This window comes from Macaca fascicularis, chromosome 1 (genome assembly GCF_037993035.2).
Source record: "Macaca fascicularis isolate 582-1 chromosome 1, T2T-MFA8v1.1".
NCBI classification, from domain to species: Eukaryota; Metazoa; Chordata; class Mammalia; order Primates; family Cercopithecidae; genus Macaca; species Macaca fascicularis.
This window is the reverse complement of record NC_088375.1, coordinates 119,672,160-119,788,112: the sequence shown is the minus strand read 5'-3', so window position 1 is coordinate 119,788,112 and position 115,953 is coordinate 119,672,160. Positions and strand designations below refer to the sequence as shown.

General features: G+C 40.0%; 2 protein-coding genes across 16 annotated transcripts; both read right to left on the bottom strand.

Annotated features, from left to right (window-relative positions):
• Window positions 1-273: 273 nt before the first annotated feature.
• DENND2C (DENN domain containing 2C) lies at window positions 274-87,343 on the bottom strand. 14 transcript variants are annotated; one of them, XR_012416223.1, is made up of 20 exons: window positions 86,570-87,343; window positions 42,231-43,238; window positions 40,572-40,708; window positions 40,049-40,161; window positions 38,940-39,110; window positions 34,811-34,907; window positions 28,957-29,001; window positions 26,583-26,770; window positions 22,255-22,364; window positions 18,889-18,958; window positions 18,269-18,346; window positions 17,581-17,721; window positions 16,963-17,111; window positions 16,045-16,222; window positions 12,519-12,560; window positions 11,475-11,580; window positions 5,072-5,308; window positions 4,739-4,825; window positions 2,903-2,998; window positions 274-1,196 (listed from the first exon to the last, which is right to left on the bottom strand). XR_012416223.1 is itself a non-coding variant. In XM_073998426.1 (19 exons), exons 7-19 carry the CDS (start codon window positions 28,975-28,977, stop codon window positions 2,967-2,969), a joined length of 1,446 nt encoding a protein of 481 aa, XP_073854527.1. In that variant the 5' UTR covers window positions 28,978-29,001; window positions 34,811-34,907; window positions 38,940-39,110; window positions 40,049-40,161; window positions 40,572-40,708; window positions 42,231-43,238; window positions 86,570-87,343; the 3' UTR covers window positions 2,106-2,966. The 14 variants fall into 14 exon arrangements, 11 of the variants coding, with proteins under 11 accessions (XP_073854527.1, XP_073854529.1, XP_015286216.3 ...); XR_012416222.1 differs by having other exon boundaries at window positions 1,074-1,196; window positions 5,072-5,311; XM_073998426.1 differs by lacking the exon at window positions 274-1,196 and having other exon boundaries at window positions 2,106-2,998; window positions 5,072-5,311; window positions 28,953-29,001.
• A 3,049-nt stretch (window positions 87,344-90,392) lies between these two features.
• On the bottom strand, window positions 90,393-112,867 carry AMPD1 (adenosine monophosphate deaminase 1). 2 transcript variants are annotated; one of them, XR_012416217.1, is made up of 16 exons: window positions 112,772-112,867; window positions 110,827-110,838; window positions 106,393-106,573; window positions 104,570-104,735; window positions 101,716-101,881; window positions 97,449-97,668; window positions 96,788-96,917; window positions 95,544-95,738; window positions 94,946-95,252; window positions 94,631-94,849; window positions 93,182-93,308; window positions 92,835-92,998; window positions 92,050-92,170; window positions 91,205-91,378; window positions 90,931-91,041; window positions 90,393-90,567 (listed from the first exon to the last, which is right to left on the bottom strand). XR_012416217.1 is itself a non-coding variant. In XM_005542247.5 (16 exons), exons 1-16 carry the CDS (start codon window positions 112,791-112,793, stop codon window positions 90,409-90,411), a joined length of 2,244 nt encoding a protein of 747 aa, XP_005542304.2. In that variant the 5' UTR covers window positions 112,794-112,867; the 3' UTR covers window positions 90,393-90,408. The 2 variants fall into 2 exon arrangements, 1 of the variants encoding a protein (XP_005542304.2); XM_005542247.5 differs by having other exon boundaries at window positions 94,631-94,794; window positions 95,121-95,252.
• Window positions 112,868-115,953: the final 3,086 nt, after the last annotated feature.

Here is a 115,953-nt window from a genome sequence, read left to right as displayed (position 1 = left end):
ATGCACTTTGTCTTCTTCATGGCTCCTGGACTAAGCAGCCTCCCTTTGATTAAGCAGTTAAAGACCAAATAAAGTTGTCAGACTATATACCCTGCCCAGTGTGCGGTCTAGACCCAGGCTTTGTCTGCCAAGAGCCTCGAAATGTTGACCTCCATTATTAAGCCTGATCAATCTAAGACTAATTCTTATTACTTAAGTACCATTAGGTAAATGTGCTAGCTGTAGATTTAAGTGACATAAAAGATCTTTACATCTTAAGAATTCTCCAAGGGATCTGTGGGGTTTTTATGTATTTATTCATTAAAAGATCTGTAAACAACATTTTATACAAATCTTGATTCTTTTACAAAAATATCCAGAATTCATAACACTTTACAGAAACAAAACACAACAGACCTAAGGAAATGAAGCAGCTTCAGGCTGCAAAGATGAAGACAGCATTCCTGAAGCGCAAAGGTCTCCTCCTAAAGGGATAGCCAGGATCCATCATAGTAAACCCTTTTACCCCCATTTTATAAACATCCAATTATTAACTGTTCCCGCTGGGTTGCAGTGTAAGAAGAGACCAAATGGAGAGATGTCTAGTAGAAGCCCCATTAGGGTAACCTGCTTAACATTTAAAAAAAGGCTCAGTTCTATTCCCTGGACCCACATCTGTAGGAATTATATTATACAGCACCAGTCTTAAATGGTGTTCTGCTTCAGGTTCATGCATACCTGAATGGGTTGTAATGAAATACTGTGCAAGTCAATAAACTGTATCACAATACAACTTAACAGTTTTGTAAGGCTGAATAAATACTTTCTGTGCCAGTTGAAACCATCAGCAGAAACTGAAGAAAACAAACTGACATTTGCTATAGCATTAATAAATGAAAAGTGCACCATCTGAACTTGAATTTGCCCATTAATTTGAAAAAACAAAACAAACAAAAAAAAACAGGCCCGGTGCACTGACTCATGCCTGTAATCCCAGCACTTTGGGAGGCCAAGGTGGGTGGATCACCTGAGGTCAGGAGTTCGAGACTAGCTTGGCCAACATGGTGAAACCCCGTCTCTACAAAAAATACAAAATTAGCCAGGTGTGGTGGTGGGCACCTATAATTCCAGCTACACGGGAGGCTGAGGCAGGAGAATTGCTTGAACCCAGGAGGCGGAGGTCTCAGTGAGCCGAGATCGTGCCATTGCGCTCCAGCCTGGGCAAAAAGAGCGAAACTCCGTCTTAAAACACACACACACACACAACATTGCACCATCACTGAAAAATTTCTCTTTCCAATCACTACTACTACTACTTTAGATATTAAAGGTCTGGATGACTAAGTGGTATATGTTCAAGGAATGTTCATATTTTGAGTCTAATTTAATTAGAGCAAAAATTTCAGCATTTCTAGGGCAATAAAAAGAGTCTCATCTAGGCATATATATATAAAGTCCCTTATCCTCAGAGCTGAAAAGTGGCTCTGGTACACTTAATAGAAAATTTTTATTAATAAAATAAATAGCTATATAATCCTACTGAGATGAAATTTCCATCTGGAGGACTAACCAACTTTGTGTCCATAAAAGTCCTGGCTTCAGTTCTGTGTTGTATAACTTTGGGCAACTTATTTAACAACTTTGAATTTGTGTTTTTTTCTTTTTTTTTTTGAGATGGAGTCTTACTCTGTCACCCTGACTGGAGTGCAGTGGTGCGATCTCCGCTCACTGCAACCTCCACCTCCTGGGCTCAAGCAATTCTCGTGACTCAGCCTCCCAAGTAGCCGGGATTACAGGCACCTGCCACCACGCCCAGCTAATTTTTATTTTTATTTTATTTTTAGTAGAGGGTTTCACCATGTTGGCCAGGCTGGTCTCGAACCCCTGACCTCAAATGATCCACCTGCCTTGGCCTCCCATAGTGCTGGGATTACAGACGTGAGTAACAGCACCCAGCTTTAGTTTCTTTATTAGTAAAATGCAGATGTAAATATCTATCTCATAAGGTTGATTTAAGGATTGGTTGAGATGATATGCATACATATACCACAGTGCATGGCACATGGTGGACACTAAAAAATAAAGGTGGCTCCCATGCCCTTGAGAGGACATTTTCATAATAGTTATAATTCCACAAAGTTTAAATTTATTTACTTATTTTTAAAATGTTTTTGTAGAGATAGGATCTTGCTACATTGCCCAGGCTGGTCTCAAACTCCTACCCTCAAACTCCTGCCTTAGTCTCCCAAAGTGGTGGAGATTACAAGTGTGAGCCACTGGATCCAGCCTCCACAAAGTTTAATGTTGACATGTGAGGGACAAGCAAGCTACTCAAATGCTACACAATTTGGAGGAGGAGTTGCAAGATGTCTAATTTTATAAGGTACTTAATAACAGTACTTTATAATATTACAAGTAGGGCTTCCTCCTGAGATTCCCCTAGATACAATATAAGACAAAATAATGGAGATATGTAATGAGTCTATTCCTTTGCCCAGGTCAAACAGCCCACGGATTTAAAGCTGCCATGATAGTTCAGTGATGAGAATTACGCGTATAAGGCCAGTGTTCTCCATTTCCATCGTGTCTCTCTACTATGTTAAACTCAGCATTTCTCTCCTTATTCTCATCTTTGAGCTGTTTTTAAAAATGTAACAACAAGGCTTTTCCTTGTGAAAGACAACTACTTTCATAGATGAAGCACAAAACAGAGAATGAGCCCAAGAATTACATAGAAAAGGCTGCTATAAAAAAAAAAAAAAAATGGAGACAGAGTAAAGATGGCATTGGTTCCAGACCATTCCCAACAATTCTCCAGTAATTACTACAGCAGCAACAGGAGAATCCTCCTCCGACAGCCTGACTCGCTCTTTAACCTTTTAAAATTTCAAGAATTTTGTAGAATACTTCATGGGATCCTGACCCTTGGAAAAATATTTTCTTTGGCACTTTCTATTGTATATTCAGGATGGAGACAATCAGAGGTTTCATTTCTTCTGCAGAAATTTCATTTTACTTCCTAAAGGGAAAGAAAAGGACAGTGAACTCTCAATTCATTTTTATTTATTGTACATTATTTGAGGCAAGGGGTTAACTGGTCAGTCATTCAGAACAGCCCAAGAGTTAAGCTGACATCTCAAACTCAGTTGATGTGTTTAACCACCAAAACCAAAACAAAAACGAACCCCAAACCCCATGTGTCTAATTAATTGCAGAGGTCAAAAAGAACTCAGACATCATGTAATCTGGTGGTTTTCAACCTTGACTATGGGTTAAAATCACCTGGCTTCTCCCCAGAGATTTCCTGGAGCCCAGGGGAAAATTTTTTAAAGTTCTCTGGAGATTATAAAATGTAGTCAGAGCTGAGAACCACTGATCTAATCTAACCCCATAGTATAAAGATGAAATAACAGCCTAAGGCCTAATATGTCCATGGTCTGTCAACTAGTGAAGGACAGGGCCTAATTAGGGGGCATATATTTCAAAGGCAAAATATAAATATCATAGAATATAGGTTATTCATAATTTTAGGCTAGCCACGCCCCTGTTCTCTTATATCATACTAGATAATGAACTATTATTGAAAAATCATAAATGTGTTTATGAAGTAGAAAATTAGAGACTTGTAAGAAATCCTCTTTTGCCTCAGAAGTCCCTCTAAACCAGGTGTTTTTAATCTGGAGTACCAAGGATAGACTTCATGGGTTACATGAGCAGCCTAAAATTATACGCAAAATTTATTTATATGCTGTAAATACATTTTTCTGGGAAAAAGGACCACAGTTTTTATAAGATTTCTCCAAGGAATGTGTCCTAGAAAAGATTAATAATCATGATATACAAACATATCATGAAATAAATAAACTTCTATCAGAGAGGTTCATCTCTGGAAAATGGCCCCACAGACTACTCTGATGAGGGATCCCAAATTTTGAGAAAAATGCTTCTTTTTCTCCAGAACACTTTGAAACTAGCATCATGGTTTATGGTCAGCCTATTTAAGGCTATATTACTGATCTGATTATAAAGCTTTTGTGATGAGGCCCACTTACTGCAAAGCTTTTTCAGCCACGTTTATTTTTTATTTTTATTTATTTTTTATTTATTTTTTAAATTTTTATTTATTTTTTTCAGAGACAAGAATCTCACTCTGTTGTCTGTGGCAAGATCATCTTACTGAGGCCTCAAACTCCCAGGTTCCAGCAATCCCCCTCAGGCCTCAACCTCCTATGTAGCTAGAACTACAGGCATGTGCCAGCATGCCTACTTTTTTTTTTTTTTTTTTTTGAGAGAGAGTTTTGCTCTTGTCGCCCAGGCTGCAGTGCAACGGTGTGATCTCTGCTCACTATAACCTCTGTCTCCTGGGTTCAAGCAATTCTCCTGCCTCAGCCTCCCAAGTAGCTGGCATTACAGGTGCCTGCCACTAAGCCATGCTAATTTTTGTATTTTTAGTTGAGACAGGGTTTCACCATGTTGGACAGGCTAGCTAGTCTCGAACTCCTAACCTCAGGTGATCAACCTGCCTCAGCCTCCCAAAGTGCTGGGATTACAGGCGTGAGCCACCATGCCAAGCCATGTCCAGCTAATTTTAAAATTTTGTGTACAGATGGGGTCTCACTATGTTGCCCATGCTGGTCTCAAACTCCTGGCCTGAAGCAAACCTCCTTACTTGACCTCGTAAAGTGCTAGAATTACAGGTATGAGCCACTGCGCCTGGTCTTCAGCAACATTTATCTAACAAGAAAACACAGCAACTTACCAAGACTCCGCAAAATTCTATTCATCCCACTGGGCTCTGACTCAGGAATTGTTTCCAAATACTGGATGGCCCGGACCTCAAACAAACCTACAAGGAAAAACTCATGTTGGTGAAACTGTCTAACACTCCAGACTGGGAATTACATAAAACTCTGTGCTCATTACCAGTGTATTATTTCCAGGGCTAAAACAATATTACAAAATAAACAATTCTTATAATAAACAACTCGGATTTTGAGTCCTTGTTGCTTTACAATACTTTTTATTCATAATATAGTAAAATCTTTCAAGGTATTCACTAAATAGAGAGGGAGAACTTAATAATGAAACCGACCTTTAACTCCACTTTTCCGGAGCTCTCGGTCCTGGATGAATCCTGCAAACATCTGAGTCTCCATGAAGAGATCCAGGAAGTGGCGTACACTTCGGGAGGTGTGAGACTTACGGAATGGTTCTCTTTGGAAAACACGCTCCCCACGCTCCGTGACAGTCATGTTCAAAGAATAATGTCCTACCAACTCCACAAAAAACCTGACAAATGCTTCAGACACCAGAGAGTTGAGTGTCACATCTGCTGCAACATGAAAAAAAAAAGAAAAAATCTCCTCAGTTATCTGTATCTGTAAACACTGGCTCTGGTTATGGAAGTCATGCCTAAGAAGTTATAGATCAAAGGACTGAGAATAAATCTAGGAGTGTTCATTCTTCACTTTCTTTCTCCATGACCTAGAAAAGGCTAATTGATTCTACCCTTACCTTCATTTTCTTTCCATACATACTCCTTCTACATCTTGCAAACTGGCCTGCACATCTGTTGATTTCATGGTAACTGCTCTTTCAAAGGCCACTGGTGAGAGCCAGCCAAATTTAATCTGCTCTTCTATTTTTATCTCCTTTAAGCTCCATGTTGCATTTGTGCTGACTACCTCCTCAGTTCTTTTGTCCCCCACAACTCTATGCTCTTCTGATTTCCTGGTTCCCTTCCTGACTTGATGACAAAGCAGTTATTTTTCTCTTGTCCTTTCTTTCTCTTCCTGAGCATGGTGCTCAGACACTCTTCTTCAACACTCCCTTCCTTAAAGGGCTAATTGGCACAGAGATAGAGCTGGCTATGATAATACTGTAATTCCAAACCTTAGTTTTCCAGCCCTGTGATCTCACCTTCTACATTTTCAGGCTACCTATGGGTGGTTATCATTTGGCTGTCCCATTAGCACATAAGTTCCATCTGTCTAAAGGTCACTATATCAGGTTCTTTTTGGAACTTGGACTATGAATCAATTAAACAAACAATACATATCTAAAGCCGAATCCATTATATTTCCCCACCAAATCAGTTTCCCTCTCAATAGTCCCATTTTTTTAAATAAAGATTTTTTTTTTCCTAAAATACAGACAGGGTCTTGCTATGCTGCCCAGGCGCTGGTCTCAAACTCCTGGGCTCAAGCAATTCTCCCACCTCAGCATTCCAAAATGCTGGGATTACAGATGTGAGCCACCATGCCTCGGTGACATTGCCATTTCATACTACACTATAATTATTCCATAAAAATAGTGATTTGAGGGCTGAAGTTGCACTGTATTAAGTGCTTTTACAAACATAATAATCTATTATTATTTTTTTCTTTTACAGAGGAAACTGAGATGCCAAATGATTAAATAAATTCTCTAGGGTCATCCCATCTAGTAAGTGAAGATGCTGGACTCACAAGTCAGGTGATTTTTAATCCCTATAATACACTACATAATATTGCCTTCCAGGTTCCAGGCTCAAACTTCAGATTCAACTTACACTCCCTCTTTTTCTTCCATATCCAAATAGTCTTCCCCCCCCGACCCTTCACACTGTCTGTTGCTCTTTTCCCAGGGATCCACTCAGGATGGGAATCAGGGACCTAAGTTTAGTCAGAGTTCTACCATAAAGCAGTTGCATAATAGTGGGTGGCTCACTTTTCTCAGTTGGCCTGTCCACATCTGGGCAGCAAGCAGGGCTGACCAGGTGATTTCCAAGGTCTCTTTCTGAATTACACTTTGACTCTAATCTAGGGTTTTGCTATATTTTGTCCAACTCCCTTCCTTCTCATCTCTTTCCTTCTGCAGCTGAGAATCCGTGTCCATCACTGCATTTATCTTTCTTTTTTTTAATTAATTTTTTTTTTTGTAGAGATGGGGTCTTGCTATGTTGCTCAGGCTGGTATTGAATTTATCCTGCCTTGACCTCCCAAAGTGCTTGAGATCACAGGTATGAGCCACCACACCCAGCCCCAACACTGCATTTATCTTCAACACTTTTGCCTCACTGTTATGTCTTATTTTCTTTCTTTTAAAAATTATGTTTTTCTATAATTTCTTTATTCTTTGCTTTTTAATGTATATACTTTACATATTCTTTGATATGTATGAGTATTTTATAAGATCAACAATGAAATGAATAAATTCTCTACCACAAACAAAGCTTACAAACAGAACATTACTAATATCTTTGAAGTTTCCTGTGTGACTCTCTCTAATGGCATTCTTCTCCTACTTTCCAATAGAGTGACCATGGAATTTTGGATTTATTATTCCCTTGCTCTGCATTATAGTTTCACTATACACATATAAAACCCCAATAGCATATTATTAGGTTTTGTATGTCTTTGAACGGTATACAAAATATTGTAGTTTTCTTCAACTTACTGTTTTATTCAATATATGTTTTTAAGAATCATTTTTAACTGGGTGCAGCTAAAATGGCTCATGCCTGTAATCCCAACACTTAGGAGACTGAGGCAGGCAGCTCACCTGAGCCCAGGAGCTTAGGACCAGGCTGGGCAACATAGACTCCATCTCTACAAAAAATTTAAGAATTAGCTGAGTGTGGTGGCACAGGCCTGTGGTCCCAGTTACTCAGGAGGCTGAGGACAGAGGATTGCTTGAGCATAGGGGGTCAAGGCTGCAGTGGGCCATGATCACACCACTTGCACTCCAGCCTGGTTGACAAAATAAAACCTTATCTCAAAAAAAATTCATTATTAAAGCTTTATTCTCCTGAAAATGGATATTCACATTGTTTTTAGTTTTTGCTATCACATATACTGGCACTATGAAAACTAATGAACTTGTTTCCCAGTGATCATGTACAAGAGATTCACTAGGGTATGTATCTACAAACTACATTGTTGGGTTGCAGGATATGTACACCTTTAATATTACTAGATAATGCCAACTTCAAAGTGGTTGAACTACTTGACACACTCTTACCAACACTTGATATTGTCAGACTTAAATTTTTTTTTTTTGAGACAGGGTCTTGCTCTATTGCCCAGGCTAGAGTGCAAGTGGCACCATCACAGCTCACTGCAGCCTCAAATTCCCGGGCTCAAGTGATCCTTCCACCCTAGCCTCCTGAGTAGCTGGGACTACAGGCACACATCAACACTCCTGGCTAATGTTTTAATTATTTTTGTAGAAACAGGGTCTTGCTATGTTACACAGGCTGGTCTTGAACTCCCGGGCTCAAGTGATTCTCCCACCTTGACCTCCCAAAGTGCTAGGATTACAGGTATGAATCACAGTGCCTGGACAGATTTTTTAGTTTTTGTGAATACGGTGGGTATAAAAAATGGTATTGCACTGTGGCTTACATTTACACTTCCCTGAATGTAAATGATGTAGTGAGGTTGCATGTCTCTTCAATTACTTATATGCTTATCATGTTTCTTCTTTTTTGAATGTTTGTTCCTGTCTTTTTCTCATTTTTCTATTGGATTGTTTATCTTTTTCTTACTGATTTGCAGGTGTTTTTTAAAAAAATTAATTCTAGACACTATTCATTTGGTAGCTACATATGTTGAAGATGTCTTCACCTAGTCTGTAACTAGTTTTTAAGATCTCTTTTCCATGGTGTCCCTTGATGAAAAGAAAATTTAAAGATTTAACACAGTCAAATTAACCTATCTTTTCCTTTATGGTCTCTGCTCTTTGTGCCATGTTTTTAAGAACCCCACCACTGTGTTATTGACATAAATAATTTTCTTCTATTCTTTCAAAAATATTTTCAAAAGCTTTGCTTTTAACATTTAAGTCTTTAACTTCACTGGAATTAATTTTCTGTATAGTATGAGGTGTACATCCATATTCATTTCTTTTCATATAGAAGACCAATTGTCCTATTTATTATTATTATTTTAGACAGGGTCTTACTCTCTCACCCAGGCAGGAGTGCAGTGGCACAATCTTGGCCCACTGCAACCTCCACCTCCCGGGTTCAAGTGATTCTCCTGCCTCAGCATACTGAGTAGCTGGGATTAAAGGTGTGCACCACCACACCTGGCTAATTTTTGTATTTTTAGTAGAGACGGGGTTTCACCATGTTGGCCAGGCTGGTCTCAAACTGCTGACCTCAAGTGATCTGCCCACCTCCGCCTCCCAAAGTACTGGGATTACAGGTACGAGCCACCGTGCCATGCCCATGGATCATTAAATGATCCATCCTTTTTCCACTGATACACAACGCTGGCACTGACACAAATCAAGTTTCCTTATGCATACGCACTCTGTATTCCTTCTGTTGCTCTATTTCTGCACCAAAACCAAACTATCTTAATTACTATCTTTATAATAAATTTTGATGTCTAGTAGTGCAAGCCTTCCAACCTTGTTCTTTTTTGAGTGCCTTGGCTGTTCCTGGCCCTTTTTACATCCAATTAAATTTTATGGTTGGGCGCAATAGCTCACCCATGTAATCCCACGGCTTTGGGAGGCCGAGGTGGGTGAATTGCTTGAGCTCAGGAGTTCAAAATCAGCCTGGGCAACATCGTGAAACCCTGTCTCTACAAAAAATACAAAAAACTAGCCAGGTGTGATGGTGCACACCTGTTGGCCCAGCTACATGGTGGGCTGAGGTGGGAGGATTGCTTGTGCTCAGGAGGTCAAAGCTGCAGTGAACCATGATTGCACCACTGCACTCCAACCTGGGTAACAAAGCAAGACCCTGTCTCAAAAATAAAAATAAAAATAATAAATAATAAATTTTACAATCAATCGGCTGAATGGAATTCTAATTCTCTCTTGAACCCTCTCCCATCTCACTTTCTTCCCCTCATTCCACTGAATCTGCTGTTATCAAGGTCTTCATACTGTCAAATCCACTGGTCAAATCTTAGTCCCACCATACTTGGTCTCTTTGCAGCTGTAGGCATAACTGATTACTCTTCTTTTCATGAAGTATTCTATTTGCTCAACTTCTGCAATGTCACACTCCTGTTTGTTTTTTATTTTTCTTTTCACTTTTTGTAGAGATGAGGTCTCATTATGTTGCCCAGGCTAGTTTGGAATTCCTAGGTTGAAGCAATCTCCTGCCTTGGCCTCCCAAAGTGCTGGGATTACAGGTGTGAGCCACTGTACCTGCCCACACTCCTGGCAGTTTACACACATACTTTCCTGGTTTTTCTCCTTTACTGGCTGCTCCTCTTAGTCTCCCTTGCTGGGTAGTTCTCCTCCTTCCAACCTCCAAGTGCTGGAAATCTAACCACGCCATTTACAACCAACAGAGGGCTCAATCCTTAAACCTTTGTTATTTTCTAACAATACTCACTCTATACGATCATCTCATCTGGTCCCACAGCTTTATAACAGCAATTTCTAAATGTTTGCATTTAGCCCAAATCTTTCTTCTAAAACATTTCTAGTTGGATGTCTGCTTAAGTATTAAACTTCTAATAGGTATCTCAAACTGTAACATCCAAAACTAAACTTTTTATTACTCCTCTAAATCTGCTCCTTCTAGGCCAGGTGTGGTGGCTCACAACTGTAATCCCAGTGCTTTGTGAGGCTAAGGCGGGAGGATTGCTTGAGACCAGGAGTTTAAAATCAACCTAGGCAACATGGTGAGACCCTGTCTCTACAAAAAATAAAAAGATTAGCTAGGTGTGGTGGTGCATGCCTGTAGTCCCAGTTGAGGCAGGAGACTTGCTTGAGCCCAGGAGGTTGAGGCTGTGGTGAGCTATAATTGCATCACTGCACTCCAGCCTGGGTGACACAGCAAGAAACAAAAAACAAAAAAAGAAAAAAACCCAAAACAAACAAAAAAAGCCCTGCTCCTTCCCTAATATTCCTTGTCAGTACATAGCCTTAGTTTTCTCATCTGTAAAATGAGGATTAAATAATGATACCTGCTTCATAAAGATAAAACAAAATGTATGTTAAGTGCTTAGCATAATGCCTGATACAGTGTAAGCACCCAATAAATATTATTTGCCCATTTATTTAACAAGTATTTATTGAGTACCTACTTACTGAATACTGTTTAAAGTACTGGAGATAGAGAACAAAATAAAGCCACTGTTCTCACAGAACTTACGCTGTAGCATATGAAATAGTGCTAAGAGCCTTGAAGAAAATTAAAGCAAGGGGAAGAGGATAAGGAGCACTAGGGGAATGGGTACAATTTAAAATAGGACAGTCAGGAAAGGCCTCAGTGAGAAGGTGACGTGAGCATGGACCTACAGGAAGAAAGGGCAGGAGTCATGTGGATATCTGCGGGAATAGCATTCTATAAATGTAACTGAGCAAGTGCAAAGGTCCTGAAATAGAAGAGGACCTGGCATATTGAGGATAAGCAAGGAAGCTGATTATAAGATTTTCAAGGAGCAGGCAATCTAATGCTACTTTGGTATATCCTTTAACATAGTGCTGGGCATTCAGTAAATATTTACTACCTTAATCCTTAAGTCCTTGGCTCACTTGTCTCATACCTTGTGAAAAATTCTGCTCCTGAGTCAAGATTTCATTTCGTTCTTCCAAAATCTGCATCAGGGCAGCTTGAAGTTTTGGTGGTAGAATTTCATCCTCATCAGATACCTTAAGAAAAAAAATGGAGATTTTTCTTTGTAGGAGATTTGAGGGATTAAGTCTCAAATATGCCCTAGTTATTTCTCCAAAATTCCACAAGTGACTTTATATATTTTGGCTAAAGAGTCAGTCTGAAGTCTCCTTCTCTACATGAAGAATCTTTCATGTTTATGGTGTATATATTTTAACTATATTAAACAAATAAACAATATACTTTATAAAATTTTCTGGCACTTTTCCACCAGATCTCTCTCATCTACAAGTCTTCTATTATATTATGAAGATCATCCACAAATAAATTGTATTTCAAACGTGATGAGCGAATCGATTCTGAAAATGTCCTGGGAAACACTCTTCTTTTCACCCTGTGTTTCAGAGCTCACACTCCGACACACAGGTTATATCTGGAGGGCTGATCTAAGAAGGCTTTTGAACTCTTCCTTTCCACTTCAGTATTAAGAATAAATGGTCACTTCATTCTTGCTCCGACTGTACCTTGTACAAATTTCTATCATACAATTTCTAAAACTTTATGTATGTCTGTTTCTCCGCATTAGTCTGTAAGACCTAAGGGTTCAAACTGTGTCTTACTCATTTTTACATTCTAACAGAGTATCTAGAAACAATCAGTGCTTAATAAATGCTTTTAAAATGTAATTAAATTAGAGGCTTATGTGTCGACCCACCTGGAGTTGAAGGGTGGTTTTACCTCTTTTGAGAATGACACATTTATGTTTCCTCCTTCCTTTGGGATAGGCAGCTATAAACTGAAGCCAAATTTTTCAGGTCGATCTTGCTTGATTGGCCATGGTGTCAACTCAAGTATGTGTAGGAACTAAAGTTTTGCCTGAGTCATATTCTCTAAGTACTTTCACATATTGTCTGTCCAATTATCTACAGTAGACATTTATCCTAAAACATTAGTAATTACCTCCTTTGGCACTCACCTCCTGTAAGAACTTGTCTGCACAGAGATCAACTATCAGCACCTATGAAATAAAGGAGCCAGGCAAGTTCAACCAGAGACATTCACAGACAAATACAGGCAATGAGAATAGTTTTAAACAAAATTTACTCAAAGTTTTAGCCCATTTAAAAGTTAGCCAATCAACACAACAAAAAATAAATTGCAAATAGAAGAATGATGACATGCATACCAATAGATTAAAAGAGACTAAAAACATATCAACTAAATACAATGTGTGGGGCCAGGTACAATGGCTCACACCTGTAATCCCAGAACTTTGGAAAGTCGAGGCAGGAGGAACTCTTCAGCCCAGGAGTTGGAGACCAGCCCTGGCAACACAGTGAGACCCTGTCTATACACAAAATTTAAAAATTAGCTGGGCGTGTGGTACACACTTGTAGTCCCAGCTACTTGGGAGGCTGATCTGAGAGGATCACTTGAGTCTGGGAGGTCAAGGCTGCATTGATTGTGATTGCGCCAATGCACTCCAGCCTGGGTGACAGAATGAGACCCTGTCTCTAAATAAATAAATAAACGAATAAATAAGTACAATATGTGGACTTCGTTTTGAACCTGATTTAAATAAATTATTAAAAGTTTATGAGACAACTGGAGATTTAAACACTGGATTTTGCTGATATCAAGGAATTGTTGGATATTTTAGGTGTGATAATGGTATTGAGGTTATGTTTAAATATGCCCTTATGTTAGAGAGATTCACATTGTAATATTTAGAGATGAAATTGTGTCAGGATATCCTTCAAAATATTATGGGAAAGAGGAACGGGTAAGGGTAAAGACTGGCCATTATTTGATAAGTACTGAAGTGAGGTGACTGGTACACAAGGATTCATTTCACTCTTCTGTTTACTTTTACATATGTTTAAAGTTTCCAAAATAATTTTTTTTTTTTTTTTTTAAGAAGGACAAAGCAGTGGAGTAACAGGGAACAGTCTTTTCAGTAAGTGGTATCGGCACAGACGGTACCATATAAAAACAAATGAAACAACCCCTACTTCACATTATACACACAAAAATCAAGTTCCAGGAGGATTCATAATCAAAAGTTAAAGGCAAAATAATGAAAGGCCCAAGAGACAATATAGAAGGATATTTTCATGAGGTTAATATAAAGTAACTTAAGCAGCTCACTAAAAACATCATGTATAAAGAAAAAGATTGATAATTTTAACCACATTAAAATTAAGAATTTCTGTGCATTAAAAAACATCATTTTTGAAAATGAAAAGGCAAGCCACAGACAAAGGGGCCAGTATCCAGAGCATAAAAAGACATCTTAACGCCAGGCGCGGTGGCTCACGCCTGTAATCCCAGCACTTTGGGAGGCCGAGGTGGGCGGATCACCTGAGGTGGAGTTCAAGAGCAGCCTGGCCAACATGCTGAAACCCTGTCTCTACTAAAAATACAAAAATTAGCCAGGCGTGGTGGCAGGCGCCTGTAATCCCAGCTACTCAGGAGGCTGAGGCAGGAGAATTGCTTGAATCCAGGAGGCAGAGGTTGCATTGAGCCAAGATCGTGCCATTGCACTCCAGCCTGGGAGACAAGAGCGAGACTTCATCTCAAAAAGGAAAGGAAAAGGAAAAGGAAAAGGAAAAGGAAAAGGAGAGGAGAGGAGAGGAGAGGAAAGGAAAGGAGAGGAAAGAAAAAGAAAACATCTTAAACAATAAGAGAGTAGGGGCTGGGTGTGGTGGCTCACACCTGTAATCCCAGCACTTTGGGAGGCCGAAGAGGGCAGATCACTTGAGGACAGAAGTTTGAGACCAGCCTGGCCAACATGGTGAAACCCTGTCTCTACTAAAAATACAAAAAATTAGCTGTGCTTGGTGGCGTGCACCTATAGTCCCAGCTACTTGGGAGGCTGAGACACGATAATTGCTTGAACCTGGGAGGCAGAAGTTGCAGCGAGCTGAGATCACGCCACTGCACTCCAGCCTGGGCAACAGAGTGAGACTCCATCTCAAAAACAAAACAAAACAAAAACAAAAACAAAAACAAAACAAGAGAGTAAACAATGTAATGGAAAGAGACAAAGATTTTTATAAAAGATGATATTCAAGAGACCAATAAATAGGATGCTCAACCTCAACAGGAATCAAATTAAATTAAATTTGTGCAAATTAAACCACAATGTGAATAACACTATGCACCCACCAGATAGGCTAAATTATACAACTGATGACAGTAAGTAATGGTGAAGACGTGGAGCAACAGGAATTCTCATACGCTGTTGAAGGGAATTTAAATTGGCACAACTACTTTGGAAAACAATTTAACTTTATTAAAGTTGGAGATCTGTTTACCCTATGACTCAGCAATTCAATTTCCAAGTATATACCCATTTAATTATGTGTGTATGCACTGGGAGTCATGTATATTTATAGCAACATTATTCATAACAACCTCAAACTGGAAACAACTCAAATGTTCAATTGTAGAATGGATAAGAAAATTGTGGTACATTCACACAATGGAATCCTATATACTAATTAGAATGATCAAACTATTGTTGACCTCATCAACATAGATCAATCTTACAGATATAATATTGAGCAGAGGAAGCCAGGCAAAAATATATATACCATATGAATCTATTTATATCAAGTTTAAAACCAGACAAAGCTGAATTACATTGCTTAGGGAGGAATGCCTAGGAGTAAAACTATAAAGAAAAATAAGTCAATGAATACCATTAAAGTCAAGATAATGATTACCTTTGGTGGGGGATGGGGATGGGGATGGAAACAGAGATTAGAAAGAGGAATGATGGGGACTTCTAGGGGGTTGGCACTGATTCCATTGTGGCAATATTTCCATTCCATTCTAATGCTGGTTATGTATCTGTACATTTTGCTTTAACCACATATCTATATTGTGTTTTATTTGAAATAAAGTTTTTTGGGTTTTTGTTTTGAGACAGTGTCTCCCTCTGACACCCAGGCTGGAGCACAGTGGCATGATCTCAGCTCACTGCAACCTCTGCCTCCTGGGTTCAGGCAATTCTGCCTCAGCCTCTCAAGTTGCTGGGATTACAGGCATGTGCCACCACACCTGGCTAATCTTTGTCTTTTTAGTAGGGATGGGGTTTTACCATGTTGGCCAGGCTGGTTTCAAACTCCTTGACTTCAAGTGATCCACCTGCCTCAGCCTCCCAAAGTGCTGGGATTACAGGCATGAGCCACCATGCCAGGCCGTGAAATAATTTTTAAAGTTAATCCAGAGTACTGTACCCTTCAGAATAACACAAGAATGAGCCCAAGGTTACTACTGTAAATAAGATACAGGTTTGGATTTATGTGTACTATCAAATTTTCCCATCTTAATACTAGAAATATTATAAACAACAATATTATAATATAATAGAAATATTATAAATAGCATAAAGTAGTAATAATAACTATATTAATTAATAACAATTCCACCACTCTTAAGATTACTTATTTTTACTTCTCAGTGCTCCAAAATTAGGTTCTATTCTTCCATCTCACCTCTTCAATGGGTAGGTCCTGGAGCTGTGGTAAGGAGCAAGACAGGATTCCAATAAGGAATGGAGTAGGTGAGCAGACGATGTCAATCATAGATGCTGGCAGGACTGGGATGTAGGTATGCTGCCAGGTGAACGGATACAGTGTAGCTACCACAGCATGGCCACATTTTGACAGGGTGCTAGCCAGAGGAGAAAACAAATGGTGTCATATATAGAGCAACATAAGCAGGACATTTCAGTTATTATGTTAAAGAATTAAAAATTGATGCTGGTTAGTGATCACAGATTAAAAACTATGTGAACAGTCATTAATTTTTTAACATTTTAGTTAAAATTTAAACTTAATTTACTGAAAATGTTCAATCTCAATCCAGCTCATCTCCACAATTTCTCATGCGAAAAATTAGTGTACTTAGAAAAGTATTACCAACTTTTGACAATAGGGTAAGCAAAATGCATTTAAAAGGGAAATTTATTATAACCCAAAAAAGTCATTTGTATACCCTAATGCAAGTGGCTTTTTGATGATTTACCATTTGAAATTATCCATGCCACTATATACCACTAGCTAATTGAGAGACTGATCCTACATTTTAATAATATGCCCAAATTTTTGTTCTCACTCATAGGTGGGAATTGAACAATGAGAACACTTGGACACAGGGTGGGGAACATCACACACCAGGACCTGTTGTGGGGTGGGGGAGGGAGGGAGGGAGGGATAGCATTAGGAGAAATACCTAATGTAAATGACGAATTAATGGGTGCAGCACACCAACATGCATACATATGTAACAAACCTGCCCGTTGTGCACATGTACCCTAGAACTTAAACTATAATAATAAAAAAACCTCCAATTTTAAAATTTGGAGCAAATAAAACGCCAGTGTGAAGTAACATATTTCACTTATTTCTTACCTTAGGCTGTTGGCAACAAAGATTACCCTACGCTCCAAAAGGAGAGAGGCACAGACGCGGATGAGATGACACACACTCAGGCACTTAAAGAGACATTCAAAATCAACATGTTCCAATCGGGAATCTAGTGGTCGGCAGAGTTCAATGGACTGAAATGCAAGAATTTGAATCATGTGAGCTAATGTTGGAAAACAATCCCTAGTGCCAACGCTATGGATCCTGTTATTCTTACGTAAGTTAAATTCAAGAAGGGTCTGCTACACAGGGTCTGTGAAGCTTCCTATACTAATGCCAGGACCCAACAGCTTATTTTTGTTCTGTAAATCAAGATCCTTTATTCCTTCTGACAACAGTACATACAGTCTTCATTTATCACATTGAAATTGTCATTACAAAGGGAGTCAGTCTATGTATGGTAGAAAATCTCTAGGTCCTGGGTCTAGGAAGAACTATGTTACAGATCAGCTGGATATTTCTCCATTGCTTTATGGAAATAAAACATATCCTTTACAGTTTATAAAAAAGGGAAATCTATCCCCTTGGGCTCTGGAAACTGCCTACTAGTATAAGTCCTGCTTTTTAGTGGCTATCAAATCTTTTCAAAATGAGCTAACTTACCTCATCTCCAGCCCCAGGGAGGTAACTCTTAACTGTGATGGTGCGTCCAGGAGCTGGGAATGGAGCTTCTATGACACTTCGCATGAATGGGTAAACAAGGGCTGGAGACATTTCTCTTCTCTTCTCTACTTCATCCAGAATCTATACATGCAAAGCGTTATTTTGTTATGGACTAAGTTAAAAAACATAAAAGAATGCTATTACAGGAACTGCCCAGCCTGGTGTACAAACTTTAAAATAACCCAAATATAATTTAAGACAGATAAGCTTCTGCAATCAATAAAAGTTAAATAAGCATCATATCTCTTGGGAGGTATCATTATACCCTGAAGAAAAGTTACTAACATAAATCAACATATTTTTAAAGGAGAAGCCCCTTTTTGGCTCACTAAGGGAGGGGCAAGGAAGGTGACAGTGGCAATGATATCCTGCAATTTGGTTTAAGAAAGACACAAGACAAGATAAGCTTTGGACTATGTTCTCCCTTAAGCTGAAAGTTCTAGCAAACCAAAATGAAGATGATATAGCAACAGCAAATGGATTAGAGATGTAAGTTTAAGCCTTCAGGCATGTGGTTCCTACTTTACTAATAGGGAACCTTTCTGAAGTAGTATGTTAAAGTCTATGCCACTTAACATTGTGAGATCAAAAAGGACACCATTTTTCATACAGCTCATTCTCCACTCACCTTTGAAAAAAGATTGAAGCAGCCTAGGCGACTAACCATGCAGTATACCTCAGGGAGTCGCTTTCCTTTGCCTTCTGGCTAAAAGATAAAAACAACAACAAAAAAATCAAGCAGCGTTAAGTTTTTATTAATATTGATTTGCACTATTAATTACCTTTTACTACTCTTTAGTACAGAGCAGTAACCAAGGCTCTCATCTTCAGTGAACACTAAAAGATGTGAAAAGTGCTAAAAATGATAGCATGATTTATTCTAGGTTTAGTGAAGCCACCTAAGCAAGAAAAAAGCCCTAATATGGTTGATGAGTAACTCAGAGCTCCTTCCAGTAGCTCATTGTACTCTATTCCAAATATATCCAGATGAGATTCAGCCCCTATGTCATCAGTTACTTTCTCTATTATAAACAAATAAAATAAATCCATACCCCTTCTTTTCTAGAACACTCCATGGTTAACCCCCACCTTGCTCTTGCTGTTTAACGCTAATACAGCTTCCTTAATACACAGGTCATTGAGCATCCCTCAAACTCATCTAGAGATAGTGCTTCTGAAGTTCCTACTCTGACTCAGTTGTTCCTTGACCAACCCTGTCTTGGTAAGTAACACAGATCTGATACTTACCAAGAGCTTCTTACAGTAACCAAACCACCGGCTTCCATCTTCACCAGTCAAGACAAAGGAGAATGTTTCACTGAAAAAAGAGCCAATAGTTAGTTTAGGATCCAAACAACCACTTACGGCATTCTCCATGGAACAAACAATTGAAAACTAGAGTCCAACAGTAGTCATTTTGTGATCTAAGAGGAGGCATAATATTACATTCATTGCAAGTCACATTCCTCCTAAGGAATGAATGCCCAGGCCTTAAGAATATCTTGCCTTGTACTGGAGTGAGAGAACAGGTATGGGATAAGCTGTTGATGCTGGTTCCTTTTGTTTTCTTATTCATCCACTCTAGGTATTAATCAGGCTTATTTTCATTTAAATTTTATTTATTTATTTATTTTTGTTTTTTGTTTTTTTTTTGAGACGGAGTTTCACTCTGTCCCCCTGGCTGGAGTGCAGTGGCGGGATCTCGGCTCACTGCAAGCTCCGCCTCCCGGGTTCCTGCCATTCTCCTGCCTCAGCCTCCCAAGTAGCTGGGACTACAGGCACCCGCCACCGCGACCGGCTAATTTTTTGTATTTTTAGTAGAGACAGGGTTTCACCGTGGTCTCGATCTCCTGACCTTGCGATCCGCCCGCCTCGGCCTCCCAAAGTGCGGGGATTACAAGCATGAGCCACCGTGCCCGGCCTAAATTTTACTTTTATTTTTATTTTATTTTATTTTATTTATTTATTTTTTTTTTGAGACAGAGTCTCGCTCTGTAGCCCGGGCTGGAGTGCAGTGGCCGGATCTCAGCTCACTGCAAGCTCCGCCTCCCAGGTTTACGCCATTCTCCTGCCTCAGCCTCCCGAGTAGCTGGGACTACAGGCGCCCGCCACCTCGCCCGGCTAGTTTTTTTTTGTATTTTTTAGTAGAGACGGGGTTTCACGGTGTTCGCCAGGATGGTCTCGATCTCCTGACCTCGTGATCCACCCGTCTCAGCCTCCCAAAGTGCTGGGATTACAGGCTTGAGCCACCGCGCCCGGCCTACTTTTATTTTTTAAGACAGTCTCACTCTGTTGCCCAGGCTGGAGTGCAGTGGTGCAAACAGAGCTCACTGTAGCCTTGACCTCCTGAGGCTCAAGTGATCCTCCCACCTCAGCCTCCCAAGTAGCTGGAACTGCATATGTGTGCCACCATGCCCTGCTAATCTTTTAATTTTGTGTAGAGATAAGGTCTCACGATCTTGCCAGGGCTGGTCTCAAACACCTGGGTTCAAATAATCCTTCTGCCTTGGCCTCTCAAAGTGCTAGGATTATAGACATGAGCCACTGCACCTGGTCTTATTTTCCTTTTGTTGAATCCCCAATTTAGTCAAACAGGTAAGCTACAAAGACTTTTGATATGTCATTTCCCAGTTACAAATTCTTCTCTTTAGTTCTGAGAGGCTGTATAGAGCAGTGATACGCAAAGGATTATATCCTTAATATATAAAAATTATTAGGAAAATATCAACTCCTCATTAGAAACATGGGCAAAAGATATGCGTTAATAATTTACAAATGAAAACCTAAATATGCCCAAGAAAGAAACTCAGACTCGATAATCAAATAAGTCCCCCCCCTTTTTTTTTTTCTGAGACAGAGTATCACTGTCACTCAGGCTGAAGTACAGTGGCGCCATCTCCACTCACTACAACCTCCACCTCCCGGGTTCAAGCAATTCTCCCACTTCAGCCTCCCGAGTAGCTGGGACTACAGGCATGTGCCACCACACTCAGCTAATTTTTTATTTTTAGTAGAGATGGGGTTTCACCATGTTGGCCAGGCTGGTCTTGAACTCCTGACCTCAGGTGATCCTCCCGCCTCGGCCTCCCAAAATGCTATGATTACAGGCGTGAGCCACAGCACCTGGCAAAGTCCAATTTTTTTTTTAAGAGACTGGGTCTCACTGAACAGAACTTAATTTTCTGAAGACATATTTATTACCTTCCTTCCTTCCTCCCTCCCTCCCTCCCTCCCTCCATTCCTTTTTTTTTTTTTTGGACAGGGTCTTGCTCTGTTGCCCAGGCTGGAGTACTATGGCATAATCATAACTCATTGCAACCTTGAACTCCTGGGCTCAAGTGGTCCTCCTGCCTCAGCCTCCTGAGTAACAACTGCACACCACCGTGTCTGTCTAGCTTTTTGGTATTTTCTGTAGAGACAGGGACTTGCTATGCTGCCCAGGATGGTCTCAAACCTGGCCTCAAGTGACCCTCCCACCTTAGCCTCCCAAAGTGCTAGGATTACAGGTGTGAACCACTGCACCTGGCCTAAATCCAAACTTGAACAATATATACATATCTGTATTTGGCTAAAAATAAAGATTGGAAGGGAATATGACAAAATATTTACAGTGATTACCTTTGAGTAACCAGATTGCCAGTGATCTGCAATTTCTGCTTTTTATTTACTCTTCTGTATTTCCCAAATACTCTAGAATAAACATATATAACTCGTTGTGGGGGAAAACCAGCCACAGAGCAGCCAGGTCAATATGAAAGGCGCTGTTTATAAAGGTAGCAGTGCAACTGACAACACAAGAGCATCAACAGTGATGGCTGAGAAATGACAGTGTCAATCAGGCTAAACTGCTTATGAGAGACAGTAGCTTAGTCTGGAGGCAATGCGAAGTTGAAGTGCAGAGCTATTTAAGCAAAACCTGAGGCTATTACCCAGAAGGTCATTACCATGTGATATGGTTCAACAAATCAAGCTTTTCAAACTAAATGGCATCATCAATAATTACAGTTTTGAACAAAGCAGGCATCTATTAATATTTACAAGCAGAATTCAGAGATTATGATAGTTCATTAATTAAAAATAGCAATTTCCTCTAGATACCTGGAAGAAATTCTTTAATACTTCCTTTCTTAATATACTACACTTCCCAAACTGGAGCCTCCCTTTGTACAGGTTCCACAGGGGAACATAAAAGCTGGGCTGTGGATTCTTCTGTTAATTTGAAGGAGAAAGAAAATGAAGATGAAGGCCTCACTCTGTTTTATCTCTGTTTCTAGGTTGAGTCTCAAAATCCAAGTCTTTTTTCCTTTCTGTACACTTGGGAGCATTTTTGATTGCACGTAAAATAGAACTTTTTTTGTTGTTGTTGTTGAACTGGCAACCTTGAAGTGACTCTCAAATTTGTTTTCCTTTTGACACTGAAATTATTCCATGTTTTTCTTTTTTTAAGCCCCACATAGGAAATGTTCTAATACTGCTTCTTCCTTTCCTCCCACCACATCCTTGACTTGCCACAGTATTCACATAGCTTCGCTAATGGCTCTACTCATTTCTCAAATACTCTGATTTATTTTTGCAGTTCTAATGAATATACATTAGATAAATTAGCCCATTTACCTCTTGAGTTCTGAGGTTGGCATCCAGTCCTTTGAATCAGGAAAACAAAATTTTGGGATAACTTTAAGCCTCTCTTCCGTGTCTTTGGACTGCTTATAGCCATGATCGTCCTGAAAAAGATAACACCCTCAAACACCCTCAAAATAGGTGACTTGAATTATACTATGTAAGTGGGGAATAGAAATAAAAAACTCAGTCTCATCTCAGGAAAAAAGGTCTCTGATAAGCTTGGGCAGTTACTGATAAGCCTCAGCATGGTTTTGTACTGCTTAACAAAATTAAAAAGTCAGTTCTGGAAATCACTGAAGATGAACTGAGAACAGAGTTACTGAGAACAAAGAATCCTATTTTTACTGAGAAATGGCACCTGTGGATATCTCAGCATCTACTGTAAGAGAGATTAGTGAAAAGTTTCCTATCAAGAGGAAATATCTTAATTCAGGATTCACAAACTAATGGGAACCCAGTATTTTTATGAACCGTGGGACATAAGATAAAAATTCATTCTTCAATGTACTGAGAACAAAAACCTAGTCAGCTCAAGACACTGTCCAATCAGTAATTAAAGAAGCTTTGAAATGGTAGATGAAAGGGCCGGGCGCGGTGGCTCAGGCCTGTAATCCCAGCACTTTGGGAGGCCGAGACGGGCAGATCACGAGGTCAGGAGATCAAGACCATCCTGGCTAACATGGTGAAACCCCGTCTCTACTAAAAATACAAAAAATTAGCCGGGTGTGGTGGCGGGCGCCTGTAGTCCCAGCTATACGGGAGGCTGAGGCAGGAGAATGGTGTGAACCCGGGAGGCGGAGCTTGCAGTGAGCCAGAGATCGCGCCACTGCACTCCAGCCTGGGTGACAAAGCGAGACTCCGTCTCAAAAAAAAAAAAAAAAAAAAGAAAAGAAATGGTAGATGAATATTATTTAGAAAAGATACGGCCAGATGCACTGGCTCATGCCTGTAATCTCAGCACCTTGGGAGCCCAAGGTGGGCATATCACTTGAGCCCAGGAGTTGGAGACCAGCCTGGGCAACATGGTGAAACCCCATCTCCACAAAAAATACAAAAGTAAGCTGGGTGTGGTGGCACATGTCTGTAGTCCCAGCTACTCAGGAGGCTGAGAAGTGGGAGGATCTCTTGAGTCTAGGAAGATGAGGCTGCAGTGAGCCGTGATTGCGCCATTGCACTCCAGCCTGAGAGACAGAGAGAAATCTGTCTCGAAAAAAGAAAAAATAGGCGGGGTGCGGTGGCTCAATCCTGTAATCCCAGCACTTTGGGAGACCGAGACAGGCAGATCACGAGGTCAGGAGATCGAGACCATCCTGGCTAACACAGTGAAACCCCGTCTCTACTAAAAAAATACAAAAAACTAGCCGGGCATGGTGGTGGGCGCCTGTAGTCCCAGCTACTCGGGAAGCTGAGGCAGGAGAATGGCTTAAACCTGGGAGGCGGAGCTTGCAGTGAGCTGAGATCCAGTCACTGCACTCCAGCCTGGGCAACAGAGCGAGACTCCGTCTCAAAAAAAAAAAAAAAGAAAAAAGAAAAGATACTATTTTGAGAATCCACCCCATATATAATCATTTCCTTTAGCATAGAATCTTTGCTACCTAATTGCTGGTTTGCAACTTCTTGTAAAATTTTAGCATAGAAGACCCTTTTGCATAAATCTGGTACTGTACCTATGTGACAGTCTGAATTTCAGTAAACCAGACATTTAGAAATTAGTATGACCTGTCCGCTATAAAAACAAGCCCTTAAGTCTAATTACCATATTGCCTTCAGATAACTAGTAAAAATGACCTCCCCTTTAATTTCTTTTTTGTTGTTGTTGAGAAGGCGGTCTTGCTATGTTGCCCAGGCTGGCCTCAAACTCCTGTGCTCCAGTGATTCTCCCATTTCATCTGGCCAACTAGCTGGGATTATAAGCATGTGCCACTGTGCACGGCCCCTTTAATTTCTTAAAAAAACCAAACTATGTAGCCATTCTGGGTCACTTAACAGTGCTGTGACATTGTACTTTCAGGCTACATTGAGAAATTTTATGAGAAATTAAACTTACTGATTATTTACTGTAGGGATATTTTTGAGGACTTTGAAAATGAGAATCCATGCAGGAAATGTCTCTTAGATTCCAGTACAGTTGTACTTCACCAGCTTTTTTAGTGAAACATGTAACTCAGGGTTATAAACCCAAAAGTCCTAAAGTGGCCAAGCAGGTAACTGAAATGAGAGAAGTGGTCCAAGTAATAAGCAGGAGAGTGAGTAAATGTTCCTATTAAAGGGATCACTCCTTACTAAGGAAAACTACATAATTCAGACAGCATAATGCAAAATGAAAATGTGGAGCTTCTTGTCCAAAAAGCAGAAAAAATTAAACATAAAACATCTTTTCTTCTGTGGCCTCTGTAATGGAGTTTTTATTTGCTATTTAACGTCACACTCCCTTAGGCATGAGGATCCTGGGGGATGAGTGTAGACTCTCACAGACACCCAGGTGCTGCAGTCTGCAATTTGGTACGCAAGGGGCCCACGAGGTACTGGGTTTCCTCTCCGGGTAGCTGCAGAATTGAGACTCTGTGTTTCGACTGGGGGTTGGGAAGTTAAGCCAGGCATCTCCCCTTCCCATGGGGGCCAACATTCCAACCCACAGCAGTTGAGCAACCCCCAAAAAGTCACCCATGAGTGGCACCACCAGCCCAGGCCAGGGAAAGCTTCCCTGGAGATGCTGCAGAGCAATGCTGGCCTGATCCTAACCCTCCCAATGCCTGTGGCCAGCTGGGGGGAGAAGGTGGCAGTAGTCACTGAGTAGAGGTGGAAAGGGCACATGCTAGGACCCAGGGAATCAGGCAGTGGAGAACAGGACAAGAGAACTCATCCTAGGGAAGCAGCAGCAGGTGACACCATGAATGAACTCAGGCTTTAAGACCTTGGCACATGCCCAATTTTCCTATCAGACTTCATTTACAAACACAAATTCAAAGCTAAAATTATTTAGCATTTCAAGATGGTGACTGCAGATCATTAAACCCTACATGCAGGGCCCTTCTGAGTGACGGCTTTATGTAACTACACTGGTCACCTGCTCTGAAGTCCTGCTCCTTATTAAGCTTCAACCCATTCCTGACACTTAGGAATGCAGGCTGTGCTGGCATTCTTTCCAGTTTCTCAGCAAAAGGCAGAAATACAGATTTGTATGTGAAATTTGATTGTTAAATGTTGGCAACAAAAATTATTGTTGTTACTTTTACACAGACACTCTGCAAAGCAAAAGAAACCCAATCATGTCTGTGGGCTTAACTAAGATCTTTTTCAGTAGTACTCCCATCATCTAATCCTGGCAAATATTAGGTATTTTTAAAATATTTGAATGAATGAATGATTTTATTTTAAAAAAGGTAGAGAAATCAAATATTATTGTTAATAATAATGGCTACCAAAAATTAGTACCTACCATTTATCGAGTACATACTATGTGCCAGGGATGGCATTAAGCACTTTATATACATTATCTCACTAAATCCTTACTAATAATGGATAACATCATATTGAGCTTACTACATGCCAGACACTGTTCTAAGTGCCTTATATAAATTAGCTTATTTAATCCTCACTCTGACTCAGAGGGGTAGATACTATTGTGATTACCCCCATTCTACAAATTAAACAACTAAGACACAATATGGTGGCTCACGCCTGTAATCCCAGCACTTTGGGAGGCCAATGTGGGTGCATCACTTGAGGTCAGGAGTTTGAGATCACTCTGGCCAACATGGTGAAATCCTGTCTCTACTAAAAATATAAAAATTAGCTGGGCGTGGTGGCACATGCCTGTAGTCCCAGCTACTCAGGAGGCTTGAACCTGGGAGGTGGAGGTTGCAGGGTTGCAGTGAGCCGAAACTGCACCACTGCACTCCAGCCTGGGCAACAAAGCGAGACTCTGTCTCAAAAAAAAGAGAGAAAGAAAAGTAACTTCTTAAAGTCACAGAACTAATAAGTGGGAAATGCAGAGCTTTTGCACAGAGTACATACTCTAAACCACTACCCTATTCTGTCACATTTATTATTCCCCTCCTTAAGGTTTTGTAACTTGTTAAAGATTATTAAATGGCAGAGCCAAAAATTTAAAAAACTAGGAAAATGAGTTGTTTTGTTTTGCTTTGTTTTGCTGGGTTGCAGCTCATGCCTAACATAACATGTTTTCAAAGCCACCAGATCCTACCACAAGTACTGGTAAAAACTGGCTGAGATAACAAAAACCAAGAGGACAGGAAATAAATGTACACAGAGACACAGGAACATTCCTGAATGCCTCTTGGCCTCCTTGTACCTACCTTGCCAGGGAATTGTTGTATGACCTGGGGAATATAGCTTATTCCTGATGGTTTCTTCTGTAGAGACACCACCACAAAAAGTTCAAACAGCTGCTGCTCCTGTAATTCAATAAGATCCCGCTCCAAGGTCTGGTAGTGAGGATTCCTCTTGGAAGACTGTTGCAGTTGTGCTAAGCGTTTATGGCGATCTGTAATGAAATCATGGAGCAATGTTTTCTCTCTGTAGCCCTACCTTCCTTCCAGCACCAGAGGTCATGACCCACACAGGAGTAATCTTCACACAGTCACTGCGGAATGAATGTTGAATAACCAGTATCTGACGCATAGACATATCTGTTAGGGCTCTGACATTCTAGGGGGAATAGGTGCAGACCCTCACAAGTGCACAGGGGCCTCATTCCACTTCTGGCCAGCAATGGGACTGACATTCCATGTACCAACCAATACTTATGTATGTCCCAACAAATAATCTATGCTATCCCATCTTTCACGGCATCACACCAGGACACATGGAAAATGTCACGAAAAAGTGCTAGACTGACAACAGATGCTACTGCTGGGAATGCCATGAAATCACAGGGTGCCAGGTGGCAGGGGGCAGGGGGCAGAGATTTGATAAAATAATTGAGTCCTAAGTACAGAAAGGGGTGAGTTTGATAAATTAAAACAAAAATTATCCTCACATTGAAGAAACTGTCCAGTTCTCTCCCCTCCTTGCCATATATTACTAACAATGAATATATGCTTGTATCAGTAAATGGTGCTAGACGCAAGAGAAAAATATTAAGTGGAAGAAGATATCCACCAGCAGACTTTCTCAAAATAATAAAATTATGGAAGCATACTATTTAAACAGTCATAGCAATATCAATCAAAACTGGATAGCACCTATACTCTATTCTCATTTATCTCTAAATTTTGAGCAATCTAGGGTGGTCCCCACTGAAGGAAACTATGGACTTGCAGAATAGTCTACATGTCCCAATGATTTGCTTATGTGTCATTCTGAGCCACTGATAGACTCAACCTCTAATTGTCTTTCCTTTCTTTTTGATATAATGCATGCTGTCCCAAAAGAAGTTATACTATAGATCAAAATATGAAGAACATTTTAAAAAATGCATCCGGGAATGGCTCCCCAGAATAATCCAGTACATTCAGTGCTCTAGGCAAAACTTTACTTACGTCAAAGGGCTGAGTTCAAGTCAAGAAAATTTTAGGTCCTGTTTCTCAGTAGTAACAGCCCTAAATTAGTCATCTTTACACATCTAGACTGAACCTGATAATTATTAAATTTCACCTTCAGTCAGGCTACAGAATCAAACACCTGAAGCAATTCAGGCCAGTGGAGGGAGCACAAGACTATTAATCATAAAATTAGGGTGTCAGATTGGAAGTGGAACTGCCCTGTACTCAGCTTTGATAATGTACGTCTTCTACTTTTTACACGGCTTAGTATGTCAGTCACTTAAATAGGAAGTAGATAACTTGCTGTGATAACTAGATAACATCATCATTAGATGAAGGATGAAGGTACCATGAAGTGCTTGGACAAATAGAGTCAAAAAAGCATGATGCATTCTATATTCTACTAGAAAGTAAACAGCACAATAATCTGGAATATAAATGCCTATAAATAACAAATAGATGTTTCCTTTTTCAATATCAGAGGTATCAAAGTTACTTAAATAATTACACTTGAGTGGCTACAAAAAAATCAGATATTTGGCCGGGCGCGGTGGCTCACGCCTGTAATCCCAGCACTTTGGGAGGCTGACGTGGGAGGATCATGAGGTCAGGAGTTCGAGACCAGCCTGACCAACATGGTGAAACCCCATCTCTACTAAAAATACAAAAATTAGCTTGGTGTGGTGGCACGTGCCTGTAATCCCAGCTACTCAGGAGGCTGAGGCAGGAGAATCGCCTGAACCCAGGAAGCAGAGGTTGCAGTGAGCCGAGCTCACACCACTGCACTCCAGCCTGGGCGACAGAGGGAGACTCCATCTCAAAAAAAAAAAATCAGATGTTTACTGCTCAGAGAATGATTCACACACTCTGTTTTGGCTGCCAGGAAACCACTGCATATATGTCTGGACATGCAGCTCTCTGCCGCTCCCCTAAGAATATTCCATCATAAGAACCACACTGTTCAGCCTCACTCCACCACGGGAGACTTTAAATGCTGTCAAATATCTGACAGTGTTTAATTCTGACTGTTTAATTCTCCAAACCTCAACAAGTTCTGAAAATAAGGAAATCACCTACAAAATGGAACTTCATGTGGGGAAAAACATGCTTAATCACAAAGGTAGGTGCCACTCCACCTAACCCATGATCATCACAAGAACGGGAGCAGCTCCACTGACTCACTCACTCTTTGGCAGATACTCGGCATCACTTTCGTTCCCACTGGTTTCACCTGAAAAAGAGAGAAGGAGTTTCCATTTGTATTGTCCAACAGTAGGAAGTACATGAGGACGAGAACAATGTAAACCCACAAACCTGGGGACTTGGAGTAAGGAATAATAAAGCTGCTGAGCCTTTCTCCAAACCACTTGGTTGTATCAGGTTGGGATAGCTATCAAAAGAGAGTAAAAGGCTCAAAGAGGAAACTCCTCTACTACATCTTCTTCCCACACCCTACTTCACTCCTCAGCTCCCCTCTCATCCCTAATTCTAGAAACTAATTGCATTTCAGACCAGTTTTAAGAAGTCTAGTTCAGAGTGGATTCTATTTCTATATCCACATAGTTGTCTGTGTATTCCAAACAAAGTATCAAAGGCAAACTCCAAGAGGGCTAACCAAGAATATAAACACCAACCAGACTATAAATTAGAATAACAGGAAAACATGAGAACTAGGAGAGAGATATTACCAAGTCAGCCTACCTCTTCTATGATGCCTCTAAACTACTTCTAGTCCATACTGATTTTTTCTTTACTCCAAATTCTCATAGTACTCATAATGCTTTGAACTATTTTCATTTTCCCCAATCATATTTTAAGTATTTTGGGGATAAGGGGCTATCTTGTTTTCACAAGGGAGTGTTTTGTATAATTCTGAGCACACAGGCAACACACACACACACAAAGCAGCTTTTAAAATAAATAAATGAAACATTTCTAGATTAAGTTTGAAAAGTTAAAGCAAAATAGAAATGCAAAGAAAGGGAAAACATTTAAATGTATCAGAAAAAAACAAGGCCTAGAAGTCATAAGTGAAATTTGATTATATAAACTTGTATCTAATTTAAAAGTCAGTATTAAACTCAAAAAGTGAACGATAAACGGGGAAAATATTTGTAAACACATTGCAGATATAAGGCTGTTTCTTAATGTTCAAAAAATTGTTACAAATCAAGAAGAAAAAGCCAACAGAAAAAAGGAATAAAGGGTGGGAACAGGCAATTCATAGAAAAAGATTTGTAAGTTGTTGATAAACATGAAAACTGCCCAAATTCATAATGAAATAAATGTAAATTAAAACAATAAACAAGACATACATTTTCAACCATGATACTGCCATAAAAAGCTTTAATAAAGCATAGTATTTATTGATGAAGATTATGGGGAAAGAGGTATTTTCAAATGATGTTTGTAGAAACATAAGCTGTTACAATCTGCTTGTGGGACAATTTGGCAGCAGTTAAATTTTTTTTTTTTTTTTTTTTGAGACAGGGTCTCACTCTGCTGCACAGGCTAGAATGCAGTGGCACAATCTTGGCTCACTGCAACCTCTGCCACCTGGGCTCAAGTGATCCCCCCTAGCTCAGCCTCCCGAGTAGGCTGGGACTACAGGCGTGTGCCACCACACCCAGCTAATTTTTTTTTTTTTTTTTTTTTTGAGACGGAGTCTCACTCTGTCGCCCAGGCTGGAGTGCAGTGGCACAATCTTGGCTCACTGCAACCTCCACCTCCCGGGTTCAAGCAGTTCTCCTGCCTCAGCCTCCTGAGTAGCTGGGATTACAGGCGTGTGCCGCCATGCCTGGCTAATTTTTGTATTTTTTAGTAGAGACGGGGTTTCACCATGTTGGTCAGGCTGGTATCGAATTCCTGACTTCGTGATCTGCCCGCCTTGGCCTCCCAAAGTGCTGGGATTATAGGTGTGAGCCACCGCACCTGGCCACCCAGCTAATTTTTGTATTTTTTGTAGAGACAGGATTTCGTCATGTTGCCCAGGCTGGTCTCAAACTCCTGGGGTCAAGTGATCCACCCGCCTCAGCCTCCCAAACTGTTGGAGTTACAGGTGTGAGCCACCATGCCTGGCCAAAATTTTAAATCCATATGTTCTGTGATTAAGCCCACTTCTAGGAACTTATTCTACAAAAATAGTCTTATATAGAAACATAAGTAAAAGACGCATTTGCAGCATTGAAGATTTTTATGTAAACACACACACACACTTTTAAATATCTACAGGTTAAATAAAATGTTAGAAACAACTAAACTGTCTACTAGTTAAATAAAATTATTTTACTTCTATGCAATGAAATACAGTACAGCTATGTGGATCTCTATGTGTTGATATTGAAAGAGCTCTGAAATACATTAATTAAGCTTTTTAAAAAAGGAAGGCATACAAAGCCTGAATAGTGTAAGAGTATTTGTGTAGAAAATGTATTTGCATGCACATGAAATTTTCTAAGTGTGCAAGGGGGAAGTTTGGAAAACTCTGGCTTTTCATTTTATAATAAGGAATAAGAGAACATTAAAATAAATGCTGCCTATTCTTAGGTGGGAAAGATACATAAGAGATGTTACAGAAAAAGCGCTTATTTAAATATTGCATATTACATATGTTTTATAACTCAAAATTAACCACCATGACAAAAAGTATAGTGTGGCTATAACATATTATTCAGAGGAAGAAACGAACACTGTGAGCTCCTGGTCCTATCTATAGTCTTAGGACCAGGTACCTCTTAGAAACTTAGGAAGTGCTTGGAAAGAAAGAAAAGAGAGAAGAAAAGGAGAAAAGGCAATATAACTAGAAAAGTCCTTATAAAAGATCACTTAATTGGCTTAATATATTCTCATCTACGGGTTTTGATGACCTGTATTCTAAGACAATGAATGAGGCAAGAGAAAAATCTACTGAGAATCCACAGGGATCGAAAAAGTACCAGATAGTCCACTTTTAATATGAGACTTCAACACACAAAATTATAATGACAGAATTGATGAAGGCTGGTAAGTCCTTTTGTAATACGTGAAAACTGAAAGTTAAGAAATATTTAGGGCCAGGTATGGTGGCTCATGCCTATAATCCCAGCACTTTGGGAGGCCGAGGCAGAAGGATCGTTTGAGCCCAGGAATTCAAGACCAATCTGGGCAACACAGTGAGATTTTGTCTCTATAAAAAATTAAAAATTAGCTGGGTGTGGTGGGCATGAGCCTGTGATCCCAGCTACTCAGGAGGCCCTGGTGGGAGGAAAGCTGGAACCCAGGAGGTTGAGGCTACAGTGAGCCATGTTTGCATCACTGCACCCCTGCCTGTGTCACAGAGTGAGACTCTGTCTCAGAAAAGAAAAAAAAAATCAACAAATATTCAGGTTGGAATATATTCAGTAAACTCTAGCAGGGACTTCAGAGTAGGTAAATATAATTATCTATTGTATTAGGCATTGTTGATATACAGACAAAAGCTTAAGAAAGAAAATGAAAATCTGAGAACTGTGATGATAAAGGCAGGAGATCCTCAGGCATGAGAGAAATTTCTCTGGTGCACTGGAGGAGTTGGTCAGAGGTAGGGAAAGGTAAATGCTTATTTTATTTGAGCCATAAGTGAAGGGTTACAATGTAGAGGCTGCTCCTTTTTTCTTTACTTTTGTTTTGGACAGCAGAAGTTGGCTAGAAGTTGGAGGATTTTTTGTTCTTTTCAACATTAATACAGTCAAAAAACTGGCTCTTCAAAAACTTGTCGTAGAGCCAAATTTACTAGAATGTTCCTAATCCATAAGGCATAGACTACAAATAAATTAAGGGCTCGGTAATAACCTACTTAGAGATACCTGGGCGCAGTGGCTCACGCCTGTAATCCCAGCACTTTGGGAGGCCGAGGCGGGCGCATCACGAGGTCAGGAGATCAAGACCATCCTGGCTAACACGGTGAAACCCCGTCTCTACTAAAAATACAAAAAATTAGCCGGGCGTGGTGGTGAGCACCTGTAATCCCAGCTACTCGGGAGGCTGAGGCAGGAGAATGGCGTGAACCTGAGAGGCGGAGCTTGCAGTGAGCTGAGATCCAGCCACTGCACTCCAGCCTGGGAGACAGGGCAAGACTGTCTCAAAAAACAAAAAGCAGCAGCAAAAGAAAAAAAAAAGAAAATTCTGGCCAGGTGTGGTGGCTCATGCTTGTAATCCTAGCACTTTGGGAGGGCCAGGGGGGTGGATCATTTGAGGTCAGGAGCTCAAGATCAGCCTGGCCAAATATGGTAAAATCCCATCTCAATTTAGAAAAAATTAGCTGGGTGTGGTGCCATGTGCCTGTAATCCCAAGCTCCTCAGGAGGAAGAGGCAGGAGAATCACTTGAATCCAGAAGGCAGAGGTTGCAGTGAGCTGAAATTACACCACTGCACTCCGGCCTGGGTGACAGAGTGAGAGACTCTGTATCAAAAAGAAAAAAAAAAAGAAAAGAAAATTCTATCTTTAAAAGTCTGCAAAAAGAAGAAATATTCTCCTTTGCTATGACTTAGCTATTGTTTCTAAGGAACTTATAAACAAAAATTGCTAAATTCTACATATTTGCCAGATGTGTTAGTCCATTTTCATGCTGCTAATAAAGACACACCCAAGGCCGGGCACAGTGCTTCACGTCTGTAACCCTAGCACTTTGGGAGGCTGAGGCGGTGGATCACTTGAGGTCAGGAGTTTGAGATCGGCCTGGCCAACATGATGAAACCCCGTCTCTACTAAAAACACAAAAAATTAGCCGGGCATGGTAGTGGACGCTTGTAATCCCAGCTACTTGGGAGGCTGAGGCTGAGAATCTCTTGAACCTGGGAGATGGAAGTTGCACTGAGCTGAGATCATGCCATTGCACTCCAGCCTGGGCAGCAAGAGCAAACCTCCATCTCAAAAAAAAAAGGCATATCCAAGACTGGGAAACAAAGAGGCTGAACTTGACTTACTGTTCCATATGGTTAGGGAGGCCTCAGAATCATGGTGGGAGGCAAAAGGCACTTCTTACATGGTGGCAGCAAGAGAAAATCAGAAGAAGCAAATGCAGAAACCACTGATAAACCCATCAGTTCTTGTGAGACTTATTCACTATCACGAGAATAACATGGGAAAGACTGGCCCCCATGATTCAATTACCTCCCCCTGGGTCCCTCCCACAACATGTGGGAATTCTGGGAGATACAATTCAAGTTGAAATTTGTGTGGGGACACAGCCAAACCATATTCCCAGACAACCAAGTTAAGAATCTTGCATAAGTTTTTAAGAAAGTTCTAATGATTTATTATAAATATTGACAATTTCTTAGTTAACAATATAAATTTTATCTAGGCATCTGAAGTATAAAACTTTTTTTTTTTTTTGAGATGGAGTCTCGCTCTGTTGCCCAGGCTAGAGCACAGTGGCGTGATCTCAGCTCACTGCAACCTCCGCCTCCTGGGTTCAAGTTAATTCTTCTGCTTCAGCCTCCTGAGTAGCTGGGATTATGGGTGCATGCCACCACGCCCAGTTAATTTTTGTATTTTTAGTAGAGACGGGGTTTCTCCATGTTGGTCAGGCTGGTCTCGAACTCCTGACCTTGTGATCTGCCTGCCTCGGCCTCCCAAAGTGCTGGGATTACAGGCGTGAGCCACCATGCCTGGCCAGGATAAAACTTATTAAATGACTACAAGTTGAGTATCACATACCTTCAGTCTATACAAGACTAATGTTTTCATACCTACAACAAAAGAGTCTATACTGATAAATGATTATAAATCAAAGTAGGATTACAAAATAGTGATTCAATTTGTCTATGAAAATTAGTATCATTGGTTTATGATTATTTTTGCATTTTTTATTTGTTCATCCAATAGTTATTACTTGGCACAGAATTAAATAAAATGGATTTGAGAAACAATCCCTTATCTTAAAGAAGTTTATGCTTAAGTGGGATAACAGGAAAGTTAAGCCAAAATTTTTAATACATATCAAACATTAAGTTATATGGTGATTCTCCTCTTATATCCTGACAGCTACAGGATAGCTGAAACAGAAAACAATTCTTACCTTTTGTTGGAGGTAATTCCTTTCCAGTGTAAGAATGTAACTTTACCTTCTTCTTCCCTCTTTTAGATTCAAATATGTCATCTATTTTCAATACAAGCTGAAAAAAGACCAGAAAAATACAAATTAAGACCAACACCCAAAAGTTTCACAGTTTGATGATATTAACCTATTAAGGATTCTTATTCAGAGAAAAGACCTATTTTATAAATAGAAACCTTTACCTTTTTGAATTTTGGATTTAAAATGATGACCTTTAATTAGATGATATGTTGTTCTAATACCAAGTCCACATAACATGGGGAAGGAAAATGGGAAAGGATGTCGTATGAACCCAGCACAGGCTTTTAGATTCCTTGTCACTCCATGTCACAACATGCAGGAAATGTGGCTATTGCCCTTTGTATAGTGATCAAGCCTCTACTATTAAACTCAAGTTCTCACTTGCCTGGAGTAGGAAGTGGAACACTCATTTATCTAAAAGGCAAGGTGAGGCATAGTTATTTCTGCTCCCAGAAATTCTTCCCAAGGAGCGGATAAACATACTTAGAAAGCTTTTGTCAAAGGGAATATTCTAAGAGTACTAACATTACTATTTATTTCAGAAATATGTCATAAAATTACGAGACCCAAATATACTGAAATACAAAAACTATGTTTTTTCTTCCACTCATCAATCTATTTCTCAAGCAAGTAAAATCCAGACCATTTATTTTTAAATTGTTATATAATTGCTTCTCTCCATTTCATAAGTATTACTCATTAGAAAGTTTTCTTTGCTGCTGGGAGAGATATGTGTGTGTAAGAGAGACAGGAGACATACACAGAATGTGGTAAAAAAGAGGAGATTCAGAGCTGATCAACAGGTACTTTTAAAAGGAGGAACTGATTAGTTTTTCTATAAATATTTCTCTTTTTTTCTTAAAATTCCAAGCTTTTCTTAAGTATCAATCCTGATTTAACATACTTAATGCCCAGAATTACAATTGTTAGGAACATTATATATGATAACAACCAATAAAGTTCCCCAAGAAAAATGCTCTTGTATTCTCTTTTGTCCTTGTTTCTCTAGCCATCCTGGCAATCAACAGGCAGTGAATCAGTCCAGTGCAAACCACCGTCCCCTGCCAACCACCCACCCCCAAAAAACCATGTAAGAAACACATGCTTCCAATACACAGATTATTACCACATTTTTGGATGAGTTTGTGCTCTTAAAGATTTTTATTGCTGCAACGCAAGTGAAAAATTGCCAATGTTCTTAAATATCACCATTACAGAAAACAAATAAGAGAATCTAAAATTAAAAAGTACTAAGAGCTATAGGAAAGATGTATGGAAATAAATATATATTTGGGTTACATAATGACCCAAAATAGCATAATTGTTAATTTGCATTTGAAAAGTAGAATCAAAAGTATATTCAAGTATAAAGGAAAGAGAACTGTTCTAAAACTATGCGATAAAGTGATAAATTTAAATTTCTGTCATGAGCTAGGAAGAAGAGCCTCCTAGTTGCAAGAAATACTGTAGAATATTCTTCCTAAGAATGATGGAAATCATACTGCTGTACACACAACACAAACAATAAAGGCAGTAGGAAATGTACTCTAGCAAACAATCCGACACAGGATTCCACAGCAGGGAAGGAACGGAAGAGTGGGGAAGAGGCAAATGGACTAGATCAGTGAGGTGAAACTGTGAGGCAGTTTCCCTTCCAGGGACAGCTGGAGGCCTTAAAGGGGAAATAAATGAAAATGGACTTTCTTATGGAATGTTGTTCTACAAGATACTCCAAAGCCAAACTTTGTATTGCATAAGGGACATCCTAACAAGATTTAATCCAAGGAGGGTCATGGGTAGAAATGCTGTCATGGCTTGTTCCTGCCTGACAATTAAAAATTCATAATGATTTTTTTCTCCTCACATCTCCAAAAACCTTCAGAAAAATATTAGAAAGGGAAAAGTTAGATCATATCACCTATCATCAGATACAGAAAAAGCTTCGAGTACTTGAGATCCATAATACATAAAATATTGAGGCATGAAATCAGAAGTGCTATAAAGCCTCCCTGGGTCTCATTAAACTCTATAATCCATGATTCCTAAATATTTGTTAATGCCATTATAAGAACCACATCTTAAACGCAGTCCCTTAAGGTGTTTGCATTCTTCTCCCTATGAACACACAATTTGTCATTTCTTGACCATGTGGGAGGCTGCTTTGTTGTGCCAACATGATCTACCGGAGGACGGAGCTACTGCAAGATGCCTGGCAGTTCTTTAAGCCTCTTTTTAAAAAAATATTCCTCATCATACACAGAAAGATAAACAGTTAATGTTTTTTTTTTTTTCACTAAGAAAGATCAGTTTAGCTCTTTTTTTTTTTTTTTTGAGACAGAGTCTTGCTCTGTTGCCCAGGCTGGAGTGCAGTGGTGTGATCTCAGCTCACTGCAAGCTCCGCCTCCCAGGTTCATGCCATTCTCCTGCCTCAGCCTCCCAAGTAGCTGGGAGTACAGGCACCTGCCACCATGCCCAGCTAATTTTTTGTATTTTTTAGTAGAGAAGGGGTTTCACCGTGTTAACCAGGATGGTCTTGATCTCCTGACCTCGTGATCCGCCCGTCTCGGCCTCCCAAAGTGCTGGCATTACAGGCGTGAGCCACTATGCCCGCCCAGTTTAGCTTTAAAAAACCTCTATGTCTTTAACTTTTCACATAGTAAAGAGGAAGGGGCAGAAAACTGATCATAAGAATTAAACTGTGGAATAGAATATTTCCCAAGGAATCAATCAACAGTTACTAACCCAAGAAATAGATGTGACTTTTGTTTAATGTTAAAATCAGGTACAAAAAGTACATGTTAGGCCGGGCGCAGTGGCTCAAGCCTGTAATCCCAGCACTTTGGGAGGCCGAGGTGGGTGGATCACGAGGTCAGGAGATCGAGACCACCCTGGCTAACACAGTGAAATCCCGTCTCTACTAAAAATACAAAAAAGTTAGCCAGGCATGGTCGCGGGCGTCTGTAGTCCCAGCTACTCAGGAGGTTGAGGCAGGAGAATGGTGTGAACCCAGGAGGTGGAGCTTGCAGTGAGCCGAGATTGCACCACTGCACTCCAGCCTGGGCAACAGAGCAAGACTCCATCTCAAAAAAAAAAAAAAAATTACATGTTAAATGAACACATATAGCTAATTCAGATGGGATTAAAGAAGGAATAATATTTAAGTGATCTGATTTCTTCATTACAGCAGAATATTTGCATAGTATTTTGACAATCCTGATAACACCCTGCATTACAGCAGAACAAAGTAACAGAGAAAGTTTAAAAATTTTTCATATAATTCCTTAAGTATTTCTCCTAAAAGAAAATGTCTATCAGTCAGGTGTAGTGGCTCACACCTGCAGTCCCAGAACTCTGGGGGGTCAAGGCAAGAGGATCGCTTAAGGCCAGGAGTTCAAGACCAGCCTGGGTAATATAGCGAGACTCTGTCTCTACAAAATAAGTAAACATGTAAGAAAAAATATATATATGTCTATCTGCAAGTAATCTCAATTTCTTCATTTTGGTTGCAATGCTTCTAGTAGAGATGATGTACAGACTTACCGCCTTTTCTCTCTTGAGGGAGAAGTCATTTACGTATTATGATTGCTGATAATTTCTATTCCCAAGTAATAGATTTGTTTTTTTCTTTGGAAATTTTTGCCCCAAATAAATGGCATATACTTTTTCGTTACTGAAAATCTGTAAACTCAAGCACAAAACTGAACTCACTTTGGCAATGATATGAATGAGTGAATTAGAACAACACTGAAGCCATCCTGAGAGAACGCCCTTTTATATAAGATTCTGGTGCTTCCTTGAAATAGGCAGATGATTTTAATGAGAGCTAAAGTAACTGAAGTGAAGTCCCCATCTAAATCAATTTTACAAATCCATAATGAAACTCTGGCAAAAGCCATTCATGCACTTTTCTAGCATGAGCAAAAATTTAAAACGTAACGCTGCCTTTCAAGTCTTCTAATCCCAGTAGGTCAGTTCTAACCTATTATTCATTCCAGTCTACAGTTTACTTATTCTCATTCATGGAAATGCTGAAGTAAGAGTCAAAGAATGAAAGCACTGGAGTCTTTACCCTTGGAAGATTTTTCATTTTCCTGTTTGCAACTTCACCAGCTCGGAAAAGCTTCCATTCCGTTAAAGTTACCGGCAAAGTGGTATCTTTTGTGAGCTTTGACCGCAAATAAGCTTGTGAGTTCTTTACTTCCATAGTCTTCCGGTGAAGGAATTGAGGTTTGGGAGGGAGCTAAAATAGGATAAGATGTACTGGTAAGATCACCTAGTTCTGTTGTTGTTGTTTGTTTGTTTGTTTGAGATGGGGTCTTGCTCTGTCACCCAGGCTGGAACTCAGTGGCATGATCATGGCTCATTGCAGCCTCAACCTCTGAGCTCAAGCGATCCCCCCACCTCAGCCCCTTGAACAGCTGGGACTACAGGCACGTGTCACCACATCTGGCTAATTTTTTTTTTTTTTTTTTTGTAAAGATGGGGTTTTACCAGGTTGCCCAGGCTGGTCTCAAACTCCTGGGCTCAAGCATTCCTCCCACCTCGGCCTCCCAAAGTTCTGGGATTATAGGTGTGAGCCACTGCGCCTGGCCAGCATCATCTAGTTAATCCCTGTGTTATCATACAAAGTCAAAGCTATTCCAGAAATGCATTTATCCTGTATTTCATTTAAAATCATTTCAAATGAAGATAACATAATTTCTTTCTCACCATTTATAAAGAAGTTTCTCAGGTTTCTAATCCAAAGTTCCACTACAGGGTAATCAAATTCCCAGAAAACAATGGCTCACAGTTTTTATGAACTCTAGGGAGCCTTTGCTTCTAGGCGTCTTGCATGCTTTCAGGGACTAGGAAGGTAATTTAATGGTCATAGGTTGACGTAGATTAATAGGGAAAGTGGGAACTAAAGTGAACTGAAAAGTTCATGGCTGTCTAAAGGCATATATATTCAATTATTTTTGAGGTGTTAAAACAACCACCAAAAAAAAAAAAAAAAAAAAAAAAAAAGCTGTATGCTACCCCAAAAACAAAACAAAACAAAACAAAAAAACCACCACCAACATTAAACCTTACATTTCAGTGCCTCTTAGTTCTGGCCCCAGTTAAACACCCTTAATCTTTTTGTAGATACCATGAATAAGATTCTAATGTTTTCTTCAATTAATTATCTGGTTATACCTTGGGCGCTTTAAAAGCACTTTTAGCGGGTGGTAGCTTCCATGCTGAAGGGGATCTCCACATAGGTAAAGGCTGCACTGGAATATCTTCATATGGATTTTCTTTGGTGGGATCTTAAAAAATAATTTTAAAAAATGCTTACATGAACATAACTAAATGCAAAGATAACCACAGCTAGCAAAAGAAAGAAAAAGCTAACTATGTTCAGCTTTCTTATTCGACATTGCTGTAGGGATGTGGGTTAAAGCACTTTAAGCTTATAAAGCCACTTATGTGTCCAACAGAGCTAAAAGAATTCTCAAAATGCTATATTATAAAAATCTACTTATGAGCTGAGCAGTCTATCACATTAGTTGTAAAATTCATTACAGAATAAAATAATTTATACACCAAAGGTTTCCATGCTAAAGAGAAAAACCTAGGGCAATATATGCTTGATTATAGAAGAAAATACCATCCTACAATTAAAGGCTTCACCAAATACATAATCATCAAATTTAATTGCAAAGTTGTCAACACCTACATATGATATCTTCATAGATATTGTCCTCAGACTGTGTGTAATAAAGTGCTGACCCAGAATTTTTTCCAAGTTCTTCATGAATCGTCTGTGTGTTCCGATTTCGAAAGTGCTGAATATCCTCAAATTCAAAGGATTTCCTTAAGAAAATAGATATATTTTAAAGTTATATCTTTCAAAACTCTCTTTATTTTTTAAAATTTTTATTTATTTATTTGATTGTTTTATTATTGTTATTTTTTGAGACAGAATCTTAGTCTGTTGCCCGAGCTACAGTGCAGTGGCACAATCTTGGCTCACTGAAACCTCTGCCTCCCAGGTTCAAGTGATTCTACATTGCTGTAGGGATGTTATGCCTGGGATTACAGGTGCATGCCACCATGACCAGCTCTTTTTTGTATTTTTAGTAGAGACGAGGTTTCACCGTGACCACCAGGCTGGTCTTGAACTCCTGACCTCAGGTGATCTGCCTGCCTCAGCCTCCCAAAGTGCTACGATTACAGAAAATTCTAATCTTCTTTAAATTGGTATGGGAGACAGAAATAAATAAGTACAGAACTTGTATGCAAAATTACAAAGGTGTTTTATCAGAGATCTAAGAATAATGAAGTAGGCTGTGCCTTATAAACACCATGAGAAAACTGGATGCTTGCAACCAATCATATTTATGTTCTACATTGGGTCCCTTTATTAAGTTCACTTAGTAAGGAAAAGTAGGGCTGAGGCCAGCATGCCCTAAATGAAGTGGAAGAATGTTACTGCTTCCCTACAGAATTTTTTAATTTAATTTAATTTAATTTTTATTTTATTTTATTTTAGAAGCAGGGTCTCATTCTGCTGCCCAGGTTGGAGTGCAGTGAAGTGATCACAGCTCACTGTAGCCTGAGCTCTTGGGTTCAAGTAATACTCCCAAGTAGGTAGGACGACAGGAACACATCACCACACCTGGCTAATTTTTTCTCTTTTTTTTTCTATAGAGACAGGGTCTCACTATGTTGCACTGTCTAGTGTTTGGCTGGTCTTGAACTCCTGGCCTCAGGTGATCCTCCTGCCCCAGCCACCCAAAGTGCTGAGATTGAGCCAGCACACCCAGCACCTATAGATTAATTTTGTTTTTTGTTTTTTTGAGACTGAGTCTTGCTCTGTCACCCAGGCTGGAGTGCAGTGGCACGATCTCAGCTCACTGCAAGCTCAGCCTTCCAGGTTCAAGTGTTTCTTCTGCCTCAGCCTCCTGTGTAGCTGGGACTACAGGTGCACACCACCACGCCCAGCTAATTTTGTATTTTTAGTAGAGACAGGGTTTCACCATGTTGGCCAGGCTGGTCTTGAACTCCTGACCTCAAGTGATCTGCCAGCCTCAGCCTCCCAAAGTGCTGGAATTACAGGAGTGAGCTACCATGCCCGGCGCTGGCCCAGATTCTTAAAGATATATTAATAAAATGGAAGGTGTTCCAATGCTCTTATGTCAGTAGATTATCTTAGACATTACTACATTTCTACTTTTTTCTCTTATTTTCCTTCCACATTAATCAACACCTGCATGTTCAAATCAGGGCCACCACCTAAGCTGGGAAATGGAAACTGGTTTGAAAAGGAAAAAGAAGCTCAATAATCCTGTAAGGAAAATACCTACAAGTCTTTATCTGTAGGATAAAAACATACCTTTTAGATCTTCCTCTTATTTTTCCACCATATTTCTTTGGTTCGGGTTCCTGAGAAGAGGCCAAAGAAGATTGTGCACAAGAATGATTTTCACAGTATTTTTTGTCACAGTTTCTTTCTTTATACGGCATAACACCGGATTCGGATAAATATCTGAATGTCCTACGAGGTTTTGGCAAAGGATTTATGGAAGGTCCACATTCTTGCCCCTCAGGCTCAGAGTAAATATTTTCTAAGCTCTTGGTTATTCCATATGAACTATCCAGAACTCTGAAGTTCAGTTCTTTTTCTGAAGAGTCACAATGTTCTAAAGCCAAATTTAAGAGTTTATCTGGGGGAAGTGCTTCTATTTTCTTCCACAGTATTTGTGAGGTATAGAAGTTTCCTGGAGGTAATGAAGTCTCTGGATCTAAGACATCTTCTTTACAGCTTTCAATTTCTTTGACCCGAGAACATACCCAGTTGGATTCTGATTCATTTTTAAAGAAGTGTGTATCATCATATTCCTGTTTCTTATTTTCATTCTCACTTTGATCATGGCTTTTGGTATCTTCATTTATATCTAGACCTACATTCTCACAGCTGGTTACATCCAAGTTTTTGCTCTTTCTCTCAGCTATAGGATTTTTCTTAGGAAGGATCGCTTGGTGACAGTTATATCTCACTCCAAAGTCCTTTGGACGCCACTTTTCTGGATTAGATATATTAGCCCTTCCTTCCCATTGAGAAATTTTTTGTTTGATATTTTTGCAGTGGCTTCTTGACAGTGTCTGAACAGCAGTACGAGAAAAACCAACATCCATGTTCCCAACTGGGTGAATGACAAGTGATTAATCTTACAAAGGTTCCATTACAAGTAAATGTGAAATATTGTATTTTTTATCCTGTCAGAATCCAAATGATTCCAGTATTTTCCCTTCATGTTTAACTTGTAAATCTCTTTGTAAAAAGAACAATTTTGATCAGTGATCCTTGTTGAAAATGGCTACAACCTGATCTTGAATAATCCTGTGAAAATGACACAAAAATATGTTAACACATTTTATAATTTCCTAATTTAAAACTCCACTGAAACACTGCCCACCTATCCCTACATAATTCATATACATTGCACATGTAAAAACATACCTGTCATCTATTAAGTGATTCAACTACATAAAGGCACTCCTAAGATGGTGAGATAATAATACTAACAAAACATTATTTGTGGTATTTTTCAAATTGTCAGCTTTAATGTTCTGCCATATTTAATTTCCTAAAGTTAGATAGAATGAGGTTTTAGAAAAAATTATACATAGTAGTATACAATATTATTTTGTAATAAATTAATTCTTTTTTTTTTTTTTTAGACAGAGTCTTGCTCTGTCACCCAGGCTGGAGTGCAGTGATGGTGATCTTGGCTCACTGCAACCTCTGTCTCCTGGGTTCAAGTGATTCTTCCACCTCTGCCTACTGAGTAGCTGTGACTACAGTTACGTGACACCACACCTGACTAAGTTTTTGTATTTTTTGTATAGACGGAGTTTCTCCATATTGCCCAGGCTAGTTTTGAACTTCCTGAGTTCAAGCAATCTACCCCCTTGGCCTCCCAAAGTGCTGGGATCACAGGCATGAGGCACTGCACCTAGGCATACATTAATTCTTTATGAAACCTTCTCTTAATGAAACAAGGAGCAATGGAGTATCGTAAGGAGCATATATACACACAGAATTACATCTCAAAAACCCCCCAAAATTTATGTATGTCCACAGCAAGAGCCAGTTAGCATGGAAACACACCAATAGCCAACTTCCTCCTCCTGTCCTACGTTGATTAATACTATCAGCCCATCATATAGCCTATTTCAACTTTACTATTAGCAGCACAGGATTCCATATACACTAAAGACAACTCAAAGTGCCCATTAACTATCAGTTGCTTTAAAATGTAATAACCTATTTTGATGACTGGACTTCCTACATCTGTGCTACCACACCCTTGACCCAAATCAACACAAATACTTACAGCCACTGTCACATTCCTTCCTTTCACACAGAGGCTTCATTCAGGCCCATAAACCATTTCCTCATATGGAAGTTTCAGTGGAAAACTTTTCCTACCAACTGAGTAAAGACTTGATCTCAAGTTCTACTGTATACTTGTTAAAAATAGCAGTTGATTCAAAACTTCCTGAGGCAGGGATCATCCTTCCTTGAGCTTTGTCTGTGTGGCCTTGATTAACAGGCAGGAAAATATCTTAGCCCAGCTCTGTCAGTACAGCTGACCAAAACTGTTACATACAGAAAGCACACAAAAATGTTATTCTTGGCAGAGCAACTGCTAACTAAGACTTCCATCAACTTTCATTTAAACCATTCCTACCTACAAATCTGTGGGAAAACCAGCTTTGCCAGCAAATAAACTTTGGTGACAGTCTGATGCAAAAAAAAAAAAAAAAAAACTTCCAAACAACTTTAAGAAATTAACCTCATGTGGATGAAAAAATAATAACTATACCCAAAGCCCAAAACACCACAACCGTTGCACAGAACTCTTAATAAAAAACAAATGCATACAATTTAAAGATCTAACCTGCTACTGTTGATTATTAAAACTGAAAATTCTTTTCTTGCTTCCGATATTTATAGGGAATTCCTAGGATTTTAGGGTGTCTTTGAGACTCAAGTTTTCTTCACTATAGACAAGATAGGACTTTTTTTCTCCAGCTCCGGGGAAGTTTCTAGAGGTTTTTGGTGGTCCTTGTTAACCCTTTCTTTATTCTTCTCTGGTTAATGTGTCTTAAGTGTGAATGGCTCAAATTGAGAAAAAAAAAGATGAAAATTGTCAGGGCTAAAAACAATTTTTAACTTGAAAATTACTGGCAACATGGCTGGGTGTGGTCGCTCACACTTGTCATCTCAGGACTTTGGGATGTTGAGGCAGGAGCATCACTTGAGGCCAGGAGTTTGCGACCAGCCTGGGCAATACAGTGAGACTTCATCTCTACTAAATAAATAAATAAATAAAATTAGCTGTGCATGGTGGCATGTACCTGCAGTCCCAGCTACAGGGTGGGAGGGTGAGGCAGGAGGACTGCTTAAGCCCAGATATTGGAAGCTGCAGTGAGTTATGATCACAGCATTGTGATCTAGCCTGGGTGATGGAGCGAGACCCCAACTCATAAAAAGAAAAAAAAAAAAAGGTAAAAGTCAAATGACTGGGAACATGGCTAAATCTACAGAATTCACACACAAATATAAATGATGTATACTGATGGTGTTTCAGTTGAACAGAGTAGCACGGCAGGTAAGACTCTCATAAAATAGGTAGGTATTTACTTTCTCCTAAATGTATGCTTTAATACTTATAGCTTTCAAAAAATGAACTATTTCAAAAATGAAAACACTTTAATGAATTTTAACTAGATCTATGACTGTACTGATAACACAGAAAATCTGTCTTAGAGCTGATTAACAGTTCCAATTTTTGCCAAATTAACTTACACGCTTTATAATGTGGCTTGCCTATTCTCACATACAGGTTGTGATTTTGTCCCATTCAAAAGTAAGAATTGCTCACCTCAGTTGTTTTCTTACAGAAACTTCACATCTGTCCCTTTAACCTAATTATATTCTGAGCCACCTTGCTTCTCAGTGCCTCCTCTCCCATGGCTCTCCTAGCCTGCGAGATCTTACTCATCCCATTCCTCATCTTCCCAGTTTCTTGCCTTAACCTCCATTACTGGTGGACATCCTAACTCCTAAGTGCTGGCCCAACTTTCAAATCCTAGATCTCTCCCAAGATTTGTCTTTTGAAAACTTTCGAAAGTCAACTTATTTGCATACTTGTCCTAGAGACTGCTTTCTCAAGTTTGCTTTAACAGTTCTAACAGAAATAGAGGTTGAGAAAATCTAACAGTTTCAACAATTTTAAGAATCATTTTGTCTTTTCTTTTAATAGCACAAAATGAGTCGGAGACTTTTCCAGCTATTAAAAACTACTGAAGTCAGATGGGACTCACAAAAAGAGAAGGCAGAACACACACAACCACAATGGGCAATTTCAACAAAAGAAACAACAGCAGTCATTCAGTTCCTCACCTGAACAATAGAAGTATAAACATAAAAACTCACGCATGATTTTTTTCTTTTATGAGATGAAGTTTTGCTCTTGTTGCCCAGGCTGGAGTGCAATGGTGCAACCTTGGCTCACTGCAACCTCTGCCTCCCGGGTTCAAACAATTCTCCTACCTCAGCCTCCTGAGTAGCTGGGATTACAGGTGCCCATCACCGCACCCAGTTAGTTTTTTATATTTTTAGCAGAGACGGGGTTTCACCATGTTGGCCAGGCTGGTCTCGAACTCCTGACCTCAGGTGATCCAGCTGCCTCAGCCTCCCAAAGTGCTGGGATTACAAGCGTGAGCCACTGCGCCCAGCCAAGCATGATTTTTAGAAGCCTATTCAAACAGCATACTTTGAGATGACTCTTAATCATGTCCCTTTCTTTTTATTTTCTATTGCTCTTCTGTGTATTTATTTTCATCCAAGAAATATATCAACTGTAGTTTATCAGCTTAAAATACAATTTATAACATAACCTATCATATATAGAATTTTGTGTTTTTAACATATTAAGAGAAACCAATCTGAATTCACTCAAGTAAATTAAATTATCTTTGGGAAAGAGGATACTGATGCTCTATTTTACTAATTCAAGTCTTGGATAGGGCAAGTTTCTCACTCCAAATCTTTTAAAATATTTTATTTGATTAGATATAAGCATCTGGAAAAATAACTTGGAAGAATTTGGAACATTCTAAAACCTGATTTACAAAATAATTGAGGGGTACACTGTAAAAATAGTGAATTTTACCTCAATTAAAAACAAAACTGGCTGGGTGCAGTGGCTCACGCCTGTAATCCCAGCACTTTGGGAGGCTGAGGCAGGTGGATCACAAGGTCAAGAGAATGAGACCTACCTGGCCAACATGGTGAAACTCCATCTCTACTAAAAATATAAAAAATTAGCTGGGCGTGATGGCACGCACCTGTCATCCCAGCTACTCGGGAGGCTGAGACAGGAGAATCGTTTGAACCCAGGAGGTAGAGGCTGCAATGAGCCAAGATTATGCCACTTCACTCCAGCCTGGCGACAGAGCAAGATTCTGTCAAAAAAAAAAAAAAAAAAAAAAAGAAGAAAAATGATGAAAGGGACCAGGAAAACTTCACTTCTGGCCATGATAGAGTAGCTGAACTAGGCTTGCCTTTCCCACATTAATAACTATAAAACCAGAAAAATATATAAAATAAGTGCTTTCAGATACTGGATAACAGACAGCTTAGGATTATGATCCCTGAAAGAAGAGAGAAAAATGAGGCAGGTTCTATGATGGCCCAGCTTTCTCCCTGGAGACTCCAGAAAGTAGGGTCAGGAAGGGGAACACAAATAGACATGGCAACCTTACTGAGTTGAGGATAACAAGATTGGAATATGGAGAGGCTGAGGCAAACAGAATTTTCAGGGCACAGTATCAGAAAAGAGAGCAACATAGAGAAAAAGTTCCAGAAATCTACATAGAGTCCCTTTGAATCTTTGGTTGAATACTAAGCTGTTAATGCATAGGGTAATACTACAGGAGGCTAGACAATGAACAACTAGTGGAGAAAGAAAAACTATGGGGGATTTTTAAGCTAACCCGGGGTTCACCCAGCTCTGGGAAACCTTCAAAGTCCAACAAGAGAGGAGCAACCTCATTGAACGCCCAGGTAATTCAGTAGAGAAACAAGAGGTCATGATTTACCAGTAGGATGAAATTAACCCTAGAGTAAAGACTATCTTAGAGCCACCCTAACAAGGATGAAGTTGATTCTTATGAAATTTAAGTATGCACAAAAACAAAATTCAATAATTTTTACATGAAGATAACTAAATCCAGATAGTCAGCAACGTAACATTTAAAATGTCTGGGCATGGTGGCTCACACCTGTAATCCCAGCACTTTGGGAGGCCAAGGTGGGTAGATCACCTGAGGTCAGGAGTCCGAGACCAGTCTGGCCAATATGGTGATACCCCATCTCTACTAAAAATACAAAAATCAGCTGAGCATGATGGCACATGCCTGTAATCCCAGCTACTTGGGAGGCTGAGGGAGAACTGCTTGTACCTGGGAGGTGGAGGTTGCAGTGAGTCGAGATTGTGCCACCGCACTCCAGCCTTGGAGACAGAGCAAGACTCCGTCTCAAAAAATAAATAAAAATAAATAAAATAAAATAAAATGTCCATCATCTAATCAAAATTACTAAACATACAAAGAAACCTGAAAATAAGACCTATACCCAGGAGAAAAATCAATCAATAGAAGTAGAACCGGGCCGGGCGCGGTGGCTCACGCCTGTAATCCCAGCACTTTGGGAGGCTGAGGTGGGTGGATTACAAGGACAGGAGATCGAAACCATCCTGGCTAACACGGTAAAACCCTGTCTCTACTAAAAATACAAAAAATTAGCTGGGTGTGGTGGCAGGCGCCTGTAGTCCCAGCTACTCGGGAGGCTGAGGCAGGAGAATGGTCAGAACCCGGGAGGCGGAGCTTGCAGTGATCCGAGATTGCGTCACTGTACTCCAGCTTGGGCAACAGAGCAAGACTCTGTCTAAAAAAAAAAGAAGTAGAACCAAAATAATACAAAATAAAAGAAATAGATCCAAAACAACAGACATGATGGAATTGGCAGACAGGGACTTCAATTCAGCTATTATAAATATTTTCATAAATTTGAAGGAAAACATGAACATAAGTAGAGTAATGGAAGATATAAAAAAAGACAACAAATAAAACTTCTGGAGCTTAAAAATATACTATCTGAAATGAAAAATTCACTGGATGGGTTGAAGAGCAGATTTTAGTTATTTTAGAAGGAATGACCAATAAAGTTGAATAAGTAGCAATAGAACCTGTTTTTAAAAACGCCTGAAGCACAAAGTGAAGAAAAAAAGCTAAAACAAAGATGAAAAACAGAGCTTCACTGGGACAACATGAAGTGGTTTTGCTTTACCCTACATATAACTGGAGTCGCAGAAATGAAGGGGTTGGGAGTGGGGACAGAGAACAAATAATTTCAAGTAAAAACAGATGAAAATTTTCTAAATTTGATGAAAACTCTAAACCCAAAGATCCAAGAGGCTCAACAAACCTCAAACAGGATAAACACAAAGAAAGCCAACAGGCAAACCATAATCAAGTTGCTAAAAACCAGTGATAAAAAGAAAATTCTTTAAGAAGTCAGAGAAAAAATATATATACAGGGGAAACAAGGTAAGCCGGGAAACAAGGTAAGCCAGAAAACAAGGAAAATTTTTAAAGTGCTAGGAAAAAACCCAGCAACTGCAAATCTAGAATTCTAGACACAATCTTCAAAATGAAGGCGAAATAAAAATGCTTTCAGTTAAACATAAGCTGTAAAAATTTGTCAACAGCAGACCTGCATTCAGAGCCAGTGATATAATTCATGAGTCCAAGTACAAATTGAAAATGTAAGGTCCCTGTTCAAAAGGCAGTAAAAGTGCCTTTAAAGGTACATATAAAGCTTTTTCTTTTCTTCTGCAGCCTTGCTTTCAACTTGTGGTGTTTTTTTATTTTCTATTTAACACTGTTTTAAGTAAAAAAAGAAAATTATGCTATTAGCAGAAATTTTACATTTATCTATATTTAGTGCCCATTTTAAATGCAAATATCAGCAAGTTTAACTCGTATGCAGCATCACGTAAAAATGTTAAAGTTCTTCAAGTTGAAGAAAAAATGATACCAGATAGATATCTGCATCTAAAAAAGGAATGAGGAGAACAAAACATGGTACTTGTGGATAAATATAAAAGGCATATTTTTTCTTATTAATCTCTTTAAAAGATGACTTGACTAAAGTAAACATGATAATGCACTGTGAAATTTACAACAATGTATGTGGAAATAAATGTAAGACCAGGGCATAAAGGTAGGAATGGAAAATTGTGTATGGTGTTGTAAGTTTCTCTAACCCACAATGGAACTGAATTAAAAATCACTTCACGCCAACGCGGTGTCTCACACCTGCAATCCCAGTGCTTTGGAAGGCAGAGGCAGGTGGATCACTTGAGGTCAGGAATTCAAAACCAGCCTGGTCAACAATGGTGAAGTCCCGTCTCTACTAAAAACACAGAAATTGGCCAGGTGTGGTGGCACATGCCTGCAATCCCAGCTACTCAGGAGGCTGAAGCATTAGAATCGCTTGAAGCAAGCGAGGTTGCAGTGAGCCAAGATTGCGCCACTGTGCTCCAGCTTGGGCAACAGAGTAAGATCCTAGCTCAAATAAATAAAAAAATAAATAAATAAATAAATAAATAAAAATTTTAAAAAAAAGACAAAAAAAAGAAAAAAGAAATCACTTTACATATGATATGAAGTGGTACTTTATATATAATTTCAAAATGATGGGTTAAAGTTGTGTTATAAACCCTAATGAAACTACAAAGGAAAAAAAAAGGAATAGCTAAGAAGTCAACAAAAAAAGATTAAATGGAATTCTAAACAAAAATTGATGCCAAAAAAGCAGGGGAGTTGAAGGGGGAACCCTAAGAATGGTAACAACAATAATAAAAAACCCACATGGGACAAACAGAAAATGAATAGCAAGATGGTACACTTAAATCTGACTATATCAATAATTATATTGTATATAAATAGGTTAAGCTCTAAGCACAAGGCAAAGATTATCAAATTTAATTTAAAAAGCAAGACCTAACTCTATGCTGTTCATAAAAAAATGCACTTTGAATACAAAGAGACAGATCTGTTAAAGAGACACAAACAGTAAACACTATCATAAGAAAGCTAGATTGTCTATATTAATATCAGACAAGGTAGACTCCTGAGCAAGAAATAACAGCAGTGATAAAAGAGGGACATTACAAAAAGATAATGGGGGCAATTCATCAAGAATACCTAACAATTCTAAATGCTCATGCACCTAGTAAGAGTTTCAAAAATGTAAGAAGCAAGAAAATATCAGAATTAAAAAGCCAAACGGACAAATCCACAATTTTAGTTGGGGATTTCATAACTTTTCAACAGTAGTTGACAAAACATATAGACAGAAAATCAGTAAATATATAAAAGATTTGAATATCACTATCAATCAACTTGACATTTTAGAATGCTTTACTCAACAAACATAAAATACATACTCCTTTCTCTTTTTTTCTTTCTTTTTTTTTTTTTTGAGACAGAGTCTCACTCTGTTGCCCAGGCTGGAGTGCACTAGTGTGATCTCGGCTCACTGCAGCCTCAGCCTCCTGGGTTCAAGCGATTCTCCTGACTGTCTCCTGAGTAGCTGGGACTATAGGCACGTGCCACCAAAAATTCATACTCTTTTCAAGTGTACATGAAACATTCACCAGTAGACCATATGTTGGGCCATAAAATAAGACTCAATAAATTTTAAACGACTGACATCATACTGAGAATGTTCTCTAGCCCAAAATGGAACTGAAAGAGAAATCAGTAACAAAAAGATATCTGGAAAATCCCAAATTATTTGGAAATAAATCTTATAAAATAAAAAAGTTTAAAAACACTAAGTGAGGATACTACTTCTTGATATTTGAAACTGGAACACCGCCGAGCGTGGTGGCTCAAGCCTGTAATCCCAGCACTTCAGGAGGCCAAGGCAGGTGGATCACCTGAAGTTAGGAGTTGAACACCAGCCTGGCAAACATGGCGAAACCCCACCTCTACTAAAAATAAAAAATACAAAAATTAGCCGGGCGAGATGTCGTGCGCCTGTAATCCCAGCTACTGGGTAGGCTGAGGTACGAGAATCGCTTGAACCTGGGAGGCGGAGGTTGCAGTGAGCCGAGATCGTGCCACTGCACTCCAGCCTGGGCGATAGAGTGAGACTCCATCCAAAAAAAAATGGAATACATTTTACCTCATAAAGTTTCAAATTATTATTTTAAATTTCTCTCTAGGTTAGGTGCTCTACCTTAACATTTGTTTAAATGGTCTCATTGCTAATCCTGCACAAAACGTACCAACCTTTTCAACATCATAGTCTTCTACATCCTGTACTGAAATTTGAGTGTCATCATTACACCTAATAATATCTTCAAAAGGATCAATTATTTAAAGTTCTCCCTTAAGAAGAAAAAAAGCGTAAACCCAAAGAAAGTGGAGGAAAATAAAGAGTGAGTATTAATGAAATAGACGAACATAGGATAAAAATCAATGAAACAAAAAACTGTTTCTTTAAAAACATTAGTAAATTGACAGACCTCTAGGCAAAGTGAAGAAAAAAAGAGTCTGAGGCTGCAGTGGGTTATGACTGCACCACTGCATTCCAGCATGGGTGACAGAGCAAGACCGTCTCTTAATACAAAAAATAAGAGAAGAAAAAGAAATAATACCAATCATATACAAACTCATTCAGAAAACAGAGGAAGTAGAAACCATTTCAACTCATTCTATGTGAGACCAGCATTACCCTACTAGGTAACTGGGCAAAAAACTTATAAAAGAAAAATACAGAATAATATAACTCATGAACATAAATGCAAAAGTCCGTCTAAAATATTAGCAAATCCACTGGGTGCGGTTGCTCACACCTGTAATCCCAACACTTTGGGAGGCCGGGGAGGGCCGATCGCTTGAGGTTAGGAGTTCGAGACCAGCCTAGGGAACATGGAGAAATTAGTCTCCACTAAAAGTACACAAAAAGTAGTTTTTGTCTCTAAATTAGTCTTTACACAAAAAGTAACCGGGCATACTGGTGTGCACCTATAATCCCAGTTTCTTGAAAGACTGAGGTGGGAGGATTACTTGAACCCAGGAGGTGGAGGTTTCAGTGAGTCAAGATCACGCCTCTGCACTCCAACCTGGGTGACAGAGAAAGACTCCCACCTCAAAATAATAATAATAATTATATATATATATATATATATGCAAATCAAACCCATAAATAAATATACAGAAAGGATACCAGAACGCAAGGTTGCTTTAACATTAAAAGTAACCATGATTATGGGATAAAGAAAACTATGTAATTATCTTAATAGGCCGAGCGAGGTGGCTCACGCCTGCAATCCCAGCACTTTGGGAGGCCGAGGTGGGCGGATCACAAGGTCAGGAGATCGAGACTATCCTGGCTAACACAGTGAAACACCGTCTCTACTAAAAAATACAAAAACTTAGCCGGGCGTGGTGGCAGGTGCCTGTAGTCCCAGCTACTCGGGAGGCTGAGGCAGGAGAACGGCGTGAACTTGGGAGGCAGAGCTTGCAGTAAGCTGAGAATGCACCACTGCACTCCAGCCTGGGCGACAAAGTGAGACTCTGTCTCAAAAATTATAATAATAATAATAATAAATTATCTTAATAGATGAAGAAAAAGCATTTAAAAAAATCTACACTTTCAGCAAATCGGAAACAGAACAGAATTTCTACAATCTGATAAAATATCTATAAATAAAAAAACCCACTGCTGATATCACAATAAGTGGTAAAGACTAAATACTTTTTCCTTAAGTATGGGAAAAAGGCAAGGATGTCTCCTCTTACCACTTTTATTCAACATTGTAAAAGAAGTTTACAAAGGCCAGGTGCAGTGGCTCATGCCTGTAATCCTAACATTTTGGGAGGCCAAGGAGGACAGATGGCTTGAGCTCAGCAGTTCAAGACCATCGTGGGCAAAGTGGTGAATCCAGTCTCTACAAAAAATACAAAAATTAGCCAGGCGTGGTAGTGCGGGCCTGTAGTCGCAGCTACTCAGGAGACTAAGGTGGGAATAGGGGAGGACTGCTTGAGTCTGGGAGGTTGAAGCTGCAGTGAGCAGATCTCACCACTCCAGCCTGGGTGACAGAGTGCAACCCTGTCTCAACAGCAACAATAACAACAACAACAAAAACATAATGAATAAGGCAAGAAAAACTAAGTAAAAGGCACAGAGATTGTAAAAGAAGCTGTTTTTTTTTTCCTGCAAACAATATGATTGTAAATGTAGAAATTTCTAAGAAATCTGTATTACAAGATATAAGAATTCGTAAGAGAATTTAGCAAGGTCTCAGAATACATGGTCAGTATAGAAGAATTAATTGTGCATCTACACACTAAGAATAAACAATTGGAAAATGAAATTTAAAATAGCATGTACAACAGCATAAAAACATGAAACAGTGGCCGGGTGTGGTGGCTCACACCTGTAATCCCAGCACTTTGGGAGGTCAAGGCGGGCAGACCACTTGAGGTCAGGAGTTTGAGACCAGCCTGGGCAACATGGTAAAACCCTGTCTTTACTAAAACAAAAAAAAATTCAAAAAAAAAAAAAAAATTACCTGGGTGCGGTGCACTCCTGTAGTCCCAGCTACTCAGGAGGCTGAGGCACGAGAATCGCTTGAACCCAGGAGGTGGAGGCTATAGTGAGCCAAGATCATGCTACTATACTCCGGCCTGGGCAGCAGAGCAAGACCTTGTCTCAAACGAAAACAAAAACAAAAACAAAAACAAACAAAAACAAAAGAAAAGAAAAAGAAATACTTAGGGATTCAAGATGTGTACACTGAAAATGACAAGCTAATGCAGAGTAAAAAATAAAGAATAACTACATAGATATTATACATTAATGTTCTGGAATATTCAATTTTTTTTTTTTTGAGACAGAGTCTTGCTCTGTTGCCCAGGCTGGAGTGCAGTGGTGTGATCTCGGCTCACTGCAGCCTCAACCTCTCAGGTTCAAGCAATTCTTCTGCTTCAGCCTCCCAAGACTGCAGGTGTGTGCCACCACACCTGGCTAATTTTTATATTTTTAGAAGAGATTAAAATGTGGTTTTGCCATGTTGCCCAGACTGGTCTTGAACTCCTGGCCTCAAGTGATCTGCCTGCCTCGGCCTCCCAAAGTGCTAGAATTACAGACGTGAGCCACTGGGCCTGGCTAGGAATATTCAACTTTGTTACAATAAAAAATTATCTCAAAATTGATCTATAGATTCAACACAATCCCTAGATTGTTGAATCTACAGATTCAACAAAATCACAGCAGGCTTTGCTGTAGAAATTGACAAGTTGATTTTCAAGTTTATAAGGAAAGGCAAAGAATCTAGAATAGCCTAAATAATTTTCAAAAAGAATAAAGCTGGAGGGCATACGCTACCGATTTTAAGACTTATTATAAAACTGCAGTAATCTCAACAATGTATGTTAGTTGATGGGATAGACAAAAAGATCAGCAGCAGAGCAGAATCCAGAAATGAACTCACGTTTATATAGTCAATTGATTTCCACAAAGCTGGGGAAAGAATAATCTTTTCAATAAATGGCATTGGAACAAATAGGTATCTATCTGGAAAAAAAAAATGAACCTCGACATTTACCCATAACATTTACAAAATTTAAGTTGAAATAGATCATAAACCATAAGTTGAAATAGATCACTTTTTCTAGAAGAAAAAAACTTCATGACTTTGAGGAAGAAAAAGATGTCTTAGGACACAAAACACATTAACCATGAAGAAAAAGAATGGATACACTGGACTTCATCAAAATTAAAACCTTCTGCTCACTTAAGACATTGGCTTAAAAATGAAATGGAGCTGGGTGTGGTGGCTCACACCTGTAATCCCAGCACTTTGGGGCGCCCAGGTGGGAGGATCGTTTGAGCTCAGGAATCTGAGACCAGCCCTGGCAACATAGTAAACCCCGTCTCCACAAAATTCAAAAAAAAATTAGGCGGGCATGGTGTCGTGCATCTGTAGTCCCAGCTACCTGGGAGGCTGAGGTGGGAGTATCGCTTGAGCCTGGGAAGTCAAGGATGTAGTGAGCAATGATTACTCTACTGCACTCCAGCCTGAGCAACAGAGCAAGACCTTGTCTCAAAAAAAAAAAAAAAAAAAAAAAGAAAAGAAAAGAAAAAGAAAAAAAAAAGAAAGAAAAGAAAGAATATATAGACAGAAAAGCAGTAAATATATAAAAGACTTGAATATCACTATCAATCAACTTGACTTAATTGGCAAGAAATAAATAAATGGCAAGCCACAAACTGGGAAAAAATATCTGCAATACATATATCTGATGAGGACTTAAATCCAGAATATGTAAACAATTATTACACTAAAAAAGTCAAACAACACAACTAAAATATGAGTAAGATTTGAACACTTCACAAAAGATTTATGAGTAGCCAATAAAGCACATGAAAAGATGCACACCATCCTTAGTCACCAAGAACATGCAAATTAAAACACAAGATTCTAAAATTACACACCCACTAGAATGGATAAAATTTAAAAGAATGACAATACAAAAGATTGGAGCACCTGGAACTCTCAAATATTGCTAGTGTAAGATGGTGCAACCGCTTTGGAAAACAGAGTTTCTTACAAAATTTAACATATGATTGCTATATGATGTAGCCATTTGGCCAGGCGTGGTGGCTCACACTTGTAATCTCAGCACTTTGGGAGGCCGAGGTGGGAAGATCACAAGGTCAGGAGTTTGAGACCAGACTGGCCAACATGGTAAAACCCCGCTTCTACTAAAACTACAAAAAATTAGCCAGGCATGGTGGCAGGTACCTGTAATCCCAGCTACTTGGGAGGCTGAGGCAGGAGAATTGCTTGAACCCGCGAGGTGGAGGTTGCAGTGAGATGAGATTGCTCCATTGCACTCTAGCTTGGGCAACAGGAGCAAGACTCCATCTCAAAAAAAAAAAAAAAGAATTTTTATTTCAGCTATTGTATTTATCAGCTCTTAATTTTCTATTTGGTTCTTTTTTTTCCTTTATATTCTCATTTGTATTTTGAAACACTCCTTCTCTTCACCCATTATATTAATTTTTTTCGAGATGGAGTTTTGCTCTTGTTGCCCAGGCTGGAGTGCAATAGCGTGATCTCAGCTCACCGCAACCTCGGCCTCCCAGTTCAAGCAATCTGAAGTGCTGAAATTACAGGCATGAACCACCTGGCCACCACTGCCTTTTTAATGCTATCAATGTTAAGCTGGAAAGAGCATGGCTGCAGTTTCACACAGTTTTGGTTCACATCTGTAATCAACTCTGGCAGGGCATTACTGCATAATATGTGGGACTACACAATTTTTCGTATCTCTCCTGTCCTCCTTCAATGCTGCTTTTTTAGCAAAAGCTGGGAGAAAGAGGACACAGCAGATAATTCCTGGGCTAAGTGGTTTGTTTTTCCATTTGAGATTCTTCCAGATTCCAACCTACATTTCAATTTCAACAATTTACACCATTAACTAAGGCTTGTCTGATTTCATAAAGTCTTACCATCTATGTCAGAGCTACTCAAATCCAGATCATGTGCTTGTCCCAGGTGTAAAAGTTCCTGTGGCTCTCTGCTCATTTACGAGGGGCTATTTTTACTTTGAAAATCAGTTCATGGAAGTTTATTTGCATACACTGCTAGTCACTAGCCCCAGAGAAATATATGATTTTTATTTTGTCTAGAATGTTCTTGTTACTATCAGAGCAAAGGTCTTTTTACATCCTTCTACATCCTAAATGGAAGTCTTAAAATCAATGAAACAAAATAGTGTAGAATAGAATACATTAGAGTACACTGCATGTATTGCTTCAGAAACGTTTGTTTCAGGGATGTGTGTGTGTGCATGTGTGTGTGACCATGGTGAGGTATGGTCAGAAAGTTGTGGAAAGCAACTGTTCTAGAGACATTAAGGTCCACTTCAGTGCTAAGCAGGAGTTCAGAGAAAAGATGTGAGGACACCAATCTTTAAAGAAAATAGTCCATAGCTAGATCAACTTCATGCACTGAAACTGTTCAGAAACCCGAAGGCTTTTACATATCAACACAGAACAAACTCAGTCTCTGGAAAAATACACAAAAACATAATTTTTTTTAATGTTTTATCACAATTTAACACAAAACTTAACACAATTTTAACATAACAAGCAACTGCTGTTAAAGAGTAAAACACATGCAGATATTTTAATAATAGCCTTTGATTTTTTATTAAAGTTATTTAATAGTTTTGAGTGCCTGTGTACTATGTCTCAATTTGTTGCTTACTGATTGCTATTATTAGGTTGAGAATGCACAGAAATTCTGAAGAAAGAATATGTTCCTTTTATGTTTGGCTTCCTTAAAAAAAAAAAAAAAAACTTTCTAAAATCTCTTTTTTAGAGAGCAGGAAAGAGATAAAAAGATTATCTGAAGGTAGGAAAGCCATTCCTAGGTGAACAGAATAAATCACTTTGGCCGGGCATGGTGGCTCATGCCTGTAATCCCAGCACCTGTTGGGAGGTCAAGGTGAGAGAACTGCTTGAGCCCAAGAGACCAGCCTGGGCAACATAGAGAGACTCTTTCTCAAAAAAAAAAAAAAAAAAAAGAAAGAAAGAAAGAAAAAAGAAAAAAAAATCACTTTGAACTCAGCAATTAGAGGCAATACTAACATAATGGCAAAACAAATATACAGCTGATAGAGTCTGGATATTTGTCCCCTCCAAATCTTATGCTGAAATCTGATCTCCAATGTTGGAAGTGGGGTTGAGTGGGAGGTGTTTGTGTCACAGGGATGGATCCCTCATGAATGGCTAAATGCCCTCACTAAGGTAAAAAGTGAGTTTTTGCTCTATTAGTTAATATAAGAGCTGGTTATTTGAAAGAGCCTGGCACGTCCTCTCATTCTCTTGCGCCCTCTCTTGCCATGTGACACGCCTCCTCCCCCTTCACTTTCCACCATGATTGTAAGCTTCTTGAGGCCTCACCAGAAGCAGATCCTAGTGTCATGCTTCTTGTCCAGCCTGAAGAACCACAAGCCAAATAAACCTCTTTTCTTTATAAATTACCCAGCCTCAGGTAATCCTTTATAGCAACGCACAATGGACTAATACAATAGCCAACAAATATTTATGAAACAATTGAGAAAAGCCAACTGTATAGTTTTAAACCTATTTTAAAATGTCACAGGTACACAAAACTTGTATTTTTATGATGCATACAAAAATATGATCATAATTTTGCCACTAAACTAGTTTCTGGTATAAATTATATATTTATTTATTTATTTATTTATTTATTTATCTTTGAGATGCAGTCTTGCTCTGTCACCTTGGCAGGAGTGAAGTGGCACAATCTAGACTCACTGCAACCTCTGCCTCCCGGTTCAAGTGGTTCTCCTACCTTAGCCTCCCAAGTAGCTGGGATTACAGGCACATGCCACCATGCCCGTCTAATTATTGTATTTTTGGTAGAGAGGGGTTTCACCATGTTGGGCAGGCTGGTCTCAAACTCCTGGCCTCAAGTGATCTGTCTGCCTCGGCCTCCCAAAGTGCTGGGATTATAGGCGTGAGTCACCGCGCCCGGCCAATAAAATTAAACAGGTAAATATTTCATGGTGTGCAAGAGATAAGAGAAAGTCTATACTCCTAAATATGACATATAAGGTCTTTCACCCTCTAATTCGAGCTTTGACTCTTGCCACTTGCCTTACTCACCAGCTACATATTTTCCAATATTGCCAAATAGTCTGGAACTATTAGCAGTCCAAAGTTAGAATGTTTGAGTTACAGAGTTTAAATACCAACAGCTTTGGTTCTTGGTTGTATATCATTAGTCAAATTACTTAACCCTTCTAAGCTTGTTTTCTTATCTGTAGAATGATCACAATGTTTACAGATAATACTTACTGAGTACTTAATATGAGCCAGGCATAGCTCTACTAACTTTATCCATATTAACTCACCTAATTCTTGTAACAACCGCATGAGGTAGATACTACTGTAAATCTCATTTTACAAATAAGACAATAAGGCACCAAAAGGTTAAGTAACGAACACATGTCTTAACATCCTTTGGCACAACAGATACAGATATTTATTTTATAAGGTTGTGAGGATTAAATATGAGATAAAGTAAATAAAATGTTTAAGACAGTGACTGGAATATAGTAACTGCTCAATAAATGACAGGTACTATAAATTTCTCTCTGAATACACCATGTACTTTCAAGATCAGTTGAAAGTTTTTCCGTGAAAGCTTCCTTAGCCCTCTCCCCAGAGTTAATCACTCCTTCTGTGTGCTTCTATTACACCTATTTGCATATTGTTATACTTTTCCGATTCTGCATTTGCCTTACAGCAAATACCTGTGTACGTCTTTTCCATGACCTTAAGACTCTTAACACTCATTCTTGCTGGCGACACTTAGAAAAAGAGGAAAGTCAGGGATAAGACTGAAGGGGAGGTAGCATGAATAGTGACAAGCAAATGCTTCTGCAATGGTGTCTTAGAAGACCTAAAGTAAACCTCAATCTCAGAATGTCACTCCTGAACTTGTTATAGCAGAGGATGCTAAGGCTTGTGTCAGGGAAAAACAATGAACAACATAAATTCTGCTCAGGAAGTTGGGTGGGAACTTGCACTATTCACATTATTTGCTTTTTTCAATTTTCTATTACATTAACACATTATTTAATTGAAAGCCTCAATACATTTTTAATAAAGCCCACAGGAATATATCTTGCATAAGATTCTTCATTAAATGTGGCTAAACATATTTTAAAACAAATAATAAAGGACCAGGCTAATAGAGGAAAAAGTGTCAAACAGGCTTCTACTTTTCAAACCTCTATCATCTTGTTGACTGTTCCTTGAATAACAAATCTTCAAAGCAAGCACATACAGGATACCAGGCTTTTATCTCACTCCTATCAGAGGAAACAGCCTTATAAGTAACTAAAAATGGTTCCCAAAATAACAAAGAAACTTTAAATAAAGTCCTAATATTGCTTATAACACATAATACAAATTTCTCAAGTCATTACTCTACCTATTGGCAAATCAAGAAATATGTAAGATTCTTTAAAAAGTAAATTTAATCCTTTTAACAGTTCTATCAAGTCTGTTGTGATATTTGTCATGGAAATTTTTTCAGGTTTTTTAAAATGAAAGAATGAAAAATGATAGCTGATATAATGCAGATTATATTCAGAATTTTGAGGCATAAGCCAAAGACTTAGAATAATGCTAACTTCATGATTGTGTTACATGGTTGGTTATCCGCACTATTCATAAAACCTTCCAAATGACTACAATTCCTTTTCTTTGCTGTTTACTGATTGTAATGGGTACTACTGGAGGGTTTATTTGCCACAGCTACATGACCCTAGTTGTTATCTCCATAACAAACCCAATGGTAATTCCTGTTAGCTCCACCTTTAAAACAAATCGAACTCCCACCACTTATCATCTGTACTGTTAACACACTAAACCAGGCCACTATCACTTCTTCCTCTCTCATTTTCTATTTCTAGTCAATTTTCACCTTCCCTGTTCATTCTATCTGAAATAAAGCTCCTTTTCCAACACGATTTTCTATGTCCACACTCTGCCATGTTTTCGCCATAGAAGTTATCATTTATCTGAAATTGTGTTACTTATTTGCTTATTTACTTCTCTCCCTCACTGGAATGTAAGCCTTTTTACTACTGTATCCCCAGCACCCAGAAGAGTATGCATCATACAGTAAGCCCTCAGTAAATATTTGTTGAATGAATGACAAAATCCTAAGTATAAGAATGCTTAAAAGGAAAAGGCTGATGAAAAATTTGCAGTGCCTGTTACTTTAAGTGCCTCCAACGATTTGAAGCTGCCCCATTTGTAGAATTGGGAAGCTTCTTAGAATAGTTTAAGAATATGAGTAACACCAAAATAACTTATTTAAATAATTCACACCACAATAAGAATGTTTTTTGTATATTCACTATTTGCCAAGCACTATATGCATAATCTCATTCAATCCTCATAACAATCCTTAGAGGAAGATATCTTCATTTTCTAGATGAGGAAACTGAGGCTTAGCAAGTTTAGATGGCTTTCTAAGGTCATATACATTGTTACAATTTGAAAAGCATAATTTAATAGCACATAACATACTACCTTCAGAATAGAAAGACATTTTGAGAAGGGGCAATATCTAAGTTAGGGGTCTCCAATGAAGAAAACAATTGATTTATATATAGTTATTTATAAATTATAAACATAAAACTATAATATCATGTACATTATAAAGCATACTGAAACTAAAAATTTAAAGGTATGAGATTTTAAAAACCATTTTACTAGTTTAAATTAGTAAAAATTAAATATGTAAAAGAAGGGTATAGTAACCATTTCATTCTCACTGAAGTTTAACTACAAATATTTTGAGTAAGAGCAATGTGATGAAACGTGGTTTTTTTTGATACAGTGATTCAAAGATTTAGTCTAAAACTCAGTTTATTTCAATACTTGGTTCTAAGGGTGTTACAGACTGAACCGTGTCCCCTGAAAATTCATATGTTGAAGTCCTAACCCCCAGCACCTCAGAATATAACTGGATTTGGAGATCAGATCTCTTGAAAGGTAGTTAAGTTAAAATGAGGTGACTAGGGTGGGCTCTAATCCAATGACTGGTGTTCTGAGAAAAAAAGAGGAAATCTAGACACAGACAGATTCAGAGGGGAGACCATGTGAAGACACAGGGAGAAGACTGCCATCTACCAGCCAAGGAAACAGGCCTCACAAGAAACGTACCCTGTCAGCGCCTTGATGTTAGATTTCTACAGCCTCCAGACTTGTGAGAATATCAATCTCTGGTGTTTGAACCACTCAATCTGCGGTATTTGGTCATGGCAGCCCTAGCAAACTAATACAAAATGCCACAGTAATAGAAAATGGCAACTCACCACAAATACATGGAGACTATGAAAGAAGAGCTTCACTGACTGAATCAGAATACTTATTTGTCAATTCTTTTCACCTTAAATTAAGCATGGATTTTTGTTGGAATTTGACTAAGTTTTCATCTTCTCTAATGTTTATCATCTGTACTTTCAAACTAACTGAATATTTAAAAACTTTTAACAAACTGATTCAAAATCTAAGTGTGTAGATAGGAGAGCTTTAAAGATAACACATTCTTTGCTTTGGGCAACATTAAGTAGTAATTGATATATTACCAAATATCAAATTCTGTCTGCAAATCATGTTTCTTTAGAAAAATAATTTCTCATTTATTGGTTTTTTTTTTTTTTTTTTTTTTGAGACGGAGTCTGGCTCTGTCGCCCAAGCTGGAGTGCAGTGGCGCGATCTCAGCTCACTGCAAGCTCCGCCTCCCGGGTTCACGCCATTCTCCTGCCTCAGCCTCCAGAGTAGCTGGGACTACAGGCGCCGCCACCACGCCCGGCTAGTTTTTTGTATTTTTAGTAGAGACGGGGTTTCACCGTGTTAGCCAGGATGGTCTCGATCTCCTGACCTCGTGATCCGCCCGCCACGGCCTCCCAAAGTGCTGGGATTACAGGCGTGAGCCACCGCGCCTGGCTGTTTTTTTGTTTTTGAGACGGAGTTTTGCTCTGTCTCCCAGGCTGGAGTGCAGTGGCGCATTCTTGGCTCACTGCAAGCTCCGCCTCCCGGGTTCACGCCATTCTCCCGCCTCAGCCTCCCGAGTAGCTGGGACTACAGGCGCCCACCACCACGCCCGGCTAATTTTTTGTATTTTTAGTAGAGACGGGTTTTCACCGTGTTAGCCAGGATAGTCTCGACCTCCTGACCTTGTGACCTGCCCGCCTCAGCCTCCCAAAGTGCTGGGATTACAGGCGTGAGCCACCTCGCGTGGCCTCTCATTCATTGTTAAAACATCATGTTTACCTTGTAGGAACACACTGACCATGTTTAAGAGAATTTTTTGCTGACAACCACTTGTCATTACAGAAAATCAACAATTTTAGAACACTTTTCTTTGGAAAAGAAAAATGGTGTGACTTATTTTAAGATTGGCAACTTTAAAAAATACTTTTCCATAATGTAATCAGAAAACTAGTATGTGATATATTTTCATGACTGTGACACTTCTCATTTTCAAAGGATTATAATGATTCTATTATTTAAGATATAATCTGTAAATCCACCTACTTGGACACATATGAACTGCTGTATGTTGCAACAGCTAAAAGTGAACAAACAAGTGAGGATGTCACCGCCAACTTCGTTTTATTTGAGGGAATGCCTACTCTTCCCCTGGGGATCACTGCTTATATAAAGTCTGATCCAGAGAAAGCACCAGTGTCAAACTGTGTATTAAATATTTAGTAAGGCTTAATTTATTTTGAGATGAAAATGAATACAAGTAGCATTTCTAATGTTTTTTTCACATCCTAACATACCATCTTGTGCACCTCTGGGAGATCATGAGTCCATAATAAGGTATTCTAACTTACACATGCATTAGCTTTAATGTTCACCATTACACCTAGGTAAATAGAGAATATTTAGGGAGGGCACGGTAACTCACGCCTGTAATCCCAGCACTTTGGGAGGCTGAGGTGGGAGGATCACCTGAGGTCGGGAGTTAGAGACCAGCTTGGCCAACATGGTAAAACCCTGTCTCTACTAAAAATACAAAAATTAGCTGCATGTGGTGGCGCATGCCTGTAATCCCAGCTACTCAGGGGGCTGCAGCAGGTGAACTGATTGAACCCAGGAGGCACAGAGGTTGCAGTGGGCCGAGATTGTACCACTGAACTCCAGCCTGGGCAACAGAGCGAGATTCTGTCTCAAGAAAAAAAAGAGAGAGAGAGAGAGAGAATATTCAGGGGTCTGCTAAAATAACCAGGTGGCCAAAAGTTGTATGAATATAAAATGTAAACAACCCTTTCCTTTGTTTACTCAGAAGAAGGAAGAACTATTTCTTTTTTAATTTTTATTTTTAATTGACCAATTCCAATTATATATGTTTATGGAGTACAATGTGATTTTTTTTTTAGACAGAGTCTTGCTCTGTCACCCAGGCTGGGTGGGTGATCTCCGCTCACTGCAACCTCTGCCTCTCAGGTTCAATAATCCACTATTGTACAGCCTGGTAACAATACTCTCTAATATTCTTCTGGTTTCTCAAGCCATTTACTTAGCTTCTAATTCAATTATTTATATTATTAGGTAATGTTTGTGAAAGGAATGCACTGCCACGTCTGGCTAATTTTTGTATTTTTAATAGAGACAGGGTTTTGCCATGTTGGCCAGGCTGGTCTGTAACTCCTGACCTCAAGTGAACCGACTGCCTCAGCTTCCCAAAGTGCTGAGATTACAGGTGTGAGCCACCACGCCTGACCTGTTTAGCATATATTTTAAATAATTATTACTTAAGTGTTTACTGTGCCAGACACTATGCTATGTATCTGCTTGCTTTCATTACTACATTTAATTCTTTTTTTTTTTTTTGAGACAGAGTCTCGCTGTTGTTGCCAGGGCTGGAGTGCAATGGTGCCATCTTGGCTCACTGCAAACTCTGCTTCCCAGGTTCCAGCAATTCTCCTGCCTCAGCCACCCAAGTAACTGAGATTACAGGTGCCCTCCACCATGCCTGGCTAATTTTTGTATTTTTAGTAGAGGCAGGGTTTCACCATGTTGGCCAGGCTGGTCTCAAACTCCTGGCCTCAGGTGATCCACCCGCCTCGGCCTCCCAAAGTGTTGGGATTACAGGCGTGAGCCACCGCGCCTGGCCTCCATTTAATTCTTACAACAACCCTAACAGATAGTTACTATTACCTACAATAGTAGCAAGTTTTATTATTTTGTGAATGAGTAAACTGAAGCTGAACTGGTTAATTACCCAAACTAACACAAACCTAGTTCTGCTTTACTCCAAAGTTTGTGCACTAAACCACTATATATTATATTACTTGTTAGTTGGTAGACATAACAATAATATAAACTAATGCAACAGGATGTCAAATGCAACTCTTCCTGTGTTCTCCGAGTTTCAGCAGGGCCTCAAAGGCCAAAACCAAAACAATAGAAGTCGAATACCCCCACATTCTAAGAAAAGTGCAAGGCTTAGAAAGTGAGGTTGCCAAAAATTGGCTCTGCTGACATTAGTTCACTATCCTTCTCAAGGCTGTATAAGAGAAGAATTACAATTTCTTAAATTGTGAGGATTACAAGGGACAACAGAGAGGACTTCTTTAAAGAAACTAGGTGGTGTGTTTCCCTGCCTCCTATAAGGAAAGAGGGATGTACCTCTTGCCTACCTCAAGCCAGGGACTGAAACCTCAAGATAACCATTCAAAGTGCTTGAGGCATATGCCCAGACTTAGGGAAGTACACAGACACAGGGACTGGTATCTGACTCCCATCTGGTGGATAAAATGAGCTGACATGTAGCTAAATGTTAAAGACAGCTTAGGCACAACAGTCATATGAGAAATTTCAGCAGAAGTTCTACAAAATGCCACAGTGTGGAAAATTACATGTAAAACTAACTTTAATAACATTAAAATTTTAGAATTTAATTATGTTAATGCAATGTTATTAATTGCCCATATAATTAAATAAAATGTCTCTTTTCACATAATTATCCTTTTTTTTTTTTTTTCTGAGACAGAGCCTCGCTCGTGTTGCCCAGGCTGGAGTGCAGTGACGTGATCTTGGCTCACTGCAACATTCGCCTCCCAGGTTCAAATGATTCTCCTGTCTCAGCCTCCCGAGTAGCTGAGATTACAGGCGCCTGCCACCATGCCTGGCTAATTTTTGTATTTTTAGTAGAGACAGGGTTTCACCATGTTGGCCAGGCTGATCTCAAACTCCTGACCTCTAGTAATCCGCCCACCTTGGCCTTCCAAAATGCTGGGATTACAGGTGTGAGCCATTGCACCCGGCACTTTTCATTTAATTATCCTTTTAAAAATCCCCTCCAAAGTAAAAAATAACTGTCCCAAACTAGAACTTTGCAGCTATACAAATTGCTTCAAAACAACTTTAATGTAACCTAGTATTTTCCTAGTGTTTCTGTTTTGTTTTGTTTTTGAGACCCGTCTTACTCTGTTGCCCAGAGGCATGGTGTGATCATAGTTTACTGTAGCCTTAACTCCCTGGGCTCAAGCAATTCTCCTGCCTCTGCCTCCCAAGTAGCTGGGACTACAGGAGCATCCCACCACATCTGGCTAATTTTTTTTCTTTTTTTTTTTTTTTAAATAGAGACAGCGTCTTGCTGTGTTGCCAGGGCTGGTCTTGAACTCTTGGGCTCAATCCTCCTGTCTCAGCTTTCCAAAGTGTTGGTATTATAAAGTATGAGCCAACATGCCTGGCCAATAAAACCTAGTTTTTAAACCACAAATTCAAACTTGGTAAGCTCTTCTTAGCAAGACATTGGAAAATAAAGGCAGCAAAATCATTACTAAAGTATTCAAAGGTTGAAGAAATTTTCCAAAAGCTAAAAAGAAGCAATAAAAAAAGTTTTAAAAGTCACAAAGTAATACTACTAGTAATACTACTACTTTTTAGAAATTTTGAAAACAGAGAAAACAGGAGAAAAATACCTGTAAGTCTACTACCTCCAACATGGTCACTGGAACATTTTGGTGTATCTCCTGTTTTTTAAGCACATTTTTATACAGATGCAATTACAGTGTATATATAATTGTATTCTGCTTTTTTTTGTATTCAGAGTTACATAAAAAGATGCAATTTTGGCCAGGCTCTGTGGCTCATGCCTGTAATCCCAGCACTTTGGGAGGCCGAGGTGGGCGGATCATCTGAGGTGAGGAGTTCGAGACTAGCCTGACTAACATGGTGAAACCCTGTTCCTACTAAAAATACAAAAAATTAGCCGGGCATGGTGGTGCACGCCTGTAATCCCAGCTACTCAGGAGACTGAGGCAGGAGAATTGAACCCAGGAGGTAGAGGTTGCAGTGGGCTGAGATCACGCCATTGCACGCCAACCTGGGCAATAAGAGTGAAAGTCTGTCTTAAAAAAAAAAAAAAGAGATGCAATTTTCAAGAATTTCAGACTGCAGACATACAGGCTTTCTTAAAAAACACACATTCATAACAATTGTACGATGTAACTTTCTATTTCATTCTAAAGCTTAAAAGCCAGAAGATGTATTTCTCAAATTTTCAAAAGAGATTCCAAAATTATATATTCTTTGCATATTTTATCTCATTTGACAATACAAGAGCAACAAAAGTAAAACTGCAGTAACATGGTTATTAAATACATCTCATATCCCTCACAGTGCCATGTAAAACACAGTAAGGGCATTAGCTGGGTGTGGTGGTAACCGCCTGTAGTCTCAGGTACTTGGGAGGCTGAGGCAGGAGAATCGCTTGAACCCAGGAGGTGGAGGTTGTAGTGAGCCAAGGTCGCGCCACTGTACTCCAGCCTGGGCAACACAGCGAGACTCAAGACTCTGTCTCAAAACAAAACAAAACAAAACAAAACCAACAACCAAACATAGTAAGGGCTGGGCATGGTGGCTTACACCTGTAATCCCAACACTTTGGGAGGCCAAGGCAGGAGGATCACTAGAGGCTAAGAGTTTGAACCAGCCTGGGCAACACAATGAGACCTTCCCTCTACACACACACACACACACACACACACACACACACACACACACAAAAGCCAAGTATCAAGCATGTGCTGTAGTCCCAGATACTCAGGAGGCTAAGGCAGGTGGATTGCTTGAGCCCAGAAGCTGGAGGCTGCAGTGAGCCATGATTGCGCCACTGCACTCCAGCCGGGGCAATGGAGCAAGACTGTCTCTAAAAATAAAAAATAAAAATAAAAGTGCCTGTAATCCCAGCACTTTGGGAGGCTGAGGTGGGCAGATCACCTGAGGTCAGGAGTTCAAGACCAGTCTGGCCAACATGGTGAAACCCATCTCTACTAAAAATACAAAAATTAGTCGGGCATGGTGGCATGTGCCTATAATCCCAGCTACTTGGGAGGCTGAGGCAGGAGAATGACTCGAACTCGAGAGGCAGAGGTTGCAGAGGTGAGATCATGCCACTGCACTCTAGCCTGGGTGACAGAGTGAGATTTTGACTCAAAGAAAAAAAAAAGTTATTACCAACTCTTCTTCCTCAACAATTTGGCCCTAATTAGGCAAAGCAGAGTAAGTAAGGCAGGCATACTTCCCTCATGCTAACGAGCAAGGTAAGGAGAGCATTTGTGTAGGAGGGCTGCCTACTGTGGAAGTATCAGGGCCTAAACAAGGTAAGGAGTGCACTCCCACAGAGGGGTAGCCCAGCATGGGATGTTAGAGCTTCAGCAGAATGAGGAGGGTATCCAGGCTGATAGATGGCCTGGTGCAGGGTTGTCAGAGTCAGGGCAAGGTGAGGAAAGCATCCTAGGAGGGAGCCAACTGGCACAGAGCCAATTGGCAAGTGGACCTTGGGCTTGATTTCAGCTTCTTGGCTGGGTGCTGTGTGTAATGCACAAACTACTTAATCAAACACAGCACCCTGACTCAATACTATGCAACTATTAAAAAGGATGAGGTAAAGATCTGTATGCAGACATGCAAAGATGTCCAAAATAAAAGTGGGGCAAAAGCAAGTGGAAAAACAATTTTCAATACACTTTTTAAAAAGAATATACATATATCTATACACCTGCTATACATGTATCTATATACATGCCCTCCCCTCACACATGTACTGCAATAATATGAATTTGAATGTTACACAATTGACTCTTAGTCTCTGTCCAGCCCCCTTTTCTCAAATGGGGGGTGGGCAGGCTATAGTTCTCTTCCTCAAATTGTAGGAGGTGGGTAGTTAGGAAGCAATCATTTTCTGACCATTTGAACTTTCTCAATTCAGTACAGTAATCCTTTGATATGTGTAGGGATTGGTTCTAGGACCTCCCTCGGATACCAAAACCCATAAACGCTAAAGTCTCTTTTATAAAATGGTGTTGAATTTGCATTATAAAACCTACTTACAACTTATATCCTTCCATTTACTTTTTTTTTTTTTTTTAAGAGGCAGAGTCTCCTCGTTGCCCAACCTGAAGTATAGTGGCTATTCACAGACACAATTATGGTGCGCTACAGCCTTGAACTCCCGGACTCCAGTGATTGTCCCACCTCAGCCTCCCAAGTAGCTGGGACTACAAGCCCCATGCCTGACTCTATCTCCCATATGCTTGAAATAATCTTGAGATTACTTATAATACCTAATACAATGTAAATGCTATGTAAATTACTATTATACTGTATTGTTCAGGGAACAGTGACAAGCAAAAAAAGTCCTTTCATGTTCAGTACAGATGCAACCATCCAATTTTTTCTGAATCTTTTCGATCCATGATTGGTTGTATCCACAGGAGCAAAATCCATGGATACAGAGGGCTGATTCTATATGATCAGTTATACCAATAAAGTTTTTTTAACTTCACATTGGTACTTTTTTTGTTTTGTTTTGTTTTGTTTGAGGCAGGGTCTCACTTTGTTGACCAGGCTGGAGTGCAGTGGTGCTATCTTGGCTCACTGCAGCCTCTGCTTCGTGGGTTCAAGAGATTCTCTTACCTCGGCCACCCAAGTTACTGGGATTACAGGTGTGCACCACCACACTCGGCTAATTTTGGTATTTTTTTGGTAGAGATCAGGTTTCATCATGTTACCCAGGCTGGTCTTGAACTCCTGAACTCAAGTGATCCACCTGCCTCAGCCTCCCAAAGTGCTGGGATTACAGGTGTGAGCCACGGTGCCCAGCCTCGCATCAGTACTTTTTATACTATTAATATTAAATCATATTTTTTAAATGTTGTTTTTTCATTATCCTTATAAGAAGACTCGAGATTTTTATAAGATTGAATTTTCTGGTCCCCACTTATTAAATTACGGTGGCTACACAAGAAATTGTCAACAATGGTACCAGTGAGAGAACCTGGGGTGGGGAAACAAGTTATTTACTGTTTATTTTATAACTTTTTATAATGATTACATGTTTTGTGTTTTTTGTTGTTTTTAAATGTTAAAACAGGATCTGAATGGTGGAATAATGGACCTTTTAAGTGGTATTTGTTATATTTTTCTGTATTAAGTAAAACCCTAATAAATTTTTTTAAATGAACACATATGATGATGCAGAGATATCACTTCCAATAATTTACCCTAATGAAATAAGTAGACAAATTCACAAAGATATATGTACAAGAGGAGATTTAGAATATTATAAAACTGAGAATAAATTTCCAGTAAGTGATGATTAAATGTACCATGGTAAATCCATACTCCGAAATACAATGAAGTTATAACATACTCAAGATCTATTAAGTAAAAGAATGTTATAAAAGGTTGTGTAATATAAATTAACTTTAATCTGTATGAATAAACAAATAGAATTTATAGTTAATATGGATATGCACCAAAAAGCTAACAACGATTATCTCTGGGTGATATAACTATGGTTGAATTTTCTTTTGGTTTATCTGTATTTTCTAATTTTAAAAAATAAACGGGCCGGGCGCAGTGGCTCACGCCTGTAATCCCAGCACTTTGGGAGGCCGAGGCGGGTGGATCACGAGGTCAGGAGATCGAGACCATCCTGGCTAACATGGTGAAACCCTGTCTCCACTAAAAATACAAAAAATTAGCCGGGTGTGGTGGCGGGCACCTGTAGTCCCAGCTATTCAGGAGGCTGAGGCAGGGGAATGGCGTGAACCCAGGAGGCGGAGCTTGCGGTGAGCCGAGATCACACCACTGCACTCCAGCCCGGGCGACAGAGCAAGACTCTGTCTCAAAAAATAAAAATAAACATAAATCACTTTCATAGCATTTGTTTCAAAAAGAGATAGCTTACTTTTTAAAGATACATCAAATACTTACTGAACACCCACTTCATACAGAGCATTGTGAGAATTAAAACAGCAAGAACAGTGATTACACTTTATTAAATATTTTGTTAAATACTATGTGCCAATCACTTCAATCATATTATCACAATTAATTTTCATAGCACCTATTTGGGGTACTATATAAGATTAAGTCTTGGTACATACAACTGGAACTGGAAATAGCAAATGGTTTAAGCAACACCGATGTTTGTTTCTCTGCCACTTAAAAAAAAAAAAAAAAGAGTAGGCAGTCTAAGATGTCATCAAGTCCCCAGGCGCCTATGTTTCTGCTATGCTACCCTCAACACATGGATTCTGTCTTCAAGATCACTTCATAGTTCACACATGGAGCTCCAGCTATTACATCCACATTCAAAGAAGCAAAAAGGAAAAAAGTTCTATTTAAGCAGCACTTTTGCTATGGCTTATTGACCAGGACTTAGTCACATGTACAAACTGCAAGCCAGGCTGGGAAATATAATCTTTAATCATTTTATCCTGCAATGTGCCTCAAGTAAACTACTGAGTTCTATTACTTAGAAGAATGGATATTAGATTAGCCAAAAAATCTCTGCCACAAGCAGGTATTATTATCCTCATTCGCACACAGAAAACAGGTACAGAATCAAATGGTTAAATGACAGAGCATAATTTGAAAGTGGTCTATATACATTTCACTACACATTCTGTGTCCCATTAGAAAATTATATGCATGAAAATAAATATAAGCACACTCACAGGACATTTATATATGATTAAAGGCAGTTTATTACTAAATGAGATTATTGATAGATGAGAAGTCATCTACAAAATGAAAAAAACTAAGAGCGCATTCCTGGCAAATGTAACATCAGCAACATATTATTTATGAAGCACCTATGATGCACCAAGGGTTTTCAAAAACCTGTAAAAAAATTTTTGTTTGTTTGTTTGAGATGGAGTCTTGCCCTGTTGTCCAGGCTGGAGTGCAGTGGCGTGATCTCGGCTCACTGCAACTTCCATCTCCCGGGTTCAAGCGATTCTTCTGCCTCAGCCTCCCGAATAGTTGGGATTACAGGCGCCCACCACCACGCCAGGCTAATTTTTGTATTTTCAGTAGAGACGGCGTTTTGCCATGTTGGCTAGGCTGGTCTTGAACTCCTGACCTCAGGTGATCCACCCACCTCGGCCTCCCAAAGTGCTGGGATTATAGGCATGAGCCACCGTGCCCAGCCTAAAGCCTATAAATGTTTTAAAATGTAACATACATAAAGCACATAAAGGCCACCAATCTATGTACAATTCAAAGAACTTTTATTTATATATATATAAATACATATATAAAATATATATGTCATTCATCTTGTTGTATATAGCAGTCAGTTTTTCTTGTTTCTGTATAGTACTTCATTTAATGGTAATGCCAATATCTATTTATCCATTCTCCTGTTGACTAATATGCGAACTGTTTCCAGGTTTTGGTTATTATGAAGTCGTTCCAAACAATTTTTTTTCTTTTTTTTTTTCGGAGATGGGGTCTTGCTCCGTCATCCAGGCTGGAGTGCAATGGTACAATTAAGGCTCACAGCCAACTCAGCCATCTGGGCTTAAAGTGATCCTCCCACCTCAGCTTCCCAAGTATCTGGGACCACAGGTGTGTGCCACCACGCCTGGCTAATTGTTTAAAAACTTTTTTTGTAGAAATGGGGTCTTACTATATTGTCCAAGCTGGTTGCAAACTCCTGGCCTCAAGCAATCCTCCTGTTTCAGGCTCCCAAAGTGCTGGGATTACAGAAGTGAGCCACTGTGTTCAGCCTGTTATAAACATCCTTTTTTTTTTTTTTTTTTTTTTAAGACAGAGTCTCGCTCAGTCGGAGTGCAGTGGTGTGATCTTGGCTCACTGCAACCTCTGCCTCCCAGGTTCAAGCGATTCTCCTGCCTCAGTCTCTCAAGTAGCTGGGACTACAGGTGCACATCACCACGCCCAGCTCATTTTTTTGTATTTTTAGTAGAGACGGGCTTTCACCATGTTGGCCAGGATGGTCTCGATCTCCTGACCTTGTCTGCCCGCCTCAGCCTCTCAAACTGCTGGGATTATAGGCATGAGCCACCACACCCGGCCTAAACATTCTTATATGTATCTTTGATAGACACAATCACACTTCTCTTGGGTATCATCTAGGAGTAGAATTGCTGGGTTATAGAATAGGCATATGTTTTTGGGTTTTATTTGGTTTTTGTTTTTGAGATGTAGTCTCACTTGCCCAGGCTGGAGTGCAGTGGTGCAATCTTGGCTCACTGCAACCTCCACCTCTTGGGTTCAAGCAATTATCCTGCCTCAGCCTCCTGAGTAGCTGGGACTACAGGTGCATGCCACCACACCTGGCTAGCTTTTGTAGAGATGCGGCTTCCCCATGTTGGCCAGGCTGGTCTCGAACTCCTGACCTCAAGTGATCTGGCCTTCCAAAGTGATGGGATTATAGGCCTGAGCCACCGCACCTGGCCAAGTAGGCATATGTTTAACTTAAGTGGACACTGCCAGAGTTTTCCAAAGAGGCTGTACTAATTTACACTCTCGTCAGCAATGTAAGTGGTTGCAATCACTCTTCAGTCACACTGGAATTGTTAGTCTTTTTAATTTTATCCATTCTGGTATGTAGTAGCATCTCACTGTGGTTTCCATGTCAACTTTTCAAACTCATTTGTTTCATTCGTTTGTTTGTTTCTTACCATACCATATTTATTTTTACTTTATTACTATATTATCATATTTTATTTTTTAAGATTATTTTTATACATCATGTTTCGTTGGAATTAAGCTTTATAAACTCCAAAACATTGGTAATCAAGAATAAGTCAGTTCTCAAACATTTTAGGTAAGTCCTCATGTATCACATATGGTCATGAAAGAAGACAAAAGATGGCAGAAATACTATCAATGTGTGGAATCATGGAAGCCAACGGAAGAGACTTTATCAAGAAGGAAAGAGTGGTCAATAATGACAGATACGTTGTCAAAAGGTCAAGTAAGATTAAAAACTGGAGTGTCTGTTGGTCATTAGGACTTGGACAAGAGCAGGTTCCGTGGCATGGAGGAGGCTGAAGGAAAATAAGTGAATTGAGAATTGGATGAGAAAAAAAGAATGCAAATATCAACTGTAGACAATCCATTCAAGGAGTTTATCCAAGTAGGCAAGTGGACAATAGAGTGGAGCTGGACAGGAACGTGAAGTCCAGGAAAGCTTTCTAAATTTGTTTCCTAAACAAGTTTAATCTTGTTTAAATACAGTGGGAAAGAGTTGCTAAAGAGGAGGTAAGAAAAGAAACAAGGGGCCGGGTGCGGTGGCTCAAGCCTGTAATCCCAGCACTTTGGGAGGCCGAGACGGGCGGATCACGAGGTCAGGAGATCGAGACCATCCTGGCTAACACGGTGAAACCCCGTCTCTACTAAAAATACAAAAAACTAGCCGGGCGAGGTGGCGGGCGCCTGTAGTCCCAGCTACTCCGGAGGCTGAGGCAGGAGAATGGCGTAAACCCGGGAGGCGGAGTTTGCAGTGAGCTGAGATCTAGCCACTGCACTCCAGTCCGGGCTACAGAGCAAGACTCCGTCTCAAAAAAAAAAAAAAAAAAAAAAAAAAAAAAAAAAAAAAAAAAAAAAAAAGAAAAGAAACAAGGGTGTAAAGCAAAGACCTCAAGAAGGAGAGAGAGCATGGGCCTCCAACGGGACCTGGAAGGATTATCAGCATCTGCCAGGAAGACGGACAGGTCTTCCACGGGAACAGAAGGTAAATGATAAAAGAAAGATAAGAGTGCGGGTAAATTTCCAGGTTTAGCGGCTAATACACTGATGAACTTTCCATCTGATGGGTTCTATTTTCTATTTTAACAGCCACGGTTATCTGCTGAGAGTAAAGTGAGAGATACAAAAACCAAAGGTTTAAGGAGAAGGAAGGTTTAAAATAGGAAGTGTGTGGGGGGGGGGGGGAAGGTGCAAGAATACACAGGTTCCCTAAGCAGAGAGTTTTCAAAGAGTTATGAAAAAAACCTTTGAGAACATTCATCATGATTAGGGACATAGATGAGAAGAAAAGAGAGCGTCAGATAAAGAGTGGGAGAAAGGCTGGTGAGGGGTAACAAAACCAGGATAGTATCACGAGAAGAAAAAAATTCTAAAAAGAAAAGAAAGATGCAAACCAGTGTCATACAAGGAGAATAAAGACTGAGAAAGGATCCTTGCATTTGGTAAGAGGGCATTAAATAAATGGTTTCTAAAGGATGGTGAAGGCAGGTAACAGCCAAAATTAAAAAGAAAATTAGTGAGGAAATGGACAAAGTATGAATACAACATTTATTTGAAACTCAGTAAGAGGGATAATAACAACAAAAAGGAGACACAACTACAAATGAAACATTTTAAAGTTGGGGAAAATCGATATTTTTTAAAACTGCAGCAAAAAATAATGAAAGATAAAATAAATACACAGAAGAGGGAGGAGAAAGTCTGATGGAAGAAAGGTGCTACGGCTCACAAGAGGGGCGAAAGAATGGCAATACTACTTTGCAACAGTTACTTTGTCTTAATACAAAATGATAACTGAGGCAGAGGATTGCTTGAGCCCAGAAGTTCAAGACCAGCCTGAGCAACATAGTGAGACCCTGCCTCTATTTTTAAAATTGTTTAAATGATGATAAGCAATGCCAATTAATCATTCTTCAAAATAAATGAGGAACTAAGCTGCAAGAATTCATTCTCTTTTTGGAGTGCACATTAAACTCAATTATTGATGTGATGCATTGCTTCTCAGTCTTTTGGCTAAGATCAAGTGTATTGATGTGATGGGGCACAAACGAATCTCTTGGTCAAATATTTTTCTTTAATGTTTCAGGTTTCTCTTCAGGAAAATAACAACTAAAAGTCTGGTAATAGTAATAAGAACTAACAATATCACTACATTTTATTTTGGTCAAACTTTCTTCACTGATAATGCCATGTTCAAGATGCAGTAGTGGCCAGACGCGGTGACTCACGCCTATAATCCCAGCACTTTGGGTGGTAGAGGCGGGTGGATCACTTGTGGTCAAGAGTTCGAGACCAGCCCGGTCAACGCGGTGAAACCTTGTCTCTACTAAAAATACAGAAAATTAGCCAGGCATGGCGGCCGGCGCCTGTAATTCAAGCTACTTGGGAAGCTGAGGCAGGAGAATCGCTTGAACCCAGGAGGCAGAGGTTGCAGTGAGTGGAGATCCCACCACTGCACTCCAGCCTGAGCTACAGAGCTAGACTCTGTCTCATAAACAAAGGTGCAGTAGTGATGCTTGAAAGATACAGTAGCCAGATATAGACAATAGTACCAAGTGTCATTTGCCATAACAACGTCTGTCTTTTGGAATCCTTCAGCATATAGCTTCAAAGGTAGTTCACTAGACCACCAAAAGCAGCAAATTTGCAAATTTTGCTATTCTAAAATATTGAAAAATATCTGCCCAATGAGATTCTTTCTTACTCTCCCTCCTCCCCTCCCCTCCCTCCCTCCCCTCCCCTCCCTTCCCCTCCCTCTCTTCCTTCCTTCCTTTCCCTCTCTCTCTCTCTCTTTTTTTTTTTTTTTTTGACAAAGTCTCATCCTGTTGCCCAGGAGGGACTGCAGTGGCATAATTGCAGCTCACTGCAGCCTCACTCTTTGGGCTTCGGCGATACTTCTACCTCAGTCTCCCGGGTAGCTAGGACCACAGGCACACATCACCACGCCTAGCTAATTTCTTGTATTTTTAGTAAAGACTGGGTTTCGCCATGTTGCCTAGGCTGGTCTCAAACTCATGGGCTCAAGTGATACTCCTGCCTCGGCCTTCCAAGTGCTGGGATTAAAGGCATGAGCCACCATGCCTGACCAAGATTGCCTCTCAACTAGAAAAATTCTGGATTCATAAAATCTGCTTAGCTCCTTATCTCAACTATCAAACTCCATTACGATATAGTAAATAGCTACAGTTAACTCTCAATAAAATATTTTAAACGTTGGTTACTCAGCAAGCTTCCTTTAATATAATTAACAACTTTCAATATATTCATGACATTCCGAAAGTTTTCTGTGCATTCCAAAGCTTTGCAATATATAAAGCAGCAGTTTCAAACAGCACTCTTAGCCCTTAGAACAAACAGGACAGAAATGGAGCCCAGCAGTGACTTGCTGGGCAGTATGTTCACCCACACCCAGCTTATTGTTTTTGCTGGAGGTAAAGCTCCAAGGAGCTTTCCTGCTGCCCTGGACAGTCAGAAGAAAGCAGGAGGATGTCTATACTTTCAGCTGTATTGTTTTGACTACTGGCTGTAAGTTTGTCTCTAATTCCCTCCCTCCCCTTGAGTGCTGGAAGGTGCTTTGAGGAGACACTCACTAAAACACAAGTGTGAGACTTGCATGGGAGGCTGGACAAGGGGGAGGGAACACTGTTAGTAGCAGCTTCAAACAATGCTTAAAATAACTGCTTTATATTTTCTGATCACATTTGCTATTCAATTGCTCATAATTAATAGTTTTTTCCCAGTTTAATTTCTGAGGATCAACAATTTATTTTTTTAAATTCTGTAAATATGCCCATACAGCTGTGGTTAAATTTAAACAACACAAGAAAATCTTCCTTATTATCTTCACTACCTAAAAGCACAGTACAACTTAATGATATCAGCAACTCCATCGATTTGGACTGCAAAATCTGCACCAGACTCTAACCATCTTACAAGTACTGCTGAAATGTCCCACAATGGTAAAGAATAGAGATATGTCATCACTAAGAAGTATAATTTTTAATTTCCAGCTCATTTAGTGTCAAAAATCATGAGCACAATATCCATGAATTCTAGATGAATACTTTTTTCAAGAGATGTGTAGTCATTTTTCCCTTATGCCACTGATATACAACTAAATGAGACAATAATCTTTCTCAGGAATGGTCCTTGAATAAATAGGAAACTGAGATAACTTTATCTCTTTTTATTTCTTTGAAAACATTTGAAGGGCTTATTTAAAAGTCCAGTATGCTATGTTTCCAAGAATCTTTTTAATTTTAAGGATTTTAAATTTTCATTTGCAACATTATATGAAGACATGGGTCTGTCATTTTACTCAGATTTTGCCCATTTGATAAAGCCATATTTTAAATAATCTTCATTCAAAGTATTATACTTTTTCTCAGGTGACCATTTCCTTCAACAGTTTTGTTCTTCCAGATCCAGTTATTGCACCTACTTCTGTATTTTTTACTTTGTTTTTTTCCTCTAATAATGAAACAACAAATTTGAAAGGCAAATTGATCTAGTTTGATTTAAAAATACAATTATCACTAGACTCTTGAAAATATCACACTTGACGAACGCAAAGTTCAAAAATAAAATTTGGTTCAACAACTCACCATTTTTAACAACAGCAGATAAAATTCTCCTACACTTTGCTTAATCCTGATTTATGTCAATATAACTATACAACGATAGCTATCACATTACACTCATGATTAAACTGACCATCACTCTAATTCACATAATTTTCCTCTTTTGTTCCAAGTTACCCCTTATAGTTTAAATAGGGCCCAGGGAAAAGGAAATTTTCAGTAAATACTGTTGTGCAGCAGGCTATGTCATTTCCTCACAGAAGGCTCTATTATTACAGCCTTAATAGACCCTTATTTAATCAGAATATCAAAGAGTACAGATAAATATTTAAATACAAAATTATGCTTTACATTGCTAAGTAACCAATTCAAACACATCCCACACAGCTGGGAGATTTTGTTTTTTCACTCCAACAGAAAAAAAGACAGAGAAAAATGCAAATCCCTTTTAAGCAGCAGCAAAAATAACTCTCTCTCTCCCCCACCAATCTGTCCTGAATTTTAACATCCAAATAAAAAATCCGCAAACATGTCATTTCTATGAATTCAAACTTGAAGGAAAACAAATAATTTCTCTCCATATCCTTTGTTGTAAATACCACTGCCATGAAAACTACGAAAGTTAGAAATTTAACTTTAAAAAGTACAGCATAAGTAACCTTTAAGTAATATAAATGGATTAATATTGCCTGAACTGAATGCTAAAAACTCTATTTTCACGCCACTAACCAGAAGTCTAAGATTCATAAGGAAAAAAAAAATCTTGAGTTTCTTCCTCAAAAACAGGGGCCAGGCATAATGGCTTCATACTTGTAATCCCAGCACTTCGGGAGGCTGAGATGGGAGGATCCCGAGGCCAGGAGTTCAGGCCCAGCCTAGATAATGTATCAAGATCCCATCTCTACAAAAAGTTTTTTTAAAAATTAGAAAGTCTGGGTGGCGTGCACCTGTAGTGCCAGCTAACTGGGAGGCTGAGGTGGAGGGATCGCGTGAGCCCAGGGATTGGAGGCTGCAGTAAACTGGAGTGCCACTGCACTCCAGCCTGGATGACAGAGAAAGACCAAGAAAAGAAAAGGGAAGGGAAGAGGGAAGAGGGAAGAAGGAAAAGGGAAAAGGAAAAGGTAAACACCAGGGATAGATGTGAAAACGTCAGTCCTTTAAATTTTCTTCTCTTACCATCATTTACTTAATCCTTCAGTCTTAAAATTTGCTATACTGCTTATAAAGTGGAGACATTGTCATGTTTTCTTATCTTTAGGATAAAAATTATTCATTCAGGGCAAAGAAGAAAAAGAGAAAAAAATTCCATCCTGTCCAATCCTCTGGGAACCAGTGAAGAATACCCCTTCAAGTCTATCTTTTATTTCACCCAGGCTTCAATGTCCCCACTTTCACCGAAGCAAACAGATCAATGTTTTATTGATTCAGTAAAGAATATTGAATATCAAAAAGTATTTTTCAAACATACTTCTTTATTCTGACTCTACAAGTTAATCTATTTCTCTGTATCTCAGGTTCCAAATGAGTAAAGGGAGTATTTTCCATTTAAATGAGAAATGGAAGATGAATGAAAATGTTTTAATTATTTTAAGAAATGTACTAGAATTTAAAAACAGGAGGTATAATTTCGAAGAACCATGATTTTTTTCTAAACCAAGCTTACGAATTTAAGTATTTCAAAGAAGATCCCTTAGGGTTGGCAGACTATGGCCTACCTGTGGGCCAGATCCGGCCCACTGCCTGTTTTTGCAAGGCCTCTTGAGTTAAGAGTGGTTTTTACATTTTTCAATGGTTGGGGGCAAAAATCAAATAAGTATAACATTTTGTGATGTGAAAATTATATGAAATTCAAATTTCAGTGTCCATAAATAAAGATTTATTGGAACACAGTTCATGCTTACTCATTTAACTGTTGTCTACGGCTGCTTTTTGGCAGAATTGGGTAGTTGTGACAGAGACCGTATGGCACACAAATATTAATATTTGCTATCTAGCCCTTTACAGAATATTTGCTAACCCTTGCCTTAGAAGACCATATAGTTATTCTCTCTTTTTTTTTTTTTTTTCCTGTCTTGTCACCCAAGCTGGAGTGCAATGGCAGGATCTCGGCTCACTGCAACCTCTGCCTCCTGGGTTCTAGCAATTCTCCCACCTCAGCCTCCCAAGCAGCTGGGACCACAGGCATTTGCCAGCAGGTCCGGCTAATTTTTAAAAATTTTTTGTAGAGACAAGGTCTCCTTATGTTGCCCAGGCTGGTCTAGAACTCCTGGGCTCAAGTGATCCTCCCATCTTGGCCTCCCAACGTGCTGATTACAGGCATGGGGACACAGTCTTTTATTGTTTTTTAAGCTTTGTCTATGATTTCCAAGAACTAAAGAGCCAGTGTTGGGATAGGAATATGCTTTTAAAGCTTTGATTGACGGTTAAAAAAAAAAAAATGCTGGGCACAGTAGCTCATGCCTGTAATCCTAGCACTCGGGTAGGCTGAGGCAGAAGGAGTGCTTAGGCCCAGGAGTTTAAGATCAGCCTGGGCAACACAGTGAAATCCCACCTCTACAAAAGAAAAATATTTATTTATTTAAATTTTTTTTGAGATGGAGTTTCACTCTCGTCTCTCAGGCTGAAGTGGAATCACGCAATCTCAGCTCACTGCAACCTCCACCTCCCGGGTTCAAGTGATTCTCCTGCCTCAGCCTCCCAAGTAGCTGGGATTACAGACACGCACCAACACATCCAGCTAATTTTTAGTAGAGATGGGATTTCACCATGTTGGCCAGGCGGGTCTCAAACCCCTGACTCAAGTGACCCACCGCCTCGGCCTCCCAAAGTGCTAGGATTACACGCGTGAGCCACTGTGCCTGGGCAAAAAAAATTGTTTTTTAATTAGCAGGGGGTCAGGCCGGGTGCGGAGGCTCACGCCTGTAATCCCAGCACTTTGGGACACCAGGTGGGTGGATCACCTGAGGTCAGGAGCTCGAGACCAGCCTGATCAATATGGTGAAACCCCATCTCTACTAAAAAGTACAAAAATTACTCAGGCGTGGTGGTGTGTGCCTGTAGTCCCAGCTACTTGGGAGGCTGAGACAGGAGAATCACTTGAACCTGGGAGGCAGAGGTTGCAGTGAGCTGAGATCACGCCACTGCACTCCAGCCTGGGCAACAAAGCAAGACTCTGTCTCAAGAAAAATAAAATAAAAAACAAAAACTAGCAGGGGGTGGTGGTGCATGCCTGTAGTCCTAGTTTCTCAGGAGACTGAAGCAGGAGGATCCCTTGAGCCCAAGAGGTCCAGGCTACAGTGAGCTATGATTGCATCACTGTATTCCAGCCAGGGTGGCTGGGCAAGACCCTGTCTCTTGGGGAAAAAAAAAAAAAAAGTAAATAAGTTATATGTGCCACACAAATAAAAAGACAGAAAAATAATTCCATAATAAAGCCAGAAGATCAACATTCTTGTGTAGCTGTGAATTTGCTATAAAGCTTTTTACAAAGAGAAGCTCTAATAATACTTTGGGCAATACAGACAGTCCCTGACTTGATGTTTTAAATTAATGATTTTTCAACTTTATGATGGTGCCAAAGTTGTATGTGCTCAGTACCCTTCTTAACTTATGATAGGGTTACATTCGGATAAACCCGTCATAAGTTTATCATATGCTGACTAACAACAGTTTCAGCTTATGATGGGTTTATTCAGACATAACCCTATTGAAAATTGAGGAGCATCTGTACTTCTGGAATAAATGAGTGACTCCCAAATGAAATTTTAAAAGAACAGGACTCATTTGGATGCAAAAGTTGTTCAAATTTCAAGTAAAACCCATTTCATTGCTTTATGATAATTTATAGAACAAAATTAGCATAGATAAATACTCCCTTCTACTTATACAAAGTAAGTCACTTATTCTTGGCCCCCTTCTCTTCTAATTCTGTATGCTCCCTTGAGCAATTTCATCTGCTCTTAGAGCTTCAATCAACACTTACTGGTTACCTCTGAAATCTGAATCACCAATTTTAGTCTGGCTTCTGGACTCTAGATCCTCTCTTGACATCTCCACTTGAATGCTCCAAAGATAATTCAAACTCAACATGTTCAAAATGGAAACAATTATCTTCCTCCAACATTAAAAAATAAAACAAGACCCTTCATCCAAACAGTTTTCCAAGCTAAAAAACCAAGTCATTTACTTTTCTGTTCACCTTCTCAGCCAACTGATTTTAAAGTCCTGTCAAATTCTACACCTTCACTATCTATCCTCTCCTCTCCATCCCTATTACTATTTTCCTACTCCAGGCCCTTATCCTCTCTTATCTGGACTATTTCAATAGCAATAGCCTCCTAACTTATCTCCCTACCTTTTGTCTCTCTCCATCCAATCCAGCCTCCAAACCATCTTCAGGTTATCTTTCCTAAATACCTATATCTAAAATCCTTCACTGCTCTCCATTGTCTTTAGAATCAAGTCCAAAGTCCTTGGCATGATACTCTGGCTCTTCATGACCTAGCACCAGAAGACTTTTTTCCCTCTTTTTCTGAATCATAACTTTTTTTTTTTTTTTTTGAGACAGATTGCCAGGCTGGAGTGCAGTGGCACGATCTCAGCTTACCGCAAGCTCCGACTCCCTGGTTCAAGTGATTCTCCTGCCTCAGCCTCCCGAGTAGCTGGGATTACAAGCATGCGCCACCACACCCAGCTAATTTTTGTATTTTAGTAGAAACGGGGTTTCACCCTGTTGACCAGGATGGTCCCGATCTCCTGACCTCTTGATCCACCTGCCTCGGCCTCCCAAAGTGCTGCAATTACAGGCATGAGCCACTGCGTCTGGCCCTAAATCTTAACTTTTTACTTACCTAAGTCTGTAATGTTGTCTTATAACATATCTTGTACTTCAAAGTATTAAAAGTACCTTCAACACCGTATTTTTTAGTGAAACTTTCTGCCAAACTGAACTAATTACTCATTTCATTGTTACAAATGAAGGGAAGTGAAATACCACATTATCTAGCAATTTTGGTGATCCTAATGCAATCAGCAAGGAAGCTTTGCAATTTTCTTTTTTCATCTTATTTCCAGGCACCATCTCCTTTAGCCCAACCACCCATTTCTGTACACCTTGGCCTTCAGTGACAATGGACTACAACACATTCCTCAAACATACCATACACTTTCACACTTATCCCTGTTCTTTATTCATATCACCTGTTTCCTGATCCAGTTTCAGCAAACTCCTATTCATCCTTCAAAGCCAAATGTAACATCTTCTCTCTAATCGTCCTCCCTACCACATGTAGAATGATTTTTCCTCATCAGTGGTTAAACTCTCTCTATACTTCTTTTTTTTTTCTTGCATCTCTTCAAACATATATAAATCTATACTTCTTTACAGGTCTTACCACGCTGAAAATTGTAGGGACTTATTTACATGTCGGGTTATAAGCTTCTTGAAGATAGGGAAGCATTTTCTTTTCTTGAATCTAACACTTAACTTACAGTCTGAGAACAGATATTTTTAACTTCTTAACGAAAGAAGTTATGAGGTGCTTTTTAATGAAAAATAAGCACCTCATATTGTTAAGATAATGCCATAACTGTTGTTACTGAGGGACTGAGAGCTTAGAATCAACACCATGTCATTCACTGGCAACAACAAAAAAAAGAGTTCCTACATACAAACTGTAATTAAATAGTATCTTGGACATGCCTTCATCTATATATTGCAATACCAGTTTATTTTTTCCTCTTTCTTTCCTTCTTTTTGAAATAGTTTTTTATAGACCTCTTTTTAAAATACCTATTAGATGTCATTTGTATCTCACTCACAGAATTTGAAACTCAGTATAGTGCAAAGGTTACAACCAGGTCCTTGGAGTATGACTGATTTGAATTCTACCTTCGCTATCTAGGTTGTCTAATCACGGGCAAGTTACTCAACCTCTCTATGCCTCTTAACGAGATGATCATAATTAACATCCCTCATGGTGCTGTTGTGAGGATTAAATAAGCTAATACATGTAAAGAATTTAGAATACTGTCTGGCACAGAGTAGGTATCAATGAATGTTAGTCGATGTCGTTATTGTCACCATCCGCTTTAAAAACAGCTTTTGTTTTTTCGGTACTTATTTTAGCTCACTTGGTAGAATGGAATCTCCTAGATGAAAAGAATTACATACTGCTCTTACATAAATATAATCTTGTGCCTATTGCATAGTAGGCCCTCAAAAAACAATGTGAATGTAAGGTTTCAGACTTCCAAGATCAACAAATTGTAAAATCACAGAAAAATTTATACATGGAGTACATGTTTAAAACTCATGTTTTAAAGTAGTTTCAAAAGACCCATCCTCCACTGAATTGTTGAAACATGTTTAAGTAAAACTTCTAAAGCAACATACACAAAAATTACATTCACTAGTAACTTTCCCTCTACTACTTCATTTAATTTGATCTTGGTATCCAGTGACCTAAAAATCTTGCCTATAACTTAAGACTCACTACAGATCATTTAAACGCAATATAATTTCCAGCTTTAGAAAGCTGCTTATTTTCAATAAGAAAAATGAATATTCTTCCTTTATTCCTGCATTTAAAAAACGCACTGCCACATTCAACACACACACACACACACCAACTAATGAAAGACCAAGACACATAATTACTACATTTCCTGGTTTCTGCCTGACAAAGTCAGAACAGGCCTACAAGTATCCCCAGCAAAAGCCTACGGGTTACAAAACTGCCATTTTCTTTTGTATTTCCCATCTCCCCGCTAAAATCCCTTGCACACATATCCATAGGAAAGAACAAAAACGTCTATAATAAAGACTGTATGAAAAAAAACATATATTAACAATATTTTGGAAGATTTAAATCTTCCTATAAGCAGCCCGTCAATTCACAAAAACAAATGAAAGTCTTGATTTGGAGCAATATTCCCAGCTTACTTTAGCAAGCATTTTAAACTACAACTATTTAGCTAAGGCAAAGAAGTAGATTATTTGATTGCTACAGACCTCGTGGTAAATGATTCAGCAACAGTGTATAGATAACACCACTGCGCTATTCTAGAAAATTTCATCAATCATTTAAAAATAGAACACACTCAAACAATGGTGACTGTGGGAAAAGTTTAAACAACTTATTTACACAGTAAGCAAGGATCTATCACTTTATCTAAAACACTGCAGGAGAATCACTAGCTTTAGGGTAAAGTTTTGTAAAGCACCTACTATGTACCTTAGTAGTTGCTTCACAGAATATACACATTCCACACGCACGTTCAAATATCTGAGATTTGTAGAATACTCTCACTCATCTCACTTGGCCCTGAGAATGCCCATAGGCATGAACTTACCAGTTTCATAGTTACGGAAACGGAGGCCCAGGAAGTTAATTTGACCGAGGTATCACATCTGGTTCCGTGGGTTCTGGCCCTAGACTTGAGCCTTTTGACTCATAATCTAATCATCAGCTGCTATACAGCACTAGTTACTCAAATGCTCTTAGGTGTTCCATTGTAAGATTTTTAAATTAAAATTATACTTGACAACTTTCGGTATTGTGCTTATTAGATGCTGTTAAGAATCAAAACACCAAAAAAAAAAAAAAAAAAAAAAAAGCAAAAAATTGTTTGGAAGTGGATCGTCCCAGCATGTCGAAGTTCAAGCTCACTAGCTAATCTTGGAGAAAGCCCGCGTTTCCCCGGGCTGTGGGGCGCTCCCTCCCTCTTCCCCAGCAGAGCGCGGCGCCCCGCCTAGGGGTCCCCAAGACCCTGAGGTGAGCGAGGAGGTCCTCAGCCAGGCTCCGCGGCAACCCGTGCGGCCACGAGAGGACGTCCCAAAGCTGGGCCCAACACCCGGTTGCTCCTCCGGACCGGGGAGGTGCCGAGACAGCAGGGCTCGGAGACTCCACCTCCGCCAGCCCGGCTCGCACCTTCCGCGGACTAAACCGCGGCACCTCAGCTCCGCGTCCGACGCCCAGAGGGGTGATGCCAACCGCCCCGAGAGTCCGAAGCCTCTGCGACTTGAGACCCCGCACCGAATCACCCCGACTCCTACCTGTCTGGACCTCAACGTTGTCTCTGTGGCCAGGCTAGTCTCCTGGGTCTCACTCGGGTCCGCTCCGTCCCGCCCCCGCAAGCCTTGCCAAAGGCTCCGCCCCGGCTGCAGCCCCACCCCTAGCCCCGCCCGGTTTGGCAAGACTCAGTTCTTATTGGCTTCTATTCCCACCCCTCCCGCTACGCCCGCCCCTAACACCGCCCCGGCCGGCGGTGAGAGGAACTTCCACACCTCAAGTCCGCTGAATGGCCAGAACCTTGCCAGGACCTCGGTCGCTGCAGTTCCAGCAGGCGGACGATCGGTGCCACCGTCGTCCGGCCGAGCCCTCGAGCCAGAGCTCCATCGCCTTCGCTTGCCGTCGCATCGGGCCCACGGCGACGGCCCTACGCTTTATGTGAAGGTTTACTCTTCACAACTACTCAACAAGATAAAGCCTGGCTTAATCAGGGAATCCAAGCATTCTTTCCTAGGTTGACCTCAGTGGGTAAACAATTGCACTACGGTGCCAATTTGAAACGTCAAGAGAAGCAAATAACTCTCGCAGCACCTCAGGCTTGGAATCTCAGAACAGGGGTGCCTTGATACTCCCAGTGCGTGAGGTCAGCCCCCACGCCCTGTTGAGACACACATGCCTAAGCGCTCCGCCTGCAACACGCTCTTACTCAGGTATGTGCATGGCGTTGTGCCTACTGCAAGCTGTAACCCAGTTTCACCGAGGCTGCGGGACAAGGATCTGTTGAGCCTGTTTCCCAGGCACTCGCTAACCACCCCACCTCGCCTCGCCCCGCCCCACCCCACCCCACCCAGCCAGAGCCTCTTGGGTCTGGTGACCAAACTCTTCCTACATTTGTTCACACAGAGGTACCAAAATAGAAGACTACCAGAAAGAGAGGTGTTTAGTTACGTATCACAGATGACTGTCACAAGCAAACTTAACCCAAACAATAAAGGCAGCATGTCCCAAACAGCTGTGAAACTATGACCTGTAGACAGTAAAACAGAAATTACATTCCATGATGGGGGGAAAAAGTAATGACATACTTAAAAAAAATCATGTCCCAATGAGGAAATAAATGTGGATACTATTTGTAGTAAATTTTGAACACTGATCTTTATGGGCTTCCCCCACAAAAAAAAAAAAAAAAAAAAAAAAAAAAAAAAAAATCTTATCTAACGTATCTTTTTATTTATTTATTGAGACAGGGTCTCTGTGTGTCACTCACACTGGAGTGCAGTGGCCCAATCATAGCTCACTTGAAGCCTCAACCTCCTAGGCTCAAAGAATCCTCCCACCTCAGCCTCCCAAGTAGCTAGTACTATAAGCATGCACCACCACCCCTGGCTAATGTTTTTATTTTTTTGTAGAGACAGGGTCTCACTATGTTGCCCAGGGTGGTCTCCAACTCCTGAGCTCAAGCAATCCTCCTGCCTCAGCCTCCCAAAGTGCTGGGATTACAGACACGAGCCACTGCACCCAGCCCAGAAATGTATTTTTTGTCCTCTGCATTCAGGAAGATTATTTGGCAAAATGAGGCAGGTTGAATTCCAAGTATCACATATGAAACCAAATTTATAGATGTAATAAATGAATTCACATGTATGTATTGTACTGCCCTCTCATGGGTAAGATGGAGATATACATAATGGTAGTTCATGCCCTCTGAAGTCTGAGAATACAGTGTTTAATGTAGCAATTTGTACTATTTTGATGAGGAGGAGGCCAAGGTAAAATAAAATCTGGTTCTTTAAAGGGTTTACAAATACTCAACAAACAAAACTTCAACTTAAGAAATCAGGAAGAGATTCTTACACCAGAGCTAGTACAAACATGCCATCAGGGTTACACCTATGCTTATGGCTGCCTGTATAGAATATAGAAACATGCAGGAATTTGCTTTCAATTTTTTTTCCATTTGAAAGTTCAGGCTGGGCGCAGTGGCTCATGCCTATAATCCCAGTACTTTGGGAGGCCAAGGCACGTGGATCATTTGAGCCTCGGAGTTTGAGACCAGCCGGGGCAACATGGTGAAACCGTGTCTCTACAAAAGATTAAAAAATTAGCCAGGTGTGGTGACATGTGCCTGTAGTCCTGGCTACTCGGAAGCCTGAGGTAAGAGGATCACCTGAGCCTGGGAGGCCAAGGCTGCAGTGAACTGTGATTACACCACTGCACTGCACTCCAGCCTGGGTGACAGAGCAAGACCCTGTCTCATAAAAAAGAAAAAAGTTCATAACTTTTGAAGACATCTCACAAAATTCTCTTTTTTACTTATAGCCACACTGTAACTTCATGCTGAGGACAACTAGAGGATAGGAATGAAGTCTTATTCTGTATACCTTTGGTATTTAGAATAGTACCTGATAATTTAGCTATTTGATCAATAATTGTTTATTGAGTAAATTGAATGAAATGTCAGCCCAGCCACTAGATGCCAACACAGTTGTATGTGTGGAAGTATCATCTGCCCATTTGGAATTTCACCTGACCTTGAGTAATATGCATGCTTCTTAAAAGTTATATGTGCATTTTACTTTGGTAAGCAAAATCATTTAAAATGTACCAGTTTAGCTCACTATAATCTTATTGTCAATTATATCCTTAAAGCTAAGAATCCTTTTGTAAGATAAATTCTCCCTGAGTATACTAATTCAGAAGTACTGATTTTTTATATTAAGGCACACCCTCTGGTTTTGTCTAAAAAAGCCACTATTCACTTATACCTTGTCAAAGGACTTTTTAATGGTTCTAAGTGCCTTAAACAAATTTCATTCTATAAACCAGAAGCCTGTCTCCCAAAAAGTCATTTGCTTGTATTTTTGCCCAGCTTTATTAGATATTTTGCCTGAAAGTCATAGAGACTACAGTCAAAGAAACCTACATTCCCACTGCTACCCTTCACCAGGTATATCCTTGTGCAGGTTATTAACCTTATTAGCTTTAGTGTACTAATTTCCCCAAAATGGAGATAATAATGTCTACTTTATAAAGGTTGTGAGAAGGATTAAATGAAATAATATCAGTGGAACATCTAATATTGTCCTTGGTTTATAGTAGGGGCTCAATTAACAGGTAACTATTATTATTCAAACTCTACAATGAAATTCTCACTCATATTATTATTTGGTTTATTTTTTTTTATTCTGTTGATTTAAGACCCTCAGCAATTAAATTGAGTTCATAACACCAGGTTTCATAGCGATAGGCCATGCGGATTTGGGCTACGTTTGTCCTCCGGATATCATTTCCAGCAGGGCCTTCCTCAAGGTAATTGTCGCCCAGAAACTTTACTTTCTCCTATAAGAGAAAAGGATGCAGAATTATTGTTGTCTCTTTTCACACTGGTATAGACAATAATTGCATTCTTTACAAAAATTCCTTCCTTATGTTAGCCACTGACAAAAGAATAATAATAATAAACCATTAAAAGCACTCATCTAGTGCCTGTGTTCACAGTCTGCTGAGAAATCAAGTGTATTTTACTTCCCTTGCCCAAAAGGCATAGACAAAGAGATAGAATAATCCCTTCTAGTCCTTGTCCATAGTAACTGCATGTGATTCGTGGGCCAATTTTTCCACATGTGTTTCCCAACTACTTTTTCGGTATTCAAGCTAGCAGACCCTATACTCAGAAGGGAAGCCATTTGAGGACAGGTCTACCTCATGAGAAATTCCACACTGCAAGACACTGTTCCTTGCCACTTCGCACATATCACAGGTGCTCAGCTTGAAGACTTGTGCAGCAATAGCATATTCTTCCATTAGGGGCTCCTGCAGTTAATTATTAAATGAGGAAAAAGGAGGAATGAATTAATAAATAATATGTATCCTGCACAAAAGAAAATAATGAAATACCTTTATTTGACTTTCAAATTCTGGATGGGAAACAACAGTCCAGCAAAATACACTTGTATTGCGCAAGTCCATACTATACCTTGGTAAAGTGGAATTGCATTGGGTCATCTGTGGACAGTGAGATCATTAGCCCTTTCTGAAGGAAATTCAAAAAAGGATTTTTGGCATACTCTAGAAATAGGCTATTGTTACTTAGTGGTGACATGGCGATGGGAATCTGGGCTAAGAAAAACAAGTACTGTAACACGGGACTCTGAAAAAGAAAAGTGAAAAAATACGTAAAGATGTTGAAAAAGAAATACAAACTAGAAACACTACAATCTCATGATCTACCTTAAGCTTCAGCTTTCAACAAAATTATCACTTGTTCTTCAAGTCCCTTAGTAAGGAGAATTTAGGAGTTTTTCAATGTAAATGCTATTTGAGATAAATGTATTTAGGATACATTAATTTTCAGAAGCATTGAGTCAAACCAGATTGTTTATTCGATCTATAATTGCCTACGTTAGATGGTCTGTCTCAGGCAAAAGACTTTGCCTTGAAACATTCTTTTTTTCCCTCTCTCTCTACAAGAAAGTTCTGACTCTCACAAAAAACATCTTGAAGCATGCTATAACAAGAAATCTGGCAAAAACTAGCTTAAGGAAAGCCAGGCCATCTCTGAATTATTACCCTTGTCAGGATTCTAAGCTAGAAGTCAGGAGATCTGTGTTAACATATCTCTAACAGCAACTAGCAAGGTAATCTTGAGCAAGTCCCTTTACTTCTCTCTGTAGAATGAACTGCACTAAACTAAAAAATCTTTTATGCTCTACTTGAATATGATTCCAGTGTCGATAATGACTTGTGACAGTATGGTTGGCTAAGGGAAAAAAGATTCCTCTAGCTCCAATGTAAAAATTAAGAAGAGAGTTTCCAACTCACCTTTTTTAAATTTAGGCCATGAGATATATTATCTGCTGTCATGAATGCTGTCATGAGATGGGTGAGGGCTCCAGCTTCCCCACAGTGAGGTCGGAACAGAAACGTATTCATGCCTCGTTCCCTGGGGAAATAGAACTGCTATTGGAATCACAGGTTCTGAGTATGGAGTGATTCACAAGAAAATTCAGTAGAAAAATGAACACTCTGGAAGGAAGTAAGCCATCCAAAGGATTCAGCAAAACAGTCCCAAATCATAATCTTAACTCTTCCTAAATACAAAGTTTCTAAAAAGAGGCAGCAGAGGATATAGGGGTAAGGAAGTAAATCAAGTGTTGATTGCCTGGATGGAAATACCTTCAGTCTCAATAGGAAATTTACCAATATCAACATCTCATCATTTATTCTATTCTATTCTATTCAAACGTTAAGGGAGAAATGTTTCCAGAAAACCCCAGTATAATATTCCTCTACTTATTCCTTACCCAAATATATCAAGAAGGGTAAAATATATGAAGTGTTATAATTAATTACACAATGATTAGTATAAATTCCTAAACTTCTCCCCCAAAAAAATGAACTGTGAAAGTTATTGAAAGCATCAAAATATCAATCTCTGCCCCTAAGTAAATAAACTGAAGAAAAAAGTTAAGAGAAGGAAATTTCTGATTTGGGCCAGTTGGAACCATCACAGTGATGCATGAGACCCTTGACCACCTTTAGTGCCAATATATGTGGAAAGAGCTGTGTCAAATAGACCCTCCTGGCTCCAGTTCTCTCTTGCTTACTTTCTCAGGCTGTTGAGCACCATGATGTTTGCATACATGTAGTAGGCATAGTAAGTGTAAGATGGATTCTTTTCCAATGTCCACTCTTGGGGCTTAGGACTCTTGGAGGAGAACATGTGGCCACTGTGTTTGGACTCATCATCCACACTGTCAAAGCCAGTGATCTGTTAGGAAAAGTGAGTCATGCAATGGGTTCAGTCCAACTGCAGGTTCCCAGTCCTCACACAAACTTTCAGGTCCAAAGGCACAGACCAAACATAAAGAGATAAGCACCAAGAATTCGTCATGACTAGGTAGGGAGGTTGGTTCATGAGCAGCAGTATGAAGGCCTGAAGGGTCATGCTTACATGCTTGAGGAAGACACTGAGTTCTGGGTCAGCCTGGGGGTTGATGGTGGCCTCAAACACTGGCATGAAAATATTCTCCAGCATTTTTCCAAAATGTGGAAGGAAATTCTTGGAACGGAACACATCACTAGAGGCAAGAATTAAGAGAATTTAGGAGAAAAAATGATTTTTAGGACTGATAGCCCCAGTATGAGGGAACCAGAGGACCGAATGTCATGCACAGGAAAAGACTTGGTATATCTATCCTAGGTCCATGCTCCTCATACATTCTTCTTGGTCCCATACAGAGAGGGATTCAGTTTGGGCTGCACATAGGAAGTAAAAATTTTTTGGTGGACCCTATTCCCCCATCTTTTTTACAAATCTTTGTCATAAGAAAACTAAACCTTCACAGCTAAGTCCTCATAGAGGAATATAGCAAGCATGTCATAAAAGTTTCAATATATGTGTGCAGCTACAAAACAGTGAGCATGAAATGATTTCCAAGAATACCTCTGGTCTGCAATTTAACACTCTTATATAGCAGTTAATATATCCCAACCACTCTTCTAAGTGTCCAGAAATATTAGCTAATGTAATCCTCGTAACAACTCAATAAGTTAGGTATTGTTTTTAACCTTGTTTTAGAGATGATGAAACTAAGGCACAATGGGGTGATATGACTTAACCCAAGGTAACACAGCGAAATGGTAGAGCCAGGATTCAAGTATCGCCACTCTCGGTCCAGAATCTGTACTCCTAACCAACCTACTGCCTCTCTGCCTATTAGACAGGAAGTATTATCCTAGTCAAAAAATTACTTTTTTGGTTAAAGAGACGGGATGAAACTCTTGCATTGCAGTAGGTCACACAGAACACAAAGACAGGTAGCCAGAAAATACATAAACACCTAAGTTAGGTAAAAGATCAATGATACTGAACAAACGGAAAGAGAAGCCATCCCTGAAGGCGATGAATGACAGCAGGGGGTATGAAAGGGAGATGACATCCTCAGCAATACCATTGATAAATACTTTTTGATTGTGGAGAACTTGAGCACTTGTAGGTGGGACAATTGACAGACAGTAGTAAAGGTTCTGATACAAGAAAGCCACATCCCAGTAGAGATGAGCATGGGAAAGAATGGACTTGACACAGAGAAGACCAGGTGAAAGACAATGTATACCAAACTACATAGTTCTTATTCTATCTTAGTTTTAATCATTCTCAGTAAGTTATTTATGATCTTCATAAAGCTAGAGGACTGAACTGAAATGATCTTCCTAACTCCTGTCTGTGGTTAAGAGCGCTGTACCCAGAGTGCACAAAACCAAGCATTCAGGACCCAATAGTGAATGCTGTTTTAACAAAGCTGATTTCTATCTAGATGGGCAACACATTCCTTGTTCATACAGGGGAGTTGAAGCAGATGAGACAAGTGCAGGCTCTAGAGTTTCTAGAGGTACATACTAGATCCTGGGGACCTGGATCATCCATGTCATGTTGGGGCAGTGGATGCGATTGCGGACGAACCAGGAGGACAGTTTGTTCCACTCATCAGGACTGCGGCCATAGATGGACAGGCGGGGCTCAGCATGCTGGTACTTGGCCTCCACCAGGTCTGCACCTACCTCCTGCAAAGCCAAGGGAGAAGTCCAAGCCAGGAATTCCCACAAGTTCCTCTGGGGTCTAGGGAGAGGAGATTCCTTTTCTAACTCTTCCTTTCAGAATCTGAAAAGGCTAGGTCCTTAATCAATCTCAAAACCACACCCTTAATTTCTATACCTTAGGAATAGAGGTCTTTAAAAATCATTAGAGTGGATGTTTCAGAAGAAATTCTTATATTCATTTGTGTGGTGTTTGGCCCCAGGGATAGCATCCTCCCTCTCTTCCTTCCTTCCTTCTTCCCTTTCTTCAAGAACGGTGCCAGGTACCATAGATCTGATTGGTTCCTCCTCACCTTGATGATAGTGGCAAAATATTCTCCATTAATGTAATTGTCTGTCTTCAAGTAGAGGTCCCGTAGCTCACTTGCTCCTACAGGATTATATTTGTCATTGAACTTATCAAAACGCTGGAAGGTCTGGCGTCCCTGAATCAGGAAAAAATTGCAGAAATGTATTATTACCAGAGTGGTCTGGACACAGAGAGCTAGGAAATAGTCAAGCAGAACTGGGGTCTGGTAGTGGGGGAGGGCATTGGGCTCCAAGAATGGAATTTGGGACAGGTGACAATGAGCAAACTTCAAAATTGTCTGTGGTGCTTTCAGGCATCATGGCAAGCCAAGATAGTTAAAAGAGCTCTGAGAAGGGAGGGCTTGTAGGAGAAAGACACGTGAGGTTCTGAGTATTAGAGTGAAACTGACATTGGCATTTCAACCTACAGCATGAACATCCAGAGAATCAACAGTCAAGTCATAAGGATGCATGTTCAATTTCACAAAAAGTTCCTTTAGGGTCAGATTCTTCTCTTTGGTGCTATGGACCACTCTGTCAGCATCAGTTTGGTAAGATTTCTTAATAAAACGCAGCAGATGTTTCTGGTTCATGCAAGCGGCTGCATGGATATGGGTGTCCACCTGTATGTACATTCAAAGAAAGAAAAAAACATCAATCAACCTTAGTTATGATACTCTGTTTAGAGGATATGGTGCTGCAAATCCCACTATGTTGGGACAAAGTAAATAATGAGGATGTGAGCTGACAGTTGGTGGAGGTGGTCCAGCAATAAAAAACTCGTTACAACTGTGATGTGCCCATGTGAGGATGTGGAAGGTTTGGCTAGATGCAATAATAATGCTTGCTTCTTCCGTATATCTGTACATCCAATTTACTTCCTACATCTGATCCACACATTCTTCAGGACCATTCTTCACTCCTGAAACACAGCTGGAAGTGAAGTCACTACCGTAACTTTCAGCCTCTAAGGATAAAGGATTGAAATTATGAAGCCATGACACGGTGGTGGCTTTTATGAGGTAGATATTCTTATAACTAAATTTTATACACTGAAATTTCAGCAGATTAAGTAATTAGTCCAAAGTTGTATAGGCAGCTGAGCCAGGATTTGGGCCTGAATCTCTGCTCATATATTTCCTATTCCCACTTCCTTGTAATCATGTTAATGGTCAGAATACATCTTGGAAGTGTTTCTAGTTGATTGGGTTTCACAATCTCTAGGCTAGCTCATTTGATATTCACAATCCTCATGTGAACTGGACTGTGCAGATGTAGTTCCCAATTTGACAAATGAGGACTGAAATGAAAATATGTTGTCACTTCCTCCAAGGTCTTACAGTCAGGAATTCAAAGAAAAAGGACTAGAGGGAAGCTCTTTCAAATTCCAGAATGGTCATTTTTGATTTTTTGTTGTTGTTGTTATTTTTATTGTTGATGATAACTATAATTTTTTATGCCAAAAATGTGGCAAACCTTTCTGTGGGGAAAACAGTAGAAATGGCACTTAACTCTAACCCATTAGACATAATCTGTTATCTGCTTTTACTAAAATCCACCAAACCTGTAGAAATCTTAGATTAATCAGAAACACACTGTTTTCTTGCGCCTCTCAATAAATAATTGAATTGCTTTTGCCCAGGAATTACCTCGGAGCAACTAAAATGTTTACCTTCCTGCAGTTATAAAAATCTCGGTGGGGGTTGTTTTTCAGCTCTTTTAACTCGTCCATCTCGTTGAGCATCTGATGGACCTGGAACTTGGAGGAGAGGAACTTCAGACGCCGGTGGGTGTAGGTCTTACTGTGAAAAATAAAATTAGATAACTCCAAAAAGTTTCAGACATTCAAGGAAAACAGTCACAATTTCAAAACTATCAGGACCTTTATCATTCCTAGGAAATAATTATTGGAACAAACCTTTCAGTTTACTCTTCAGTTAATCTCATTGAGAAGTAGTGGGCTCCAAAGGCTTACTCTTTTCAACAATGTTGGACACAATAATGAGGGAGAACTTGGAAAGATATCTTAAAACTCCGTGGAGAGAGTGTTGTTCAAAGTTAAAGGCACTGGCATTGGGGTCAGCAAATTCAAGCGCAAATCCTGGCTCAGCCAGCTGTGTCACTTTTGGCAAGTTACTTAACGCATCAAAGTCTTAGCTCATAAAACTGGAATTATGAAAATAACCACCTCACAGAGCAAGTGTAAGGAATAAAAGGAACAATGTGCATGAAGGGTTTAATATAGTGTTTGAACATAGTAAGCATTTAGTAAACACTTAGTCTTACTATCAGTAGTCGTAGTACTAGTTGTTTAGGTCTCGCTAAACACTTACACAGGTCCTTGAGCAATTAAAGCAAGTAAAAAATTCATATCATCTAAGAAGGTGTCCAGATTTGGGTAAGGAAGTGGCTTAGGCTGATCTTTGCTGGCTGCTGCTTCGTTAGGATAGACGTAAACTACACCGTCCTTCATTTTGAGGTGATAGCCCATGTTTTCAGGAAGGTTGTCTGTTCGGAAAGGGTCCTCTCCCTTCTTCACAGGAGGAGTAAAGACTTTTTCAATCAAGCACAGAGTAATATATTAGCACATAGGATGAACGACCACATAAAAATAACCAACATCTGAAATACTACAACATCTCTTTAGCTTGGAATCCTGTACTTAAGTTGTAATTATCTGGAATTAAGCTAACCTTTATTTTTGCATTATTTTTCAAAGGTGACTTCATAGTATAAAATAACTATAAAAATAATATGTTGGCTGGGCGTGGTGGCTTGTGCCTGTAATCCCAGCACTTTGGGAGGCCGAGGCGGGTGGATCACCTGTGGTCAGGAGTTTGAGACCAGCCTGACCAGTACGGTGAAACCCCGTCTCTACTACAAATACACAAATTAGCCGGGCTGTGGTGGTGTACACCTGTTATCTCAGCTACTCGGGAGGCTAGGAGTAGAGAGTTCAAGGAGAATCACTTGAACCCGGGAGGCATACGTTGCAGTGAGCTGAGATCACACCACTGCACTCCAGCCTGGGTGACAGAGGGAGACCCTATCTCAAAAAAAGAAAAATAAAACAATATGTTATCTAGTGTAAGAATGATTTTTCAATTTATTTGGAAGAACTGTTTACATAAAGTAATCCATATACTACTTACAAACAATCTTCATTATTTACTGAAGTTGGTCATCAAAGGCTTTCTGTTTAGAGCATATTATTAGGTCTTAGATAATGAGATAAGAATAAAAGTCAAACTACAGTTAAAAAAAATAGAGTTTAGCTTATTTAAGCCAATCTTTTTTATTAGGCTTAATTTAGAGTGTTTTCTGAAATAGGCTTTTAAAGATCAGTTTTGGGTTCACAGTAAAATTAAGTAAAAAATGCTGTTTCCAGACTGGGCACAGTGGCTCATGCCTGTAATCCCAGCACTTTGGGAGGCCAAGGTGGGTGGGTCGTTTGAGGTCAGGAGTTCAAAATCAGCCTGACCAACATGGTGAAACCTCATCTCCACTAAAAATACAAAAGTTAGCTGGGTGTGGTGTTGTACACCTGTAGTCCCAGCTACTCAGGAGGCTGAGGTAGGAGAATCTCCTGAACCTAGGAGGTGGAGGTTGCAGTGAGTGAGTTTGTGCCACTGCACTCCAGCCTGGGTGACAGAGTGAGACTCCATCTCAAAAAAAAAAAAAAAAAAAAGAAAGAAAGAAAAAAAAGAAAATGCAGTTTCCCCACAGCCCTTGCACCCACACATGCACAGCCAGTCTCCACTCTAGGCATCCTGCATCAGAGGGTCCATTTGTTACAACAGATGAATCTACATTAACACCTTATAATCACCCGAAGTCCATAGTGCACATTAGGGTTCACTCAAAGCCTATGGGTTTTGGCAAATGTATAATGACATATATCCACTCTTATAGTATCATACAGAATAGTTTCACTCTCCTAAGAATCCTCTGTGCTCCACCTAAAGTGGTTTTAATGTAAAAAAGAGATATAAAATAAATTATTATTGTAAGAGTAATAATTCTTATGAGAATTATTTTTCCCACCTTTTAAAGCACATACAATTTCTGCTAAAGGAATTGAGAAGAGATTAAGTGAATGTGTTCCCTTCTTTCCACTGCTAGCGGTTTCAGCCTAAGGAAGCCATGAACACATTTCACACTGTCACAGCCTTTAAGAATTCATCCTTTTACTTTCAACAAGTATGGTCATTTATGCCTCTTCACTGCTGTGCCCAAGGAAGGCATCAGAAAGTCTCCTGTTCGCAAGTGATGCCTACAGCAGCCAAAGTGAGAAAAATAGCATAGAAAAAAAACAAAACAAAACAGTCTGCACATTTCCTATTCAAAATTGGGAGAAAAGGAACCTAAGAGAAGTGAAACAGCATGTTGCTACATCAAATATTAATTTTAAAATCCTTATACTTAATGATTAATAGCTCACTATTAATGATATAATTATTATTAAAGCATAACTTGGGGGAAATAAAGACAAGACAAACTAAATGTCAATATTATAGAGGATGGGTAAACCACTGTTATGAGTTACCAAACTGGAGACATGTTTAATACGATTTTAATATTAAAAGGAATTACAGACAGGAAGTTGTGGAACTGGCAATCTTTAATAATATTACAATTTGGAAGTTCAAAAATCTTTTTTTTTTTTGAGATGGAGTCTCACTCTGTCACCCAGGCTGGAGTGCAGTGACGCCATCTCGGCTCACTGCAAGCTCCTCCTCCCGGGTTCATGCCATTCTCCTGCCTCAGCCTCCCAAGTAGCTGGGACTACAGGCGCCCGCCACCACGCCCGGCTAATTTTTTGTATTTTTAGTAGAGATGGGGTTTCACCGTGTTAGCCAGGATGGTCTCTATCTCCTGACCTCGTGATCCGCCTGCCTTGGCCTCCCAAAGTGCTGGGATTACAGGCGTGAGCTACCGCACCTGGCCTCAAAAATCTTAAGTATTTGCCTCCCCAGAAATTTTAGTTCTAGGAGTGTAATCCTAAAATTATGAGACAATTACAGGAAGATGTGTATATAAAGATGCTTATTGTACCCTTTTTAGAAACAAGTTTTAAAAAGTCAGAAATTTAATTGCCTAAAAATAGGAATTAAGTCAATTATGTTCCAGTTATACAATAGAAATCTGTAAAATTATTAAAATCTGATTGTTGAAAAATACGTACTTAACTTTCTACAAGGCAGAAAGTAAAAGCTGAGATAAGTAAATAAAGTGCTATAGAAAGTCAGAACATGTAGTTTACATCTATCCAGAAGGCAAGAAAGGATAGTATTTAGGCTGCCTCTTGAAAGATTGGGTTGGCTCTAGAGACTTGGACAAGTGGTGAGTAAGTAAGAGGAAGGACAGTCTGGGCACAGGGAAGCAGAGCAGCAATCCAGGAGCAGGAAAGTGTTGATCTATGCAGGGAACGAGAACTATTTCCAACCGGAACCAAGAGTATAAAGATGGAGCAGAGAAAGTAAGTTCAGAAATAGCTTGAGTGGGCCAGGCATGGTGGCTCACACCTGTAATCCCAACACTTTGGGAGGCCGAGGCGGGTGGATCACGAGGTCAGGAGATCGAGACCATCCTGGCTAACACGGTGAAACTCCATCTCTACTGAAAATACAAAAAATTAGCCAGGCGTGGTGGCCGGCGCCTGTAGTCCCAGCTACTCAGGAGGCTGAGGCAGGAGAATGGCGTGAACCCAGGAGGCGGAGCTTGCAGTGAGCTGAGACCGTGCCACTGTACTCCAGTCTGGGCAACAGAGCTAGACTCCGTCTCAAAAAAAAAAAGAAAAGAAAAGAAAAGAAAAGAAATAGGTTGAGTGTGCAAGTTCAAAAATAAACAGGCCAGGTGTGGTGCCTCATGCCTGTAATCCCAGCACTTTGGGAGGTTGAGGCAGGCAGATCACTTGAGGCCAGGAGTTTGAGACCAGCCTGGCCAACATGGCAAAACCCCATCTCTACAAAAAATACAAAAATTAGACAGGCATGGTGGCGCACGCCAGTAATCCCAGCTACCCAGGGGGCTGAGGCAGGAGAATCGCTTGAACCCAGCAGGTGGAAGTTGCAGTGAGCCAAGAGGGTGACGCTGCACTCCAGCCTGGGCAACAGAATAAGACCTTGTCTCGGAAAACAAACAAACAAATAAAATGTAGTTAGGGGGCGAGAGGATGTGGGCCTCAAATGCCAGGCTAAAGACTGGACTTTGCTTTGTAGGTAGCGAGGAGCAGCTAAAGGTTCTTGTCAGGAGAAGGATGTGCTCAGATCTGTGTTTTAAAAATTAGCACCAAAGTAAAGATGAACAAAAAAGAGTGAGACTGAAATTTAGGAGAGTAGTTAGGAAGCTCTTGTAATTATCTGGACAAGGAGAAGGCTAAGCCTGAATGACGGTTTAGGGAATGGTGAAGAGAAAAAGTTCAGAAAGATGTGCAGACTGAATCAAGTGATTGGACACATGAGGAAATGGGGCCAAAGATGACTATTACTATGGTATTTTTAGACTAGATTACTTATAATCTAGGGGCATATTTTAAATTTAATATTTAATAGTTTAAATAAAAGACATGTTTCATACATTATGTAAGAGAATTGTTACCTGGATAGAAGCTCTCATTTGCTATCCAAGCCTCACCATCAATGTTGCGTAAGTATTTGGAAGGGGTTTTAGGGAACCTCTGAAATGATTTCTGCATGTATTTCTCACGTATGCATAGTGCCCGATACAGACCTTTGCAAACAATTTCAAAATCTTCAACTGTAACCTGCAAAAAAAAAAAAAAAAAAAAAAAAAAAAAAACTCAGCATATCAGAGTCATCCCATGAAAACCTGAGAAGTTAGTAAAGCTTATCCTTGGCACCTCCCAGCTCTCCTGTGTGTCACAGCCTATTCAGAGCCTCACCACTCACCTTGCTGCTTCTTCATTGACTTGGGACCAAAATCTCCCTCCCAGAGCAGGTCCTGAAGCTTTTCTAGCTTTTTTGTCTCTACCAAACTTACCTGTCCTATGAGTCTTTCCCTTATAGTCCTGTATTTGTTTTTGGTTTTTGTTATATAGCAGGGATTATCTAGCAAATAAGATTAAAAGAATCCATTCTAACATGGTATATACTTTCTTCCTTCCAAGTGCGTGTGAATATTTTAAGTACAAGACAATACCTCAGGCCGGGCGTGGTGGCTCACGCCTGTAATCCCAGCACTTTGGGAGGCCAAGGTGGGTGGATCACAAGGTCAAGAGATCAAGACCAGCCTGGCCAACATGGTGAAACCCCGTCTCTACTAAAAATACAAAAATTAGCCGGGCGTGGTGGCTCGCACCTTTAGTCCCAGCTACTCGGGAGGCTGAGGCAGGAGAATCACCTGAACCTGGGAGGTGGAGGTTGCAGTGAGCCGAGATTGCGCCACTGCATTCCAGCCTGGCAACAGAGCGAGACTCCGTCTCAAAAAGATAAAACAAAACAAAGACAATACCTCCAACTGAAAGACTATGTGACTCAAATTGTGAGAATTCAAACCACTTGGTCAGTGAGGGAAATATTTTGGGATGAATAAGGGGTCACAAATCTCTCAAACCCATGCACTGCCTTCTTCAGCTATGATGATCACAACATCATTCTGTGAGAAGTTAGTCTTTTAGATGATTTTATTTCTGGGTAAAAATTGAGAGATTCTAGAGGAAAGCCTCATTAGAGCTGCTGGAAATTTCCCCTGCTCCCATTCCCAACTCTTGACTGGGCCAGGCAGGCATGCCCAAGTAGTTGTAACTTGAAATCACTGAATGTTCATTATCAGAACCCAAAGACTTTTACTCTGGGACTAGCATATGCTTGTCCCCAATAGTTTAAGGTCCAGATATTGATCTTGAATTAGTTTAACTATTTTAAAGACCTGCTGACCTTGGCCAAAAGAGTCTGGCACAGGTGCTAGGTCTGGGGGTCTGCTTCCATGCTTCCAGTGGCATGTGTAGCTCATTGTCACCTAATAGGCCACTAGTCTATCAGGTCCTGAAGAATGAGAGCTGGGTCTTATTCACCTTCATGTTCTCAGCACACAATGCCTAGCACAGAATAGGTGCTCAATAAAGACTGATTAAATTGAATCAAGTGTTTAGCAGGAATTAATGATCTTGGGAACTGAGCCCTGGTTTCCCCTTTGCCTCTCTGTTTAAATTACAAGGGTGAAGATTAATTTGGGTAGAGACTACAACCAGGTAGAGCATAGAGTGTTGTTCAGCAGCCCACATTCAGCCAACAGGTACAGCAACATACTTCGTTTTTCCCAGTCTCCAGGTCAAGGTTTCAGGTGCTCTCCAGCTTTCACAGGAGGAGAAGCTACTCCTTGACTTCTGTACATTTTGTTTGTCCTCCTAACTTCTTTGTTTTTATTGTTGTTTTCATTTCTATCAAGCATGCGGGTATGACGTTTATCTCCAAATTTTTACGTTATTTTTGAATTCTGGAGTCCTCCAAACTGTGTTTCCCCTGTACTCATCTCTATTAGGCATTTCTTTTTAGTTATTTAGTGCCTAAACCACCTGACATTTAGAGAGCACCCATGTTATACAGAAAATGAATAAGCAAGGATGAGGTGTATTTAATTGCTCTGTCACTTTTAAGTATCTTAGGACTGACTCTAAGTGGGTCAGTTACATGAGAAGGGGACCCAGCACTGGTCATTAAAACTATATTTGGAGCATCGACTGATGGCTGCACAGCAGTTTCACCAATATGATGCTGATTCTGCAAGTCCCCGTGGCAGAGATTTATTAATTGACCAACTGTTCTGGATGAGACAAGCAGGTCAAGTTGCTTGTGACATGACTTTACTATCCCTGTGGCATACTAGACTCTGTTCCAAGTAATGATCTACTATGTAATCATCTGCAATGAAATTGGAGAGTTCAGCTCCTCAAAACACAATAGCCTCATTAGGATTCTCTAACCCCTCTCTCGTCTTCCTTCTTTTCTCTGATTCCTTCTTTTTTCTCTTCCCTCTCTCTTTCTCTGGATCTGTTTTCTTTGGTTGGTTTATGCTATCTGCAACCCTTCTCACTATCCTAGGTCTGCTGGGGTCTTTCTTTTCCCCAGAGTCTCCGTGCCTCCCCAGAGGCTCCCTTTTCTGATTTATGATAACATCAGTGAGATTTGACCACTCTCCTGCTCTCTTTGATCCTTTTTGCCAAAATCTGTCCATTGTATTCTGTAACATACACACTGTATTCTACTCCATATTCTCCATGTGCAAGCAAATGAGACAGAGGATACATTATGTGGGATGATAAAAACAACAGAAATATAAGACATACCATATTAGTAGTGAAATGCAATAATGAAGTGTAACAAAGCACAGGTGAGCTACACCTCCCTCAACAGGAAGGAGAAGGTAAGGCGCTAGAACTGTCAAGCTGAATGGCTTCCTGGTTGCTAAGTCTGAGTGGCAAGGACCAACTCACCCCAGAGGCATAGTCACCAGTGATCTGCACTCTCTGAAAATCAGGCACGTTCTGGTAGGTTGGAGATGAGGAAATGTATTCATCAATGTGGGACAGTTTGGTGGAAGATGTTTCACTTAGTGGAATGGACAAATTAACAGTCTTCCGTCCTTGGAAACGCTTTTTTCTGGGTTCGAAATTTAAAAGTAAGAGTTAATTTTGTCTTCATCAGGCATTTCACTGTGACAGATAGATGTTTCTCTATACGATTTTATTCTGAGGACAAAAAGTAAAATTTAAAATGTGGTTGGGTATCAGAAACAGGATCCAAGCATAGTGGGAGGAGAAATCACTGAAGACACATGACAGTGTGCCCCTGTCCCTGGTCTACCTTGGAAGAGCCTTAGCAATCCTAGAAGACCTTCACCATGACACCCTTCTTCCCAGGCAATCCACTCCCAGCTGAACAGGCAGTTTAGGCACTACAGAAAACACAGGTTATATCAGTTACTACCTGTATCATTTTATTCATGTTCCTTAAACATGGATAAAGGAGCTCCCATTTACCCACCTAAAAAAATGGTGCAAAAATGACTACCTTATAGGATTTCTATGAGATTTAATGTGTACAAAATGCCTAGCAGAGTACCTGGAACTTACAAGGTATTTAATATTATTTTCTCAAATCAACAAGTATTTGTTGAGTTTGACCCAAGTTTATTGCTTTGACCCAAGTCCTGTGTTAAGTCCTATGGGGGACACCAAAGGAGGTGGATTGTTCTTCTTTCCTTAAAGATGTAAAACCAAGAGAAAGACAGCAGAATAGTCTTTTCCCCATGAAGCTGGTGGGATCGGGAGAGGACTTAAGGAGAGGATTCCAACAAAGTGGTTAGTATAGGTTTGAGGTTTGAGGACTAAAGTATGGCCGGTAGTGAATCCTAGAGTGGTTCAAATAAAGGAAAATAGATTTGGTGGAGAGGGATTTTCAAAGACTGCTTGGGGGAGGCAGCAAGTATGCATCACAGACATAGGATGGGCAGGGCATGAGGGCAGAAGTAGAGAGCAGTATTCCTAAGGCCAGGAGGTGGTCAGACTAACTGGAAGGCAGGATTCACGCCAGGGAGCATAACATTAAGGTTGACTAGGGACAGAGTCTGAAGATGGAGGCTCTTGTGTCCCAGTTTATATAACCGTTGTGTGTAAATTGAATATGTTCACAGCAGCCATTTGCCCACTTTGGTTTGAAATAATTCTATGGTATCTTGAAGTCCTCTTGCTTAGATGGGTAGGGAGGCTTCAATCAAGGGAGATGTGAACGAGATAGGAGGCCCACTGCTTTCTTCTTTTTTCATCATTGGCTCCTCTCTCTACTCACTCTAGCATATCCAGTATGGGGGGGAAAGAATTTTTTTTTTTTTTTTTTTTTTTTTGAGACAAAGTCTCGCTCTATCACCCAGGCTGGAGTGCAGTGGGGCGATCTTGGCTTACTGCAACCTCCACCTCCCAGGTTCAAGTGATTCTCCTGCCTCAACCTCCCAGGTAGCTGGGACTACAGGTGTGCACCACCGTGCCCGGCTAATTTTTGTATTTTTAGTAGAGACAGGGTTTCACCATGTTGACCAGGCTGGTCTCAAACTCCTGTCCTCAAGTCATTCACCCACCTCAGCCTCCCAAAGTGCTGGAGTTACACTTGTGAGCCACTGTGCCCAGCCTTAGGAATTTCTAACTCTGGCAGAGTTCTTCCTCTGAATTGAACATCATTTGGATAAATTAAACCATATCTTCCCTGGCAGATACCCCTCCTTAGGTGCCAATATGCTAAGCATTCCGCTTACACCACTTACCTCCTGGCTTCTATAGAGGTGGACAGAGTCTCCAGATGGAATATGTGTGCTTGCATCTCACGATGAGAAATTGGACAGATCTCATCCACATCAAAGGGGGAAATCTCCTGACGACCTCCTTCATCTTTGACTTCAGTGGCAAACACTTTTTCAGCAAAGCTGCGCGTTGCATCATCAATTTCTAAAGGAGGTTTTCACATTAGTGTTCAAGCCCCTTTTCAAAAGTCATCTGAGAGTTTCTGCTATGTGTAAGGCATGAGACAGGGATTGTGCTGCGTGCATGGCTCCCCTGCTTTCCAACCAGGGTCCCGGAAACACCGCAGAGCTCAGTGCCTGTTCTCCTTTTAGTGGGTTTCTGTGTGGGTACCTTGAAAATATGCTCTCAGAAACATGGGTCAGATTCTCATAGCGCATATCAGAATAGTCCTAAAGATGGTCCTAAAGATGAGACTGGGCTCTTGGAGGACCAGCACCTCATGTAAGATCACCTGTTTCTGGCAAGGCTAAGTTTGATTTCATAGTTTGAACCATGCAGCACAGTTCTTCCCATTAGGTTGGTGGAGTTTTTCTGATGGTTTTAAAGATGTGGATAGGATTATTGGTCCTTGGAGTTTCTCTTGCTAAGGAGAACCAGTGATTCCAGTGATCTAAGTAGTTCTGAGAAATAAATGTGTACTTTAGGGCCTTTCCTCTACTTAAGACAGATACTGTGTTTCTCTCACACATCAAACCTTGTTTTCTTCAAATCCAGACAACTTTGTGATATGCTGCTGTATGCAGCGAGGGGACCACTGACATTTACTACCTAGTACTGGAAGTCCCATTTCTTGTGGACATGGGCCTCAGTAGTGAATGACCCTTGGAAGGCCAAGTTTACTTGTATATACCCTAATTTTCCCATTCTTAAAATGGGGGGAGAGGATGCTTCTTATTTTGGCAACGAATAACCCCAAGACCCTCAGGATGTAAGAAAACCAGTGTCTCTGGGCACGGTGGCTCATCCCTGTAATCCCAGCACTTTGGGAGACCAAGGAGGGTGGATCCCTTGATGTCAGGAGTTGAAGACCAGCCTGGCCAACATGTGAAACCCTGTCTCTACTAAAAATACGAAAATTAGTTATGCATGGTAGTGCACACCTGTAATCCCAGCTACTCAGGAGGCTGAGGCAGGAGAATCACTTGAACCCAGGAGGCAGAGGTTGCAGTGAGTCGAGACTGCACCTCTGCACTCCAGTCTGGGTGACAGAGCAAAACTCTGTCTCAAAAAAGAAAAGAAAAGAAAACCAGTGTCATCATATAGGATGGTGATGGCCATCAAGTATCTGCCTTTCTGTTAAGTTCCACTGTGTTCTCCAGATCCTCAGTGTTTTCTGTCTGAATAATCATTACCTCTAATACTTTTCCTAGTATTTCCAGCAAATAGCTGGTAGCAATAATGACAATGGCAAATAGCTAGCTATTTGGAGCAACAGTAGAAGACAGAAACATTCCCCACAGGATGACAGAGCAAACTGTATGCAGAGAGAAAGATGCCCCCACCCATGAATGTCTATACAGACCTGCAAAAGTCCACATTTTCTATTCTAAATTAAGTAGATGTCATGTGTTCAAGCTCCCTGCTCTACACTTAACACCTCCTACATCTTCCTCTATTTCCATTTCTTTATCTGTAAAGTGGGAATACTAATACCTACCCAACCTCGCTGGCAAGGCTGTTGTGACACGAAGTGAGATAGTGTATGTGGAAGTGCCTTAAGACAAGTAAAGCACCAGATTAAATTGAAAGAGGTAATGTGTAGCATTGGTCAAACAGACATTTGGTGTGTGGGGTTAGCTTTGGACTATGAATGAGATGATAAATGATATGACTTAGTATGTGATGTAATGTACATTGGAGATGATAGGAATTGATTCATAACTTCCCCAACAATAAGTCAGGTCAGCCAGTTTTTAAAACCTGGTTTGTTACAGCAAAGTTAACAGAGAAGCCCACTATGTTGGCCAAACTTCATGCATCTATTTGCCTTGTTAAACTCAAACACCTGAAACGGAAATGCATCCTTGGATGCTATCAGTAGTCCTTTGGCAAGCACCATGATCCATGAAGGAACAAATGGAACACCAAGTAAATGCATTCGATGGCCTGAGAATGCCTCCACACCCTACTGCCAACTGATCCCCAGAAATAATGTCACTTCTTCCTAAGCATCACGAGCAAGCACATGCATCTCAAGGGAGAGTGGCAAGCAGAAGTTGGAAGAGGCTGCATGCACCATGAAGGGTAAATGGAAATAGGACAGTTGGTTATGAAGATGAGAATGAGGATGATGCAACTGGTCAGTCATGCTGGGTCTGCAGCAATAGTGCTGGAGGCCTCAGGAAGGACAGTATGGAAATGGATGCCCAGAAACCAAATCCTACTTGCTTGATATCTGGCTTTTCCAGAACAAGCATTCATTGTCTGGGACTGCACATTTCTATTTGTTTCCTATTTTAAAACAGTATTGTTTTTACTAAGATTGTATCTCTCTAAGCCACTATAGACAGTTGAAAAGTAGAAACTCTACTCTTGAGAAGTAGCTTACATGATGACCAAAAATTATATGGTTGATATTTCCTTCCACTGAATCAACCACTTGTTTTGACTTCATTTAACCACAGCTGAAATTTGACTCTAATTCAAGAGCTCTGCTTTTCAAAAATACCTAGGGGAGTGGGCCTGGCATGGTGACTCACACCAGTAATCCCAGCCCTTTGAGAGGCTAAGGTGGGAGGATTGTTTGAGGCCAGGAGTTCGAGACTTTGGAGCCTGGGCAACATAGTGAGAACCTCATCTCCACAATTTTTTTTTTTTTCTAAAAATTAGCCAAGCATGGTGGCATATGCATGAAGTCCCAGCTACTCAGGAGACTGAGGTGGGAGGATCATTTGAGCCCAGAAGGTTGAGGCTGCAGTGAGCCATGTTCGCACCATTGCACTCCAGCATGGGCAACAGAGTGCAAACAAACAAATGAAACATATTTCAGGGAATGGTGGTGATTATGGAAAGGAAAAAATGAAACTTATATTTCAAAAGATAAGTAGATAGGCCAGGCGCAGTGGCTCACGCCTCTAATCCCACCACTTTGGGGGGCTGAGTGGGCGGATCACCTGAGGTCGGAAGTTTGAGACCAGCTTGACCAACATGGTGAAACCCTGTCTCTACTAAAAATACCAAATTAGCTGGGGGTGGTGGCACGTGCCTGTAATTCCAGTTACCCAGGAGGCTGAGGCAGGAGAATTGCTTGAACCTGGGAGGTGGAGGTTGCAGTGAGCCGAGATTATGCTGCTACACTCCAGCCTGGGCGACAGAGCAAGATTGTCTCAAGAAAAATAAAAAGAAAAAAAGAAAATGTGTGTAGGACAGCTGGATGGCCTTGGGCAAACCACATAATAACTGGGAGCCTCAGTGTTCATCATCATAAAGGGGAATGTTAATAATAATAATGTCAATTTCAGAGAATTGTTATGAAGATTACACAAAAAATACTTTAAAATTATGCAGTACCGTCCAGAAGTTGGGGATTACTATTATTAACGCCGGAAGCGCAAGACTCTTGAGAAGAGGAATATCATGCTTGCTTCTTAACCCAACAGGTCCAGAAAAACATGCTTGTTTCTCAGCAGTGCTTTATTAATGTGTAGGAAAGACAAGGTTGTAGGCCTTTCATCTGCCACATCTCATCTCCCAAAGGAATTCAGAGGCAAACCTACTATCAGTCAGCAAAAGGACAAGTCTAATTTGAGATTGAGGGGAATAGACAACTAAAGTTATGGTTTTATCTAAAATAGGTTTTTAAAGCCAGGCACAGTGACTCATGCCTGTAATCATAGCACTTTGGGAGGCTGAGGTGGGTGGATCACTCGAGGACAGGAGTTCGAGACCATCCTGGCCAACATAGCAACAACTCGTCTCTACTCAAAATACAAAAATTAGCTAGGTGTGGTGGTGGGCACCTGTAATCTCAGCTACTCGAGAGGCTGAGGCAAAATAATTAGTTGAACCCCGGAGGCGAAGGTTGCGATGAGCCGAGGTCACACCTCTGCACCCCATCGTGGGCTACAGAGCAAGACTCCATCTTTAAATAAATAAATAAATAAATGTGCCACATGAGGTTTTCTTTAAAAAAAAATATCTATCTATCTATCTATCTATCTATCTATCTATCTATCTATCTATCTATCTATCTTTATACACACACTAGAATCCAGAAAAGCCATGAGCTTATTTGCTATGCTATGGGATAGCTATGGTCATTACGAATCTCTGTTGACTTTCAAGGCTATTATTTAATAAACACTGCTGAAAAATAGCCATGTTTCTGAATTACGGAACAGTATATTTTCTTTAATTAATACTCTGACAAATGGCAGCAAAAGTAATGCAATACTCACGTTTCTCTTCAGCTGTATGAAGTAAAATAAAACAAGATAAAATATGTGAACAACTTTCTGTAATCACGGTGGCTATTAATCACTGCTTTGGGGTAGACGCATGTAGATTGCTGTTATTTCAGCTCAGTCTTCCAGCTTGTCTACACTTGGCATCAGAAAGCTTAGGAATATGGTCATTATACAGCTCTTCATTTTCTTTTCTTTTCTAATATGTCTCTTAACATTTTTAAAAGGCACTCTCTATAAAATATGATTTTTAAAAATATCTGATGAAGAAAAATGGGAACGCTCATATGATGTTGACAGCTCATTTGGTAAACAATTTAGTAACACCTACCAAACAACCATTTGAGAAGCTATCCTATGAAAATCATCCTTAAACATGGAAAAAGCTTTAGGTGTCAATATTGTTGTCAGAACACATTTATACTTATAAAAATCCATAAAGAGGCCAGGCGCAGTGCCTCACGCCTGTAATCCCAGCACTTTGGGAGGCCAAGGCGGGCGGATCACTAGGTCAGGAGATCGAGACCATCCTGGTTAACATGGTGAAACCGTGTCTCTACTAAAAATACAAAAATTAGCCAGGCATGGTGGCGGGCATCTGTAGTCCCAGCTACTCGGGAGGCTGAGGCAGGAGAATGGCGTAAACTCAGGAGGTGGAGCTTGCAGTGAGCCGAGATGGCGCCACTGCATTCCAGCCTGGGTGACAGAGCGAGACTCCGTCTCTAAAACAAACAAACAAACAACAACAACAAAAAACCCCCCAAAACCATAAAGAACCTAAGGAATTAGTTAAGAAAATAGAATATGCAGTCTTTTAAAATGTTTTTTAGGAAAAGTTTGGGATACCATGGTAAATGGATAAGTTGTAAAGTTAAGCCAAAACATTATCCTGCCAAAAGCAGGATATAAAATTACATGTGCAATATAATCATAACAGTGTCTTTTTTAAAAAATTCTTTAATTTTGCACAGAAGATAGATTGAAAAGAAAAAACACTAAAATGTTAAGAGTGGCTATCTTTGTATAATGGATGTGCAGAGTTTTAAAATTATTACTTTTGGCTGGGTGCAGTGGCTAATACTTGTAGTCCCAGCACTTTGGGAGGCCGAGGTGGGCAGATTGCTTGAGCCCAGAAGTTTGAGACCAGCCTGGGCAACATAGTGAAACCTTGTCTCTACAAAAAATACAAAAACTAGCTGGGCATGGTGGCACGTGCCTGTAGTCCCAGCTACTCAGGAAGCTGAGGTGGGAAGATCACCAGATCCCAGAAGATTGGGGCTGCAGTGACTCATGATCGTGTCACTGCACTCCAGCCTGGGCAACAGAGGGACACCGTGTCTCAAAAAAATAAATAAGTAAGAAATAAAATTATTATTTGTACTGAATTCCCCAACTTTCAAAATGAATGTTTATTACTTTTATTTTTTCAGCACAATTTCTATTTCACGTGAAACATGTATTGCTTTTATCATTTAAAATTATAACATTATTATTTTAAAAATTACTCTGTGTACAAACCTGGACAACAGAAAGCTATTCTCATGAACTATCAGAATACACACATTGGGTTATTTTTGTCATGTACATGATTTTCAGCTAATACCATAGCTAGAGTCATTATGTAGGAACTGTCTCAAAGCTATGGCAGCACAGGTTTTGTTTAGACTAGCAGACTAGTTATTAAATATTTCACAGAATTTTCTACTGGGATCATCAAAGATGCAACATGCATGATAACAGTTTTAGAAACTTACCCACATACCAAAACTAAAAACAAACAAAAAACCCTTGAAAACATTTTGTGTTTTCCAGAAATGTATTTTAAAGCTATCATGAACCCCAAATAAAGAATGATCAAAGCTGATATGGTAGCTAAAGGAACAGTTGCATATGAAAAAAAAAACAAAACCTGAGCTCTCCAAATACTTTGTACACCTACCTGCGAGTTTGAACAGAGGCATTGTTGCTGAAATCCCTGATTCTAGGATAGCACAGTAGAAAAGAAGAGAGAGGAGACCGTGGGTGACTGACTGACACTATAAAATATCCTGACATTCATTTTATTATTTTGCTTTGCCCCCTGAAATTTGACCCTTCTCTGCTAAGTGGAGAGAGATGAGCTTTGGACCTATTTATAGCTTGAGGCATTTGATAGTGAAAAACAGGTGAAGCTTTCAGTCTTTACTTTGGGATTAGAAGTTATCTGTGGTGGTTCAAAAACTGCATTTCAATACTCTCTAAATCTTCCTACAGACTGGATCCTTGGCAAGTGTAGTACACGATGTGACCACTGATGGTGATTTCCCACCCTAGTGAAACACAGTGAAGTCTTTTTGGTTTCTGAAGCTACGATCCTCAGGGTTTCACATCACACGAACAGCTTTCTGTGGTTGGTGAATATGCTGGTACATTCACCAAGCTCTCAACAGACACACACACACGCACGCACACACGCGCAGGAATGCATGTTTTTATTAGAAATATATCTGACTTAGCAGAAATTCAGTTGACAGTTTAATGAATTAAGTGGTAAATTTACTTCAAGTCTTACAGAAACTCAACTGTCCTCCGGAGTGTTCAGTTACCACTTCTCTACTTATTGTTATAACAGGAACAATAGCTTTGTTTTGTATAACATTTTATTGTATGTAAAACACTTTGCAAACATTATTTGATACTAATTACAATCCTGTAAGGCAAGTAATACCTTATCTCTGTTTCCCAAATAAGAAAACTGGGGCTCTGACTGGTATCTTGCTCAAAGTCATTCTGTTCATCCTAAATGGCAAAACCAAGGATCTCTGGACCCAAATTTCACGCTCTTTCCACAATAACACACAGTCTTCCCCCCCCCCCCCCCCCACCCCCCGAGACAGAGTCTCGCTCTGTCGCCCAGGCTGAAGTGCAGTGGCGCCATCTCGGCTCACTGCAAGCTCCGCCTCCGGGGTTCACGCCATTCTCCTGCCTCAGCCTCCTGAGTAGGTGGGACTACAGGCGCCCGCCACCACGCCCGGCTAGTTTTTTGTATTTTTAGTAGAAACAGGGTTTCACCGTGTTAGCCAGGATAGTCTCGATCTCCTGACCTCGTGATCCGCCCGCCTCAGCCTCCCAAAGTGCTGGGATTACAGGCGTGAGCCACCGCGCCCGGCCAGTTATGCCTAAATATTTGATGGTTACTTCTAGGTAAAGAAAGTACGCTGCTGGACTCAGCAGAAATTTTAAATTACAACAGCTTACATTGAAGACCAGCTTGGCATTTCAGATGAGCAGCAGAATTATGGGTATAAACCAAAGGATCTTTTTACTATTAACTATTTCTTTTTGAAAATTGGGACAAGCCTTTTTGTTGGCAAAACTTGATAATATTTTAGTGTTTAGCCTTATGGCCAACCTCTCAATCAACAATATTGGAACACATTACAAAGGTGTTACTGAACCAAAATGTTTGCTCATTTCTTTCCAACTCCTTTTTGTTACATTTTCAACTGGATTTCCCAACAGTATCCACAAATTGATATATCCAAACTAAGCATCTTCCTCCATGAACCTGCTTCTCCTTCAGTAATTCCTATCTTTATATAAGTTACCCTCCAATTTTCTCATTCCACTTGTGTAAATACCCTTGTTGCCTACCCAAAGGTCATTTTCCCTACCTTTCTTACAAACAAAAAAATTTGATTTGAGCATTAATGTGCTCAGCCAAAAAACAACATTTGCTAGATTCCTCTGTGGCTAGAAGTGGCCATTTGACACAGCCTGGCCAACGTGATGTAAGCAGAATTGCTGGGTGGGATGTCTCCAAAAATTCTTTTAAAAGGGACCAGCTCAGCTGGCATATGTTTGCCTTTTGCCCTTCTTCTTCTTCCTGCCTGAAAAAGGAAATATGTGGATAGGGGGCTCCAAACCAACCATTGTTTTAACACAAATGGTGAGCAGGACAAGAGCCACATAAAGAGTATCCGAACAGAAACAAAGAATTAGGGTCCCTGATGCCATCCTAAAGCCACCATATTAGTACAGGACTTCCCATATTTAGAATTCTTGTTTAATTAAAGAATGTTTTCTTAACAGACAGGGTCTCACTATGTTGCTCAGGCCAGAGTGTAGTGGTATTCACAGGAGTGATCCTACTACTCATCAGCACAGGAGTTTTGACCTGCTCTGTTTCAGACCTGGGCTGGTTCACTCCTTAGGCAACTTGGTGGTCCCTAACTCCTGGGAGGTCACCCTATTGATGCAGAAATTAGTATGGACACTTGATCAGCATAGATTACTATAGCCCAGAACTCCTGGACTCAAGCGATCCTCCTGCCTGAGCCTCCTGAGTAGCTGGAACTGCAAGCATGCAACACCATGCCCGGTCAGACTTCCTGATACATAAGAAAAATGGCCGGGCACTGTGGCTCATGCCTGTAATCCCAGCACTTTGGGAGGCCGAAGCAGGCAGATCACGAGGTCAAGAGATCGAGACCATCCTGATCAACACGGTGAAACCCCGTCTCTACTAAAAATACAAAAATTAGCTGGGTGTGGCGGCCTGTAGTCCCAGCTACTCGGGAGGCTCAGGCAGGAGAATTGCTTTAACTCGGGAGGCGGAGGTTGCAATGAGCTGAGATCACACCATTGCACTCCAGCCTGGTGACAGAGCGAGACTCTGTCTCAAAAAAGAAAAAGAAAAGAAAAGAAAAATAAATTTGTTTTAGTCACTGATTAGTCAGTTTTTTTGGTTATTAGAAGCCAATGTAATTCTACCCAATAAGTCATTAGTTACCTCAAAGTTGGATAATTGCAATAGATTCCTAATTATCTCCCTTGCCTCCAATCCATATTGTATAATACCACCAGGTTAAATCTTCTGAAAAACCACTTGATCATTATATTCTCAGTTCGGAAACATTCAGTGACTCTTTTTTTTTGGAGATGGAGTCCTGCTCTGTCGCTTCGTCTGGAGTGCAGTGGGGCGCTCTTGGCTCACTGCAACCTCCATCTCCTGGGTTCAAGCGATTTTTCCTGCCTCAGCCTCCCGAGTAGCTGGAATTACAGGTGCACACCACCACACCTAATTTTTGTATTTTTAGTACAGACAGGGTTTCACCATGTTGTCCAGGCTTGTCTCTAACT

Bases quoted from the DNA above. Each gene is read 5' to 3' on its own strand.
- DENND2C (XM_015430730.4), bottom strand. From the start codon at position 43,033: ATGGATGTTGGTTTTTCTCGTACTGCTGTTCAGACACTGTCAAGAAGC. The intron at 40,709-42,230 runs GTATGTTTTTAT...TATTTTCTTAAG, and splicing joins ATAAGAGGAAGATCTAAAAG to GAAATCCTTTGAATTTGAGG. The intron at 39,111-40,048 runs GTATAACCAGAT...ATCCTATTTTAG, and splicing joins GTGCTTTTAAAGCGCCCAAG to CTCCCTCCCAAACCTCAATT.
- AMPD1 (XM_005542247.5), bottom strand. From the start codon at position 112,793: ATGCCTCTGTTCAAACTCGCAG. The intron at 92,999-93,181 runs GTAAGCATGACC...TTTTCCTAACAG, and splicing joins TCAGTGTCTTCCTCAAGCAT to ATCACTGGCTTTGACAGTGT. The intron at 91,379-92,049 runs GTGAGTTGGAAA...TTTCTTTTTCAG, and splicing joins ATGGCCTAAATTTAAAAAAG to AGTCCCGTGTTACAGTACTT.